Consider the following 114,609-nt stretch of genomic DNA (forward strand, 5'->3'; position numbering starts at 1 on the left):
CTCTTGCACCTTAGCATCTTTGCAGCAAAGGCTCTAGGCCAGGTAACGCGATGGAAATGTGCAACTGGATCCTCCATCCTCCCCTTCTTAGCTCATGCACTCATGTCTGCTGTGTACTTGCTCTCCTGTCCCCTTTCACCCTAAATTTTTGTGCTCTGCTCTGTGCCCAGCACTGCCCATTACCTGCACACATCACATATCTTCCTTGCCTTTCAACAGTTATTTCATACATCATCTCTTCTCCATTTTCCTTCTGCTCTCCAGCCTCATTGCTTCTAATACCTACCTCTTCCTCTGAGTTAATCTAGACTGAGCTTAAGGTGTGATGCTAGCCACAAAGGATAATGTGGTCACTTAACCAGCCTGATATGGACCCAGCAGACTGGCATTAAGTGATGTTAACAATCCTAATTGAGGCAAGAAATCAGTGAAACACTGATTTACCACTTTGCATATTTATTAGGTTTTATCGGTTTCTGATATAATTTCCAAGAGTCTCTCCTCATTTTTGTTCTGGTCATTATCTTTTGAAACTTACTTTTTCCTCCCTTTCTGACCAAAACAAAGGCTGCATTTCACAACTTGAACATCACCCTAAACAGGATACAAGCTGCTTCCCCTTCACATGTGTTTATGTTAATGTGCTTGCTTCTTATTCCAAGTTTATCGCTCCTGCCTCAAAGTCAAAGATGATTTTTTCTTTTTTAGAAGAGCAAAGAACTTCTTTTCCATCTTAGATATGGATAAGGTAGGGCCATGATCCGGAAAGGCTGTGGCTAATCATACAGGGAGGCAAAGAGAGAACAAAAGTGAGACTGGAAAATAAGGCTGAAGTGAAAGCATGAAGGCAAAAGGTTACAGATAGGGCTGAGTAAGAGCTAATATCAAGAACAAGGAGGAGGCCCAAGTCCACCTTCCCACTGGTGCCTTTGGTACCCAGGAACGGGAAGGTGCTGGCAAAAAAACAGACTGTGCAACAAGATCCAGCTCACTCCAGCACTTCCCTCTGCTGGCTGGTGTGCAGAGCCCCAGGCAGAGCACCCAGTGCAGGGAAAGGAGGGCTCTGGATTGCCCCATTTTGTCCTGGAATACAAACCATATGAGTACCTGAACCACCTCTGTTTGCTGAACCACAGCATTCTTCAGAGATTGAGGATGGCTGAATTATTGGGGGAACTTTAGGCCAATTCTAGGTATCTATTTTGTGTTCTCATCCAACTTTAAGGTCAATTAGGAGGCCTTTTATGTCTTGAAATGCACACAAATCTACTGCAATACTCCTGCCTCCTTATGGCACCAAACCATTTCCTCCAGTGGCTTACATTTTCTTACCTCACTCCTGTTGAAAGAGGGCAGAAGCTATGAGGAAATGATAAAACAGGAAACCCCAAAAGGCCAGATCATTTACAAAACAACACGTAGGCACATGTATCCATAATGTATTGTGGATAACGCTAAATACCATGGAAAAAAAAGTTATTTGTTTTGCTGTATCCTTTTGTACTTAAATACTGATGTATGATCTTGGTTTAGCAAGCAGCAGGAGCTTCTTGGCCTGCTCCCCAGATGTGCACAGATCTGTAAAATTTCCTAGAGCTTTTCTGTTGACAATGCAATATAGAAGGCACTACTTGGCAACAGCAGAGCTCTTGCTGTTTTGTTGCAGGGGTTCTGCAATGTATGTCATGTCTATTGTATGTGTACTGAGGAGAGTTTCTAGATTTCCCTCCTACATGTAAGACTGCAGGCATACAGCCATATTTTACAGTCATATTTTTTTTCCTAAGGTTCCCATCTGTAGATCCTTTTTGCAACTTCAAATTTCTTTTATCTTGTTTTTAGCTACAAGTTTCAGATGTTTTTTTCCTGGGGTACTTAAATCTTAATAAGCATTCATTTCAACATGTTATTTCCCCAAACCTCCCACCTCTGGCTGTGCCCCACCCTCCTCTCCGCTGCCCATCACAAAGCTTTCCAACTGCTCTCCCAGTCAGTCCACGCTGCTGCCGCTCCTCGCCACAGTTCTTCCAGCCACTCCCTTTTCCCGTTTCCCTCACCAGCCTCCCCTCCTTCCCACTCCTTCTTCCCTTTCTCTTCCTTTTCTCTTTCTCTGAATGGCTGTGACGCTGCCAGGACTTGGCAGATGAGCCAGGCGCCGTCTTAGAATTAGCTAAATTAGCTCGATTAGCTTCATTAGCTGTGTGCGTGACGGGGAAACCCCTCTCTCGCAAGCTCAGCCCTGCCCATCCTGGACACGAGAGGGCCGCTTTTAGGGATTCTGTTCCCTGCAGTCACTTATCTGTCTGACGCTGTTTGCTCCCGAGCCGAGGCTCTGAGGCGTGCGGTGATGTACCCTGCCAATTCTTTATAGGATAAAAAGCCGTGCCTGCTGCCCCAGGAGACCAGCCCAGCCGCTCACTCAGGCGGGGTTTGCTAAGCGGTGTGCGCTCATGCCTGGGGGTAGAGGGAAGCGGAGCTGAGATGTGGCAGCGCTTCCCTCACCTGTTGCTGAGACAAGGCAGGACCCCCCCGCCGCTTAGCGGCAGAGGGCACGGGGGCGATGGCTGATTCATTTGTAATGTTTGACGAACATCTCGCTGCTTCATAGAGACAGTAAGTAGAGGGGATGGAGAGAAGAGCAATCCAGTTCCCATGGCAACCGCGCTCAAGTCATCTGAGGTCAAAATGATGACCGAGGCTGACAGAGAAAACGAATTTTGATGTAAGGATAAATCCCAGATCAGTGACCGCATGATTCCGTCTGCCAGCTCTGGGTGCCTGAGCAGCTCTGCACCCCCCTTTGTCCGCCGTCCTCCCCAAACTGGACAGCACTGCTCCCCGCTGTGATGCTTCTGGGGGCCCCCTCAAAGCCTGATCATCTCTCTCAATGCCTGCCCTGAATTCACCCCCAGCTATTTCTGTTTCTGGGTCACCGAGCTCACATCTGCACAGCCACCCGAGGCTGACTGCAGTGTGGGCTGGCACATCCTCGCTCCTCTTGAACCGTGAGCAGGGGCTGCCACAGCTGTGAGGCTCCTGCCACCAGACCAGCAGAGCCTCAGCTCGCCACGCACCTCCCCCTCGCTGTCCTCAAGGCTCCGACTTCATCGAAAGCCACCGCGTACGCGCCCGGTGACGACAAAACCACGTCACCTTTCATCTTTTTCGGAAAGCAGCTGGAACTGAGCAGTCCCTGCAGGATGCTGCCGCGCTGAAACGGATTTTTGTTGCCATCTGGTGGCAGCTGAAGAGTACTTGGAAGTACAGACAAATTGCCAAGGTTCACGCCCCACTATTCTCTGAGAGGGGCTTGTTCTTCTCCACTGGATTGAGCTGCCCAGGGAGGCGGTGGAGTCACCATCCCTGAAGGTATTCAAGGAACGGCTGGATTTGGCACTTAGTGCCATGGTCTAGTTGACAAGGTGGTGATCGGTTAAAGGTTGGACCTCCAAATGGTTTTGGAGATCCTTTCCAACCTAAACGAGTCTGTGACTCTGTTTATTCCACAGGTCTTTACTTGGGTCACATCAAAATTTCCTCACTTTAAAAGAGAACAGGGGAGAATGTTAACACTGTTAGATTAGATTAGATTTGATATCTAGATTCCAGATTATATCTGACATTGCAAGTGTTCTCCACAGTTTTTAACTGGCAATTTTCTTGACTATTCCATGTGCTCTCTCCTATCCCCTAAACCCTACAGTTTGGTTCACACTAAATTATAAATCTTCCCTCTGCCTCTGAGAGCTGTTGAATGAATCATCCACAGCTGGTCAGTTAATGAACGTATAATTACCAACCCCATCTGGCTGTTGCAGAAATCTCTAAAGGATTGCACCCCTGCTTATTGAGGAACACATGAACCAGAAGCCAGCCTCAGACTCCCTCTCCATCTAGCCAAGGGCCCCATTCCACCTCTGGCTTAAGGGCAGAGCCTCATGAAAACCAGAGATCACACATCAGATGGTTTGCCCTGACACATTCCTTTTGTGGGCCTTATTGCAGCTTCTGCTGGAACCTGGCTTGCACTGCAGCACCAGCATTTTTGAAGGCAGCCACAGATTCACCCTCTTGTCAATTCACTGCACTCTGGTAGCGAATAATTCCCTTCCTGTTTAAGGACGGCACCAAATCACTGGACTGCATGGGCAAAGCAGAAACAGGATATCCTAATGGCATTTGATTGTAGTCCTGCTTTGGTTTCTGCTTCCACTTATACTTAGCTCTGCCTTTGTGCCTTCCCTCATGCCAGTCTTGCTCTTGCCCCTGTTCCCTGCTCCAGCCCAGCCATATCTGCCTGCTGGAACTACCCAGCCTCCTTCATGACCATGTTGCCTAAGCTCCAACAAACCGCCCTTACCAGTCAGGCAGAGAGCCCACAGAGAGTTTCCCACTCTGTTGTTCCCACAGGCAGGGGTGACTCATGACATCTTGTCACTCCCAAGTAACTTAGCTGATGAAATCCCAGGAGCAGCCAGCCACACTCCAGCTCCATGTTGGTGCTCCACCACCAGCTTCTGCTCCATGTGAAATAATCCAAGGAAGTGCAGCAGCTTCTTCACTAGCCCCATCTCAGAGTTGAACCTTCCCTTGCCACACAAAACTTATGATGGCCACTGATGTTGTTTCGGTGCTGTTCATCTTACTCTAGGTTGGTTTTGACCCAGTCTCCTGTGTGTGCTCTTGCTTGCCAGACACAGGATGTGGGTGAGGGCCCAAACAAGCCCTCCCCTGCAGAAGATGAGGCATTGCTTTTAATCCTTTATTTAGATCCCAGAAGACAGCAGTAGGAGAAGCAGCACTCACAATATTAAACCAAAAGCAGAAGGACTCTCTGGTATCAGCAGTACTGTGACCTTCAGCATGGTCCCAGAAAGGAATTCTGTGACGAAGCCATCCCACTTCTAACAGGGGCCAATTGGAAAAGCCCTGGTGTTTATGAAACAGTAAACATCCTTCACTTTCATTAATTTATTTTTTTATTCTCTAAATCAATTCCTGACATCCACTTCCAAGACAGGAAGGCTGAGTGTTTGAAGGGCTCGTAACTGGCGGTGATTTTCTCATCCAGTTCTCTACAGCTTCATATTTCATTTTCATGTTCAGTGCATCTACAGCTGTTACCTCAGGTCACAGAGCGGAGGCAGGCACTAGAGAGTCACACCGCAAATGTAAGCACCCCAACCCACCTGTCAGTCCACCATTCTGCTCCAAAATGAGGAAACCTCATCCCACCACCATTTTGTGGCAGTGAATCACATGGGTCTGAAAGACACAGAAGCCTCTACAAAGCTCACGGGCACAGGATTTTATTGAGAATGTGAATGGTTTTTAACAATTTAGAGCAAGAACAGACTTTCAGTCACTGTACGCTATTTTGTGGAAGAGATTAGTTGGTTACACAACAGCACTAGTAAATGAAATGGTGGCTGGGAGTGTTCCCCACTAAAATTTGATGATTAAAGTTAGCAGCTAGAAATTATTCTTATAGTTCTGTACACAGTTTAGAAGTCAGCATGTGGGAAGGAATGTTCCAGAAGGAAGTCTGCCTGCAGCCAGGGTAGATATACAGAGGGTAAGAGTTTAACACTATGGCCACTCTATGCCTGGTAGCCTCAAAACCAAAGAAGTTTAATCTACTGCCAGAGTGAGCCTTACTCTCTGAATGGGCATTGAGTTAATTTCTCAACACTTTGTTCACTTTTCATGTGGCTCAACTACTTTAGGCTCTTTGCATGGTACCAAAATAATTTGGGTCAAGAGACTAATGCAGTTCAGGTTCACAGTCATCTTTCACTAACGTGTCTCTACATGTAATGTTTGATTCACTATGATGACAGAATCAAGTTTATTTATTTATTTATTTTTATTTTCCTTTAGAAAATTAGAGCTTGTTGCTGATTTTGATGATCCAAGTTGCTGGAAACACTGGTTAATAGGTCAAGTGTGTTGCTCTACCACATTTGTGCTTCTCCCCACAACTCCCATTGATTTGATCCCAGACATGAAGTCTCCCTAAAAGAACCAAAGCCAATGCTGATTTGAAACAAAACCAGGTTACTCTCAATGGTTAACATAGGGTTCCTTGTTTCCAGAACTTCATCTACATATATCCATGTTCTTTCACAGCTGGAAAGGAGAGGTTCCTTAAATCTTGTGCTGCCTACCAAGAACTGAAGAGGAAATACTGCGAAATACCTCTTGCACTGCATCCCTGACTTTGGCTTATTGGCAAAAATCACTACAAAGCTGGAGTCAGGAAAGCATAGTTGTTCTAAATCCACTAGGATACAAATAGTAAACAAGTCTTCTAGGTCATTTTGGGTATATGGCTACTCCTCTTGTTGACAGTAACTTTCCCAGAAGCTGCAGACTAACTTACCTCTGAATATTTTGCGTCATCCCCCACAGCATGCCACAACCCCAGTGATGCCATTTTAAACAACCCAGAGCAGAACTACTGGCTCATACCAATTTTTAAGAAGGATTAAGAATGATTCACGTTAAGATTTCAAAGCCCACAGATTTAACCAAGCCGACTGGTGTTTAGGGGCTTTGCAAATGCTTCTTAACAATTTGTTACCCGGTATCAAGTAATCTCTCTTCCTGACACAGACTCCTTAAGAAGGAGACAGTATCTTTGGGACAGCAGCCATTCAGAAATGCACTGAAAACCTCACAAAAGCCTTTATAAATACTTCCCCCTTCCCTCCATTCATCCTGTGTTTCCTCAAATATTTGAGACCAAAATCTTCTGATTATACACAGGAACACAGTTGTCCCAGCTCCTCATTCCTTGGACAGAAAGGCATCTGATCCTGGCTATTCCTATAAACCAACAACTTTAGAACATAACTAGCAATGCCCTCAAAAAACCCTGCAACTAATTAGGATCACATCTGGCCAGCAGTAAACACCAGTTGAATGAATATGTTGTGCTTTCAAATGTGGAGTGATCAGAAAGCTTGAATAGTTCTGACAAGAAACTGAATTAAGTTAGAGTTAAATGCCTGTTTCCTTTTCCTGTTTTCACCTCAGGCTGAGTGAAAGAGTAGGACAGCAGATGACCATCCATGAAAGGAAATATTAGTCAGTCCCCTTCTTGAGCTCTGTATCTTAATTTTAAATTCAGTTATGTTTCAGTGTAACTCACAGATCATTGGGACATTCTTTGCTATCATCTTTCCTAGGCATCAATCACCTAACAAATAATTCAGCATCTGTAGCCAGGATGTTCCCCCTCAGAACCTCTCAACAGCTTGTGAGTACACAACCCTAACAAATATTCTTGTCCCAATTTTATTGTCACTGATGACAGCACTAGACACTGATGAGAGCTGTATAAGTTTCCAGTCCTTTCTGAAAGCTAGTGAAGCATTTGGCTCAACCACTTCCTTCAGCAATGAATTCTCTAGTGTAATCTCATGATATGGAAAATTATCCCAAATTTTCACTTCCCAGTTTCCTTGAATGGTCCTTTTGTTCTTATATACATGATACAGGCAGAACAGAAGCTAAGTCTACTTTTTGTACCCTAGCAATTATTTTATAAACTAGCTATTTTATAAACTAGCTGTCCACTTTTATATCCCTCCTTTTCAAAATAGCTATCTCAGTTTTTCCAATGTCTCAGAGTTTTTACATGCCTTAGTTGCTCATGTCACCATTTCCTGAAATCTCCTATTTGAGGACAGACTTTTATGCAGTCTCCAGAACATTCATACAACACTGTCCTCACTGGTGATGAAATCTCATGCCTATAATTATTACAGAGCTAATTTAAACCCTGCAAGGGTAACATCAGCCATTGCAATTGCACTGTTGAGACTGAATTTCAAGTACTGTTGTGTTGTCCAGTCACCTTCCCTGTACAGGTCATTTTAGGGAAAAACATTTCAGAAAGACCTTAATTAACATTGGAATTTTTTCCCTACTGTTCACCCTCACTTTGAGATGTATTTGTTCTTAAATATGTAGCATCCTAACGATTAAAAGCTCCTTCCCCTATCTCTTGATTACCATCAGGTATGTCTCAGGAAAACCATCAGATCCTTTCCCAGCCTTCATTTTACTAAGCAGTGTTTTTAAGCCAAAGTTTTGGAGGTAGGATCTTAATTCTCCAGAAGATCCTAAAAGCCATACTGTTTTCATTTGCATGAATCTTTATTGAGAATGAATGATCAGAATTATTCACAATATTCTCTATGAGACTTTTTACACAGAATATTCTCTTGTTATTTTTCTGTATACCATTTACCTTTTAGCAGTTCATGGTGTGTGACCACCTGATATGCAAAGATCCTTTTTTCTCCTCTCTCATTTCCAGCTGGTGAGTTCCCAGGAACAAAAGTTATTAGTCCTCATATCCATGGTAGTAAATTTTGCATACTCGAATCTCATCCAAGATTTAATTTCATCCATCTTTCAGTATTCATTTATAACATCCTGATCATTCTGTCCTTGTGCCATCAGCAAATTTCATCCAAATGCTCTTTTTATGTATGCCAAGGCCATGAATTCAAATATGAAACAAGATAAGGCCCCACAGTGACCTCCATTAGTAATCCCTTTTCCCTATCAAGATTCCGCCTTTGTGGAGCAGTCTCAAAGGCCTTTAAAAAATCTAAACATATCAGATTAAATGTTTCTCTTTTATTAACTTCTTTGTTGAGGCATCCTGAAAACTGAACAGAGGATTTATGAGATACTCTTTGCTTAAAGAATTAATCTCAGTTATCAGGATCTTCCAGGTGTTTTGACATATTTTTAATTACCATTCCGACCAGCTTTCAAGAAACAGATAAAAGCTTCACTATTCAACTTCCCTGATTCATCCCTAGCACCCTTTTCAAAATTGTGGATACAGTCTGTGTTATGTTCCCTGAAGCTCTGGTACCATGGCAGCTTTCCATGACAGACCTTATATTTTCCTAAGCCAAGAAGCCCCATCACTACTCACTTGAAGTTCTCTGGAATTCTTGGAGGTATACCATACTATGTTTTAAAATTATCAGTTTGATCCAACATTTCTCATTATGAACTCAGTCTTTGAAAGCTGCTTCACTGTAAAAAACAGAATGCATGCAGGACAGGAACACAAAAGTCTCAAAACTGAAAGTGTATATGAAGAAACAAGGTTTTTCTCAATTGTTCTCTTTAACCCCCCTTGATCCAACACATCCACTAATTGTTTCACAGGCTTCCCGGTTCTCACACCCAGGAAAATTCTCATTTATCCTTTTCATTCATTTAATTGTTTGCTCTGTAACTCCCTGTTCTATCTTCCCTCCTAATTATTAAATGCTGCAAATTCAAGCTTCTCCCTGCTGTAAATTTTGAAGAACCTCTTGCGTGACTCTGAAATTATAAGTTAAGTCACACAGGTATCCTATTTTCCTTTTGATCCACGGGAATGCTTGTCATCCAAGACTATTATTATTGCTGATATCATAGGTATCCGCCAGCACTTCTAAGGATTTTAATCTTTTACTATTAACTCTGATGTCTGCTTCTCAGTCAGAAGGCAACGGCATGAACTGCTCATTAGTTTGAGTTATTGCGATCAAACTTTATATCCTGTCTGCATTTTCACACCATCTGCTTTTGAAGTGGCAGCTAGGCTGTTAATCAGACACACTGTGCTTCAGTGCTTGTGAAGTGTACTGGCTCTTTGAAAAGTGACTTCAGGTGGTTCTTCATTTACTGTTTCAAGCAACTTCTGTCCACACTTACAGGCAGCCAGAGCTTTCCTAGCTGCCAGTCTTGGGAATGTGTCCACAGCTTTCCATTCCTGGCAGCATTGCCCAATATGAAGACCCAAACTTTGATGCACAAAACAGGGTTTTCCTTTAAGGACAGCTACCAATTGATCTTTTGGTTTGTTCACTATAAGCATCCAAAACTTAGAATACAATTTTGTCAATTCAAAAGGAAGGCGCAGCATCCAGCTTCCTCTCTCAGAGCTATTTTTATTCTGCAGGGCTAACAAGCAAGAAAACCAGAAAAATTACTTCAGCCTATCAAGTTGAATTAGCCAAAATGCACCTAAGCATCTTAATTGCTGCCTAAGAAGGTACCTTTTCATGTAGGCATTTCAGAGGCAAATCACTTTATAACTTTGCCATACTTTGTATTCATTGAGCCTGTGGCAATACAGCATGTAACAGTGCCTCTGTGAGCTTTGGGGCCCTAGAATTTGACCTTCAATATCAATTTGTCTGTCTGTCCAATCATTGAAATGTTTCCCTCATGAGTACTTCACAATTCTTATCATAGTAACACTATGCAAATCTTTTGAGTCAGGAAAGTGCAAGTATCATGGAAATATTTTTTTTCATGGAAAACTCTTTAGCTGTTCTACACTGAAGGAAAAACAGTATGACTTGAAAATGTATGCAGAACAAATTCATTCACTGACACTCCTTTCTCTTCCTAAAAAAGCGCCTTTGTCTCACCTAAATCTTCTAGAATAGAGTACAGCAGACCCAAAGCCACTGGAAACACTTGTGAAGACCTCAACACCCTGATCTGCCAGACTATGATGGCCAGGAGTCCCCTCCCCAGAGGCCACCTCCTCTCTATCCTTACAGGCACTGAGATCACACAGGAGTTTGTATTTAAGTACTACTTAGAATTGTGTAGGCTTGTGCAGACTCGGACAGCTCCGACTTCATCCTCCAGGTTTTTCAGTTTGAACAGAAGCTCCAGAACAAGACTCCTGCATGTGATCTTCCTCCACCAACTTTTCCAGATGACATTGTTCCCAGAGGCCCATTCACAACTTGGCCATAGGAAACTGATAGGACAGGGGCAGACCAAGAACATCATGGTTAAAATATTTTCCTCAGTTTGTGCTAGATCTGTATCCTGACTCCTGCCTCACTGCACTGCTTTCTGACACCCCACAATCTGAACACAAGTTAAGCACTGTGCAGCAAGTATTTGTCACTTTGTATCTCCCTGCTATCTCCCATCTACTGCCTGAATGTCCTGAAGACTTACAGAGGTTTATAATTCACCTATTTTCTCTCCGTGAATATTTAATTAATCATTCACACAAAGAGGATAAGCTTCAAGGGGAAAAAAAGGCATTAAAAACCAATTACCTCCAATTATCCAAAGCTCGATAACAAGAACATTTACCTAGGATACACTGGCACATCTCTCTTTCAAACAGGGCATTTGACCTTGGGACACAGAAAGAACAGTCTCCCTCTCCCTCATGATCCTTGGGAATGAGCCCTATTCTGTTCCCGTGCCTACCTAAAGCCACTGTGGCTGTCTGAAAGATCAAGGGAAAAGCAGGTGAGCCAGGTTTAAACCTCTGCTAAAAAGCCATGAGAAGAATGAAGGTCCCTTGCAGAGATCTAAAAAACCAAGAACTCATGTAGGGTTCATGAAAATAAGAGACCAAATACAGGAGACAGACTTTATTTTTGTCCTTGCAGAGGGAAAGGTCACAGTACAAACTAAAGATTTAAAAGGCTTAAGAGAACCAGAATGAAAAGAGACATTACAAATGCACCAATTAGGGGAAAAGCTTCAGTTAGAACTTGTGCCTTGTCACTCATCAAAGAATCCAATTACGAGACCAAAACCAGGCTTTGTTAGTTCTGCAATTCACAGAACTACCTGCTTCAAAGCACATTAAAGTGCAGCTGCAGCCTGAAAAGTGACTATCACAGCTACGTGATGTAGGCATGGAGCCTGCACAGAGTCTTGGAGGAAACAAAGACCCAAGATTCAGTCCCTAAGGAATGAACACAGGGACTTTCCTTGTCTCAACAAAGCCTCCCTGTATTGCAAGCACACTCAGTGTCCCTGTTTTGGACTTCGGAGGATTTCAGGGAGAGTCTGAACTGTTGCAGGCCCTATTTGAAAGCAGAGGTGGGCCTGGAAGAGACAGGACAGTCCATGTGGAAACCATTTCTGTGGGTAGCGAGAGACAGGAGCTCTGTCCACCCAAAATATTCCAGTGTTTTTCCCCAGTGACTAAACCTCTGGGGCACGGCTGGTTTGGGTTTGGCTGGCACTCCTCAGGCAGGGAATGGCTGAAAGACAGAACACACCCCTCTGCTGGGAGCCCAAGCGCAGTGTGAGGGGAAACACTTCACCCTGAGAAATCTGTCCTACCCACTGTGCAAGCGACTAAATTAACTTTAAAGGCTTCCAAGATGAGAGGACTTAGTCTTGAGACGTGCCAGGGGAAGTTTAGGTTGGGCAATTTAGTTTGGTGGAATGACTTTCAGCAAAAGGGTGATTAGACCTTGGAACGGGCTTCCCTTGGAGGTGGTGGAGTCCCCATCTATGGAAATGTTTAAAGAACACTGGACGTGGCACTCAGTGCCATGGTGGTGCTCGGTCACAGGATGGACTCTCAGTTCTTTTCCAACACCACTGACTCGGTGGCTCCATCCAGTCGCAGCCAAGCAGCGCGCAGGAGCGCTGCCCTCACACACAACATGGACCCGCCGCTGCCATTTTGCGGGCGCCGCTCCCCGCGTGCCCCAGACACTGAGGGACGCGCCCCCCCCCGACGTCACGCATGCGCCGAGCGAAGGCGGGAGGGGGCGCCACCGCCCGAGGCCGCGGGGCGGGCCGGCCGGAAGCCGCCGAGCCCCGCGCAGGAAGCGGCCCCCGCGCGCACGCCGCGACCAGCGGCCCTCGGCTGCGGCCCGCGCGGCCCTTTGTGACTCATGTGACTGACGCGCGCGGCGCTGACCAATGGCAGCGGCTCCTCCCTTGCCCGCCTGGCCCCGCCTCCTCACGGGCCTCACGGCCAATCGGGGGGGCAAGCTCGCCTCCGTCGCCAGCTCCTTCTTGACGGACGGGTGCGAAAGCAAATGAGATCTCTAGCCCCGCCCCCGCCCGCCAATGGCCGACGCGCAATGCGGCGCTCGCGGGCCGGGGGTAGCCAAGGAGGGCCTGGCCGGACGCCCCCGCCCCGGCGGAGTCGCTGTTGCCGCCGCCGCCGGCCGCGCTCCTCCACCGGGGGTAGACGCCTCTTCTTCCCCGCCCCCACCGTGAGGGGCTGCGGCCGCCCCTGGCCCCGGGCAGCCCCGCCGCCCGCCACACGTTCCCTGGCTGGATGCGACACGGGGCGGGGAGGAGCCGCCCGGCCGCTGCGTGCGGGGGCTCTGCGCGCTCTTAAGGTGGCCCGAGAGCCCGACGGGAGCGGGACCGGGATAGCCGAGGGTGTCCCCGGTGGGGCGGAGGAGGGGCCGCGGCGGGAGCTGCCTGGTGTGAGGGCGGCGTGCGGGGGCGGCTGCTGGAGAATTCCCGCTTTGCCGTCAGGGTGAGGGAGCCGGGTGGAGGTTTGTACTGGGAGATAAGAACCTGTCACATGCGGATTCCTGCTGCAGAGACGGGGAGCGGCGGCTGGAGACAGTGTGTGCCTTCCTGTGTATCCGAGGCTGGGCCAGCAAACACGTCTCTCGACGACTGTCCAACCTTTGAAACTTGGAGCTCCCGGCAGGTGCGGTTGGCACTGGTGGAGATATCAGGTACACTGGCTTTCTTGTAGCTAGGATCCTAAAAGTGTAATTGAAGCGCTGAGTTTTAAACTACCAGTCTTGGCTTCTTGATTGTATTAACATGCATCTTTACATGCGTAGGTATGTCCTTTACATAGAGTGTACCAAGAAGTTATTCAAGATACGCAACGTGAGTAAGCAGTAAACTTTTACATACATATCCACGGAATCACTGAATCTGTGAGGTGGCAAAAGGCCTCTGAGGTTATTGAGTGGGATCTTTGACTGAACACCACCATAGCAACTAGACCATGGCACTGAGCACCACATCCAGTCTTTCCTTAAACACTTCCAGGGTCATTGGCTGCACCACCTCCCTGGGCAGCCCATTCCAAAGGCTGATCACCGTTTTCTGTGAAGAAATTGTCCTAAAACTTCCCCTGACACAACCTGGAACTATGTGCTGTCCTGTCACTTGTTACCTGGGAGAAGAGGCCAATCCCCCCCTGGCTGGCCCCTCTTTCAGGTGGTTGTAGAGTGAGAGGGTTACCTCTGAGCCTCTTCTACAGGCTGAACAACTCCTGCTCCCTCAATCATTCTTGTACTTGAGTGCAAGTACATAAAAATTTTCCTGGCTAAGAAGAGGTTTATTAAAAAAGCCTAAGCCAAACACCAAACCCTGCCCAGGGAGAAAAACATGTTAGGATACCTGCATGGTACAAAGGATTACTGAGATGCCTGTTTATTACTAGTTGCAAATGGAAGGAACAGTCCTTCAGCCAGGATGTGGAAGAGAATTCCTCCCCAAATACTGAGACTTTCAGTGTCCCAGCTGCCAAAAACCAAAGCCACCTCCTACACCTTCCTGGATGCGAGAAACCCCAACTGCCCGCTACCCATCTGTCAAAATTTATAGATCTGCTTGGACAAATATTAACAATTCAGTCATGCGCAAAGCCTGTGGCATATTGAAAAAATTGGGAGAAGGATAAAATACATTGAATGTAATGTGAAAATAAGCTATGTGGTGAGTAGTTTACTCTTTTTCCCTGTGTCTCCATCTGCTTTCCTCTGTCTTCTGCTTAGCTTTGAAAGGCTTTGGGATGTGTCTTTGTTCTCCAAATGCTGAATATGATGATGGATCACAATACATTTATCCCTGTGCATTTCTGCCACGCTCATCCTTTGCCCTGCCTCCTTAGGGCACTTTTGTGTTGGATGGTAATTTTTGCATTTACATTCTTAAAAGCAGTGGAACAAGTTAGTTATAGCATACCTTTTAATTGTCTATAAAAAGCAGGCAGTACTTCAGATATTAATTCAGGGAGAGGATCCTGAAAACCAAAAGGAAAAATAAGTAGGGAACACACATCGGATGCCTGGCACACGTCGAGTCCAACCACAGCTTTTTAACACCTCTGCAGTTGGCTACAGATCAAACAACTTGCAGATACCACCCGTCTGCCTCCCAGCACAATGATGCTCCTGCCTTGTCTCTCAGTAAAGAGAAGTCTTAGCACTGTATGGACACAAATCCTAGCTAGATGGGGACTGGAGAACTTGGACTAGGAGTAGCAGACATACCCAAAGACCACCTAGCCCAAACAGAAGTCAGAAGAGAAGCAGAAGAACAAGGGAACTGAAGCTAAGCTGTTTATGCAGGACTTGAGTGAGGCTGGGAGAAAAGACAGACTAGGACAGAGCTCTGTTGTGGAGGTGGGAGGGGAAGAGATGGTTCTTGGCCCTTGGTAATGATCAAGAACATAATGGGGATCTGTAGTGAGATAATGTGAATAGTATGGGGAAAAAGGCAGGAAACCCTTCTTGACAGAACAGGTAGTAGCATAGGAAGGAAACTGTGACTAGAGCTGCTGGCATAGGTGCAGAAGAAAAGGATAGTGTGGGAGAAGGAGGACACAGAGACTCTTGAGAGGATGGAGGATGATGACTGAGTTCCTGAAATGAAGGTGTGGAACTATGGCACAGGTTTTGACCTGTTGAAGGAATGCAAGGAGTCATTGCAAAAGCAGCAAGTCATAAAACACCCCCTTTACTATCTCAATTTCCATATTACAGTTTCTAGAAAGAAAAAAGAAATATTTTCTCAGAAAATGCCATTTCCTCCCAGTATGTGTGCTGTCCTCTACTTCAAGCCTTACCAGCAGTGCTGCCATTTGGAAGGATGCAGATGTGAAACCACACACAAAAAGATAAGATGATCAAATAAAGGGCGACTTTCAGATAACTGGGCTAGGGGCCCCAGGGGGGGTTGTTTCGGTTGTGCTTTTCAGATTGACACATCAAAATGATCTGCCTATGACACTGGCCGCAGGTGTATGGGACGCCAGGCAGCACCTGCTCCTCCTCACGCATGCATTTTAGAGTATTGGCTTTTATTTAGCATGCTTTACTGCACAGTCCCCGTTCATGTTATAATGGACTGCTGTCTTGGTCTGCATCCCTAAGACACATCAACAGGAGACTCCCAAGTTTTCGGCCAGCTGGGTGAAAGTGGGATAGCACAGTGAGAGTCACAGAATGAGTTAGGTTGGAAGGGACCACAGTGGGTCATCTGGTCCAGCCTCCTTGTTTTAACAGGGTCATCCCAGAGCGCATTGTGCAGCATTGTGTCTAGATGGTTCTTGAGTAGCTTGCATGAAAGAGACTCCACAACCACTCTGGGCAGCCTTTTCCGCTTGACAATCTGTACAGTACAGTTTACCTGCACAGTAAAGAACTTTCCCATGTTCATGTGGAACTTCTTGTAAATCAGCTTCTGCCTCTTCATCCTGCTGGTTGACACCACTGAGAAAAGCCTCATTGCATCTTCTTAGGATCCCCCACTTTCCATATTTATACACATTAATGATGTGAATTAAATGAAGTTTCTTATATGGTTCTGGCTGGCTGTAACACACGGAGAGACAGCAATGAGACTTTCAGCAGGGCCGTGGTAGAAACACCTTTTAAGATCTGGTGATGTCTCTGCAATAGGTTGTGGACACACACAAGGCTTGAGGGTAGATTACTAGGGTCCGAGATCTGCATTGTTTTGGGATGAGAGTTGACTCGGAGCTGAAGCAGGCCACCACCACCGCATGTCCGGTGTGAGCAGCGCGGGTCACCCAGGCCGCAGACCCCGACCCAGGGTGGCCACTTGTGAGCCCCCGTGTCGCAGGGCTGACCCCGCAGCCGCTGCCCCCCGCTTGGAGCGGCGAAAGGCGGCTGCTGGCAGCGGCCTGGGGTGAGGGCCCCACAGCCACCTGCGCGGTGAAGTGAGTCCCAGTGCCGAGGGTGGCCTCGGCCGATCCCGGCGGGAGGGCAGCTCCTCCCCTCCGCCTGGCAGAGCGGGCGGGCAGCCGCAGGTCCCCCGGCCCGGCGCCTCCTTAACCCGGGGAGGCGGGGGCGGCCGCGGCCGGGGGGAGCCGGGGGAGGCGGAGCGGCGGCCGGGGAGGAGCCGGGGCCTGCAGTGGAGCCGCAGCCCGGAGCAGCAGCCGCGGGAGCGGCGGGGCCTGGAGAGAGTCAGCGCCGCCCGGGCCGGGCCCCCCGCACCGGAGCCCGGGGAGCCCCCCGGGGACGAAGTCGCGGCCCGGCGGAAGGCGGCGGAGGCGCCGCGCAGCCCCGCGCAGGCCCGTGAGCCGCCGCGGCCTCCCGTGGTAGCCGAGCCCGGGCAGGAGGAGCTGGGGCCTGGGGGGAAGCCAGGGACAGCGGCCGGGGTGGGGGGACACCCCCGTAGCCTGCCGGGGTGGGGGAGAGACCCTGCCCGCCGCCCCCCGCCCCGTCCGCAGCCCCGCTAGGCAGCCCCACGCCCGCTGTGGGGACACCCCGGCGGCCCCCCCTGCCAGGCCCCTTCCCCGCAGCTGGTGAGGGAGCTTAACACTTGCCCCCTTCCCTACTAACGAGCCAAGGGTGTGTGGAGGCCCCCGGCACCCAGCCCTAGTAACTATCTAGAAGCAGGTCTGCTCTTCCTCGCTGTGGAACAGAGCTTTCTGGAGCTCCCTCGATACTTGTTAAGGGGAGAGGTGTCCTCGGATCCCAGTTCTTGAGGATTGTGAGAATAACCTTTACTGCCTACTCTTTCCTGCTGCTGAGGAAAGTCTTCTCTCGAGCAGAGCAGACAGCCCTTCTGCATACCAGGTAGTAGCGGGAGTCTTTACAGAAGAAATCCTGTATGCCCAGGAGAGGCAGTTCCCAAGACAGAAATAAGCAGGAGCTCCAGATACTTACCTAGTAATTTTAATTATTTACATCTGCTTAGCAGGCGATAGAGCAAAACAAGGGAGAGAAAGCAGAGAGAGATTTAGCTATTCTTTCTTTTTCCAGTTGCTGTTAACTGGAGATAAAGGTAATTTCCAGTACTGATCTCATCCTCCTTCATCCCAAGGAAGATCCCTCATCCCCTAATCCCAAGAGGGTTTTCTTCAAATACCCCGTGCAAGGAGAGAAGACACACCTCCTAGTTACAGGGAGAGGAGAAGGCAGATTTCACTGATAATATCCACAGAGATAGCAAGAATTGTTTTAGAGAAAGAGATTCCCGATTCCCCCCCCCCTCCCTTACAGGCAAGGTGTACCAAGAGAGAAGAGATTTCTAGGTAGACAGATTGGGGAAATTGATTGTTGAAATAATCTGACCATCAGTGAAAAGGCTGTTTCCCAGGGGAACACCCCTTTAGTAGTTAGCTGCCAAAAGGGAGAGAGGATCTCCATCCCGGGATAAAAACAGCAGTTTTAGTACTCAAGATCCTGATTTCATCCACAATCCTTTCGCCCTTGAAATATTTTTTGAAGAAGCCCTTGGAATAGCTGACAGCAACGGTCTGAGTATGGGTCTCAGAGAAGGAGTGTGAAGGGCAGCACCCCAGCAACCAGCACTGAAGATAATCCACCTCCCTTCAGAAAATCTTCCAGACAGAGTGAGTGACCACATTATATTACCCCTCTATTCCTAGCTGTCCTCTCTCGCCTTCTGTCCTTGTTTTCTGTGTCTCTTCTTCTCTCACCGTATCTGCTTGCTTTTAATCTTTTATCTCTCTCTGTTTCTGAACCTCTCCCCACCTTCTTTTTCTGTGTGTCTTTCTCAGTCTCAGTCATTTAGCTCCCTTATATGCTATACAGAATTGACCTGATTCTTTCCCTCACTATTTAGCTTATGGGAGACCTTAGCCCTATTTAATTTTAAAAAGCTTCTCTGCCCTTTCCCTTCTACTTTCTTTCCCTGGTTTATTCATCCTAGACTCAGCCTTAATCATCACCAGTGTGAATTAATTTCTGTCATTTAGGGGTCATTGAAAACGATAATAGTGGCCAAAAAAACCTTTGAGGAGACAGGAGCAGTGATTTGTAGTGCCAGTGTCCAAGGATGCACCTGTGGGGTGGAGTGTCAGTTCTCCATGTGTGTCCTACTATGCTTGTAACTGTGGAAATAAAATCATTGTGCAGTGCAGACCTTGCTGTGCTTGGGGTCTGAACCTACGGATCTCCATGCAAATATCTGAGATGCATATCCTAATGTACCTAAGGGACTGTGAGATAGATTCTGGAAACAGTGCCCTTGAGAGTGGGTCCTGTGGTGCTCAGGGGCCTGGGAATGAAAGCTGTGACAATGCTGATGGAACCTGCTCTGAAAGCCAAAAGAAGCTGTTTGATTGCCACCAGTCTTCATCTGTGTTTTATGCTGTGTTCAGGGGCTAGGAATGTGAATCCTAGTGCTGGTGCTGTGTGAGCCAAGCTGCTGCTTTTTGTAAATGAGGTAGTTAATTCCCAGCCACAAATGAGTATTCTGACACCAACGTGGTGATTTCCTGAGAAATCAAGTCAGAGGGAGACTTTGTCTCAAATAAAGCCAAAGCCAGATTCCAGTAGCAGAAGAATCTTGGATGTCTCACCTGAGGTATTACTGTTTTTAGTGAGATAGCAGCGAGGAAATCCAACATCAAAGGGCCAGGATAGGGAGCCCTTTTGGAGAGCAATGGTTAAACAGGGAGTCCCTGAAGAAGGTACTCCTTGGTGTAATGTGCTTGCAGGATCAGACAAAAGATGCCAGAGTGATTCCCCATTTTGGCAGGGAATTTTGTCAGTTATCCATAGCTTCAGAAGGTGGCTTTTTGTAAGGGAAGGTTGAACCACCAAGCATACATCTGTTCTGGGGGTACTGTTAGATGCCCTCCTACCTGTTGCCCTATAGTTATGCAATCAGCCTGTTTTGAGTAGAGCTGTGTTATCTAGCACAAGAGAAGAGATAACTGAGGCATTTTGGCCTTTGTACATTCAAGGGGATAAACTGACTTTTCATGCTCTTGAGGTTAATTTACCTCACGCTGCCCCCTTCCTCACAGTAATGACTTGACATTTTTCAAGTGTTTTTGCCTCTGATGGATGCCAGGGCACTTTACAGAATTGATATACCAGCCTTAAGAAAATTCTGCTCTTCCACAACAATTACCTTTATGCATATGAGAGATTTCTTTTTTCTTCCATTAATGATAAAGATTCTGTATTTGCTGCCTGAGCTTTAAATGTTCATTACAGACATGGAAGTGGTGTGCTATAGACTAATTGTTATTTATTTGTTAATTGCTGACAAGGCATTCAGTACTGACTTGGACACCAAATTAAGACAATCTCTATTCTAAAGATCTCATAATCTAAAACACAGCTATACAAAAGCTGGGACATACTCATAAATTTTAGGGAATAATTTTTCGAGAGCACAGCTCTTCAGTGTGATCATGGTATTCACATCAAATGTTTATCACAGGTGAAAATGCAGCTTTCTCTGAGGTGGAATACTGCAGCTGCTCTGCACCATTTATTTTATACAAAAGTATCTATACAAGAAAAAGGGAGAGCATTATTTATCTTCATGAAAGTGCAGGGTACTTTATAGACAGGTTTAAATGCAGGTGTTATGTCTGTGAGGGTTTACATTAAGAATGTTATACCTGACCACCTAAAATTAGACTTTAAGAGCCACATTAATGTACCTTAGTAAATTGCCTAATTCTTGTAAATGCCCAAGAACGTAGAGTTGGCTTCAACAGAAGCGATGAAGTCTTCTACATTTTAGAAAAAAGACACTTAGTTGTGCTTCTATGGGTTCGTAAATTTAAATTTGGACATTCATCCTTCCAAAAGTTGACTTTTTAAGTTGAAGCAGTCTGGTCCTGTCCTATGGGCACTCAGCTCCCATCTGAGAACAGACAGTGTGGCATTTCTCAGGTCAAGCCCTTAAGCAAAATGAAATGAGACGGTCTAAAGAGTTATGGGAAAAGGATTATGTTACTGAAAGATCATTTCATAAGTATGTGCTCTATAACTTCTTGGGTTTTATCTATAACTTCTTGTGGTTTTGTAGGCAAGTTTCTAGGATAGAATAAGGAGTCCAAAAAGTTGGAATGTAAGAATGAAACAGTTTGAGGAGCTGAGATCTAATTTTTCAGTCTGAGAGAGGGTTGTGACTACTGTAGTCCATCTAGTTTGGGTTTTTTGTTGTTGTTTTTGGAATTTTTTTCCCCTCTAAAAATACAGCTGAATGTTGGTGTCTCTGAAGAAGTTTATTCTTATCACAGAGGTACAGGTCACAGGTTTACTACCTCTTCTTCTAAACTTTAGCTGACCTTCATATAGTGGGAGATGCAGTCTGCATCCGAATTTGGATCTTTGGCCCTTTACTTCAAATGTCAGAAAGGAGGTGTGGTTAATGGCAACTGTGATATGGACAGCTGTCCCTCAAGAGGAGGACTGAGCTGATTATCTCATTTTACACAGCTGTCAGACAGGAATTGGATCTTGGTCATTGGCAACCAAAAGATGAAAAATGCTTCTGGATTCATTTTTCCACATGCTTCTCCCAACCTTGGGTATAATAGTAACTGGTGATTTTCACACAGAACCTTCTATGTTTTGTAGTACTCCATTTGCAGAATCTGTTTCTAAGTGATGCTTCAGAACTGAAACTTTGAAGGAAACTGTTTTTGGTCTGGGAAGGCATCTTAGAGAAGATGAGTAGTCCCTAGATTAATGGGCAGCCTAATGTGATAGCTATCATGCTTGAACTCTCCAGTTGTATTAACTCTGAAGCCTAAAGAAAAGCCTTTAATTTGCTGTATTTTTGGCAGTTGCACATGTGATTTTAGAAAGAATATCCAGCTGATGTGTTCAGCCTCCAAATGCTTATTGTCTTTGTAGCAGGCAGTATAGCGACTTGCTGTCTGTTCTGCTAGTTTTGTTTCCTTCTTCCTTCTAAGGGATATATGATGAACGTAAAAATCTATAACATATTTCTGCCCTGTACTCATGTTTTTCACTTCTAAAGGCCATCTGTGTATGTGTATTACTGAGAGAGAGCAAGCATGCCTGCAGTATGTTTTCACAATTAATTAATTGCAAATTTTCATCTTAAGTTTGAAGTGCAAATGCAAAATACTGTGAATGTTTCAAAATTTGGAGATTTCACAGCCAACTTTTAAGACCAGTTTAATGTATTCTGTGGTGCTTTGCCAGGATTTGGACTAGATTGTTGTTTTATCTATCTGTCTTTGACCTGCCCAGTCTTCCTGTTATGAACCTGATACTTACTTAGGTAGGCAGCACAGATTTAAAGGTAGACAGCAGAGATTTTGGTATTTCCTGACCTTTCCTGAATCCCTGGGCTCTGTAGCATCATGAAGTACTCACATTCCTCTTCTGCACCTTTAAGGTCCAGCATGTTTCCAGCATGCCTACTTCTTGACTCCCATTTCCTCCTGCACCCCCCCTCCTCTCAGTTGTTCCTGCTCTTTGCATCTCTTTTTTCTTGTGGTCCCTTGGCATTCTGTCCTGTGTTCCTAGAAGCTGAAAATGCTGCTTTTCTCTTCATCAAGCAAGCACCCCACATCTCCTCACTAGGATTCTTCACTGGTAGCAGTATTTTACTGCATTTCACAGGTCTTACTTCCACACCTGCATTTTGACCTGTTCCTGGTTTGCCTTTCATTAGATTATATGCCTGTGGACAATAGGATTTTTTTGTCTGAGGTTATCTCAAGAAACTTCTTTATCACTGAAAATACCCAGTTCTGCTTGGCTTAGGAATGGTACTTGGTCTCCATAGTCCAACTCAATTCATTGTTCCACCCTTTCTTCTCTTCTGGCACCTCTCCTTCCTCAGGAATAGCTAGATTTTAGTTAGTTAGAATAAAAAACCCTTCCATTACATTCTCTGGTTCCCTCTAGCACTTGAGGATCTTGGTTTCCAGAGCTGAGCTGAGCATTTTGTGCGAGGTCTAGTACCTCGTTCCTCATCTTTCTGAGCTGGTCAGTTTATTTGATGTGAAATCAAGAGCTAAGGGAATATGTGTTTCTTTCTTTGGCTTTTTTTATGTATAAGAGAGACTGAGTAATGAGGGACAGGGTGAGATGATGAGTGAGAGCTTTTATACCTCGAGGAAAAAAATATTTGCTTTTTTGTTTCTTACCATTAGCAATTCAAATTTTGTTTATGCTCTCTGCTCTATAAAGACTGTGGTTGATTATAGCAGAAATATGTAATTACTGTTAAAAGTTCAAATCTGAATAATTGGGAAAGAATCTGAACACTTTGTGGTCACAAATTAAAGGAGCAAAGTTTCTGAATTCTCAGTTTCCCCTAAAAAAACCCTATTGTTAACTAAAACCCAGACATATTCTCCCTTCCCATCAGGAACTTGCAGAGAAAAATAAACAATCTGCTAAAATAGTTATATCTGAAATTATTTTTATCTCTACCTGAAAAAAGCAGACAAGGTTTGAATGTAGAAAACTGGTATGGGTTTTGGGAGAGCAATGTTCTCTGCATAGTTCTGCTGTTCCTTTGCTGGCTGACCTTGGGCTGCATGCTTCTCCATGCATGGCTTCCCATTTATCCTGGAATAGGTTATTGATCCTTTATAAGGGTTCCAAAGTATAAGGATGAAAACCACTTTACACAGTCTGTCTGCTCTTGCTGCTGATTGCCTTAATTACAATGTGATATTGAACTCAAAACCTCTGTATGCCGGTTTTTGTGGCATTAGGAAACACTGAAAGCCCCAATGCATTTTTGCTTCATTGAAGGACCAGTCACTCCAAAATTGAAAGGTTTTGTTTGATTGTGTGCAGTCTAGAACTGTTTAGTAAGTTGACTTCAGTATAGATATTCTCTCTCCCATGAAGCTTCTTCTGAGATCTCTAATGACCTTTTCTTGGCCAAGTCTCAGGGTCTCTATTCCATCTTCATCCTTCTTGGCCTCCCTGCTGTTTTTGACACTTGATCATGCCCAGTCTTGAAATCTTGTCCTCCCTTGACTTTTGTGACAGTATTTTCCTGGTTTCCCTCCTAACTATTCTAGTCATTCATTCAGTAGCCTCTGCACTAAGCTATTTACCGCCCTCCTTTTTTCTTTTTTTTTTTTTTTCATAAGTTGTACACAATAACTCGCTTCTAGTATCCTCTCTGCTTTTCTTTACCTCCTTAATGGCAGGGATATTAAATTATGCAACTTTGCATACCACCTTAACAGATTTTTTTAAATTAATTGCCACAAGGTTAAGACCCCTGAGGTCAGTATGGAACTTGAGAAAGCTCCTTTGACATTTACCTTTGTTTCCTGCTTCCCTCTGCTGCAGACTTCCACAGTTGGGCCTATAACATGTTCTTGCTCTGTACATAGTGAAGGACTCATCTTTCTGTTCGTGGCCTGAATCTTGCTGCTTCTTTGAGTCTCTTTGGGTAACCCTTAAGCTTCCTCCTTCATTTACCATCTCTGTTACTGCGAGCTGTTCTTGCTGGCCTTCTCGTCTTGTTAGCAACACGATTGCTGAAGCTGTCCTTCTGGCATGTTTTCTCGACACATTGCCATCTCCTCCTTGACAAGCCTGTGCTTTGGCTATCATCCACCACATAAGGTTCCAGCTTCTTGTGCTCACTCTAAGGGGCCTTCACATTTCTATTTCTCCCCTATCTATCGCTGTCCCTTACTGCATTGTCCTTTGCTCTGCCAGCAGCATAAGCATGACATTGTGCTTTTCCATTTTTTGCATGAACATCTCTTCACATTCTTCCTCAGCTGACTCATACCTTGATACACACAGGAATACTGCCAGCCAATAGAGGCCAGACATACTGGAAAGTACTTATTTCATAGAACCCTAGAATCATTAAGGTTGGAAAAGGCCTCTATGATCATTCGCTCCTGCTGTCAATTGCATATTTACAATTAGCTGCTTTCAAATATGCAAATAGCCATTATTTGCATTTTTAAAAATTATTCAGAGGTCTAACTGATACTTAAATGTAGTTGTCTTACTGTACATACTCCACTCTGCCTGGCTTCTTTTGTGAAGAAGGATGATTGCAAAAGAAATAAAGATTGTCATAAGCAAAGACACAACAACTTGGAGACTGGAATGTTCCAAGGTTAGAGCAGAATAATATTTACTTGCAGCTGCAAGGTGACAACTGTGGCAAGCATATGTGTGGAAGAAAGAGACTTCTTTCAGTGTTTGTAAGGAGAAGAACAGAAGATTTAGTTTCAAGATGATACACAAAATGGAGCATTTTGTGAGTAGGATGCAGAAAGCCAAGCAGCAGTACTAGTGTTTTAAGCAAGGAGAGACCATTAATGGGCGTGTATTCTGTGGCAGCGTGGTTCTGAATCCTGTTGACCTTCAAGCGTGGTACTGATCGAGTTGTGAGTCAGGCCAGGGATTGTCAGGTGTTTTGTCTACTGGAAGAGAGCTCTGTCAGTGTGAGAATAACAGCTAACAGAGTAGTAAAAAGGAATTATGTTAAAACAGTGGTTGCGACTTAATTTATGAGCCTCACGCAGTATTACTTGATTTTTCTGATCATTCTCCAGCTTCAATTTCAGCTGTGCTTTGTTCTCAGACTCCTCTTGAACAGACTTCTCTGCAGTGGTCTGGTAATCTCAACCCTGGGAGCATGTGCTCTATGTACATTTCAAGCACGTGGTATACAACTAATCTCCACTTGATACAGATTTCCTTTTTTCCTATGAATTCAGAACAGAGTTCTTGCTACTGCTTGATACCCGTTTCCACAAGTGGGTTGTGGTTTGTTTCAGCAACTATTGCAGAGTTCAAATTGACTAATCTGTTTTCAGTGGTTCAGCCTTTGGTGAACAAGTTCTGACCACTTGCAGTCAGATTTTAATTTTCCCTGTACGTGGCTGTTGTTCCTTTCTCTACCATAGAAGCTTTTCACTATTGCTGTCATTAAAATGCAAGGCTAATGGTAGTTTTTCACTGAGAGACCCATTTTTTAATGTGAATAAGAGAACAGTTTTTGTTTGTAAGCATGTCACATTATTTTAACCTGGATTTCTGTATGTGCCTTTGCAATGGTGTGCAGATCTTCTGAGCAAGATAGTCCACATGCTGATGTACTTCTGATGTTGTCTCTAATTTCAGAGACAATCTGGGTATTAAATCAGTGTTTGCATATCATGTGCTGCAGGTTCATTACTGGATGTGATTCTGATAGGCAGGTAAAATTGAAATCCTTCAGCTTGGGGGCTCTCATAGGGCTAGGGGAAATACCTGCTCTTATATACTGTTTCTCTACCACAGACTTCCCAGTTTCCAAGGGAAAATTTCATTTCAGCTATGTGCTCATAAATTTGACTTATTCTGAAACCAGCTCCCTATACCTTTCTCAGTGTAAGAGTAATTGTTCCGTTAATATTCTTAAAGCAAATGTCAAAGATTTCTCTCCTGCCTTGGCATATGCTTGGAATTACAGCTTCTACTTCCAACAGTGAAATATTGCATAGTGGTACTGAGGGTGGAGGGATGCTGCAGAGACACTTCTGCTGTGGTGATGGATTTTCATTGCACTTCTTCAAAGTGCTTGGTTTACTTTTTACTCCAAATCTGTTATTGGGAGGGTTGTCATGGGACATTTGGCTTATTATTAGAATAAATCTTTTCTAGTAGTCTTATTACAAAGGAAATAATTTCCAGCTCAAAAGTATTTTATGTATACCAGTATTCTCAGTATCATTTGCTTTTTTTTTTTGACAGGTGTTACATATTCCCCACTTTACCTTACACAGCATCATAAATAAACAAACTGGTCCTAACTTTGAACACATATTTTCAGACTGTCTAAGGGATGTCTGCAATGTTTGTGTAGTATTTCTCAATGCTTTTTTCTTTCCTGTATGTTTATACAGCAGATAACAAAAACATTTGATTAGTTGGTCTTATTAAAATCTGGCAAGGCCCTAGCTATGCTCAATCCTAGCCTGTTATGCCCATAAAGATGCTGCCTCCCTTGACATGAACATATTTCAGACTTTGGCTATAATGCCATCTGTTGATAAGTTTAAATAAGCAGGTCAGGTTTTGTAAACTATACCATTTGTCAGTTTCAAACAAAGCTAGGACATAATTGCCTTTGGAATCGAATCCTGATGCACTTCCAGCATGGGGGTTTGGGTGACTTTATAATTCTCACAAGACTTTATGCTTCATTTGTACCAAAGATGCCTGCACAGTCAATGCTGTTCATTTACTAAATTCAAAATACAGATTTATAGCCTACTTGTGCATCGTTCACAAAATGGAGGGAATCAGAAGGTCTATTATTTTTTTTTTTTTAAACTTAGTATGAACCTTATTTTGTTGAGGTTTCTATTTATTAAAGGAAAACAATATCTATACAACAGTTTAATTATAACAAAACAATTAGTTCAGCAATTTATATTAAGCTATACATGGCCTAAAAGTTTTCATCTTCCTCTAACTGATAATTTTCAGTACCATGTCAGTGTTTTGTATAACTTTGAGCGAATCTTCCATTCAGGATACCATAATCAGAGTACCACCTGTGTTCCATGAAATAGCACTGAGCATTCAGAGCCGTGCTGTCTTGCACACGCAGTAGTTTTGAGCAGGGCTGTAGAGTCAGCTACACCTGACGCGTGGACAGGTGCACGCTGTGACAGCTCTTACTCACAGGCAATACCACGCCGTGTGCTCTTAGGTAACAGTAGCCTCCTTTGGTTAGATCCCTTTTCCCTTTGTGGCTCATGACTAGTGAGAGCCATGTGCCTCCTGCTACCGCATCTGCAAGCCCATAGGTAATTGAGAAGACATTTCTTGGCTTGTTCTGCTACTCTCCAAAAAGGGAAGCGTGGTTCTAGGGTATGAGAATGTCTCTTACCTCCTTGCCCCAGGGACGAGTTTTCCTCCTTTCATATGGCACTGCAGACAGAAGGGTGCTGTCAAAACTGCAGTGCCTTTCTTTTGTCACTAACATGACACATATCATTCCTTCCAGGTTAAGTTTCATTTTACGAACAATACCCACCAACCTCTCTTCCTTCTTTATTTGATTCCAGAAATACAAACATTTCCTGAATGCTTCTCACAAGTAGTTACCAAAACGATAGATAGCAATTTCAGTCTAGGCAGATAATCAGTATCCTCTTTTCTTATTTATTACGTGAAACAAGTATTTCTGTGAGAATGTTTTCTTAGAGAAGATCAGATTTTTAAGTGTTTTATTCCTACCGTGTTAGTTAATACCACCTTCTTTATGAGGGAAAAACATATCTTAAAATGGCAAATTTCTCTTTCTAGACTCAGCAAAATTGATTGTTTTCCCCTTTTTGTATTGGATGAGGACCCAGGGGTTTTTGAGTGCATAATTTACACGAGTACATCAGAACTGATTTTTTTTCACCAAAGTAGAGGCTCTTCATTTCTTCATGCGTGTAGTATTCTTGTTTAACTTTTACTCCTTACATTGTGACACTGTTTCAGAACGGTTGCAGTCAAATAGTCCTTTTTTCCCAGTTTTTATTTGTTGAATACCTTAGAGACTATGGGTATCTCTGAGTATATTAGGTGGATATTGTTAGTTAAATCACTGGATCTGTGTTTCAGGCACCTAAATAGAAGTGGTTGTATATTCATAGGTGTTCTACAGCAACGTCTGTCATTGTTTGGTAGTCTGTTCTGCGTTTTTTCTCTCTAAGTTCGGGTTGAGAAACCTGAGTCTCCTGTAAATCTTTTTGTCAGTTTCATTGGATTGGAATACTAGCAAATAAAGCAACAGTGAAAGTAAACACAGAAAAATGCAAAGGTAGAGATTTATTTTAGAATAGGCATCTTCTTTCATGGGCAGTGCACAGCATGATCCCATTTGTTTTATGTCTCCCTACTTCAGTCATAACTGATTCTGCCTGACCAGCCTTTGAATCCAGCCTTAGAGAAGGCTTCAGGCTGTAAATGTTTATTAACTTCATTCTGTGTGACCCTTAGAGTGTTGTTCCCCACATTTCATATGTTTTTCTGTCCTGATAGGCAAGTAGCAGTGATCCTGCATAAGATCTGACTGACTTAGAGTGAGCATTTGAAAAGTAGCAAAGTACGGATTTCTTCAGTGCTGCTGGGGGATGGTCCTTATTGTCCCATTGACAGAAGCCTGGTTTGCATTTGCAGCAGGAGCTTCCATTTGCTAGTTGCAAAGATTCAAAGTAAGGCAGTAGCTTTCCTGGAAAGCTGTAGGGAAGTATTACTAGTCCCAAGCGAATTAGTGGTTATTAAAAGATATTCAGTGCTGGGATTTTCTTTAATACATTTTTCTTATGAACTGGACAGATTCTTGTCTGTTTAACTGTAGTTCGGGATCAGTACTTGGCTGGAGTTTTTGCATCTCTCTGACCTGTCTGACTTGGGATTGTACTGTAACTATTTAGCGCTTGAGAAATGAAGACTCTGAAGTCACCTTCCAGCTGTTGATGGTGGTTATCACCTGGGGTACCCTACCCTTGCTTTTTAAATTCAGCCAAATACATAAACAGATAACGTTTACCTTGTAAAGTGAAAGATGATGAATTCTTGTCTTTGACTTTTTTTTTTACTTCTTGGAATTTAATTCTGACTTGCTAATGAGGTAGAATTTTTAAAGCATCCTTGATTTCAGTTCAGTGTGTTTATTAGTTATTGCTGTTTTTTACTTTGTTTGAGTGGGATCATAAGAGAAGAGTTCAAAAGATTTGCCAGGCAATAAACTGGGAAAGGAAAGTTGGAAGTATTATCAGCTGCTCTGGTTTGGCTGCAGTCTTGTTTTATCATGCCATTAAGTATTGTCAAGCTGATGCACCAAACACTTGGGTCAGGTGAATGAGAAGTGCGACATAAATTAACAGTAATATTTACTGCATAGAAAGTATTCTTTTAAATAATTTAGTAGCCAATTACACTGAATTATTGTTGCCCTGAAAGTGTTCTGGAATTGCCACCTTACCTAATGTTTGGCTGTGCCTGATGATTACAGATCCCATATTGCCAGCAAATCTAGTAACATGATCAAGTGCAGACTTGGAAAAAAAGGTCTTATTCCACTGCTTTGACATTTCCCATGTGATTGCTATTTGGTCTGAGTCTTTGCTTTCTGTCCTTAATTACTGTCTAGTGTATACGTTCTCAAAAAGCTGCTGTGTTTTACTGAAAAGTTCTCTCAGTACTGGGTGACAAGTGCATATATAGACATAAGGCTTGGTTTGTTTGGTTGGTTTTTTTAAAAGATTTTTGGATTTTGTTTTCTTGTCAGAGATTTTTATAAGCCAAGAAATGAAAATATTAAATTTCTTCGTGTGGGTGTAATCTGACCCAATTCTAATTTTGCTTGTCTCCCTGACAAGTCTATTTTATACAAATGCACAAAAGCCTGTGGATTTGATGATGGGAATGTTGCATATCAGCCTTACGTTTTACTGCATAGCCAATCATCCCAGATGCTCTACTGACATAACCTGGGCACGTCTGAAGCTCTGTGAAAACAACAGTGCTTTCTTCTGTTTCTTGAATTTCTGGTGTTTCAGATTGATATCTGAATCTGCCATAGGCTTTTATAACCTAATTTTCTTGATTTCTGTACTTGTCTTTAAAAAAACAAGGGGGAGGGGGAGGAAGAGAGAGATTTTTTTACTTATTTTATTTTGGAATTGTATTGTTAGTGTAATTGATATTTCATAAAGGTTTATAAGAAGCAGTATTTTTTTTTTCTGCTTGTACCATCAAAATTAAAATTTATATGAGACACAAAATGAAGCATTCAACTTAACATTTGGTTCATGTTTGTTTTCTTCCAAGTGGGATACTATTTTTAATGAGGGCTTTACCTTTGAAGTTACCATGTAAATGTAGCTGTGTTTTGATTACGTGGTGGTCTGTCCATCCCCACTGGATAAAAATATATTGTTGTTTTTCCCTTGTATTATTATTCACAAAGGAATTTTTTTTTTTTTAATTTGTGTAAATTTCAAATGTTTGATACTAGATTAAATCAGTCAAAATGAGTTGTTCAATAAAGCACTACTTGAGGGGGCTGGATAATAGAAAGTCTTTTGCAGCTTGGATCAGTTAGTTAGCCGTGCAGCAAATAGTCATGCCTGTCCTAAGTGATAGTGTGGCAGGTGAGTAGATAGGTAAGTTAGTAGCTGATGGACTTTTCCTTTCCTCCACAGACAGAAAAATGTTTCCACTCGCCATAGGCGCTGTGGCACCACAATTGTATTTCTCAGTCTGTGGGTGCCTAAGAGCATGAGTGATGATCATAATCACTGTGCAATTAGGACGTGTTTCCTGAGGCCAGGCCTGTGAAGCCACTGCCTGTGGGGGCTGAGGGGTGGATTTTGTTGGGGTATTGTGTAGGTGTTTGAGCTCTAAGAGGTGTGGTGAGCACATGCGTGGAAATGAAAGGTTTAGTGCATATGAATGCGTTGGAGTATGGACTTCATTGCTTTAGTGCTGTGAGAGCGCTGGAGTGCAGAAGTGAAAGGTATAATGCATATGGGTGTGGGGGAAGAACGGGTAGCTTCAGTGTCAAAATGCTGGGTGCATCTGTCTCTGGATCTGTGCATCCACACCGTGTTATTGTCAGATGCCTATTTTTAGAACGAGTATCTAATTGGTATTCATGCAGAAGGGTGTCTCCCTGTCTCATCTGATCCACTCATCTGAGTGATGCACTCAGTGGGAGGTGTCTGCTGACGAATCTTTCCTAAGCAGAGCGTGTTCGTGTCAGTCTCTTCTCTCTTACATGTATGCAAGTGTTTAATTTGCTATACATACATAAGTGTGTTTATGTGTTTGTCTTGTGTATGCTCCAGCATGCTCAAAGACATTACTATTTAATCTTCTGGGAAGATTAATTTCAGAAATGAAAGGTGTAGAACTTGCATGCCTTCAAGACACGATTCTTCTCTTTATGCAAAGAGCAGTGCAAGTCGTGGCCTTGGAAACTTAGCTCCCTCAGTCCAGACTTCAAGGGATTGCTCCCAGTATAGTAATGCAGCCAGTTTTGACTAGGAGTGATGAATTTTCTGCTGCCTTGTCTACTGCAACAGGCTACAGAAAAGTTAGTGTGCTTAAGTGTGCGAGTTCATACAAGTTCATGCTGCTAAATGTTTTCTTCTTATAAAATAATTGTTCTGTAGAAATCCCTGTATACAACTGCTAGCCAGGTGTTTTATTTTTATGAGGGGAAGTTTATAATGTTTATGAGATAAAAGATCCTGAGTCTCTTCCTGCAGCAAACTTGTGTGATTTCAGGCAAGTAAGCTTTTTCTGTGTCTCAGAATTGGAGAAAATACTTGCTTGCTATATTGTAAATTAAGCATGATTTAAATACATATGTATAAATTTTTAATTTTTTTTTTTTTTAGGAAAAACTGGTTATGGTAGGCAAAGCTTTATTATGAGCTTAATATAGTCTGTTCCGACTCGACATGGTAGATGTAATTATCTATATATAGTATTATGCATGATCTTGGTGTTTTAAAATGAGGTATGTAATCCTAGCTCTAAGGAATAGGATTCATTATAATGTCACCTAATGCAAAAAGAGAGGCTAGGCCTTGGAGAGAAATTAATTTCCCCTCAAATTAAGATAGTCCTGACTTGGCAGATGATCTAATTAAATTGTGTTTTGTGTATGGCATGAATGAGTATTCCCTTTTAGCTATGATTTTCCTCTTGCCTGACACCGTAAACCTACTGGATTACAGGTAATCTTGGTGAAGGGTACCAAGGCTGTATGGATTATGTAGTGAAGGAGTGAATGTTACATGCCTGCTGAAAGGGCTTCACTTCCCTTAAACAGATCTTGGTTTATTACCTGGGAACAGTGCCCTGGGAAAGACTGCCTTAGCAGTGTTACCATCACTGTTAAAAAGCACCGTTCCATTCCTTTCAGTATGGATAGTCCTCCCTGAGGCACAGTCATAGGCCTTTTGGAATGGTTCTGGCTAGCTGTGAACAAGATGCATGAAGTAGGATGATCTTCATACAGATACTTGTGATAGCAGAAGAATGCAAATGGATGTTTCTGTTCTTAGGCTTCACCTTGTTTGTGTCTCAGGGGTTTCCTTTCCTCTCCTTTCTCCTTACAGATATTCCTGCTTCCAGCACCATGGCCTCTGACCTGGAAAGCAGCCTCACTTCCATAGACTGGCTCCCACAGCTTACTTTAAGGGCTACTATTGAAAAATTAGGGGGTTCCTCACAAGCAGGACCTCCAGGGTCTGCCCGAAAGTGTCCCCCAGGCTCACCAACAGATCCAAATGCCACACTGAGTAAGGATGAGGCAGCAGTGCACCAAGATGGGAAACCACGTTACAGCTATGCCACTTTGATCACATACGCCATCAACTCATCACCTGCCAAGAAGATGACGCTTAGTGAGATCTATCGTTGGATCTGTGACAACTTTCCCTACTACAAAAATGCTGGTATTGGTTGGAAGGTGAGGGATTGCATCACTGAAGTACCCTTTTTTTGCCTAATTATAAGGCTTACTTTCTTAATTCTATGCAAAATAATCTCACTGATTAATATAAGACTGATGTAAAGCTGAATTGACCAACTGGAGAAAATGCAGAGACAGAAGTCCCATTTTCTCTGAGAATTTTGTTGAATGTATGTGGTGGTCCATTAAGAGAGAGTGTGTACAAAACCCACCACCACCAACCAAGAAAAACAAACAAAAAAACCCCCACAAAACACACGTCACTACCATCCTCTGCATCACACTGATGCTATTTTCACCTTCTATAGGTATAGAGGTGGTTCAGCCCCATCTTAATTCATCCCTTTCCACAGCTTCTGTTCTGCCCCATTCCAGCAATATGTAGTGAGCTTTGGCTTTTAAGTATGTACCATCCCATTTTCTCTACCTGCTCCAGGGCATGCTCAGAATGTATGTTTTTGTTGTAGCACTTACCTGTATCTCTTACTTTCTCATCAGAACTCTATTCGTCATAACCTCTCTCTGAATAAATGTTTTCGAAAGGTGCCTCGACCAAGAGATGATCCCGGGAAGGTAAGAAGTCTGCGTGCTCCTGGACAAGCAATTTAAAACTGCAGGGAAATAAGCTGGGGTTGCCCTTTCTAACTCATGGTTGGAATTTGAAACCTAAAGTGTAGGCAAAAATGGAAGCAGTAGTAGGAAGATTTACTGCAGTCCTTTGGCTACAGAAGCATTTACTTAAAGGGAACCTGTAAAGGAACTTTAAGGGTTTTAGTAATTATTTTTCTTACCTGTGATCTTCAGTTGACTTTTAAGATACTGGCAGAAATCAAAAGTGTGATTGAATGTACTTTTGGTTTTGTTTCTTTTTCTTCTTTGTGTGTAAAATGTGGGTGTAGTCCAACCTGTTCTGTTATGAGAGAGCATAGTGGCTGCTGGTGAACAGTAGGACTATGATGTGACATCATGGATTTCAGGGAGGCAAGATCCATGGAAATGAGAGCATAATTGCCACCTATATAGATTACAAAGTATTTGGTGTTGGAAAAAAGTCATCATCACATAATCTGTAGAAATTATTTATGAGTAAAACTCAAGAATTTAGGAATATGTTGGCTAACTAAGGACTGGTAAAGCTCTGATAGTACATATAGATTGTAAAGGGGAATTGCTAACAAAACCAAGATTTGGCATCTTGGCATGCAGAAATTATTGTATAAAAAACCCCACAACCAAACAAGCAGAAGGAGATGGTAGAGGCAAGAAGCTATGTATTTAGACAGAAAGATTGTCTCTTCCCCTTCATCCTAAAGTTACAAGAAAGGAACATTTGCTCAGGCCTTTATTTCAGGTTATATTTAAAGGACTGTGTAGTGTTCAGTTGGCATCTGTAAGTGGAAATAGTAGATCTTTGAGGATCACAGCTCAAAAATACCATTAATTATGTGGCTTATTTCAGGAAATCCTAACTGACTTAAGGGTATATGTTTGCAGGTGTTCATTGGCATGTCGGGCTGGGCTTATAATGAAAACCTGTGCTTGTTATTCAGGTTATTCAGATCTCCATGGGAGGTTAAAATAAGCTAAACCCACTTTAGAGTTCTTTTTATACTTAGTCAGAAGACAACACACATAATTATAGACTATTTTATGTTGAAAAGGAGCTCTGGGGGTCAACATGTACCCCTGTCCTCTCCCAGACAGGAACAGTTAGGCTGATGAGATCTGTCAAATTTTGAATATCTCCAGGGATGGAGATAAAAACTGGCCACTTGTTCTAGTGCTGCACCATCATCATTGTGAAGAAATTTTTGTTTATATCTCACTGTACCATCCCTTGCTGTAACTTGTATTTGTTACCTTTTCTTGTGCTGTACATTTTTGAGAATAATTTGATTCTGTTGTCTTCTATAATAACCTTACACAGTTGAAGACAGTGGCTAGATCCCCTTAGCTTTTTCTTGTCCAAGCTAAACAGACCTCTCTGTTGATCATTTGTTTTAGTTCTTAGTCATCATGGGCCCTCTGTGGATGCTTGGAGTCTCACAACCATGAAGAAAGAGCAATCCTTCTGGTTGTCTCTGCCAAGTACCAACATTGAGTTGGTTCTCATCAGTTAATCATAAATTTAAGTTGTGAGAAAGCCACTGAAAGAAGTGTGCAGGCCCAAAAGAGTTCACTTAGCTTGGATCATACCATCCTTTTGTGACCTGTCTGAAGAGTGATGGAAAGTAGAGGATTCTGCCTTCCACCAGTGGCTTTGTACCTCATAGTTCAATGCAACCGGTGTAAGAGAGGAATCTCTTGTCAACACCTCAGTCTCGGTTGTCTCAGGTTCTAGAGGATGGTCCTTGTGATCAAAATGTTTAGTTGGTACTGCATTCCTTGAGTCACCAGCCCCCTACTTCAGGAAGCTCTGTGATTTCATCATTCATTCACCGATGGATCTTCTTTCCAGGGCTCTTATTGGACAATAGATACATGTCCAGATATATCTCGCAAGAGGCGGCATCCTCCAGATGACGACGTGAGTGTTTTTTCTTTCCACACAGCATGGAGTGGGCTGGGAATTTCCTTCCAGCACCAGACCATGATAATGTTTTGGGGTCAGGGTGTATAGACAGGCAGACAAAGGCCAGGACTAAACGAACTAGTGTGTATGTCCTGCTGATTGCCTGTTGTTGTTGCTATTCAGTAGCAAAGTTAAATCTTGTTTAAAGACCTGTATCCTGACTTTTCAGTGACTAAGGCCCAGTCCTCCTCTTTTTTAAGCCATGAACTTCTACAGCGGGGGAGCTGGCTTCCCATCTGCAGTTTCACTTCTCCATCTGTTTTTGATTTCTGCTCCTTTCCTTTTCTCTTTCTTCCCCATCCACAGATACCACAAGACTCCCCAGAGCAAGAGGCAAGTAAAAGCCCCCGAGGGGCTGTTCCAGTCAGCACAGAAGCCTCTTTGCCACCTGAGGCCACCCCTCAGATGTCGATCCAGAGCACCACCCCCATTGCTAACTACAGTCAGGTGAGCCGCGGGGAAAAGGATAGAAGTGGGAGGAAAAAGAGAGTAGGAGGAGTGCATGAATGGAAAAGTGAAATGGTGAGGAGAGGGAATTGTGAAAATTGTGATATGGAGGCAAAAATATAAAGAAGGGAAGGAGCTGAAATTGCAGAGATAGAAAATAAGGAGGAAGTGAATTTTAGCAAAGGGTTGGATGGGGATAAGGATAAAGGCATAATGGTGTTAGCTGAAGAAAAGGCCGGAGCCATTGTGCTGTGGTTGGTGTTCCTCAAAAAAAATGGCTTTTGGGAGGATTTGTTGGAAGATGAGCTCTCAAGTGATACTGGATGTCTGTGCATGTTCTATGTGCATCTAGTCTGATCTCTGTCTCAAGCTGCAAATCCTAGTGCAGGCTAAAGGCCTTATTTCTCCCTCCCTTAGCAGGGTGCAGGGCCTGTGGATGTTGCCTCTACTGTAGCAGGGGGTCAGGGCCGTGAAGGGGCCGATGTGCAACCCCCACTGTACAGTGCCAACCATGACTTCAAGTTCTCCTACTCTGAGATCAACTTCCAGGATCTTAGCTGGTCCTTCCGAAATCTCTACAAATCCATGCTGGAGAAATCATCTTCCTCTCAGCACGGTGAGTAACTACATGCGTCATGTGGGGTGGGCAGGTATCTGCCCACACAGTCTTGTCCATTTGGCATCGCTCAGATCTTTCCTCGTTTAGGAGCCTGTGCAAACAGACTTTCCTTCTTTGGCATGCTGTAATTACTTCTGCCAGGAGCTGATAAGAAATCTGCACGTCCTTTATGCATTGCTCCCCCTAGTTCTCTCAGAATAAAAAAGCACAATGATTTAAAAATTCCTTGTGTTGATATAAATGCAAATACTAAAATGGCAGAAGCTGAGAAAAATGAAGTCCTGAAGAAAAGCATGTCAGAGAAACATCCACAGTCTGTCAGGCTAGAAACTGTAAGAGGGAAACGATTGTTGTTTGGAGTTTCTCAGAAGGAGAGTGGAAAATCATCATTGTTCAGATCTGTTAAAAGTAGGATTGTACAAGGCCTTGGAGAATTGAGCTTTGTGGACTGAGAGCAGAGAAGAGAAGGCCTCCAACTCCATTCATATCTTGCATTTCTGGGATTGAATAAGCAGCCAGAAGAGGGCAGAATCACTTCAGGGATGAGATGTCCATGGAGAATACTTCTGAAAAACTTAAAGTTCTTTCTGCCTTCTAAATATTAATATGGTGTGAAAAGAACAATGTTGTTACATGAGCTTCTCACCTGTGCTATCAGCCATCACACAGTGCAGGCAAAGTTTGCTACTCCTGAAAGGGCATCCTGAACATGAAGCTTCAGTGAAATAAAAATGTATATACTTTTACTGCTTTCATCATGCTGGCACTCCTAGTAGGAATCTGTTGTGTCAGGTGGTGTAGTATGAGCAAGCTAGAAAAATGTAGAGAAGAACCTTGACTTGGTGTGTTCTTCTGATTTTACAAACTTAGCAGCTGTCTGTTGTTTTTTTCCCTCCAAGTTGTAGGCTGCATAAAGGAGAACTTGACAGTTTTTGAAAAAAATTTGTTGGCAAATTTTGAGTCAGGATGGCAGTATTCATCCTTTTGCCCCAGGACAGTAGTAGGCTAATCTAAGGATTGATGTTAAATCCAATGAGAATGTGAGGCTTGCTTGCAGATGGTCAAGTAATGGTACTCAAAAGAAGACGTGAGTAAAACAGGTTAATGGCATGCGTGCCACTGACTGTGGTTTTCCACAGAGGTTCCCCAGTGTATGGGGAGAATGAACAGGGGAAGCAGACATAAGAGATAGGCTGAGATCCTGGTGTTGGGGAAGTCTGGAAAATGCCTGAGGTTCTCATGTGTAGGGGTTGCCTGAAATACAGAAGGATAGAAATGACACACCCAGTGAGTCAGGAGGAATGAAAGTAATAAAGGAACCCTGATGTGTGCAGTGTGCTCTTTGTACAAAAGCAATCTTTTATGATCACTGTGAGAAAAATTGTGAAGATTCCTGACCAAGCTGCTTGTAAGAAGGGAACTGAGGAGAGTCTTTGGAAACAGCAAGTCGGATTTACTAAGTTATTCATTTTCTATATATTCTGCTGTTTAAGTATGCTTAACGGTCATTTACAGGAGAACAACATGTGCTTGACGTTTCAGGAGAGGTTGTGTTACTTTGGTAGGGCTAGGAAAAAAAATTCATGGAATAACACTGTACTAAAATACTTCTGAGTCTTTGTTGTAGAGCATTTAAGAGTCTGGAGCACAGCAAGGGCACAACTGCACAGGTGATGGTTGTTGGCAGCCTGTAGAGGGCACTCCAAAAACTTCATAAATAGCGGGATGAGCAGTGTGAAATTAGAGCTGGATAATGTAAGCAGAGGTCTGATCTAGGCTCTCTTAAAGTCCCCTCCTCCTTCATGTACTCGGCAGGTTTCTCTTCACTCCTTGGTGACATGCAGCCCTCCAACCACAATTACTACATGTACCAGCAGCAGCAGCAGCAAGGCCCCTCCTCCGTGGGTGGTGCTCCCCCACTCCACACTCCAACCCCAGAGGGTTGCCCATCCCAAGGAGGAAAGCAGCAGGGTGGTGAAGGTTATGGCCCTCCACCAGTGATGTCCATGCACCCGCCCCCGATGCAGCATGGAGGTTACCACCAGCATCAACAACATCACCCGCACTCCCACCCACAGCAGCAGCCACACCAGCAGCAGCAGCAGTCACAGGCTTCAATCAACAATGCTGGCTTTGGTGAGTCAAGGCCAATGGAAAGCACAGGTGGGGAAAAGGGAGCAGTGAGGAGCCTCCAGTGAGAAATCCCACAAGTGAGGTTTCACTAAGTAGTGCCTACTTTTGTGTGTAGAAAATGGGGTAAAGCCAGATATGGTTGAAATCTGAGAAGGAAATTGCTTTCTTACTGGAGAATGGAGGATATATCCACCCTGGGTTTGAGATTCTGTTAAGGAAGGCAGCCTAAAGTCAGGGCCTTAGTGAAAAAGGAGATACCACCCCTGGTTTTCCGAAGGAGAAAGAATTTCTAGCTGCTGTAGCATCAGGCTCTTAGGTGAAGAGGTGCCAATCTTTTTATATTAAGGGGTGGAGGGAAAGGGTGATCTGTATGGTATTAATCTTGTGCCTGTTTCATTCCAGCATTTCCCCCTGATTGGTGCTCCAACATTGATTCCCTGAAAGAAAGCTTCAAGATGGTAAATCGGCTGAACTGGTCTAGCATTGAGCACTCCCAATTCTCAGGTCAGTGTTGACCTACTGACTCAATGACTGGGGCTATAGTCTAGAACATGCAAGTGCTGAGCAGGGATCTTTTTTCAATATAACAGACAAGTGCCTGGATTTCTCAGTGATTCACCTAATTTTTAAAAAGTATCCTTCTTCATGGGGTCTGTTAAAGATCCTGAAGCACTTGAATGAACACTGCAGGATTTGGGGCAGGGAGAATTAAGTCATAAAAGTATGTCAGAAAGCTAACTGAGATTTTTCCTTCCAACTTGAGTAGCAATTTTTCCTTGCCCTACTTGAGTCAGTGTGACAGTATCCTAGAAATGGAGCTCTTCAGGAATCTGGTGACAGATTTGAAACTATAAAGCTTGGTTTGTGAGTAGGAGGTAGGATTTAGGGACAGAAGACAGAAATTCTTTGCAGGGAAGATCACAGTGTGACTATTGTCTTTGACACCTTCCTCTGTCCCTTGCAGAGCTCATGGAGAGTTTGCGCCAGGCTGAGCGGAAGAACTGGACGCTGGATCAACACCATATTGCCAACCTCTGTGACTCCCTTAATCACTTCCTTACCCAGACTGGTCAGCTCCCTCATCTGGTTGGCCCACAGCAGCCCCCTCGAATCTCTGATTCTTGTGCCCTGAACAGTGGCAAACAGGAGCAATCCATGAACCAAGGTAATTAGGAGACTGAAGTGACGTGTAGATGAAGGTCCAATTGTGTGAGTGTCCTAAGTTACTTGCAGCCTTATCAGGCAATGCAGCACTGACTAACTCAGAGCTAGGCTGTCAGAGCTGTTCATAGCAACTCAGCTTTCTCTGGCTTTAAAGAACTGGGATGTCCTACACTTGTGGTCTGGAGAGACTGCTGTTATGCAATGCATATTGTTGATAGGCAACCTCAGACCGGAACATATTTATAAGGCAAACCTGGAAGAGAAGGGGACATTTTTTAGGTGACCAACAGAGAGGAAAGGCAAAGCAGAGAGATTGCTATTCTAGATGGCAGAACAGTAAAGGAGAAAGCTCTTGCATCTTTGTAGAAATACTGTACAATGAGTAGGGGATGCATTCTGAGGAGGGGATATGGTGGTCTTGATAGAACTGTAATGGTGTGTGTCGTCTAGTACTAAATTAAATGGATGATAATTGAGCCAGCTTGTGGTGTTTCTGGATGAAAATTTTCTTCTTTTACAATAATAGAGAAATTCCTGCTGGTTTCAAGAGCAAGATTCCTGACCAAGCTATAGCTTGGAGTTAGGACCCAACAGCTGAACATCTCCTCAGTATCCTGTGGGTCTGAGTGAGTTGCTCTGTGGCTGAGCTGCCACCCAGTTAGGGGCAAGACTTCTGACCTGAATATTAACAGCTGGTTTTTTTGTTTTTTTAATTAATTTCCTTTCACAGTGAACTCCTATGGTCAGCCCCAGCCTCCCCATCTCTTCTCCGGGCCATCTCCTATGTACCAGATTTCCACCCAGGACTCTCCGGGATATAATCGCCCAGGTAAGGGGTGATGTTAAGGCACGTTACACCAATGAACATTAAAGAACTTATTCCCAACCCCTTTGTGCATTTCTCCCAAAGCACTTAGTAAACAAATGGAGCATTGTGGGTAGAGAAGGAGCATGGACTGCAAAGAACCCTCCATTTAGGGCTCTGTTATAGCTCTGGGAAGGTTTAGGATTTCAAAGGCCTGATTTCCTTCACTTCACATAAACAGTCTTCTAGCTTAGCCTCACCCTCAGTTAGTTGTTTGAACACAACTGTACATGAGAAACTTCTGTTGATGAAGTCCCTTGTACTCTATCAGCACTCAGCTATGAGGTAAGTAAGGGAGGCTGAAACTTAACTTCTGTAGAAGCTTCTGTGGAGAATTTCACAGCAGAACATTCCCAGACACTGGTAGATGCTGACAGAGATTAATGCACAGTAGTGTTCTTGCTTAATTAGACCACTGGAAAGGAGAAGGCCCAAATCACTTTCGGTTTCTTTTGCCCAAGGACCCACTGTGAAAAACCATGTAGTTTTTGATTCTAACTGTTCTCTTTCCTTCTTCTTCTTTTTGTGTTTGGCTCAGCTCATCATCTGGTCCCTCGGCCTCCAGGGCCTCCTCCAGGCGCCAATGAGGAAATCCCCGATGATTTCGACTGGGACTTGATCACCTAGCGAGTTACAGACTTGATAGCCCGTCCTTTATGAAGGACGTGGGAGGGGGACATGGGGTCAATGGTGTCAGCACCACCCTCCCCAGCCTCCCTGCCTTGCCTGTATATAGATATATATTCTCTATCTCCGCCAGAGAAGCCACCGCAAGATGCTGCCGAAGATAATCCTTCCTTGCGTCCTGTTTTATCTTCTTTTCTTCTTTTGTTTATTATTATTATTGTTATTATTATTATTACAAATAATTGAGCACAGCCCTCCCCCTCCTCCGGTGGCCTCAGACGCATCGGATCGGCTCTTTTGTGTTGTGCAGTGCCCTGTGGAGGGCGGGAAGATGGGTCCTTGGTGCCACGAAAAGACCTTGGAAGGCTGAATCCTCGAGTGCATCTTTCTCTGCCTCCATTATTTTGCGTTTAACAATCCCTCTTTCCCTTCAAGGTGGCCGGTGAATCTGTCGTATTGGCTACTGGAGTGAGAGAGCCTAGTGGACCCTGGGAGCCTGTAGTTATGTTGTTTCGTAAATGTTGTAAAGGTCAGGGGGCTGAAGGGACACTGGAGGGGTGGTCTTAGCTCTGTGAACTTTGTCACACCAGCAGGAACAGCAAGAAAAGTGTTCCCAAGTACAAAGAGAGGGTAATCCCTGAGGTAGGGAGAGCTGAGCTGAGCTGGGAAGGCAGACCTGAGTTTGGAGAAAGGAGAATGTAGCAGAGATGGTATTTTAGCGGAGAAGTTGGATTTCAGAATGTGGTGCCATCTGTGAAGACTGAGAGATTTGAGGGAATCCTGACCCATTTCCTATACTGCCTTTTGCAGTCTCTAGGTGAAGCCTACATACCCATCAGGTAAAAGCAGCAGTCAGGGGTGTCATATGTGATTCAGCAAATTCTGTTCCCCAGAGCTTTTCATTTCACCCAACACCCCTTCAAGCCCTTTTTCAAAATATATAGTGAGGCTCTCCTTTTTATATGCAAATTTGGAAGTTTTCTCCCATCAGTATTTGTTCAATTGTTATTTGGTCCTCCACCCCTCATATTTCTTTGGAGGCTGTCCTTGCCTGTGGTTGGGTGCCAGCAACAGGAATCTGGCTGTGTGATATCCTCCGTCAGTGGTTCCCACTTGGTGAATGGGCTCATGTTGGGCAGAGGAGGCTGCTGTACAAAGTGGGACTGAACTGGGGGGCTGCTGGTCAAGGGCTGGACCCTCTGGTCAGGGACCTGGAGGCCCTCACAACTGTTTTTTGTAAGAGGGGCATTAGGGGAAAGAGGGTGAAGCAGGTCAGGGTTTTGAACCAACCAGCCAAAGAGTGTATTATAAAAGGGTGTCTCAGACCCCTTGCAGTTCAGCTGGGGAGATGATGTAATCTAGCGTAAGTCCTGAAGGATGAGCTTTGTCAGCATGTGCAAATCAGGAAGGTGGAAAAGGTGCAAGAACAGGAGTGAGCATTAAGTTGCTTCCTCCCCAGAGTTGCGTCCTGTGTTCCCCTTCTTTTCTCGTATGGCTCTTTTCTGTCAAACCTCTTATTTCTTCTTAATATTTTGTAAAGCCTCCCCCCAGCCCTTATTCCCTGTTTACCAGTGTAGGGAACAAATGTGGATATAGACTGTCATGGCTGCTTGACAGACCTGGAGCACAGGAGTAAAGTAATAACCTCTATTCTAACTGCAGGAAGGTGGGGAACTAGCACTGCTTTTTAAATTTGCTGTAGGGATAAACCAATTGGAAATTGGATTGTTGTCAGCAAAGTGGACAGAGTCTCATTGCATTGGAAGGGGGGAACAGCACTTTTTTTTTTTCTTTTTTCTGATTTTTTTGGGGGGGGAGGTTCTTTTTTGGTTTTTTGTTTTGTTTTGTTTTTTTCTGTTTTAAGTGTGTGTTTTGGGGGGAGTTCGTCATTGAGCATTTCCGAGAGAAATGAGGAATCCCAGACAGCTTCAACATAGAGTCAGCTGTTATCTCTGCTGCCTCAGGATGGGAACGATAAAGCTTGGAAGCATGTGTGATAGGTTTCTATGGAAAGTGGCACCAGAGATGAGAGACAACTTATGGCAGGTGCCAGTTAGTGTTTTGCAGTGGACATTACTGAGAGCCGGCCCTGTGGAAGTCTGAAAATACCACCGGAAGAAAAACAAACCAAGATGGCTCCTTCTGCGTATCCAAGTGCTCCTCATTTGCATATTTGCCTCATTTGCGTATTAAGTTGTGCCTCATTTGCATATGTAAATACATGCCGGTCAGTGTGCAAATTAGCCTCGTTCCTCTGCCCCTGAAATCAATGTGCATTGTTAGTGTTTGGTAAGACATCGATGGGTGGGTGTGGAGCTCTGCGGGTGCGCTGGCACCGGCCTGCAGGGAGGGCAGGGGGGCCAGCCTGGCCCAGATGTGGCCCCCAATGCTTTGTGTCAGTGGTCAGGGAGAGAGGGGCGTGGTCTCACGAGTTTATTTTTGTGCATGCTTTCTTAATAAAAAGAAAAAGTGAATGTTTATGGTTTAACTGTTTTGGTGCCAGTATTGATTTTTTTTCCTTCAGCGGCGCCTGTCAGGATGGCCTGGTTCCCACCTTAGAATTTGGGTGTGGACATGGCTAAATGGACAGCCCACACCTGGATGTCCTTTAGATGGAGACTTTGTAGGATGTTAAGAGCTGAAGGTTCTCCCAGCTGGCTGTTCTCAGAGCAGTGAGGTCTGAGAGTCTATCCATTCATGCTCACCAGAAAGGCATAGTGAAAACTACCAGTGCTTAGTGTCTTATTTGTCATCCTATTTGCTGGCCTTTCTCTTTTAAGGAAGAACTAACACAAAAAGCAGATTTTAAACTGCTTTTGTAGAGTACCTAGTAAATATATTTCTGGTTTTCAGGAGCAGGAAACATACTCAACCTTGGGAGCCCCCCAAATAGCCTGACTGGATGAAACTTTTTCTCCACTGGAAGGACATAAGAAGCCCATCTCTCTTGTAAAGAGAGCCTGATGTGATTAAGCCACGACATGGTCATTCTACCTTCCTGGGGTCAGATTGGAGGTTATCCCTTCTCAGTTCCAGGGTTTTGCCAAATGGCTGATAGTCTAGCAGTCATCCAGTCTAGGTCATCAGTGACTGCAGCTGCTGAAATTCTGCTCACGTGCCATCTGAAAAAGCAGTAGGTACATTTGGATAATCTCAAACGGCTTCCTAAAAGGAAGACTTTGGGCTCTGGTGGTGGAGGGAGTGTTGGGGAGACAGCAAGTGTGCACATGCTAATGGTACAGCAAGTACACTGACCAGTTACTACTATACAGTGATGTATTTGGCAGGACAAAGAAATAGATTGGGCATCTACCAGGGCACAAAAGTCAGTTCAATGCAGCTGACTGCGGCAAGTGCTGTTTTAATGCATGGCTGTAAGGAAATACAGCAGTACCCTTTAGGGAAATCTTCAGATATTCCTACACTCACCTCAGAGCCCTAGTAGATTCAGAGGAAAGATGTGATGAGCTTCCAAGGAAGGAACAACATCCAAGTTAGTTTTATCTGCACTTTATCAGAGACAGGAGATGTAGAACACAGACATATAAAAATAACATTCTTATCTCAATTGAGAGGTTCAGCTACATAATTCCCACCACAAATCTGTAGCTAGCTCTGCTTGCTTAAAATAGTCTGCATAGGTTAAAATACTGTGTCTTCTGCTTCACCGGTCATCCCTCAGATTATTACTTTCGGTGCTTCCAACTTCCCATTTCTCTAGAATATAAAGGGGGTTATCTGTCATGAGCTGAATGATTGCAGTATCCTGGGTTGGAGCTGTGGATTAATCAAGCATATTGGGGCAAAACCACCTGCTAAGCAGAGTGATTGATGTGCAGCACTGGAGCTTGCTCTTTCTACAATGGTGGTAGGAAATACTGCATTACAAGGTGCTGCTCAGATTCTTCTCTGCTGAAGTCTGGCTTCTGTGAAGGGTTGAAGATGTGAGTTCCTCACTAAAGGCACCTTCCAAGATTCTTTGCACTGATTGCCGTACCTTTGCCCTGAAGTGCTGTCCCACAAAAACATAAAGCAGGGGGTTGATGCAGCTGTTGGCATATGCAAGTGCTGTAGAGAGGTGGTCCCACAGGGTCAGTGACTCCATCAGTCCTGTTCCAAGACTAGGTATAATGGAGAGAATCCCAACTATATGGTATGGAGCCCAGCAGATGAAGAATGCAGCTACCACAAACACAACTGTTCGCAGTGTCCTGTTGCGTGGCTTTTGAAACTGATTTGCACGTGTTCTGAGAGCAATGAGGGTGTAGCAAACTGCCATTATGCCAAAGGGGAGCACAAAGCCAAAGACAGCCCTAGTGATGTTTATTACCGCCAAGGTACGGGGTACAGAATAATTACTGGTATCTTCCCACAAGTCACTGCCATTGTAGGACGAGTATTCTTCCCATACCTCATAAAAAGACACATTTACAGATGCATTTACAGGATCATCTATGTAATCATCAACTCCGAAATTGTACCCGCATTCTGTTTTGCCAGCGTAAGTGCTTGTCTCACGGTAATAGAAGACAGGGCAGCAGAAAATGACGGCCAGCATCCATATGCCACTGCATATTAGTGATATAAATTTCACTGTTCGGTGGTTCTGACACCAGACAGGTTTCATCACCAGGAGGCACCGATCAATGCTGATGGCCACTAGTAGGAAGACACTAGCAAACATGGTGAAGATTATGACTGACGGAATGACTTTGCAGAGGAACCAGCCATAGGGCCAGTGTTCATGGAGGGCCAGGTGAACAACAAAAAATGGCATGGACAAGCAGCACATGATATCAGCCACAGCAAGGTTTAGAAACCAGACAGTGTTCACAGACCTTTTCATTTTCAGACCGGCTACCCAGATCACCAACCCATTGCCTGGGATACCAATGATGAAAACAGTGGTGAAGATAACAATGGAGACAATTGATTCTGATGCATGATATACAGCAGCCTGTTCCTGTGAACTGCTATTGCCCAGGGCTTGAGGCATTCTGCAGCTATAAAACAGAAAGCAAATTAGTAGCAATTCACATCCTTGGTTCTCATTAGCCACGCAAATGCAGGGTGGAGCTTTCCTCTAGTGAGCAGCCACCTGATTAAAAGAGGGCTCTAGGGAGCGCAGCAAACAGGAGTGGGTAAATGGGGGTGAGGCAGGGTAGTTTGCGTGGCAGTTCACGCAGGCAGGGCAAGCAGGCAGGGTTGCAGGTTTCCTCCTGCTAGTGAGGTTTTTAGTTCATTGTTTGTTGTGGTTTTGTTGGTTGGTTGGTTTGGGGTTTTTGTTTTTTGTTAGTAATGTTTTTTGCACAATGTAAAGCTGCAGTTAGTAAAAGTTGCGAAATAAAACCTTCCAAAAAGGATGCATCCGTCCAGACTCCTTCCTGTGCGGAGTGTTTGAGCCCATCAGTGGTACCAGAGGGCATTGCAGAAGAAACCTGCCTGCAGTGTGAACAGGTGAATGATCTCTTGCTGGTGGCTGAGCTTAGGGAGGAAGTTGAAAGACTAAGGAGTATTAGGGAAAGTGAAAGGGAGATGGATTGGTGGAGTTCCACCCTTCCATCCTTCAAGGGAGGCCCACCAGGAGTCAGAGGACTCCCATGCCTCCCACTGTCAAGCAATAGGAGGACACCTTGTGGATGAAGAGGAGTGGAAATGGGTCTCTACTTGGGGAGATAATAAAAATTCCTCCCGACCCCCATCACATACCCAGGTGCCACTTCAGAACAGGTATGAGGCCCTGGATCTAGAGGGTCAGCCAGATGATGTAGAAGAAAATGAGCTGCCTAGTGGGTCTCTCTATTATGCTTCATCTGTCAGATCACCACCTCTAACAGTAAAAAGAAAAGAAAAGAAGGGTAGTCGTAGTGGATGACTGCCTTCTGAGGGGAACAGAGGGCCCCGTATGTCGACTGGACCCATCCCACAGGGAGGTCTACTGCCTCCCTGCGGCCTGGTACAGGATATTACTGAGAGATTCACTGGGCTGATTCAGCCTCTGATTATTACCCACTGATAATACTTCAGGCTAGCAGTGATAAGATTGAAAAGAGGAGTGTCAGGGCAGTTAAAAGGGGTTTTAGGACACTGGGTCAAGTGGTTGATAGGGCAGGAGCACAGTGTTCTGCACAGTCCCTTTGGTGGCAGAAAAACAATGAAAGGAATAGAAGAACCCACATTATCAACAAGTGGCTCAAGGGTTGATGTCATCAGCAGAATTTTGGGTTCTCTGATCACAGGGTAATTTTTTTGCCACCTGGCCTGCTGGAACTGGATGGGCTGCATCTCTCTGTTAAGGGTGGAAGGATTTTAACTCATGAATTGGCAGAACTTGTTGAGAGGGCTTTAAACTAGGTTTGAAGGGGAAAGGGGATACAGCTGGGCTGTCTGGAAGCAGGCCCAAGGGTGGTAAGCCTGAGTTAGGGGTGAAATCAGCAGCTCAGCTGAGGTGAATGTATACCAAGGCACGCAGCATGCATACCGAACAAGAAGAGCCGGAAGCCGTGGTACAGCACCAAAGCTACCATGTAGTCGCCACCATGGAAACATGGTGGGATGACTCACATAGCTGGAGCACCGCACTGGATGGCTACAAGCTCTTGACAAGAGACAGGAAAGGGAGAAGAGGTGGAGGGATGGCCCGTTACACTGGGGAGGTGTTTGATGCCATGGGTATTTAAACGAATGATGATGATAAAGTTGAATGCCTATGGGTAAGAATTAAGGGGAAGGCCAACAAGGCTGACATCTTGCTGGGAGTCTGTCATCGTCCACCCAAGCAGGAAGAAGAGTTGGACAACTTAGTCTACAAGTAGCTGGAGAATGTCTCGGGATCACCAGCCGTTGTTCTTGTAGATGACTTCAACCTACCAGATATCTGCTGGGAACTTAATACAGCAGAAAAAAGGCAGTCCAGGAAGTTCTTAGAGTATGGAGGACAACTTTTTGTCACAGCTGGTGGGTGAGCCCACCAGGGGAGGAACTATGTTAGACCTCTTGTTTGCAAATAGAGATGGGCTGGTGGGAGACGTGGTGGTTGGAGGCCGTTTGGGGCATAGTGATTATGAAATTACAGAGTTCTTGATATTTGATGAGATGAGGAGGAACATCAGAAAGACTCTTACACTGGACTTCTGGAGGGCAAACTTTGGCCTATTTAAGAGACTTATTTGGAGAGTTCCTTGGGAAGCAGCCCTTAAAAACAAAGGAGTCCAGGAATGGTGGGCATGCTTCAAAACAGAAATCTTAAGGGCACAGGAACAGACTGTCCCTGTGTGCTGAAAGATAAGTTGACGAGGCAAATGTCCAGCCTGGATGAGCAAGGAGGTTTTGAAGGAACTTTGGAATAAAAAGAGGACGTATCATCTTTGGAATGATGGCCAGGTCTCTCAGGAAGTATTTAAGGGGGTTGCTAAGGCATGCAGGAAAATAATTAGAGAGGCCAAAGCTCAGTTTGAACTTAATTTGATAACTTTTGTAAAGGATAATAGAAAATGCTTTTACAAATATATTAATGGCAAAAGGAAGGGTAAGACCAACCTCTGTTCACTACTGGATGTGGGAGAGAACTTAGTAACTGCAGATGAGGAGAAGGCAGAGGTGCTTAACACCTTCTTTGCCTCAGTCTTTAGTGGGAAGATGGCTTGTCCTCAGGACAACTGTCTTCCTGGGTTGGTAGATGGTGTCAGGGAGCAGAATGGTCCCCCTGATATCCAGGAGGAGGCAGTCAGAGAACTGCTGAACACCTTGGATGTTTATAAATCTATGGGCCCAGTTGAGATCCATCCCAGGGTGATTAGGAGCTGGCAGATGAGCTTGTGAAGCCACTCTCCATAATTTACCAACAATTCTGGCTCACTGGTGAGGTTCCAGATAACTGGAAGCTGACCAACATGATGCCCGTTCACAGAAAGGGTGGGAAGGAGGATCCAGGTAATTACAGGCCAGTCAGCCTGACCTCAGTACCCAGTAAGGTATTACAGCAGTTTATATTGAGTATCATCATGCAGCCCCTACAGGATGGCCAGGGTATCAGACTCAGCCAGAATGGATTTAGGAGGGGTAGGTCGTGTTTGACCAACCTGACCTCCTTTTATGACCAGGTGACCCGCCTGGTGGATGCAGGAAAGGATGTGGATGTTGTCTGTTTGGACTTCAGCAATGCCCTTGACACTGTGTCCCACAGCACACTCCTGTCAAAGCTGGCACCTCTTGGCTTGGACAGGAGCACTCTGTGTGGGTTAGGAACTGACTGGATGGCCGGGCTCAGAGAGTGGTGGTGAACGGTGCTGCATCCAGCTGGGGGCCAGTCACCAGTGGTGTCCCTCAGGGGTCTCTGCTGGGGCCAGCTATGTTCAGTATTTTTATTGATGACGTGGATGAGGGAATTGACTCTTTCATTAGTAAATTTGCAGACAACACTAAGCTGAGAGCATGCATTCATCTGTTGGAAGGGAGGATGGATCTGCAGAGACCTGGAACAGCTGGCTGGCTGGATCCAAAAGGATGAAGTTTAATAAGCCCAAGTGGCATTGTGGCGTTTCAGCCACAATAACCTCCTGCAGTGCTACAGGCTGGGGACAGTGTGGCTGGACAGTGCCTAGGCAGAAAGGGGGTACTGGTGGCAGCCGGCTGAACATGAGCCAGCAGTGTGCCCTGGTGGCCAAGAAAGCCAATGGCATCCTGGCCTGGATCAGGAATAGTGTGGCCAGCAGGAGCAGGGAGGTCATTCTTCCCCTGTATTTGGTACTGGTGAGGCCACACCTGGAGTTCTGTGTCTAGTTCTGGGCCCCTCAGTTCAAGAAAGACATTGAGATGCTTGAGCACGTCCAGAGGAGGCAACGAGGCTGGTGAGGGGCTGGGAACACAAGGCCTGTGAGGAATGACTGAGGGAGCTGGGGTTGTTTAGCTTGGAGAAAAGGCGACTCAGGGGTGACCTTATCACCTCTACAACTCCCTGAAAGGTGGCTGTAGTCAGGTTTAGTCAGGCATCAGCTGACTAAACGAGAGGACAAAATCTTAAGCTGCACCAAGGGAAATAGAGGTTGGATATTAGGAAAAAGCTTTTACAGAAAGGATGATAAAATACTGGAATAGTCTGCCTAGGGAGGTGGTGAAGTCACCATCCTGGATGTGTTTAAAAGAAGACTGGATGTGGCACTCAGTGCCATGGTTTATTTGAGGTGTTACGGCATGGGCTGGACTCAATGATCTAAAAGGTTTCTTCCAATGTGGTGATTCTGTGATCCTCCTCCCCAGATTCTTCTCTTAACCTTTACTGAAGCATCCCTGAGTCAGGTGACAGTACAGAGTTGTCAGGGTACAAAGGCATTGGCCTACATAAATTTGTCACTAGTGTGCCCCTAATACACCTTCATCATTCTCGTGGTGGCTAAGTTACATAAGCCTGCTATTCAAACAGGGGGCTCTGTACAGTTACGTTCTCCTATCTCTATCATCCCTTTGATTTCTGTCTGGTTCTTCTTAGTCTCCAAAGTGGAGCTCTCTACTCACACGGCCATGCTGTACCAAGGTGTGTTTCCTGGTTGACTTCCTGCTTCAGAAAGGCAAATCAGCATTTTTAGTTCCTGTTTCCTTTAAAATGAGCAATTTTTTCTGGCATTAACTGGGGAAGTACATTTAAGTTAAGAAAGCACTGCCTGTCTTTCTGAAATAACTCTGCTTCACTTTCTGAACATTACAAATAGAATAGACAGGACATCAACTCTGTCGGCTAAGGGGTATTTTAGGGAAGTGCCAGTGACCACTTCCTTTTCTTATGCATGTGTACTGAGCTGTCTGTTGGTTCCTTGGAAAACTTATCTTGACCAGGAGAAAGGCAAGATATTAATGGTTTAATATTCTATGAAAGACAAGAAATGAATGTTTAAGACAAACAGATATTTACTTGTAGAAATAAAAATACAGAGTAATGTTCTTGAGCCATTTTAGATATGTGTCTTACTGCAAGACAATGAAGCTGACCTACAACATACTTAAGTGACATTTTAAAATTATGACCGTAGTAGAGGAAAAATGATAATTGCTCAATTATTCTTGGACTTAGTAAATTTGGAAAGGAAAATAAAACCAGCAAAGTCAAGATAGAATTGAGAAAAAAACCTTGGTCTTCAGCCTTTAGGCATTAATAGAATTGTCTGCAAAATTCCTGTTAACTAAACCCTTGCTGAATTGATGAAGACAGTTGTGTTACTGAAATCCAAGGATACTGGTAAGGGAAGAGCTGAATACAGCCTGCAGAAGCAACTGAGAAGACATAAATAAGACAACTGACCCTCTATTAACCTGTATTATGCCAGTACTTAAATACTGGTCAGTATTTATATATATACTTGTATATTATACAGTAGGGGACTGTCGTATGCAGGACTAAATATAAATATTATTAAAAAAATAAATTCAAATCATCAGTCTCATTCTTGCATAAGATGAAGTCTGAAAGTGAAGTGATGCATTAAGTGTTCAGACTGCTTCACTAAGAAGAAAATGAGCTAAACAATTGTAACAAACATTGTGATTTATCAGTTTTTGGTAGTATCTGCTAAGAGACTTGTAAGTGAGGGTAACCTGCAAGGAAAGCTATGAAAGAAATTGCTGGAAAAATTAACTTAAAGCTGGAGGCTTAATTTAAAATTCTCCCAAGTTTGTTCCATTTCCTGGGGTCTTATTGATCCATGTCAAGCAACTTTTAGAGGGACAACTGGTGAATAGTGCTGCAAGAGCCTCCCCATATAGCTACAGAAAATGGCATGAAGAGGACAGGAAAACAAGGAATGCTGTAAAATAGTAATGCAAGTCCTACTTCAAAGTAAACTGAGGGATGAATCAATTAGAAGATACTGCCCACACTATGTTTTCCAGAGTGCTAAAAGGGCTGCAATGTGGTTTGAAAATAGAAGAGGGAACTGGAGGAGGGAGAGAGGTTTTAAGGAGTGAATAATAAATGGCAAGTAGACAAGGAAAGCAAAATTCTCCAGTCTATGATACCTACCTGAGTGAAGCAGTTATTTCAGTACTTTGAAGCAAGTACCATCAATCCTGTCTCTGGAGTGACTGAAAAAACTCTCGCATGACATTTTAGGAACTGCATTTTTTTTCCTGCATGCGCATGTGTGTGCCAAGTGTGTTCTTTCACCCTGATAAAATGACTCATTTGAATGTCATTTCAAGATTTAGATATCATCTGCTCATAAAATAGTCAAACCACAGGAAGTTTCTCAAAACTGTCAAAATAAAATAGTGCTTTAAATAAAATATTAATAGAAAGCACAGGAATGATAATTACAGATATATACTTTACTATATTCTCTAAGACAACCGAATGACAACCTGTTGTTGACACAGTGTGACCTTTGCTGGAAGTAATTCTTAAGTCCAAACCCTGCCATGTCGCAGTGAAATGTCTGATCTGTTATTGCCTTGTAGCCACTTCTGTGTCTTACCAGGTCAGCACGTTCACCTAGCTAATCCCATTTCTAGGAGTCTTACCAATTCAGATCAGCTTTTGTCCCAGCTTGAGACAGTTTACTTCATCAAGTGTGGAACACTGTACTCAGCAAACCACGACTGGCCGTGACAAAAGGATTTTAATCTGCCTTTTACTTTTCAGGGTATTAAAAGTCTATTTTTTAAAAAGGGACTTGACTGACAAGAAGTTAGAAGTGGTTAACTGAAACACTGATTTGCACAAAATGTGGCGAGACAATAAAAATTCAAAAACTTCCAGGGCAAGGCATTTCTAATGTTTAACAAGGGGGGTCCCCCTTGCCCTTCACAATTTGGGAAATCGAGACTGCTAGCAGAAATGACAAAGCCCAGATATATAAGAATCAGCCTCAGTATTTTGGTTTTGGTATGGAAAATGAACCATGACAGAGCAGACTTCTGCTCCTGAGCGTGTCTGTGGAAGACACAGATGCTGCCTCCAACACAAAACCAGAAAAAGGAAGACAGGCCAGGGCTGAGCTGTACCCACAAAGATAGACAAGCTGTCAGCAGCCTGCAGGGAAAATTCCTGTAGCTTCATCTTATTTTCAGCTGCCATCCTGCCAGGGGGACCCCTTGGGCCCAGACAGGCAGTGCTGATAGGAGCTTAGTCCTATGGGCTCCTCTTGGCTGAGGGACACATAGCCTGGTCACCACCATGGGACCCGCCAGTCAAACCCTACTTTGCAAGAAGGTCTTTAACCAGTTCTATCCTCCAGGTGAAATAAGTTATATTTCAAAATTTCAACCTCTCTACTGAATTCTTAAAAAGAAAAAAAAAAAAAAAAGTGTGGGGGGGGAATATTTAAATTTCAGCGCTTATTGGTGGTGCTTTGTATTTTTTTGGTCCCATTTTTTGCGAACCATTTTTTTGTTTGAACCAAGCAGAAGAATGTTATGATCTCTTCTGGTGGTTAGTTCTCAATGGAATTGAATGGGAGATGTATTCCTGGCATCCTGGTGCTACTTGTGAGTCTTTCCTCACATGCCTTATAATAGTTGGCCCTTTGCCACTCCCTCATCCGAGATGCTCTCGTTCTAGAGGGACCGTAGGAGGGCTGTGGCACGCTGAATGACAGCACTGTAAAGAGGGAGGTAAAATTTAATACTGCTAATTGTGAATCATTGAACTTGGAAAAGCAACCATAACTACGCACATAGACGGGTGTACTCCCGGTAAGTTATTAGTGCTCAATGAAAAAACTTAGTAGTCACTGAAGGAAGTTCTAATGAAAAATTAGGTCAACAAACAACTCTATCCAAAAGGTAAATGTAAGCTTCTTCTTGGATTCCGAATGCTGTACTAATGAATAATTCTTGAATTCTGAATGTTGTTACTTGTTCTTGTAGAACAAGAAAAAATATAGAGAATGATGACTAGACAGCCATGGCTGGGAATAGCTCTGTCTGCATTAACTAATGCTATTCACTACTGGAAAAAACACACAAGCAAACAAACCCAAGAAAACAACCAAAAGAAAAAAACAACCAAAAAAACAAAAGCCCCACAACAACCAAACAATGAAACCCCAATATCTCAAATTTACTGATGTTTTAGTGATTATTTTCATTATTTTTGCCTCAACACCTCCAGGGATGGTGATTCCACCAGCCCCCTAGGCAGTCCATTCCAATGCTTGACATGGAACTCTGCTTGACATGCAGACATGGCTCTATGTAACTTTTAAATTTCTCTTATGCCTTTTCTTCCACTTTTCAGAGTAAACATTGGTACTTTTTGAGACTCAGTCACAGGATGCTGCACGGCACTAAGCTTCAACACCAGTTGCCACTGAGAAGCCACCAGTAAGAGAGTGGCTTAAATGCTGCCAGCCTTATCATTATTGACAAATAAACTAGTACCTACACCTTTACTTTGGCCAGATTTTGGGGAAAGACCCACTCCTGAAACTACGCGTTGCATAGCTGGCATTTCCATCACTTCCAGCAGCAAAACCTGTCGCACTTTGTGCCGCATTTACGTTTTGGCTCGCTCTTTTACCAAAAAGCCACCTAATCCCCGCGCCACGGAACGAACACTGACAGTTAACGCCCCAGGTCGGCAGGGGAGCAGCCCCGGGGACTGCAGACGAGCAGATCGGTAGCGTGTGGCGGCACAACCTCCCGCCATGCCGCCCGGCCCTTCTTCCCGCTGCCCGGCATCGGCATGGCGCCCCAAACAAACATGGCCGCGCCAGCCCCGCCGCGGGACTGCCAGGCCCCAAGATGGCGCCGGCCGCCGCTGCTGTGTCAGAGGCGCCTCCAAGATGGCGCCCTCTCGCCCCCGCTGCCAGCATCCAAGATGGCTCCCTCAGCTTCTCCTACGTGTCCGCGTCTGGCCCGGCCGCGCCGGCGCCCCCAGGCGGTGTCTGCCCTCATCAAAGATGGTGGTGGGCAGCGCCGCTGGTCATTAGGCTCCCGCCGCTCGCTCCTCGCCGGGCTTCGCGGTCGACATGGCATCGGCCGAGCTGGAGTACGAGTCCGTTCTCTGCGTGAAGCCCGATGTCAACGTCTACCGCATCCCGCCGCGCACCTCCAACCGCGGGTACAGGTGAGGGACCGTGCGGCGCCCGCGATCGTCCCGGCGCGGCCCAGCCTGCCTCAGCCCCTGCCCGCAGGGCGGTCGGGGACTGGGGTGTGCCGTGCCGTGTCCCGGCCGCGCCCCTTGGGAAAACCGTGTGCTGTGGCCGCGAGCAGGTCTGGCCATCCCCGGAGCCCCCTCCAGCCGAGCTCAGGAGGAGCCGCCGGCTGGAGTTGCCTCTTTTGGCGCAGGTGGTCAGCGCCTGAAGGTAGAGGAGCCTCCGCTCCGTGCTGTGGGGGAGCAGGGGCTACTCTGTTAATGGGGGTCAGGAGGTGAGGGCATCTTGCTCTTCCAGGCAGAGCTGGCGTCTGCTCCCGGTTTGCTGGGTTCCCTGGGATGTGACGCTGATGTGCTATAACGGCACCTTGGGTTTGGCCTGGTGGCTCTCGCAGTGGCGGGGAGAAACCGGGAGGAATTCGGGGTGACTTTTAAGAAGAAACTGCAGGACCTGCAGTTAGAAATGCCTTCTCTGGTCAGCCAAAAGCAGCAGAGTGTGACTGTGTAAGATGTGCCCGCAGGGCTGCTGGAGAAGCGGGTCTGTGTACTCCCTGAACCTGACAGACTGTAGGCGGATGTTGTGCCTGGCCAGGGATGTTTGTTTCCAGTTATAAAATCCTGTCGATTTTACAGCACCAAGCCCACAAGAGTTCAGGAAGCGTTTGGACAATGCTCTCAGGCACATGGTGTCATTTTTGGGATGTCCTGTGCAGGGCCAGGAGCTGGATTCAGTGTTCCTTGTGGGTTCCTTCCAACTCAGAATATTCTGTGGTGCTGTAGGTTGGGCTTTTTCTCTCTTTCCTTTTTTTTTTCTCCTTCACAAGAGTCTGTGGCAAAGAGTGTGATGGGTCAGTGAAAATGTCTGTGTGTGTGTGTTTTGCCTGGTGTAAGTCAGCTGCCTCTAGGTTCAGAAGTACTCAGTGTTATTTTGCAACAATAGGGTAGAATAATGGAGGGTCTTTTCAGTATCTTACTAATTAATTTATGGGGTCTTCCCAATGCTCAAAAGTCACTTTTGTGGACTTCCTTTTCAAGTGAATTCCTGGGCTTCTGTCTCCCCTCTTTTGCAAGCTTATATAGATGAGGAGTTGATGTTCCCTGGACTGTGTCTCCTTCCCTTTGCCCAGTGATGCCAGTGTGTCAATTGGCAGCAACAAGAGAGGAGCTGAGACCCCGTGTCTTATTTGGGGAGGGAAGTGGAATGAGGCAGCAGCAGAGGTTGAGGGTTTGGGAGCAGAGACTTCTGCTGAGGTGTCTGGTCAGAATTGGAGAGGTTGACTATGGTCAGTGATTAGCTGCTCTTCCTTTCAGGGCATCTGACTGGAAACTAGACCATCCAGACTGGACAGGGCGGCTTCGTGTCACCTCCAAAGGCAAAACTGCTTACATAAAACTGGAGGATAAGGTTTCAGGTAAGGGAAAGGCAGTGACTGTGATTGCTGCCCGTGAGCCTGTGTTTCTAAGCCTGCCCAAAGCTGTGCATGACAGCCCCTGCCACACTTTAGGAAGGGGTTGCTCTCCTTAACACCTGATTCTTTGTCTGCAGGAGAGCTTTTTGCCCAGGCTCCTATAGATCAATACCCTGGCATTGCAGTGGAGACTGTGGCAGATTCCAGCCGCTACTTTGTCATTCGAATTCAGGATGGGACTGGTGAGTTGGGGGCCAATGTACTTGCCAAGTACTCAGGGTGGAGGAGACCCAGGTGGAGCTGGGAGTGTGCCAGGAGGATGAAAATGGTGTTGGGAATGCTGAAAAGACCATGTGGTGTGCCTGGAGGGGTCTGAGAGCAAGATAAACAGAGGAGGTTCTCTGGAACATTTGGTTTCCAAGCATGCCTTGTGGGAAGAAGGGTGCATCCTGAAGGCTAGTGACAGTGAACTGCTGGCATCCAGCTGCAGGTGTGTCAGAGCGAGGTAGCACAGGGTGGTTTAGGATAAGCAGAGAGATTTGTGGCGCAGTTGCAGGGTACCTCCAGTGACTCCTCCTGTCTCCTTGCTAGGACGAAGTGCTTTCATAGGCATTGGCTTCACGGATCGGGGTGATGCCTTTGACTTCAACGTCTCTTTGCAGGATCACTTCAAGTGAGTTTTGCTTTTCTGGAATGCTATTTTTCCTCTGGCCTGCAGAACATGGTGGGTGGTGGTGCATGTTCATTTAACACAGTTTTCCTTGGGGTGGCCCTGAAGGCCTGCTCTGGTGAGCACACTTGTGTGTGCTACCAGCTGTCGTGCAGGCTGAGAGCCCCTGCAGGGTCAGATCTGTAAATCTTAAGCTTAGGTCCTGTGGTGCTGCGGGTGGAGTGTAAAACAGCCTTTTGGGTTTGTGGTGGTTCCAGCTTTGTGCTGACATCAGGAGTAGGGAGGTAGCTGGTTTGATGAGGCAAGGTAGTCTGGTGGGATGGAGAGAGAAACCACACACTTTACTAAAACACTGCTCTTTTTTGCCACAGGGTCTCATGTTTTCCTCTCTTCTTTTTAGGTGGGTGAAGCAGGAAACTGAAATCTCCAAGGAGTCCCAGGAAGCTGACACCCGTCCCAAATTAGACTTAGGGTTTAAGGAAGGGCAGACCATCAAACTAAACATTGGGGTAAGAAGACCAGTTTACTCTGCTTCTTTCTCTGGATGTGCTGATGGAGACTCTTCTTTACACTTCCTTTTTTTAAATTTTTTACTACAGAACATGACGTCAAAGAAAGGAGGAGCAGCCAAGCCCCGTGTGTCTGGGTCAGGGGGCCTAAGCCTGCTGCCACCTCCACCAGGAGGCAAAGTTGCAGTCCCTCCTATTCCTCCCCCTTCTTCCACAGCCATTGCCAACCATGTCACACCACCACCCGTGCAGAAATCCAGTAATGCGAGCAGTGCAGGTAAACCTTAGCACTGAGCCAGCAGTTTGTAAGACAATGGCAGGTGTTGCTTCAGGAAACCTGTGTTCAACCTATTGCCAGCAGTGCCCTCTGAGACGTGGTGTGTCCCACCACAGACCAAAGGTCTTGGTCTCCTTGGCAGCTCCAGTGTTCCCAGTGCAAGAAAGTGTAATGGGTCCAGAGGAGGGCCATAGGAATGGTCTGAAGGCTGGAATACCTCTCCTGTCAAGAAAGACTGAGAGGGTTGGAGTTGTTTAGCCTGGAGAGGACAAGGCTCTGGGAAGACCTTTCACTATGTAAAGAGAGCTTGTAAGAAAGATGGAGAAAGAATTTTACCAGGACTTACAGTGACAGGGCAAAGGGTAAAGGCTTAAACTGAAAGAACAAAGATTTATATAATGAATAAAATAATTCATATAATAATTCAATATAACAATGAATATAAAGAAGGGATTTTTACCATGAGGGTGGTGAAACCCTGAAACAGGTTGGTCAGAGAAGCAGTGGGTACCCCTTCATTGGAAGTGTTCAAGACCAGATTGGATGGGGCTTTGAGTACCCTGATTTAGTGCAACATATCCCTGCTCATGGCACAGCAGTGGGACTAGAGGAAGTGATCTTTGGAGGTCCTTTCCAACTTAAATCGTCTTGTGATTCTGTAACAAAGAGGTTGCTGCAGTCTTCTGGATGCTGTGCAAAAAGTGTGACCATGCAAAGGTGTCTGGAGAGCTGATGATCATTTTGTGAAGGCAGAGACTTCAGCAGTGCTGTCCATAGGTTTGAGTGAAAAGAAACCATGAGCTTCTGAGGGCTCATGTGGTCCCGGTGTGTGGTTTGTACTGGTAAGGTGGTGCCTGTTTGGCAGCTGTTGGGATTGCTGGGCTTGGGTTGAGTCTGAGCCTTGGTCTGCTGGGAGAGTTAATAAGTGACAGATGCGTTAGGTGGTGTGCTGAGTGAGACTGCATAGTTCCTGAAGACAATGTACCCTTGCAGTGTCAGCTGGAGGTGTGCACATTCAGCAAAAATAGATGCTGTTACAACAAACCCCTCAAAAAGTCTGACTTCTGCAGGGAAAGCTGGAGTCCCTTTAAAGATTTTCTGCCCCTGCATCCAGGAGTTTGTTTACGGTGACAGTTAAAATGCCTGTAGGGTTTTATGCATAAGCCAATGTATTTTTTCTCTTTATCTCTCTCTTCTGCCTTAGATATTCTTTTAGACTTGGATGCTCCTGCAGCTGCATCCGAGGCACCAGTATCAGCTACCACAGACCTCTGGGGAGACTTCAGCACTGCATCCAGGTAAACTGTGATGAATGGAACACAAGAAGGGTACTGGCCTGATGGGTGTGGGAGGATCCAGAAGTTAAGAAGTCTTACTAGATCTGCTCATCTGATTTTCCTTTTTTTGTTTCAGTGGTGTTCCCAATCAGGCTCCTCAACAGTCCAACTGGGTCCAGTTCTGAATGATCAAAGCAGTGGAATGGGACAAATTGATGACCTAGAGGCACCAAATGGGATCAGAGGGGGCACAAACCTCTCTAGTCTTCAATCAAATTGGGACAATCCTTCATTTTTAGATCAGACCTTCACTTAAATTTACTATTTTTGGTCCCACTGAACCTAAAGAGAACATATACTGACTCCTCCCAAGACGGGCAAGGAGGAAGGAGGTAGCCTTACCTCCTGCATCCACTTGGCCATTACATGGTACATCCTAGCTCTTTTTCCCTGTCTTTCCACACAGGGAATGCGAGAATCTTGAAGAAAGTGGGTACAGGAGGAGGCTGGGTAGGTGCCTCTGGGTTCCTTGTCCTTCAGATTTTCTCTGGCTAGGCTGTTGCTTTTTGTGGCTGCTTTCAGTAGTGACTGCAGCCCTTGCAGCTTGCAGTGCTGAGGACAGCTGCATTTGGCTACACCTGCTAAATGGAACTTCTAAGGAGATAGGTCTTGTCTCAACACAAAATCCTCTTGGGTTAATGACATCTGTGGTGAGCAGTGACCCTCCCCATGCACACACTACTCTTCTGTCTTTGGTGCAACTCTTGGTAGTGCTGCATGTCCTCGTGCTCCTGTGGGAGGAGTCATGCGAGTCCTTGAGTAGACCTGCTGCCGATGCGCTGTAGTTCCAGATGGGCACCCCACCTCGAGGCTCCTGATTTGGCTTGCAGGTTCACTGGAGGAACTTCTCTCATTTTAACTCCTTTCTCCCCAGGCAAAGGCCTCACTGTCACTGAGCTGTTTTAACTGGAAATAGCTTTAAGAAAAAAAAAAGCCTGTTTTTACAATTTGGTAGTTACTTGCACTAGATGACAACCAGGTGATTCCCACCACTCAGCATTTCATGTTCCTGCATCACTATCCTGAGCCTTGGCCTTGGTGTTGTGACTTGGCACTGTGTTACAAGTATTGCATATGTACAGAAAGAATTATGGTGGGACAATAGATTATTCTCTGATGAAGGGACAGTTTCCTTACCTTTTCAACTCACTCATTTGACCAAGAAATGTATAGTAGGCTGAGTCCTGAGATCTGTGGGAGCAAAATTCTCCCACCTGTGTTCCTTATTAGACTTTTCTTCTGAGTCCAACTTTCAGGGATGTGAGCTAATTATTGAAACTTTGATTTTATTTTTTTTTTTCTTTTATTTCTAATGTTTCCAAGTCCTCTCTATTTCCTGTGTGGTTAAGGGAGTTAGAAAGAGGTAAAAAGCCATGACTTTCTACATTTTTTCTTTGAGAGAGTTTCCTGAGGCCCTTCACTGTGGACACTACTTCATCTTCAGCAGCTGTGGATGTGATCTGGGGTGTAAGTCTGTTGATTACTCTGGGTGAACTCACAGGGCAGGCTGGAAACCTCACAATGCTGAATTGCTACCCTTCATGCTGGCACAGAACCCAAAACACTAGCTGGGAAGATGGTCTCATTGACTCTTGGACAGCTGTACCCAGTTACAGGAACAGTAGGGTCTTGGTGCTTTGCTGGAAGGCTACTTCCTGTTTTGAACTCTGAACACAGCAACATTTTTGTGTCTTTAGCGCACCTTCACAGGGGAATGTTTCCCTTTGGGCAAAAATTTTCTGGTGAGGCTTGTAAAAGCGTAGTTAGATGTATGCCCCTTGTATTGGCAAAGGTCTTTTGTCATGTTTGTCTGGCTACAGTGGGGGCATTTTGGAGACAGTTTAACTTAGACCATCCCTCTGGGGAGCAACATTCTTGAAATAGCTCTAAAGCTGCTGCAGTTCCACTTGCGGAAGTGGGGACCAGTCTGCTCTTGGATGTATTTTAAGTAGTCATTTAACCCTGATTCCCTGGCTCTCTTGGTGTTTCCCCCTGCCAGCCCTCCCCTGCCTTCATAGTCACTCCTGCAGTCTCACTGTACTTCAACTCCCTGCCTCCTGAACTTGTGGATGGCTGTAGTCTGCAAGCAACATCACAGACTCTGCTGGGTTGGCGTTTTGTTTTCTTTGTCTTTTTGTTTTCTCACGTCCTTGTGAGGTCCTGTCATTTCAACTATGTATCAATTCCCCAACCAAGGAAGCTCATGGCACCAATTAACAACTAACTAGGAGCCTCTTCTGTATTGTCTTAGTATTCTGGAGATAATATATTATGTATTTGAAAAGCTGAAGAAGCAAAATTAAAGATATATGTATATAAAGCATAAGATGTACTGGTGCAAATGGTAATTAAACAAGTAATACTGGGGAAAACAATGTCACGAGTCTTCTAAGTTGTCAAATTGTTTCTGCTTTGGAAGCCTCTAGGTTGAAGGTCTTCATGTCTCCAGCAAGATCCTCACAGCCTACTTATCCTTCTGCATGTGTTGTGGCCTGCAGAGTGGACAAGAGCAACTTCAGGAGTGATGGGTTCAGGCTCTGTCTGGGCAAAGAGGTAGGAGTGTGGAAGAAGGACACAAAAATTACATGGCTGTTCAAAATGGGGTAAAAAATGCATACAATACCAAACATGAATCAGCAGTATGGAAACAGGCCTGATGTAGGTTCCTATGGGACTTGGTAAGAGTATGGATAAAATGCACAAGTGAGAAGACTTGGTTGCTCAGATATTTAGCATCTCAGACATTAACGGCTTCTACAGCCTGCAGATATTTTCAGAAATTATTCTCTCCATGCTGGTAGATGGGAAACAGTCTCTGCCTACTAGAGATGGGTGAGGTGACCCAAGTGGGCCCTTTGTTGGGGGCAGCAAGGACAGGCTGCCTAGGAAGAGAGAGGAAGTAGGAAGATAAGTGACAGCAGAGCAGGGAGGGGCACTGGCCTCACTAGCAGAGTGAGCAGTCCTGAAGTACCAAAGCACAAAGATCAGAGCAGGTCAGGATGAGGATTTAGATAGCAGGGTACATAGCCAGACTGGGACATGGCTGGGCATGGCTGTGCTAACTCAGGCAGGGACCAAGGGTGAGACCCTTAGCTGTGATAAGCCAAATGTTGCTGAGTTTTCTCAAAGCCAAACACCTCTATTTGCTTAAGCTGGACCTGAGTCCAGCTGATCCCCCAGGAGGTGAAGAATATGTTCAGGGCCTTGACATTGTTCTGTCAAGCCTGCTTGTAGCCATCTTGCACAGCATGCTGGCTCCATGTTCCTCTACCTGACAACAAAGCTGTGTATTTATGGCTGTGTTGAAAGTACAACACAGGTCTTGTAGCCTGGGTAAAGATAAGAAGTCTTAACCTTCTAAGTCAGCTATTTGAATTGTCTAACATTCTAGTATCTGTAGCGACTGGGGAAAAAAAAAGACATTTTTTCAGCTCTGGGACCAAAGCTTTTACCCTATTTTGGTAAATGGCATGGGTATGTTGTATACATCCTGGCAGGGAAAAGATGAAGTATTTTACCCATAAGCTATGGTGGAGCTTCTCAGACTTTTCAGTAGGTACTTGCAGCAGGAAGAGTTGAAAAGCCTAAAAGGGTCTTTCTCTAGAGTAGGAGAATTTTCAGATGAAATTCCCGTAAGGGAAGTGCTGGGATATACTCGTGTTTGTGCATAAAGAAGCACAGAAGATAGGGAAACAGTACATGAGAGAGAGCCTAGTCCAGTGTGGAGATGTTCCCAGGCCCCATGCCTTTCCTCACAGCAAGGCCTGCTAGAATGCACAGCTTGGTGAGTCCTCTGCAAGTCTTCCCTTTATTCCAATTGGGAGACAGACTGTAGCACATAGAATCAGGAAACAAGTGTCAAAGGGAAGAGCCTAGTTTTGTCTGGTTTTTGGTTGTCAATTCTTCCGTGGGACCTGTAGTTGAGGTGGGATGTATTTTTCTGCCCCTTCTCCCATTAATTATATTCTGTGTTCTGTGACTTTGTGTCAGAGCCATGCAGCAACTGTTCTTACCACAGCCACACAATAAGGATTGCAGACAAAAACCTGCCAGATTTCACAAAGCCTTGATGCTGTGTTTGGACTCCTGAAGAAATAGAGAAGGGCTGTACATTGGAGGAAATCAAACAAAAACCAAACAGGAAACCAAAACCCTCAAAGTCTTCCTGAGCTTTGATAAGGAGGTAAAAGGATCTGAATCTGAACTCATCCTGCTAAATCAGCATAAACCTACAAGGTTCTAGGAGGAAGAATGGGGCTGCTAATGTATATTAGCAGAGTGCTGTGGCCCAAGAGGTTAACACACATTGAATGCCTCCAAGTCTAGGTAGTCTGATGAGTGCTCATTACATTATATGAACAATAGTCTCATTCTGGAGACTGTTACTGGTCTCTTTCTTCCAAGATAATAGCTAACAGTGAGGGAAAACACTGGATGACAGCTTAATTTTGCCACCTTCCATTACCTACAGCTGTATGTCCCCATCCAGAGCTGGGGCTCTGATGGACATTCCTTGAAGCTGAGCATAGGAAGATCAGCCAGCAACAGCCTGCATCCTGACCAGAGCTGTGTTTTCCAGTCACTGCTGGGGTCCTGCGGTGGACTTCTTGCATCACTTGTGTTCGGGGCAGGCCAGGCGGGTAACTTGCAACAAATAGCCTGCTCTCCCTTTTCTTTCCCAGGCATTGTAGGATGTCAGCTCCTGCATGTTGAGGCAGAGGCAGCCTGCCTTGTTTAATCTACTGGCTTTTCAAGCCTTGAAGCAGTCTGAAGAGACATTCCCTAAAGGAGGGAGCCGCCTGTAACTTGCAGCCCTTGTGTTGAGCCTTTTGTGTTAGGCACGTACAGAGGTGTGGCACTCCCTGCCCTCCCGAGCCTGGTCTGCGAGCCTGGCTGGGCTGATGGCACCGGTGACCGGGCGCTGAGTTCAGTCTCACCCGCGGCCGTGTGCTGCCATCTGCTGCCGAAGCCCATTGTTGCGGGCTTTCCTGCAATCCCTGGGCTCAGCCACCGTCTCCGGGGACTGGTTGGGCACCCAGAAGTCGAGAGGGTGGCAGGAGGGATACAAGCGGACATCACCTGAGACCTGGCTAGCACTGGTAGGGTGCTCTCTGAAAAGAAATCACAGCTGGTGATTTGTAGTTTGATAGTTTTGCAATGATGGAACTGGTGCTTCCAAATGTAGCCGTGTCCTCCTACTCTACTGCCGTCTGTGCTTCAGAGGCAGGCTTTGTGCCCTCATGCACAAACATAGTAATGTAATGTTGGGCTTGGAACTGAGCTGTCCCAGGGCAGGCACACAACCCCTCTTGTGGCCAGTGTGCATAACGGTATGGATGTCTGTTGTCTTTAAAGTTTGGCCCAAAGGAATGGAACTCCTAGTCTTTTTTAAAGTGGTGGCTAAGCACTCGTTCATGAGTCCATGTTTATGGTGTTAAGCAAACTGTTCAAAGATGTGTAAGATGCTGTGTTTGTGGTGCTACACAAACTGTCCCTTTGGTTAGCTGGCAGGGACAAGGAGCTGGATTCCTCTGAGAGGTAAGGGATAGGAGAGCATTTTCTTTGAAGAATATATGCTAAGTGGCTATAGATACAGCTGAATGTCTGGCCCAGAGTTAAGGGCTGCTGTCACGAGTACCTAAAGCCAAAGTCAATACCATGGGTACATGTACAAAGTGTGCTTGGAATTCACTCTTTTTGGGTAGAAAACCAGGAAAACCCTTAAGTGATACATCCCATACAGAAACAGGGTTACTGTAAGCAGATAACCTGCCCTGGGTAGCCTGGTCTAGCTCCAAAATAGTCCTGATTTGAGCAAGGTTTCTCCAGTCAGAAGTATTTCCTAGAACAACTTTTGTGCTTCGCTGTGCTGCAGTGTGTCCCATGCCGGGCCAGCAGTGTGGTGAGATGTCTGATGTGAGGGGCTGGTCAGTGAAGAGGAACGCTGAGATCTGGCAGTCATCCTTCCCCTCTGAAAGGGCAGAGCTCTACGAAGACCAGGATGGTGTGCTGAGCCTGTGCTGTCCAGTCTTAACATGCTAAATATGCAAATAACTCTAATCCAGAGGCAGAGTCTAAGAGATGTGGGCCAAGGTGCTGTAGACCATTGTGAGTCATCAAGGAGCACTTTGCCTTCTTCATCAGTCCCAGCCAGCAGGGAGTCAGCAGCAGGGGCCCTTTGCCCTCTAGGTCAGTGCAAGCTCTGTGCTGGCACCCTGGAGCGCCATTTGCCCACCTTTTGCTTTCCTGTGCTGACTTCAGTGTCCTGGCAGGGTAAAAGTGGGTGACGCAGGCACCTGGAGAGTGTGCTCTTAAAAAAAAATAAATTACTTTTCCCTATCTGATGGCATTGACATCTGTGTCATGAGGAGGTTCCTGTATATGGTTGAACCCCATAGTTTGGGGCCTCCCTGCCTGGCATTAAAACTTTCCCGTCATTGTTTCATTGATGAGGTGCCAAGGAGTGTTTGGTTGAGCTGACTGTACTCCCTGGATTTTGTTCAGCTTTCTATGGCTGTTTCCAGATGGCTTTTGCTTTGTCCCATCCTGACTGGACACATGGGATGGCTGCTCTTGAGGCAGGGGCTGGGAGGCTGCAAGTGGCCTGCAGGGGCACCTTGGCTGCAGGATAAGGGGCAACACAGGTCACTTGAAGTCTTCCTGATAAAACCACCCTTGAGGATAGGAGGGGGTGAGGGAGCTCTGCACTGCTGGGGAGGTTTGTGCTGCTATTCTAGTACCACCTGCTGGGACAGCTTAACCAGTTCAGCTCTCCCCAGAACCTCCCTATGAGAATGTTTTTTACTGCATCCCACTAACATGCATGGAGAGGATGTAGAGGGTAACAGTTTAAGAGTGACCCTAATGCATGAGTCTGGGTGACTTTGTGTGACAGCCCCGTGCTTGCTTGGTGACTGTGCTTGTTTTCCATTTTTTTTCTTTCCTTTCTACTCCCCTCATTCCCCCTTCAACAGAGGAAGATGACATGCATTCATCTCACTGGGCAGAGAGTAGCCAAACAATTCAAGGCTGTGGAGATCTGTGTGGTCCTTAGAACTGGAAATGAAGTATAAAGAATTGCTTCTGTGGAGAGGTGTTATGTGGCCACAACTTGTGTATGCGAATTCCATATGCCCACTCTAAGATAAACTCCACAGCCCCACCTCTGAAAACAAGCCCCTGGGGTCTGACCAGGACTTGAATCTGGCCCAGGTTTGAAGTCAGATATGGTGCTGTGGCAAGCAACTGTAGTATCTGGTTCTGATCTCCAACAATTTATAGCCTTGAGACTTGTGACTCAGATCCAAAAGAGAAAGGAGACAAAGGTAAAATGTTCCCAGTAATGGCATAAAACACAGCTTTGAGGTTACTGCATCTGCATGTGCCCTCTGTTGGGCTTTGATTTGGTAATCTGTTAATTGGGGGAAATAAATAAAACATATCTTTGCTCTTCTGAAGAAAATCCTCTGTTAATGCTATATGTGAAGAGGCAGGTTGGGGCTTCTTGTCTCTTTGAAGATTCTCTGGATCATGTTCTTCCTTTTCTTATTAATTGCCTTACACCTGAGGGATTTTGGTAACCTACCATCACACTAGAGTGAGCACACGACTTACCCTTCCCAATTCTCACTGAGTTTGAGCTTGCTCAGCTCAGGTAACTTTGGGACATGAAGTCCCAAAACCTTGCTTGAAACCCTCAGCACTTACTAGAACTTACTAAAACTTGGCAGGGCTGTGGCCATGGGAGAAATGCACAGGCTGTTTTTGAGAGGAACATTTCTTTTCGTCACTCCTAGTTTTCTTTCGTTCCCCTGTGTTCTGCATGCTACTGTAACCATAGCATTTTGGGGAGCTGCTGATCTCTGGCAATGTATTTGTGTCATGCTGGATGGTTCTGCTCAGGATTCCCTGTCTTTCTGCCAACTCAGGCCTGCCTGTGGTGAAGTGCTGCCACCTGCCAGAAACTTGTGTGGCTTCACAGTGCTACCTTCTGTTTAATCCATCCCACTCATTGCTCTCACTCCCCTTTCCCACTGTCCGTTCAGTACTTCCAAGTTTCCTCTTCACCCCTGGATGCTCAAATGTCTCTTTCCTGTGCTTTCACAGCTCCATATAAGCCATTTTTTCCTTGGTCTCCTAGCAACCTGTATGGAACCCTGGTTCATCTTCTACCATTAAAGGGGTTGACTGCCTTCCAGAAGAGGTCTCTTCTCCCTGTGGCTCTGGCCAGTGTCAGCCCTGGCTGAGAAGGGCATAGGGTGCCTTTCTCTCAGATCCCAGGAGGCTGCTATGTTCCCACACTGTCCCCTGGAGGAGTACAAACTGCAGCATCCCACCTCTCACTTCTCTAACCATGCAGCAGGGTACACAATGGGATCACCTTATTGCTAGACTCTCTCTAACCAGCCAAATCCCTCAGGAGCTCTTGAGGAGGTCTTGCTGCCTGAATCCCTTTGATTTGTTATCTGACATCCCTTATTAACTGCTCAATGTCAGGCCTTGGGTCCCCATTCTCTGTGTTCCAGTGCCATTTTATGCTCTTCCCCTGGCTGCTCTGCTCCATAGTTTTAATCCCTAAAAAGGAGCAAGGTGGTGTGGAGAGGGAAGACCAAGAAGGTGGCATATATTCACTTCTGATGCTCTTTTTACCCAGGGACAGGGATATAAAGCCTGGATTTGGTTTAGGCTTTTATCTAAGTGACCTGGAAGTCTGCGCTAGCTACAAGTGCCGTAAAAGTAGGTGATGCCAGGACTGTAGGCAAAGACCCACAAGAGGCAGGATTTCCTTACAAGAGTTACATTGACTCTCCCCAAAGTATATCATACTTATACACGTGTCCATCAATTAATTATTTTGTTATATTAACCTGACCACTAGAGATGTCAAACCTTTAACTTCCTAAATCTCCCTGAGACTTCCCTTCTTTGATATGTTCCCTGCCAGCCTGGGATTCGTTGATTAGAAGATAGTTTAAGGCAAAAGGTGACCTACCGCTATTAACAAGTGTTTCACCTTTGAATTTCCTGAGAATCCCTGGGACCATCTTGGCCAGACCTGCTATTTCCATAGGTTTTGCACAGTTACTTTTATTTTGGACAGATCCTTTGGTGTAGTCTCCACAAACCAGGGTTCTTGTGTGTGAATTTCACCAATTTATTCTATTGTGCCATAAATAATTAATTTAGCTTTGTTTTGATGTCCTTGTTCTCTCTGACTGCTTATTTTATGCCCTTCTCTCCAGCTGCCCTCAAGGCAATATATCAAATATAAAGGGTACAAGGAAGTTCTGACACCTTTGCTTTGTTATGGTTTTGCACTTACTAGAGGTCATGCTCATTTCAATTTTCCTCATTTGGATGCAAGGTCAGCTTGTTGAAAAACGTATTGATAATTCCTTTGGGAAATAATTTTAGTCATGTCATGTCAGCTGCATTTCGCCTTTTGTCAAATCTCCTAAAGAAGGTCTAGGTATTTGGATGGCCAATGTGATGTTCCTGTGTAACCTCTGTGTCACTTATGATAACTCACAAGCCTCCATCTCAATTCCCTCAGCCTCCTCTCTCTATTCAAACTGGCTTGTAAGAAGTGTGTCACTTCCCTGCGGCTTCCACCATAGCTGTGGTCAATTTTAAAATGGGATTTTGGAATGTATGGGATCAAAGCTTTAGGATTTGAGTTATACTCTTTGCCTATAAATTTGAATTTAACTCCTCAGGTTCAGCTGGATTTTCAAAAGGAGTAAGTCATGTGCAATGACACTGTTTCATCTGTTCACATGGACCTGCTTGCTAAATTGGGTGATGCTGGCTGTGGGGTGAAATTGCAGATACCACCTTATTCAAACCTCATGGACAAGTAGGGGAGAAAGAGCATAAGTGCCTCTGCTGCCTTCTCTTTGAGTCAGAGACAAATGATGGCCATGGAGCTTGCAGAGCAACCAGCAGCTGGAGCACGCATAAGGAGGGAGAGCAGAACTGTGAGAGTTCCACAAAAGAGCTGGGGCTTGTGAGGCACATGGGAACTGAGAGCATGGGAGGCACCTGGCAGTGTGGGGTAGCGCTGAGCTGAAAGACATCTGTGGGGAAACACAGGTATTGTGGGAAGACAAGGGATTGAGCAGAACACAGGAGGAAGGGGAAGGGAGTTACTGAGGAACAGCAGTGAGAATGCAAGGAAGCAAAACATGAGTTTTGGGGATTTTTAAGCAAGACTTCTTTCAAAAAATATTTTTTTAGCACCACAACTAACTGCAGGATCCAATCGTTCCTATCTCCCCCTCATTTACATGCCATCGGTGCATATGAAATTCAAAGGATAATTTTTTCCCTCAGGAGTGTCACATGATTGTTGTTACACATTGGCTCAGCACTGCATCCTATGGAAGTATGATTCAGAGCTGAATTTTGACAGCAAGCAACAACTCTGATGGCTGACAAAGAAGAATCGAGCTGTCTACTGATGTTTGAGTGCAGTCTAATGTAATCTAATAAAAAGAGCAGCTAGAGCCTGAATTTGCATTTGAAATATCTTGGCTGTGTTTGGAGATGTGTTTCAATGGAAAAAGCTCATGAAGCTGCTCTGTAACTTCCTTTTCTGTCTGCTGATTGTGTTTCCTGTTTCTGCACAGTGGAAATCTTGAAACCCTGCCAGGAAGTAAGCCTTTTCCCCACAAGACTCAGTCTGCTGAGACTTGGTTGGGTGGGGACAGGGGGAAGCATGCAAAGAATTGCTGAATTCTCAGCAAGAAATTTGAAGGCTTAACTAGATTTCAGCTGACACTTAGGGAGGCTTAATTCCAGGAGAGGGCCAGGACTGAAGACAAAGGATAGTGCTGGAAGGATGTTGGAAAGAGAAGCTAGCAGTATGCTTGCTTGAGGGACCAGGCTTCTCCCTGCAGCTGTTCTTATTCTTATGTAAAAGTTACCCTCTTTGCACACAATACATAAAGGAGAAGTAAAGTTAGCTCAGGATATGTTCTCATTCTGTTCTGCCTTAAGGGAATTCCAGCTAGCCAAACTAACCAGCTTCTTCCTTCTGGTTGTTTTCAAGACCTTGTTGTGGCTTTTCAGTAGAGGGGGTTTATAAAAAAGATGGAGAGAGGCCTTTTAACAGAACCTGGTAGGATAAGGGGTGATGGGTTTAAACTGAAAAAGCCAGATCTAGATTAGCTATAAGGAAGAAATTCTTTAAAATGAGGTTGTTGAGATGCTGAAACAGGTTGTCCAGAGAAATTTCAGATTCCCCTTAATTGAAAATGTTTAGGTTGGAAGGGGCTTGAGCAGCCCTTTCCAACCTAAACCCTTTTCACAATGTAGTGAAAGATGTCCTTGCCCATGGCAGGTGGGCTGGAGAAGAAAGTCTTTGAAGGTCCCTTCTGACCAAACCATAGTCCTATCTGCTGACTGAACCCTCCTCACCCTGCCTTATTGCTGTCTGTTCTCAGAAGTCTTTCTGATTTAGAATGTATCTCAGAAGCCATTTCCCTTGTCTCCTTTCAAGATCTGCTCCAGCTTGAAATTAGACTAAGCACTGACACTTTGCCCAAGGTAATATCAGAGGTCTTTACCAGAAAGCAGATAAGGGAGGTAAATGACAGTGTTGGAAAAGTAGCAGAAAAATGTAAACCATCCCTTTCCAGCCTTTGAAGTGGCGCCTGAAGCAAGCACTGCTCTGAACTTCCATAGGCTGTGAATCAGGTTTTAATAGAAAAGTTTCTGTCTGTACTCTTCCCAATAATCTCTCAGACTATCAACATATTTTGTTTTAAAATTCCACTTTGCTTGTTCTTCTCCCTGACCCCAGCCTGATCCTTCTGTTTCTTCATGGACATGTCAATCGTCTGATTATTTTTATTGCTTTGTCTAAGGCTGCAACTCCCCAGTCTCATTTCTACAGGAACCTTTCCTAGTCTGAGATTTGTTCTAGTGCTAGCTTCCAACGGGGACTGACTTTGAAAAATGAGACATAGCTGCAACATTTGATATAGCAAATGCAGCTTAACCACAAGGGGCAAGTAGGGCAGAAAGCATTTTGTCCTGGACCGCAGGTTAAACTGGGCTAGGAACTGTGATATCTGCAAATGTGAGATGGTAGAATTACTAATAGACAAAGAAAGACATGAAAATATGGGGAGATAGTTAAGGAAGAAAGTTAAAAAATTAAAAAAAAAACCTATAAATGTCTTGAAAAGGAAGCCTGTCAGCTGAGAATATGATATGGGGAAGGAGGAGTGCAACTTCCTTTTCGGTTGTTAGGTTCTCATTTTTCTTTTATGTCTTAAGATCTTCCATGGTGCCAGGACTGATTTCCTGGGCTAAGAAACTGAAGATCTCTTTTTTGAGCATTTCTGAGGTCCCAGGAATTCTCAGGTTATCACCAGTGTTTCCAGTGTTCAGCACAGCCTTCTTTGATGGGCAGAAGGTGAATGAACAGATGGGAAAGGCTCAGTAACCTATTAGTGTCACCCTCTGGAAACAAGGAGCTAAAAGGACCACCTTTTATGTGGCAAAACTAAGGAAAGGGTCACACTGATTAAATGGCATCAGAAATCACCTATGCTGAGGTGAAGTTCAAAAATGAATCACCGGCTCCAGTGGTCAAAGGTAAGGAATGAATGGGTTATTTGGGAGGGAGGGAGCAGGGCTGAAAAAGAGGCAATGGAGATTTTTCCTCCTGCGACTCTGGTTCCCACCTGATCTTGATGGATTGGTTAGAAAAATGAGCTAAATGCTCTGGAGACTGAAGGAGTTTTGAAATAAGAGTCTTGAGGAACGTCTCCAAGAGGAAAGGTGAATGGGAGTTGCAACATTAACAAGGATGAATACCGGGAGCACAAAGAGTAGGTTTCAAATGAGCATTCATTAAGGAATCTGTTTGGCTCCCTCAGTACCCTACATGTTATGTAGTCTTGAAAGAGTCATTTTTGGACCATGCTGAGTACCAACAGTAGAGACTGTGGTATATTACAAACAATCTTCTCTGTCACAAAGGTGGAGGGGCTCCCAAAGCAGCAAATAATCCCAAGTCCTGGCTGCTCTTGGCTCTGAGTGAGACTACAGATTGCTGCTTGTGGAGAGGGTAGAAGATTCAACATGCCTGCTTATAGTAGAGCAGTCAGTTGTACTCTGCAGCTTGAGAAATGGTACTGGCTGCAGAAACATAACCCCATTGCCCATGGCTGATTGAGAAATAGTCCTTGGAGAAGAGAGACCCAAAACTTGAACACCCTAAAATATACAGAAGAAGAATTATTTAAGATCTGGAGGGATATTCAAATCTGTTATTGATGTCTCCTATTCCTGAAAAATGTTTAACACACCAAACAAACTATTAAAAGATACAATGGTAAAATGGTTCTTTTACTAGATTTACTAGAATCTAAAGCACATTCTGCTTAGTATGTATTCTGTAGTCATTATGCCACAAGTAGGAAATGTTCTATGTAAGGTTCACTGCTTCTGCCTGACATACAGGACCCTATACAACAGCAGGTTGTTACAGGGCAGTAAAAGTATGTGTGCATAAAGCAATGAATAATAATTATTTTTAAAAATTAAATTAGTAATTACTGCTGCCTAAGGATATTAGCTTGCCTATTTATAGCTTTACCTCAGTTTTACAATCCCAAACAGAGCAGACATTAGTTCCAGGTTATTCCTTGCCTGCTCTGAGGCATGACTCATGGAAATAAAGAATGTACATAGTCCTGTATGACTTGAGAGTTGACTGTTTTCAGTGCACCAAGATTAGTTGGCTCTGAATGTAATTAGCATTTCCACTGTGGTGAGGTGGAGGTTGTGGGAGTTCCCCATTGTGTTCCAAATGATTATTCCAAAGACATGAAGTCTGTTGTGTTGTGATCATGCTGGCCACATTACAGAGCACAGACCAGCTGTGGAAAGCATTTTGAAGGGAGCTCAACTCACCAAGTGTGCACAAGATTACTGCTCTTCAGTTATGTTGAAGTGCACAGCATGCAGTGCTCCCTGTGCCACCTGGGTGTGAGTGTGGGATGCTCAGGTCTGACTGGGCACAGGTTGAACAATCTCTGAATGTGCTGAATATCAAAAAAATCAGTTGGACTGGATAGAACTATTTCTGAAGTAGGTGGTTGGACTCCAGATCATGTGGGGGCTCCTGGTTTTCACTGAGGCAAAAGCTCTGACTAGAAAAACATTATTTGACCAGGGAAACTTGGACCTTGTCTGTCCCCACACATTTTCTCTCCAGATAATGAAAGAGTATGCCTTTTGCCCTGCTGTAGCAGTCTCTCCCAAGCCTTTGGGAAGTAGTCAGAAGGCTTCCACAAAGAGCAGGTTTCTGACAGTCTTTCTTACTAGACGTGTCTGGCAGGTACGCTTGGCTGCTGACAGACCTGGGACCTTTGTGCTGAACCATGAATGAAGGCTCTCTAAATCTTATCTTTAATAGCAGTCTCTCCCAAAACTACTTTACTCCTGTTCTGCAGTGAGTGCTGCTGTCTCTTTACTCTCCTATTTACCCTGGCTGGTGTATCTGCCACAAGCTAGAGCAATCCCTTAACACGTGTTTGCTTCTCCTTCCCCGTAACCCACTCTCCTGCCTGCTCCCAAACCTCAGTACTGGCAATATCCCTCTAGACAAAAATGAGGTCCTGGCAGATCTTAATCTGATTACTTTACTCAGGCTGCTGGACACAGTCCTCTCTTCTCCCCAGACATCCAGCCTAGCACAACCTAGTTTTATTACAGCAAATCTTTGAATCCTGACTTGGAAAACAGAGATGGGAGGAAAAAAATATATCTTTTAATCTCCCAATGATGATGTGCCACCATAGCCTTGCACATTTTTTGTCTCCCATCCTCACTCAGATTACACCAACATTCTGCACAGGAAGTCCAAAAAGCTAAGAAGGAACTGAAGCAGGCAGACAAAGTTTTCTGGGAAGAAGTCAACATGAAATCTTTCCTTGTATGTCTCAAGTATAACAGTCTGAGCAACGTTGCATTTGGTAGCTTTGGGCTCAATCTAGAAAGGCATTGTTTCACTTCAGATTTTGAGGCCCTGTGAAGAGCTCACCCCCAAACACCAATAATTATCATTGTTGGCTCACTGGCTGGTCTGAGAACACATTCACTGAATTTGACTTTTCTCCAGAAACCACAGACATTCCCTGCTCTGTCCCAGTCTGCCCTTCTCCAAAACCTTGTAACTTCCACATCAGAATTATTTTTTTTTTTCTTTTGTGGAGCACTCCCTTGAGTAGTACATCCTTGGTATGTGGACTGTGGACTGGTGGACCCATAGTTGAGTGTGGTGTTTTGTTTGGTGTGTTTCTGTCACTTTTAGTACCGCCGAAGTCAAAGAAGCCTGAGCACCATCCCCAGAAATACCCACTCTGGCTGCCATGGTCCATCTCACTCCTGCTCCTCTTGGTGTGCTTTGCCCTTGTTGTCATCCTTCTTGGTGAGTATGTGCAGGAGATTATAAGGGAGAGGTATGGGGGAGTGCTGGGAGAAAAGTAGAGAAACCATGGTTTGTGTTTGTCTGGGCTTTGTGTAAGGTCTCAGGTTTTGCTACCCTGACTTTGTATATGTCTGCATACTTACCCCAGATCTGCCACTGTTTACTCTGAGGCTTTGTCAATGTGCCCAGATTGCACATTCCAGTCTTGCATGGCCTTTTTGGAACTCTGGAACAATTCTCTACCTTGATTCCCCACAAAAAGAATTCACATTTGGCAGATGGGAAAAAGTGGAGACAGAAGCACAAGTGTCTGTACAGTGTCTGCACTTAGGCTCTCTAAGGTGCTTGGATATGCTGTGTATCCTAGTGGAAAAAATGTCTTCTCACAGTCATGGCATATCCAGGATTGACTGTACAGTGCAGTTAATTAACTCTCACAACTTTTTAGGGTTGATTGCAGAATAATTCATTAGAGGTTATTCCTGGACATGCTGTTTGTGAAGATTGTGATCATCGTTTCAGTCTAATTTTCTGTTAAAGATAATTAATGGCATGTTTGCACAAGTTGTCAATAACCACAATGGATTCTGGAAGAGGTATCTTATTACAATAAATCACTGCCTTTCCCTTTGCCCTTAGTGTCTGTGTCCCAGAAATTTATATTGCTTTGTTCCTAAATGTATAACCTTTCATAGTACTCAGCCAAATGGTTGGGGAGCTTCAGGCTGGGATATTAGCATCTGATACCTTGTGATACACATGGAAGGTTTAGTTTTTAGTGAAAATTTACTTATCCAAGTTAATTGACACTACACAGGATTTTGGTTTAGCAGAGAGATACAGCATTTAAATGAAACAGCAGTACAAATTTCATGTAGCAGAGCGTGGCCACTGCAATGCACAAATGGATCACAATACAAACATGATTTTAAATGTTGGTCATACAAGCATGGAGTCATAGAATCATTAATGTTGGAAAAGATAGCTTAGGTCATGTAGCTAAATGACTAACCAACCACTGCCAAGCCCACCACTGAAACATGTTTCCAAGTGCTACATCTACTTGCCTTTGGAACACTACTGGGAATGGTGACTCCACCAGTTCTCTGAGCAGCGTGTTCCAGTGCTTGGCTACCTTTCAGTGAAGAAGCTTTTACTAATATCCAAACTAAATCTTCCCTGGCACAACTTCAGACCATTTCCTCTTGTACTGTTGGTTGTTACCTGGGAGAAGAAGCTGACCCACACCTGGCTACAACCTCCTTTCAGGGAGTTGTAGAGAGTGACAAGGTCACCATGAGCCTCCTTTTCTGCAGGATAAACACCACCAGCTCATTTAGCTGCTCCTTATAGGACTTGTGCTCCGACCTGTCCCAGACTCCACTGCCCTTCTCTAGACATGCTCTAACACTTCAATATCCTTCTTGTTATGAGGGGCCCAAACTGAACATAGTTTTGCAGTATGCTCCACATCAAGACATTGAGTATCCCCAGATAGCAAGACAAAATAGGGGACTTAAAGCCAGCTTAGGCTCATTGCTTTCTTCAGGTATGTTTTTGTTAGTCATTCAGTTTCTTACACTAATTTGGACTAAGATATACAATTGTTCTGTGCTGGTTTGGCTAACTAAGGAAAATGCTGGCCTCTTTTCTATCTCTAAAGGGATGAACATTTCCACAGTAGTCAAATCCCTCAGCTGATCTAAACCAAAAGTCACCTCTCTTCACATCTTTTCTCTTTGTGTAGCAACAAGGTGACCTTTATTGGCAATGGGAGTGGTCAGCCAGGCATTGCCCTTGCCCATCTCCTCTGAGCCTTCTTCCATTACAGCAATTCACTAATCCGGCACCAAAGCCACTACAATTGTTCTGCTCCTAAGTCAAAATATTTCTAAATCAAATGATTGATGAAAATAGACATCTGGATCACTAAGCACACCCTGATCAGCTCCTAATCCATACTCCTGAGTGTCTGACTTACTAGGAAAGTCCTTGGGTCTGTGGATGTGGCCTGTGACCAACAGTGCATTATTCCCCACAAACTGGGAGCTAGCAAGGCCTAGGAGTTGATGCTCCACCCTGGTTTCAGCAGCTCCCACTATGTGTGATTATCTTCACCTGGACTGTGTGTTGCTGATGGAACAGGCCCAGCTGATGGGTGACTCCTCCAAATGCCAGTTGATGGGCAGTTTAGGAAGAGACAAAGGGTGACAATGAGATGCTGCTTTGTAGACTGGCAGCTGGGCTCCAGCTGTGTGCACGGCAGAGTGGCTGTGGTTGGGTGGGATCAATCCTGCCATGTGTGGCATGTCCTCAGTGGGATGTGCTTCCAGGGGTCCTTCTGCTGACTTGGAAGACGGTCTCTTTCTGGCTGGGAAGGCAGCTGTGCCACTGGTTTGGGCCAGGAGAGGTGACAGCTGGGACAATGCTTGGTGGGGAAGTGGTGGCAGGAGAGTCCAGAGATGGGCCAGAGATGCTGTGTGAGGAGCTGTGAGGAAGGGGTAATCCTGCTGCCTTTCCTCTCCCTTTGCAGTGGTTCCCTTCTGCCACAGCACTGACCAGCCCACAGCCCTGCAGCAGCAGTTCTTGGAGTGGAATTGCAACTCAACGGTGCCACAAGGCACAGGTCAGTACTTGCAATGTCCCCTCTTCCTTGGCCTTAAGGCCTCAAGGAGGCTGTAGCAGGACAAGTCAAAGAACATCACCAAAAGAACTTTCTCGAGACCCATGAGCCCATTACAAGGATTTGTAATGGCTTTGGGTACACAAAGCTGACTTCTCATACCCCAAAGCAATGGGAAAAAATGTCTGTAGTATTCTGATTTTTCAAGCATTTTCTTGTCGCATTAAGAATTAAACGTTCTGATCTTGTTTTCATAGTTGCTAATCACTTTCTCAGGAAAGGAACTATAAACATAGATGTTTATATATTCTATTAAAGAAACGTCTTCTGATGGAAGTTTCTTGCGACCAGTGTGATTGGGAAAGTGGTAACGTAACTATCCAAACACTGGCCATTGTTGAAAATCTATAAATATTGAAGTCACAGAATAAATCACTTCTTTTTCCTATCATTTCCTATCACTTCTATACATTGAGCCGTGTCAGTGTGAATCCTTTCGTGTCCTACAGTGACACTTTCTGTCAGGAAAAGTCACTGAGGAGGACATGAGCACGGTCCCTGGATATTGTGGATCTTTGCAATCACCATCTCTTGTTAGTAGGCTTCACCTCTCTGTCCTCTCCCTGCACAGCACGAGGCTGGACGTGCTGCCCAAAGGGCTGGAAAAGGTTTCAAAGAAGCTGCTATTTCCTGTCCTCTGACACAATGAAATGGGCTGAGAGTGAGCAGAACTGCACTGGGATGGGCTCCCAGCTGGTGGTGATCAACAGCAAGGAAGAACAGGTATGTGCACAGGGCTGAGACAGGGATCCAGCAGGCAGAGACACAGTGCTGGGTCCTGGAGGGGACTCAGAGCTTCTCCTTGTCCTGCAGGTAATGGGGAATGTCCTGTCTGCACCTCTGCAGCACCAGCCCCCTCTGCCACCAGCCCCACCCCACAGGGACTCCTGATGTCTCCCTGTGCTCAGACCTGCTCCTCACTGACATTATGCCCTGTCTCTCTCATTGCCAGGTTTTCCTCTCCATGCTAATAAAACAACCTCCTAGAAGAGAGAATTTCTACATTGGTCTGTTCGCAGAGAAGGTGGGCAAGTGGCAGTGGGTGGACAAGACTCCATATAATGTGACAGCAGCGTGAGTATCTCTGGATGAAGAGTGTTTGGTGTAATTCCTGATAGGGAAATAAAATAGGAGAGATGTGAGAGGTTCAGCTGGTGCTTGAGAGGGGGTTGTCACCAGAGTTCCTGGTGAGAGATCAAAGATACAGCAGGAGAGGGCTGTGTGGTACACCAGGTTCACATGGCCCCATCTGTGCTGATTATTGGTTATGAATTAACTAACTGTGACATGGAAGTCAAGGCTGTAGGCATAGAAAAAACTTCAACTTGCTGGCAGCAGGGACCTTTCAGAAGCCTGATTACCAGCCTGGCCTGACCTCCATTCACTGCACCTGTATGCACAAAATGGCTTGTGCTGGAATGCAGGGAAAGAGATGGGGCTAAGGGAGAGAGCACCAGGACTGTCCTTGCTGTGTCCTCTTCTGGAAAACAAACTTGCCCTGGAGGCTGACACGGGCCTCAGCTGGGTGTGAGGTGCCTGGGGTCAGTGGTGGTGATCTGTTCCCCCCAGCAGGATGGAGGAGGGACCTGTTGTGCTGTAGGGAAGAGGAAGTTTTCCACGTGACACTGGGGCCAGTGGAATATGGAGTGGAAGAGCACTACTTCTGTCCATGAAGCAGCATTGGAAATTTCTGTCTCTTTCCTTCAAGTCTTGCATCCCATTGCAGCCTTTTCCAGCAGTGCTTTACGGTGGACACTGGGGAGTAACAAGCCTGTCTCTGTCCCAGGTTCTGGCGACACGGAGAACCAAGTGATTACCTTGATGAGAACTGCACGGTAATGCATGTGCTTGAAAAATCTCTCAACAACTGGAATGACGTCAGATCAGACTTCATGCATCATCGAATTTGTGAAGCTGCAGCAGTAACTGTGTGATGGAAGTACCCCTGTCCTGAGTAAAGCTGGGAGCTGAGCAGTGAGCTGGGAACAGCGCTGGCTGTGCAGGGAGGGGTGGGGAGCCCTGATACAGCTTCACTGTGTGGGGTGGGACCATGTGTGTGAAAGTGAAATGAGCTTTGTCCAGCATCCCCCGTGCATGGGGTGGCTCAGGAAACACAGGAAGGCTCAGGCTCACTGAAGCTGGTGCTGTCTTCTTGTGTCCTCTCTGAGTGGGTCCAGCAGCCTCTGGCTGAAAAGAAATGGACTTCTCCAGGAGAAAGACACAGGAATGGAAGACACATATCCAGAGATTCAATGTCCTTTGTGTCCTTGAGCAGAGCTGTTTGCTTTTTGTTGAGTCACACAAAAAAATGTCCTCTAGCTGTACTGGTTTTGCTGAACAAATTCAGAAAACTTAATCAAGAGAAAATACAATATTACACCAGTGAAGAAAGGCTCTGTGCTGTGTCTCTGTATCTCTTTTTTTCCCCCATCTCCGAGCTGGAAAGCTTTTGTCCTAGAATCATGGAATGGTTTTGAGTTGCTGGGCTTGGCACTGGGTGGAAAGGCCTGCCGTGTCCAGGGTCTTTAGCAACATTCCCACGTGTTTCTGGCTTTTACCATGCAGGACTCCCCTTTAGGCCTCCCCGCTGCAATAACTCTTAGCACACAAGCAGGACAAGGAGCAGAATTCTTATCTTCCCTCCTCCAGACAAGAGCCATCCCAGCACAGGAGGGTTATGCCTGCTGTGGTGAATCCAGCTGGATGTGCACAGTCCCTGAAGGACAGAGCTGACAAGCAGGTCCCTCTGCTGGGTGTCCACTCCTGGGGCCAGCCTGTGGTGAGCAGCAGCCCCTTGCCAGGTCTGCACACAGCCCTCTTGCCTTGGCTGTAGGAAAAAGGTGGGATTTCATACAGGATTGCTGCCTCTAGGAACAGAGCAGGAGGGGAACAAGGGTGATTCATTCCAGGAGTTTGGGATGAATCAGGATCTGGAAGAGTCTGTTTCCATGTCCCTCTGAGCCCCCAGATCCTGGAGCTTATCATTCCCTGCAGGGATTGACAACATCCTGAATCCTGACAGGCCAGAATCATTGCAGAGAAAGTGAACCTCAGCATCTACATCCCCAGCAGTTCAGCCTCAGTGGTGAGAGTGAGAGCCAGCTGAGTCCATCTCATCCTTGGGTCCTGCATAACCTGTCTCACAAAGCTCCATGAGAAGGAACCTCCAGTGTCCTCCTGGATTGTTTGTACTTTACTGCTGAAAACAAAGCTCACAAACTGCAGCCCAAGTTGCAGAACCTGACAGCTGCCCCTGTGAGCTGCCCTGACACCCTGCTGGGGCTTCAGGGCTGTGGGGCTGGTTTTCTGGCTGTGAGAGGGCAAAGCAACCAGGCACAAGTTGTGGGAGCAACTTTCTCTGGGATTAATTCTCTCTTCCTGTGTTATCCCTGCTGCCAGCACTTCTCCTGTGTTTTCTGCCTTGTGCTTTCTTAGTATTTCCTTCCAGGCTACTTGCCTTTATGTCAGTGTTGCAGACAACTCTTTCCCTTCAAACCCATTGGAGTTCAAGGAAACTGGATAGCAGGACTGCTCAGGAGATTCACATTGATGGAGAAACTGTCATCAACCACTGAGAAAGAAAGAATGTCCTCCACCAAGTTAATTTCTGAACATGGAGCACATTTGTTGTTCTTTATACTTGGAACCCTCTCCAGCCTTACCCATTCCACTTCATGTTGGTCAGATGGGCTGGACAGCAGCAAGTGATAAAGGCATCTGAGGCACAGAAGAAACACTCTGAAAACAAAGTTTGGAAGAAGCAAAAACTGTTTAAGAGAGAGAGGAGAGAGAAGTGGGAAGGAAGTGGCCATTGAGCTCAGGGTGCTCTGCAACTTGGCCACCTCTGTCTGTTAGAAGCACCCTGGCAGCTGAGTGCCATGGGTGACCTCACTCAAGGCACTGAGGGGTGCAGCAGGCACAGGCCCACAGTTCTGCAGTGTGACAATGTGACTCTGTGCTTTCACCTGTGGTTCACTGCTGCTGGAAGAGGTGTGGATACACAAGAACCCTGAATCTCCAGCAGGAAGTGGGTGGGACCGGGGAACCCCACAAGGGGATGTGTTCTTGCAGCTGAACTTCCTGGCAGGCTGGTGGGAGACTGGAGGTTGCACAAGTCTTTTGGATGTGTATGTATGTGAGATCTTGTGAACATTAGTTGCATAAAGATGCTTAGAAACGTAGGCTCTGACCCAGCCTGCAGCCTGTTGTGCACAAAGTAACAGAATCAGGGGATGTCTTCTACAGGGAGCTCAGGCTTGTCCTCGCCTGGAAGCAGTTCTGTGCCCTGATCTTCTGATGCTTCAGCTGAAATGGCTGTGCTCTTGCCATGAGCTCTTCCACTCCTGTGACACTGCACCCATGCATTCTACTCCAAAGGGAGGAACCAGCTGATAGAACAAGGCTGTGTTCCCATTTAGTCTGTTCCACATATGTCTGCAGCTTTTGCAGCCACAACCAAGAGAGACTTCATAATTTGTCACATACAAGGACTTTGGCACTGCCTAGTGATCCTTCTGCCCCACAATGCCAGGTCATATGGAACTCCTTTGCTCAAAGCCACAGCATCCTTTCAAATGGAATTCAATCAAAACAGTGTTGGCAAGTTCTCTGTTGTGCTCTGGATTTCTGGGCTCAGGATGCACATGGGCACTGCACAGGGCATGGGCAGGGCCCAGACTGAGTCATAGATATGCTTTCCTGGTTTTTGGCTTTTTTCCTGGTGATTCTTGGTTCTCCTTTCCAGGCTGTGCTCAGTGGGTTTAGCCCTTTCCTAAGAAATGCCAAATATACCGGCCCAGGTATGTATTTTCACATGCACACACACCGTCTCTGCACGCACCAGAGATGGATGGCCATGTATGACTTGTGGAACTGCCTGAGGCTGTGCAAAGGGAGACTGTGTGAGCTGCACTGATGCTCCCCTTCATTTGTTTTCCTTTGCCTCAATGAGTTTCTGTTGGAATGAATATTCTGTGAAATATCCTGGCAAAGTAAGATGCTAGTTCCTCAATCTCCATGTGCTGTGGGGTACACCCAGGATATGAGGTTTTCAGCACATCACATCAGAGCCTGTGACAGGCCCTCACCAGTGTGGGAGGTGGCCTGTGCAGGAGGAAGGTTGTTTGTGGCCACACTGGTAACGGGGACCCTTGGAGAAGAGTGATCCTCTTGTAGAGGTGATGGATCACCAAAGCAGAGTCAGTCCTGGAACTGCAGGTAACCAACCCCCAAACCTTCCTTCCTTTCTGTCCTCCTGCCAAAAGAGATGGGGGAAAGACAGGGCTGGGATGGATCTTGGCCCTGGTGTGGTCACCGGCCTCCTGCCAGAGGATGGGGCTTAGGACAAGAGGAAAGCAACAGATGAGGGAAGTGGGCAGTGCCCAGGTTGGCAGAATGAGCTTCTTCCTAGAGCCAGGGGGAATGAAGTGCAAGCAGACTGTTCCCTGCTCTTCCTTTCAGTCGTTTGTCTGTACACAGTGGGGCTGAGGGGTGCCATCCTTCTGTAATTCCCCCGGTAATGCTCTCCGCGTCACGCCGAGCACAAGTCCCTGCTCCCATCTCTGGTGTCTTGAAGGACAACCCAGCCAGAGCTCTCCCAAGAGCTCCCAAGTGCCTTTTCCCCCTGTGGAAGCAATCCCTTCTGATTGTCTGGCTGTGCACACCCTGAGCAGGACCTGCTTCCAGCACCTTGGGGCTCCCCAGTCCTTGGAACAAGGGACCAGTAGGCTATTGGGGTATGGAGCCACCTGGGTTATGCTGCCCCCAACTCTAGGCTCTGACATGCTCACTCTTGCTTTGTGTTTTTCAGCCCCAGCAGAAGAGAGAAGCTGCTCCTGGCTGAACATCTGGGTCTTCCTCACCTTTGCCCTTGCAATCAAAGCTGCCTTTGTGACCATCTGCCTTGGTGGGTTCCAGGGTGTCTTAATTTCCATGGGATGAGGGCTTGGGTGACTGCCTTTGGTCCGGTGGAAAACCCCTATGCTAGTCCCTCTGCCAGCAGGCAAATGCCCTTCACCAAAACACAGGTCAGAGTTCCCTCTCCATGCAGTTTCCAACTTTGTGAGCAGATATCCGTAGCTTTGAATCCATCATTTGAATCTCTGGGCATAAGGCAGAGCTCTTGGATGTCTGCGTAAGGAACTGCCTGTGGTGGCTGCAAGTCTGTCAGAGCAGTTTGCTGTTAAGTCTCTCAGTCTGCATGAGCTGAGAGCTTGGACAACACTTCTCTGATGGAAGGGTTTCCAGAGGACTGGGAGCCAATGACTTCCTATCCTGCTTCCTCAGCAAGGCTAAGGCGTAACAGAGTCTCTCAGCAAACAGATGTTTCGTGGCTAACTGAGGAACACACTGAGCCTTATCGATCTCTAAAGGGATGAACACTTCCACAGTAGTCAAATCCCTCAGCTGATCTAAACCAAAAGTCACCTCTCTTCACATCTTTTCTCTTTGTGTAGCAACAAGGTGACCTTTATTGGCAATGGGAGTGGTCAGCCAGGCATTTCCATTACAGCAATTCACTAACCCGGCACCAAAGCCACTACAATTGTTCTGCTCCTAAGTCAAAATATTTCTAAATCAAATGATCGATGAAAATAGACATCTGGATCACTAAGCACACCCTGATCAGCTCCTAATCCATACTCCTGAGTGTCTGACTTACTAGGAAGTCCTTGGGTCTGTGGATGTGGCCTGTGACCAACATTGCATTATTCCCCACAAACTGGGAGCTAGCAAAGCCTAGGAGTTGATGCTCCACCCTGGTTTCAGCAGCTCCCACTATATGTGATTACCTTCACCTGGACTGTGTGTTGCTGATGGAACAGGCCCAGCTGATGGGTGACTCCTCCAAATGCCAGTTGATGCGCAGTTTAGGAAGAGACAAAGGGTGACAATGAGATGCTGCTTTGTAGACTGGCAGCTGGGCTCCAGCTGTGTGCATGGCAGAGTGGCTGTGGTTGGGTGGGATCAATCCTGCCATGTGTGGCATGTCCTCAGTGGGATGTGCTTCCAGGGGTCCTTCTGCTGACTTGGAAGACGGTCTCTTTCTGGCTGGGAAGGCAGCTGTGCCACTGGTTTGGGCCAGGAGAGGTGACAGCTGGGACAATGCTTGGTGGGGAAGTGGTGGCAGGAGAGTCCAGAGATGGGCCAGAGATGCTGTGTGAGGAGCTGTGAGGAAGGGGTAATCCTGCTGCCTTTCCTCTCCCTTTGCAGTGGTTCCCTTCTGCCACAGCACTGACCAGCCCACAGCCCTGCAGCAGCAGTTCTCGGAGTGGAATTGCAACTCAACGGTGCCACAAGGCACAGGTCAGTACTCACAATGTCCCCTCTTCCTTGGCCTTAAGGCCTCAAGGAGGCTGTACCAGGATGTGGTGGGTTTTATCCCTGGCTAAAAACAGCAGGGCACATACTCATTTATCTTTGTGTGATATGGATTAGGAGAAGGGCAAAACAGGCCTAAAACTTAAAAGCAATAAAGAAACTTTATTAACAGGATTACAAGAATAAGAAACCAGATTAAAACCTTTAGAACACCTTTCCTACCCCTGCCCAACTTTTTTTTTCCCAACTAACAATGTAGAGACAAAACCTGGGATGTTAAAACAGCACCAACTATATAATTGTCTTTCCTCAGTCCTTGTAGGGAGAGGAGTTTTCTCCTGTCATGTCATGGAGACTTCTCCACAAGAAACAGTTTTTTCTTGGCTTTTAATTTCTATGAATAGCAGACGCTCCGGAAAAAATTCTGTCATTGTGACATTCCTCCATTTTCACAGCCCTCCTAGAGGTGTGTCCATGGGCCATGAACTCATGGGGTATTAATTTAAGGATGAATTTTTCAAAATCAAAGGTTCTCTTCATCTGTCTCTGTGATCATCTCTGGAAACAGAAGTTTTCTTTTTCTCTCCCTGGAGGCAAAGTGTCTCCATGACTCTCATCTCTCTGTTCAAGTGTCTCATGGGATCACAGCTACTCCAGCATCTGCTTCGTTTGATCAATGTCTCTGCTCAGATCTACAGCTTGAAGTCTTCATCTCCCCATACTCTCATGAATTAAAGGAGATATTCAGTACATCATTGTCCATCTCCATGGCCCTACCAAAATAATATTTCAGCCCCATTTGGGATCTCCTCATCCCTCTTCCATCTGAGGCTTGACTCCTTCTTTTACTGACCTTGATGTTTTCATGTTGTCTTTCTACACATCATCACTGTCCTTTTCTCTCCCTGGAGAGACGAACAAGGTCTGCAGGTCTCATCTGTGTATTGAAAGGGTTATATCTTGCCCAGGCCTGTGGATGATTATGTGATCACTGCCAGGACAGCGGCCAGAACTGTTTATGCTGGATGACTTTTTGGTGGCTGCACTGGGATCTCAGCAGCCAGGCTAGCACTCAGAGGCAGCACGCCACGGGCCTATGGCTTCCCCTCCCCGTTCTCGACAGTTTCCGGTAAAACTCAATGGCAGCAGAATTCCAGCTGAGGTGGGGACTGGCCTGGCCCATTGGTGCTGCTGGAAAGGGCTCAGCAGGCTCCCTGGGAAGGGCTCGGCCCCCATTGGAAGTGGGGGCTCAACCCCCCCTGGGGAACAGGACCCGGAGGGCTTCCCATGAGGGGCCAGCACTGCAGCAGAGCCTGGCCCGGCCCAGCCAGGCTGCACAGGCCAGGCAGGGAGTCGGCCCCCAGTTACCTGTTCAAGACTGGAAGCAGAACAGAGCAAAAGGTTCCCAGGCTTGGGTTTTTAAAAGGTGTTATTCACAGAGGCGGACCTAATTTTGAATGGTGCAAAATGTTGTCAGTTCTCAGAACTGGCCAGCTATTGGCCTGTCTCAGGCACAGAGGAAGCTCCCAGCAGCTTCTCTCAAAGAAATCACTTCTGTAGGTGGTTCTTCTTTCCCTAAGTGTCAATTAATGTCAAAATACCACACAGGACAAGTCAAGAACATCACCAAAAGAACTTTCTTGAAAGTTCTTCCATTACAAAGGAAAGGACTTCTATTACAAGGATTACCATGGCTTTGGGTACACAAAACTCACTGGTCATACTCCAAAGCAATGGGAAGAAATGTCTGTAGTATTCCTGATTTGTCAAGCACTTTCTGTCAGGAAAAGTCACTAAGGAGGACATGAGCACGGTCCCTGGAAATTGTGGATCTTTGCAATCACCATCTCTTGTTAGTAGGCTTCACCTCTCTGTCCTCTCCCTGCACAGCACGAGGCTGGACGTGCTGCCCAAAGGGCTGGAGAAGGTTTCAAAGAAGATGCTATTTCCTGTCCTCTGACACAATGAACTGGGCTGAGAGTGAGCAGAACTGCACTGGGATGGGCTCCCAGCTGGTGGTGATCAACAGCAAGGAAGAACAGGTATGTGCACAGGGCTGAGACAGGGATCCAGCAGGCAGAGACACAGTGCTGGGTCCTGGAGGGGACTCAGAGTCCCTCCTTGTCCTGCAGGTAATGGGGAATGTCCTGTCTGCACCTCTGCAGCACCAGCCCCCTCTGCCACCAGCCCCACCCCACAGGGACTCCTGATGTCTCCCTGTGCTCAGTCCTTCTCCTCATGGACATTACGCTCTCTCTCTGATTTCCAGGTTTTTCTCTCTGAGCAGATAAGACAATCTAAAGAACCGAAACCAGACAATTTCTACATTGGTCTGTTTGCAGAGAAGGTGGGCAAGTGGCAGTGGGTGGACAAGACTCCATATAATGTGACAGCAGCGTGAGTATCTCTGGATGAAGTAATTTGGTGTAATTCCTGGTAGGGAAAGAAGTAGAGAAGATGTGAAGGTGCCTGTTGGTGCAACAGAGGGAGATGTCACAAACTTGCCCTGGAGGCCATCATGGCCCTCTGCTAGGTGTGAGCACTGTTCATGCCATACATGGGATGAACAGTGGTGATCAGTTCCCCAGCCACTGTTATGCTGGAAGGCTATAGGAAGGAGGTAGGTGTCCATGGGAAACTGGTGCCAATGAGATATCAGAAAGGGAGGAAGAGCACTGCTTCTGTCCATTAAGCAGCATTGGGAATTTCTGTCTCTTCCTTTCAAGATTTGCATTCCACTGTGGCCTTTTCCAGCAGTGCTTTACGGTGGACACTGGGGAGTAACAAGCCTGTCTCTGTCCCAGGTTCTGGCGAAAAGGTGAACCAAGTGATACCCTTGATGAGAATTGCGTTATAATCCATAGGGATACAGAATTACCCAACAACTGGAATGACGTCAGATGTTTGAAGTATCATCGAATTTGTGAAGCTGCAGCAGTAACTGTGTGATGGAAGTACCCCTGTCCTGAGTAAAGCTGGGAGCTGAGCAGTGAGCTGGGAACAGCGCTGGCTGTGCAGGGAGGGGTGGGGAGCCCTGATACAGCTTCACTGTGTGGGGTGGGACCATGTGTGTGAAAGTGAAATGAGCTTTGTCCAGCATCCCCCGTGCATGGGGTGGCTCAGGAAACACAGGAAGGCTCAGGCTCACTGAAGCTGGTGCTGTCTTCTTGTGTCCTCTCTGAGTGGGTCCAGAAGCCGCTAGCTGAAAAGAGATGGACTTCTCCAGGAGGAAGACACAGGAATGGAAGACACATATCCAGAGATTCAATGTCCTTTGTGTCCTTGAGCAGAGCTGTTTGCTTTTTGTTGAGTCACACACAAAATGTCCTCTAGCTGTACTGGTTTTGCTGAGCAAATTATGAAAACTTAGACAAGAGAAAATACAATAACACACCAGTGAAAAAAGGCCCTGTGCTCTGTGTCCATATCTCTTTTCTTTTCCATCTCTAAACTGTGGAGGTGTAATCCATGAATAATTGAATGGTTTTGGGTTGGATGGGACTTTAAAGGATAGTCTAGTTTCAAGCCCCCCAGGTCATGGCCAGGGACTCCTTCCACTAGACCAGATTGCTCATATCCCCATTTAGCCAGGCCTTGAACATTTTAGGGATGGGACACGGCTCCTATGGGCAACAGGTTCCAGTGCCTCACCTATCCCATAGTAATGTATTCATTCCTAATATTTAATCAAAACCTGCCCTCTGTCAGTTTAAAGCCATTATCCTTTGTCTTATCTCTGCAGACTTGTGCAAGAAGTCCCTCTCAACAAGACTATTTCCACTGCAGTAGTATTGACTCTTGTCAACTACATTTGACTTAATTCCACAGGATACAGTCAATAACACCAGCAGATGTGAGGAAGTGTCACAGGCAGCTCTTAGAAACCACCACAAGTCTCTGCTGATGACAGCAATCAAGGAACTGGTGAAGTGCAGTGCTGCAAATATCCTCCTTTCCTATTCCTGGTGTCCCAGTCCTCTCCAGCTTCACAGTGCAGATGTGTACCTCATGCAGAATTAATTCCTTCAACGATGCCACTTCAGTGTCCTGAGGTAGGAACATGAGCACTGTGCTCTTCACAGCCTCTTTCAGGCTGAGATGCTTCACCACTCTTTCAGTGGCCTGGACGATCCAGAAGCAAGTGATAAAATAGGAGTGTAAATGCAAACAGCTGGGTGAATTTAATACCTGTTTGAGTTTCATTTTTCCCTAAACCACTGCTGTTAAAGAAGAACGTGACCACCAGCTTAACAGTAAGCAGGACATTAGGGGAAGGCTTCTGAGGCATAGAAAAAATTTAGAAGCAAGAACTGTTTAAGAGAGAGGAGAGAGAAGTGGGAAGGAAGTGGCCATTGAGCTCAGGGTGCTCTGCAACTTGGCCACCTCTGTCTGTTAGAAGCACCCTGGCAGCTGAGTGCCATGGGTGACCTCACTCAAGGCACTGAGGGGTGCAGCAGGCACAGGCCCACAGTTCTGCAGTGTGACAATGTGACTCTGTGCTTTCACCTGTGGTTCACTGCTGCTGGAAGAGGTGTGGATACACAAGAACCCTGAATCTCCAGCAGGAAGCGCGTGGGACCGGGGAACCCCACAAGGGGATGTGTTCTTGCAGCTGAACTTCCTGGCAGGCTGGTGGGAAACTGGAGGTTGCACAAGTCTTTTGGATGTGTATGTATGTGAGATCTTGTGAACATTAGTTCCATAAAGATGCTTAGAAACATAGGCTCTGACCCAGCCTGCAGCCTGTTGTGCACAAAGTAACAGAATCAGGGGATGTCTTCTACAGGGAGCTCAGGCTTGTCCTCGCCTGGAAGCAGTTCTGTGCCCTGATCTTCTGATGCTTCAGCTGAAATGGCTGTGCTCTTGCCATGAGCTCTTCCACTCCTGTGACACTGCACCCATGCATTCTACTCCAAAGGGAGGAACCAGCTGATAGAACAAGGCTGTGTTCCCATTTAGCCTGTTCCACATATGTCTGCAGCTTTTGCAGCCACAACCAAGAGAGACTTCATAATCTGTCACGTACAAGGACTTTGGCACTGCCTAGTGATCCTTCTGCCCCACAATGCCAGGTCATATGGAACCCCTTTGCTCAAAGCCACAGCATCCTTTCAAATGGAATTCAATCAAAACAGTGTTGGCAAGTTCTCTGTTGTGCTCTGGATTTCTGGGCTCAGGATGCACATGGGCACTGCACAGGGCATGGGCAGGGCCCAGACTGAGTCATAGATATGCTTTCCTGGTTTTTGGCTTTTTTCCTGGTGATTTTTGGTTCTCCTTTCCAGGCTGTGCTCAGTGGGTTTAGCCCTTTCCTAAGAAATGCCAAATATACCGGCCCAGGTATGTATTTTCACATGCACACACACCGTCTCTGCACGCACCAGAGATGGATGGCCATGTATGACTTGTGGAACTGCCTGAGGCTGTGCAAAGGGAGACTGTGTGAGCTGCACTGATGCTCCCCTTCATTTGTTTTCCTTTGCCTCAATGAGTTTCTGTTGGAATGAATATTCTGTGAAATATCCTGGCAAAGTAAGATGCTAGTTCCTCAATCTCCATGTGCTGTGGGGTACACCCAGGATATGAGGTTTTCAGCACATCACATCAGAGCCTGTGACAGGCCCTCACCAGTGTGGGAGGTGGCCTGTGCAGGAGGAAGGTTGTTTGTGGCCACACTGGTAACGGGGACCCTTGGAGAAGAGTGATCCTCTTGTAGAGGTGATGGATCACCAAAGCAGAGTCAGTCCTGGAACTGCAGGTAACCAACCCCCAAACCTTCCTTCCTTTCTGTCCTCCTGCCAAAAGAGATGGGGGAAAGACAGGGCTGGGATGGATCTTGGCCCTGGTGTGGTCACCGGCCTCCTGCCAGAGGATGGGGCTTAGGACAAGAGGAAAGCAACAGATGAGGGAAGTGGGCAGTGCCCAGGTTGGCAGAATGAGCTTCTTCCTAGAGCCAGGGGGAATGAAGTGCAAGCAGACTGTTCCCTGCTCTTCCTTTCAGTCGTTTGTCTGTACACAGTGGGGCTGAGGGGTGCCATCCTTCTGTGATTCCCCCGGTAATGCTCTCCGCGTCACGCCGAGCACAAGTCCCTGCTCCCATCTCTGGTGTCTTGAAGGACAACCCAGCCAGAGCTCTCCCAAGAGCTCCCAAGTGCCTTTTCCCCCTGTGGAAGCAATCCCTTCTGATTGTCTGGCTGTGCACACCCTGAGCTGGGCAGTCACTCCTTTGGGGGACCGTGCCATTGCAGAAAGGGGCTCATGGTACACAGGCAAAATACAGCTAGTGAGAGAAAGAAGCTGTAAAGAGAGAGGAAGAGGAGGGAGGTCTAGAAAGAGCATTCAGGGACCGACAGGGGTAAAATGGAAGGCAACAAGAAAGATGTTTTGAGGAGAAAGGAGGTCTGACAGGACAAAAAGGGAGTGAGGATTGGGAAAAATACAGACATGTCTTGTAAGAAACAGGGAAATAAGAAAACAGCCTCAGGGCAGCCCCTGTGTTACCGTACTCTGTGGCTCTGAGCCACTGCTAGTGACAGGCCGCAGGACCTGCTTCCAGCACCTTGGGGCTCCCCAGTCCTTGGAACAAGGGACCAGTAGGCTATTGGGGTATGGAGCCACCTGGGTTATGCTGCCCCCAACTCTGGGCTCTGACATGCTCACTCTTGCTTTGTGTTTTTCAGCCCCAGCAGAAGAGAGAAGCTGCTCCTGGCTGAACATCTGGGTATTCCTTATCTTTGCCCTTGCAATCAAAGCTGCATTTGTGATCATCTGCCTTGGTGGGTTCCAGGGTGTCTTAATTCCAATGGGAGGAGGGCTTGGGTGACTGCCTTTGGTCAGGTGGAAAACCCCTATGCTAGTCCCTCTGCCAGCAGGCAAATGCCCTTCACCAAAACACAGGTCAGAGTTCCCTCTCCATGCAGTTTCCAACTTTGTGAGCAGATATCCGTAGCTTTGAATCCATCATTTGAATATCTGGGCATAAGGCAGAGCTCTTGGATGTCTGTGTAAGGAACTGCCTGTGGTGGCTGCAAGGCTGTCAGAGCAGTTTGCTGTTAAGTCTCTCAGTCTGCATGAGCTCAGAGCTTGGACAACACTTCTCTGATGGAAGGGTTTCCAGAGGACTGGGAGCCAATGACTTCCTATCCTGCTTCCTCAGCAAGGCTAAGGCATAACAGAGTTTCTCAGCAAACAGATGTTTCGTGGCTAACTGAGGAACACACTGACCCTTATCGATCTCTAAAGGGTCTAATGAAAGATCTCTAATGAACACTTCCACAGTAGTCAAATCCCTCCGCTGATCTAAACCAAAAGTCACCTCTCTTCACATCTTTTCTCTTTGTGTAGCAACAAGGTGACCTTTATTGGCAATGGGAGTGGTCAGCCAGGCATTTCCATTACAGCAATTCACTAATCCGGCACCAAAGCCACTACAATTGTTCTGCTTCTAAGTCAAAATATTTCTAAATCAAATGATTGATGAAAATAGACATCTGGATCACTAAGCACACCCTGATCAGCTCCTAATCCATACTCCTGAGTGTCTGACTTACTAGGAAGTCCTTGGGTCTGTGGATGTGGCCTGTGACCAACAGTGCATTATTCCCCACAAACTGGGAGCTAGCAAGGCCTAGGAGTTGATGCTCCACCCTGGTTTCAGCAGCTCCCACTATGTGTGATTATCTTCACCTGGACTGTGTGTTGCTGATGGAACAGGCCCAGCTGATGGGTGACTCCTCCAAATGCCAGTTGATGGGCAGTTTAGGAAGAGACAAAGGGTGACAATGAGATGCTGCTTTGTAGACTGGCAGCTGGGCTCCAGCTGTGTGCACGGCAGAGTGGCTGTGGTTGGGTGGGATCAATCCTGCCATGTGTGGCATGTCCTCAGTGGGATGTGCTTCCAGGGGTCCTTCTGCTGACTTGGAAGACGGTCTCTTTCTGGCTGGGAAGGCAGCTGTGCCACTGGTTTGGGCCAGGAGAGGTGACAGCTGGGACAATGCTTGGTGGGGAAGTGGTGGCAGGAGAGTCCAGAGATGGGCCAGAGATGCTGTGTGAGGAGCTGTGAGGAAGGGGTAATCCTGCTGCCTTTCCTCTTCTTTTGCAGTGGTTCCCTTCTGCCACAGCACTGACCAGCCCACAGCCCTGCAGCAGCAGTTCTTGGAGTGGAATTGCAACTCAACGGTGCCACAAGGCACAGGTCAGTACTTGCAATGTCCCCTCTTCCTTGGCCTTAAGGCCTCAAGGAGGCTGTAGCAGGACAAGTCAAAGAACATCACCAAAAGAACTTTCTCGAGACCCGTGACCCCATTACAAGGATTTGTAATGGCTTTGGGTACACAAAGCTGACTTCTCATACCCCAAAGCAATGGGAAGAAATGTCTGTAGTATTCTGATTTTTCAAGCATTTTCTTGTCGCTTTGAGAATTAAACGTTCTGATCTTGTTTTCATAGTTGAAAATCACTTTCTCAGGAAAGGAACTATAAACATAGATGTTTATATATTCTATTACAGAAACGTCTTCTGATGGAAGTTTCTCACGACTATTGTGATTGGAAAAGTGGTAACCTAACTGGTTAAGTTACTGGTTAAATTACTGGTTAGGTTACCCTATGTAATCCCTGGCCATTGTCAAAAATCTTTAAATATTAAAGTCACAGAATAAATAACATCTTTTTCATATCATACATTGAGCCATGTCAGTGTGAATCGTTTCGTGTCCTACAGTGACACTTTCTGTCAAGAAAAGTCACTGAGGAGGACATGAGCACGGTCCCTGGATATTGTGGATCTTCGCAATCACCATCTCTTGTTAGTAGGCTTCACCTCTCTGTCCTCTCCCTGCACAGCACGAGGCTGGACGTGCTGCCCAAAGGGCTGGAAAAGGTTTCAAAGAAGCTGCTATTTCCTGTCCTCTGACACAATGAACTGGGCTGAGAGTGAGCAGAACTGCACTGGGATGGGATCCCAGCTGGTGGTGATCAACAGCAAGGAAGAACAGGTACGTGCACAGGGCTGAGACAGGGATCCAGCAGGCAGAGACACAGTGTTGGGCCCTGGAGGGGACTCAGAGTCCCTCCTTGTCCTGCAGGTAATGGGGAATGTCCTGTCTGCACCTCTGCAGCACCAGCCCCCTCTGCCACCAGCCCCACCCCGCAGGGACTCCTGATGTCTCCCTGTGCTCAAACCTGCTCCTCATTGACATTATGCCCTGTCTCTCTCATTGCCAGGTTTTCCTCTCCATGCTAATAAAACAACCTCCTAGAAGAGAGAATTTCTACATTGGTCTGTTCGCAGAGAAGGTGGGCAAGTGGCAGTGGGTGGACAAGACTCCATATAATGTGACAGCAGCGTGAGTATCTCTGGATGAAGAGTGTTTGGTGTAATTCCTGATAGGGAATTAAAATAGGAGAGGTGTGAGAGGTTCAGCTGGTGCTTGAGAGGGGGTTGTCACCAGAGTTCCTGGTGAGAGATCAAGGATACAGCAGGAGAGGGCTGTGTGGTACACCAGGTTCACATGGCCCCGTCTGTGCTGATTATTGGTTATGAATTAACTAACTGTGACATGGAAGTCAAGGCTGTAGGCATAGAAAAAACTTCAACTTGCTGGCAGCAGGGACCTTTCAGAAGCCTGATTACCAGCCTGGCCTGACCTCCATTCACTGCACCTGTATGCACAAAATGGCTTGTGCTGGAATGCAGGGAAAGAGATGGGGCTAAGGGAGAGAGCACCAGGACTGTCCTTGCTGTGTCCTCTTCTGGAAAACAAACTTGCTCTGGAAGCTGACACGGGCCTCAGCTGGGTGTGAGGTGCCTGGGGTCAGTGGTGGTGATCTGTTCCCCCCAGCAGGATGGAGGAGGGACCTGTTGTGCTGGAAAGCTGTAGGGAGGAGGCAGGTTTCCACGTGACACTGGTGCCAGTGGAATATGGAGTGGAAGAGCACTGCTTCTGTCCATGAAGCAGCATTGGAAATTTCTGTCTCTTTCCTTCAAGTCTTGCATCCCATTGCAGCCTTTTCCAGCAGTGCTTTACGGTGGACACTGGGGAGTAACAAGCCTGTCTCTGTCCCAGGTTCTGGCGACACGGAGAACCAAGTGAATACCTTGATGAGAACTGCACGGTAATGCATGTGCTTGAAAAATCTCTCAACAACTGGAATGACGTCATGTCAGACTTGATGCATCATCGAATTTGTGAAGCTGCAGCAGTAACTGTGTGATGGAAGTACCCCTGTCCTGAGTAAAGCTGGGAGCTGAGCAGTGAGCTGGGAACAGCGCTGGCTGTGCGGGGAGGGGTGGGGAGCCCTGATACAGCTTCACTGTGTGGGGTGGGACCATGTGTGTGAAAGTGAAATGAGCTTTGTCCAGCATCCCCCGTGCATGGGGTGGCTCAGGAAACACAGGAAGGCTCAGGCTCACTGAAGCTGGTGCTGTGTTCTTGTGTGCTCTCTGAGTGGGTCCAGCAGCCTCTGGCTGAAAAGAAATGGACTTCTCCAGGAGAAAGACACAGGAATGGAAGACACATATCCAGAGATTCAATGTCCTTTGTGTCCTTGAGCAGAGCTGTTTGCTTTTTGTTTAGTCACACAAAAAAATGTCCTCTAGCTGTACTGGTTTTGCTGAACAAATTCAGAAAACTTAGACAACAGAAAATACAATATCACACCAATGAAAAAAGGCTCTGTGCTGTGTCTCTGTATCTCTTTTTTCCCCCATCTCCGAGCTGGAAAGCTTTTGTCCTAGAATCATGGAATGGTTTTGAGTTGCTGGGCTTGGCACTGGGTGGAAAGGCCTGCCGTGTCCAGGGTCTTTAGCGACATTCCCACGTGTTTCTGGCTTTTACCATGCAGGACTCCCCTTTAGGCCTCCCCGCTGCAATAACTCTTAGCACACAAGCAGGACAAGGAGCAGAATTCCTATCTTCCCTCCTCCAGACAAGAGCCATCCCAGCACAGGAGGGTTATGCCTGCTGTGGTGAATCCAGCTGGATGTGCACAGTCCCTGAAGGACAGAGCTGACAAGCACGTCCCTCTGCTGGGTGTCCACTCCTGGGGCCAGCCTGTGGTGAGCAGCAGCCCCTTGCCAGGTCTGCACACAGCCCTCTTGCCTTGGCTGTAGGAAAAAGGTGGGATTTCATACAGGATTGCTGCCTCTAGGAACAGAGCAGGAGGGGAACAAGGGTGATTCATTCCAGGAGTTTGGGATGAATCAGGATCTGGAAGAGTCTGTTTCCATGTCCCTCTGAGCCCCCAGATCCTGGAGCTTATCATTCCCTGCAGGGATTGACAACATCCTGAATCCTGACAGGCCAGAATCATTGCAGAGAAAGTGAACCTCAGCATCTACATCCCCAACAGTTCAGCCTCAGTGGTGAGAGTGAGAGCCAGCTGAGTCCATCTCATCCTTGGGTCCTGCATAACCTGTCTCACAAAGCTCCATGAGAAGGAACCTCCAGTGTCCTCCTGGATTGTTTGTACTTTACTGCTGAAAACAAAGCTCACAAACTGCAGCCCAAGTTGCAGAACCTGACAGCTGCCCCTGTGAGCTGCCCTGACACCCTGCTGGGGCTTCAGGGCTGTGGGGCTGGTTTTCTGGCTGTGAGAGGGCAAAGCAACCAGGCACAAGTTGTGGGAGCAACTTTCTCTGGGATTAATTCTCTCTTCCTGTGTTATCCCTGCTGCCAGCACTTCTCCTGTGTTTTCTGCCTTGTGCTTTCTTAGTATTTCCTTCCAGGCTACTTGCCTTTATGTCAGTGTTGCAGACAACTCTTTCCCTTCAAACCCTTTGGAGTTCAAGGAAACTGGATAGCAGGACTGCTCAAGAGATTCACATTGATGGAGAAACTGTCATCAACCACTGAGAAAGAAAAAACGTCCTCCACCAAGTTAATTTCTGAACATGGAGCACATTTGTTGTTCTTTATACTTGGAACCCTCTCCAGCCTTACCCATTCCACTTCATGTTGGTCAGATGGGCTGGACAGCAGCAAGTGATAAAGGCATCTGAGGCACAGAAGAAACACTCTGAAAACAAAGTTTGGAAGAAGCAAAAACTGTTTAAGAGAGAGAGGAGAGAGAAGTGGGAAGGAAGTGGCCATTGAGCTCAGGGTGCTCTGCAACTTGGCCACCTCTGTCTGTTAGAAGCACCCTGGCAGCTGAGTGCCATGGGTGACCTCACTCAAGGCACTGAGGGGTGCAGCAGGCACAGGCCCACAGTTCTGCAGTGTGACAATGTGACTCTGTGCTTTCACCTGTGGTTCACTGCTGCTGGAAGAGGTGTGGATACACAAGAACCCTGAATCTCCAGCAGGAAGTGGGTGGGACCAGAGAACCAGTGTTCCACAAATGAGATGTGTTCTTGCAGCTGAACTTCCTGGCAGGCTGGTGGGAGACTGGAGGTTGCATGGGTCTTTTGGATGTTTATGTATGTGGGGTGAGATCTTGTGAACATTAGTTCCATAAAGATGCTTAGAAACATAGGCTCTGACCCAGCCTGCAGCCTGTTGTGCACAAAGTAACAGAAGCAGAGGATGTCTTCTACAGGGAGCTCAGGCTTGTCCTCACCTGGAAGCAGTTCTGTGCCCTGATCTTCTGATGCTTCAGCTGAAATGGCTGTGCTCTTGCCATGAGCTCTTCCACTCCTGTGACACTGCACCCATGCATTCTACTCCAAAGGGAGGAACCAGCTGATAGAACAAGGCTGTGTTCCCATTTAGTCTGTTCCACATATGTCTGCAGCTTTTGCAGCCACAACTAAGAGAGATTTCATAATTTGTCACATACAAGGACTTTGGCACTGCCTTGTGATCCTTCTGCCCCACAATGCCAGGTCATATGGAACCCCTTTGCTCAAAGCCACAGCCTCCTTTCAAATGGAATTCAATCAAAACAGTGTTGGCAAGTTCTCTGCTGTGCTCTGGATTTCTGAGCTCAGGATGCACATGGGCACTGCACAGGGCATGGGCAGGGCCCAGACTGAGTCATAGATATGCTTTCCTGGTTTTTGGCTTTTTTTCCTGGTGATTCTTGGTTCTCTTTTCCAGGCTGTGCTCAGTGGGTTTAGCCCTTTCCTAAGAAATGCCAAATATACCGGCCCAGGTATGTATTTTCACATGCACACACACCGTCTCTGCACGCACCAGAGATGGAAGGCCATGTATGACCTGTGGAACTGCCTGAGGCTGTGCAAAGGGAGACTGTGTGAGCTGCACTGATGCTCCCCTTCATTTGTTTTCCTTTGCCTCAATGAGTTTCTTTTGCAATGAGCATCTTGTGAAATATCCTGGCAGGGAAATGATGAAAATTCCCCAATCTCCATGTGCTGTGGGGTACACCCAGGATATGAGGTTTTCAGCACATCACATCAGAGCCTGTGACAGGCCCTCACCAGTGTGGGAGGTGGCCTGTGCAGGAGGAAGGTTGTTTGTGGCCACACTGGTAACGGGGACCCTTGGAGAAGAGTGATCCTCTTGTAGAGGTGATGGATCACCAAAGCAGAGTCAGTCCTGGAACTGCAGGTAACCAACCCCCAAACCTTCCTTCCTTTCTGTCCTCCTGCCAAAAGAGATGGGGGAAAGACAGGGCTGGGATGGATCTTGGCCCTGGTGTGGTCACCGGCCTCCTGCCAGAGGATGGGGCTTAGGACAAGAGGAAAGCAACAGATGAGGGAAGTGGGCAGTGCCCAGGTTGGCAGAATGAGCTTCTTCCTAGAGCCAGGGGGAATGAAGTGCAAGCAGACTGTTCCCTGCTCTTCCTTTCAGTCGTTTGTCTGTACACAGTGGGGCTGAGGGGTGCCATCCTTCTGTGATTCCCCCGGTAATGCTCTCCGCGTCACGCCGAGCACAAGTCCCTGCTCCCATCTCTGGTGTCTTGAAGGACAACCCAGCCAGAGCTCTCCCAAGAGCTCCCAAGTGCCTTTTCCCCCTGTGGAAGCAATCCCTTCTGATTGTCTGGCTGTGCACACCCTGAGCTGGGCAGTCACTCCTTTGGGGGACCGTGCCATTGCAGAAAGGGGCTCATGGTACACAGGCAAAATACAGCTAGTGAGAGAAAGAAGCTGTAAAGAGAGAGGAAGAGGAGGGAGGTCTAGAAAGAGCATTCAGGGACCGACAGGGGTAAAATGGAAGGCAACAAGAAAGATGTTTTGAGGAGAAAGGAGGTCTGACAGGACAAAAAGGGAGTGAGGATTGGGAAAAATACAGACATGTCTTGTAAGAAACAGGGAAATAAGAAAACAGCCTCAGGGCAGCCCCTGTGTTACCGTACTCTGTGGCTCTGAGCCACTGCTAGTGACAGGCCGCAGGACCTGCTTCCAGCACCTTGGGGCTCCCCAGTCCTTGGAACAAGGGACCAGTAGGCTATTGGGGTATGGAGCCACCTGGGTTATGCTGCCCCCAACTCTGGGCTCTGACATGCTCACTCTTGCTTTGTGTTTTTCAGCCCCAGCAGAAGAGAGAAGCTGCTCCTGGCTGAACATCTGGGTATTCCTTATCTTTGCCCTTGCAATCAAAGCTGCATTTGTGATCATCTGCCTTGGTGGGTTCCAGGGTGTCTTAATTCCAATGGGAGGAGGGCTTGGGTGACTGCCTTTGGTCAGGTGGAAAACCCCTATGCTAGTCCCTCTGCCAGCAGGCAAATGCCCTTCACCAAAACACAGGTCAGAGTTCCCTCTCCATGCAGTTTCCAACTTTGTGAGCAGATATCCGTAGCTTTGAATCCATCATTTGAATATCTGGGCATAAGGCAGAGCTCTTGGATGTCTGTGTAAGGAACTGCCTGTGGTGGCTGCAAGGCTGTCAGAGCAGTTTGCTGTTAAGTCTCTCAGTCTGCATGAGCTCAGAGCTTGGACAACACTTCTCTGATGGAAGGGTTTCCAGAGGACTGGGAGCCAATGACTTCCTATCCTGCTTCCTCAGCAAGGCTAAGGCATAACAGAGTTTCTCAGCAAACAGATGTTTCGTGGCTAACTGAGGAACACACTGACCCTTATCGATCTCTAAAGGGTCTAATGAAAGATCTCTAATGAACACTTCCACAGTAGTCAAATCCCTCCGCTGATCTAAACCAAAAGTCACCTCTCTTCACATCTTTTCTCTTTGTGTAGCAACAAGGTGACCTTTATTGGCAATGGGAGTGGTCAGCCAGGCATTTCCATTACAGCAATTCACTAATCCGGCACCAAAGCCACTACAATTGTTCTGCTTCTAAGTCAAAATATTTCTAAATCAAATGATTGATGAAAATAGACATCTGGATCACTAAGCACACCCTGATCAGCTCCTAATCCATACTCCTGAGTGTCTGACTTACTAGGAAGTCCTTGGGTCTGTGGATGTGGCCTGTGACCAACAGTGCATTATTCCCCACAAACTGGGAGCTAGCAAGGCCTAGGAGTTGATGCTCCACCCTGGTTTCAGCAGCTCCCACTATGTGTGATTATCTTCACCTGGACTGTGTGTTGCTGATGGAACAGGCCCAGCTGATGGGTGACTCCTCCAAATGCCAGTTGATGGGCAGTTTAGGAAGAGACAAAGGGTGACAATGAGATGCTGCTTTGTAGACTGGCAGCTGGGCTCCAGCTGTGTGCACGGCAGAGTGGCTGTGGTTGGGTGGGATCAATCCTGCCATGTGTGGCATGTCCTCAGTGGGATGTGCTTCCAGGGGTCCTTCTGCTGACTTGGAAGACGGTCTCTTTCTGGCTGGGAAGGCAGCTGTGCCACTGGTTTGGGCCAGGAGAGGTGACAGCTGGGACAATGCTTGGTGGGGAAGTGGTGGCAGGAGAGTCCAGAGATGGGCCAGAGATGCTGTGTGAGGAGCTGTGAGGAAGGGGTAATCCTGCTGCCTTTCCTCTTCTTTTGCAGTGGTTCCCTTCTGCCACAGCACTGACCAGCCCACAGCCCTGCAGCAGCAGTTCTTGGAGTGGAATTGCAACTCAACGGTGCCACAAGGCACAGGTCAGTACTTGCAATGTCCCCTCTTCCTTGGCCTTAAGGCCTCAAGGAGGCTGTAGCAGGACAAGTCAAAGAACATCACCAAAAGAACTTTCTCGAGACCCGTGACCCCATTACAAGGATTTGTAATGGCTTTGGGTACACAAAGCTGACTTCTCATACCCCAAAGCAATGGGAAGAAATGTCTGTAGTATTCTGATTTTTCAAGCATTTTCTTGTCGCTTTGAGAATTAAACGTTCTGATCTTGTTTTCATAGTTGAAAATCACTTTCTCAGGAAAGGAACTATAAACATAGATGTTTATATATTCTATTACAGAAACGTCTTCTGATGGAAGTTTCTCACGACTATTGTGATTGGAAAAGTGGTAACCTAACTGGTTAAGTTACTGGTTAAATTACTGGTTAGGTTACCCTATGTAATCCCTGGCCATTGTCAAAAATCTTTAAATATTAAAGTCACAGAATAAATAACATCTTTTTCATATCATACATTGAGCCATGTCAGTGTGAATCGTTTCGTGTCCTACAGTGACACTTTCTGTCAAGAAAAGTCACTGAGGAGGACATGAGCACGGTCCCTGGATATTGTGGATCTTCGCAATCACCATCTCTTGTTAGTAGGCTTCACCTCTCTGTCCTCTCCCTGCACAGCACGAGGCTGGACGTGCTGCCCAAAGGGCTGGAAAAGGTTTCAAAGAAGCTGCTATTTCCTGTCCTCTGACACAATGAACTGGGCTGAGAGTGAGCAGAACTGCACTGGGATGGGATCCCAGCTGGTGGTGATCAACAGCAAGGAAGAACAGGTACGTGCACAGGGCTGAGACAGGGATCCAGCAGGCAGAGACACAGTGTTGGGCCCTGGAGGGGACTCAGAGTCCCTCCTTGTCCTGCAGGTAATGGGGAATGTCCTGTCTGCACCTCTGCAGCACCAGCCCCCTCTGCCACCAGCCCCACCCCGCAGGGACTCCTGATGTCTCCCTGTGCTCAAACCTGCTCCTCATTGACATTATGCCCTGTCTCTCTCATTGCCAGGTTTTCCTCTCCATGCTAATAAAACAACCTCCTAGAAGAGAGAATTTCTACATTGGTCTGTTCGCAGAGAAGGTGGGCAAGTGGCAGTGGGTGGACAAGACTCCATATAATGTGACAGCAGCGTGAGTATCTCTGGATGAAGAGTGTTTGGTGTAATTCCTGATAGGGAATTAAAATAGGAGAGGTGTGAGAGGTTCAGCTGGTGCTTGAGAGGGGGTTGTCACCAGAGTTCCTGGTGAGAGATCAAGGATACAGCAGGAGAGGGCTGTGTGGTACACCAGGTTCACATGGCCCCGTCTGTGCTGATTATTGGTTATGAATTAACTAACTGTGACATGGAAGTCAAGGCTGTAGGCATAGAAAAAACTTCAACTTGCTGGCAGCAGGGACCTTTCAGAAGCCTGATTACCAGCCTGGCCTGACCTCCATTCACTGCACCTGTATGCACAAAATGGCTTGTGCTGGAATGCAGGGAAAGAGATGGGGCTAAGGGAGAGAGCACCAGGACTGTCCTTGCTGTGTCCTCTTCTGGAAAACAAACTTGCTCTGGAAGCTGACACGGGCCTCAGCTGGGTGTGAGGTGCCTGGGGTCAGTGGTGGTGATCTGTTCCCCCCAGCAGGATGGAGGAGGGACCTGTTGTGCTGGAAAGCTGTAGGGAGGAGGCAGGTTTCCACGTGACACTGGTGCCAGTGGAATATGGAGTGGAAGAGCACTGCTTCTGTCCATGAAGCAGCATTGGAAATTTCTGTCTCTTTCCTTCAAGTCTTGCATCCCATTGCAGCCTTTTCCAGCAGTGCTTTACGGTGGACACTGGGGAGTAACAAGCCTGTCTCTGTCCCAGGTTCTGGCGACACGGAGAACCAAGTGAATACCTTGATGAGAACTGCACGGTAATGCATGTGCTTGAAAAATCTCTCAACAACTGGAATGACGTCATGTCAGACTTGATGCATCATCGAATTTGTGAAGCTGCAGCAGTAACTGTGTGATGGAAGTACCCCTGTCCTGAGTAAAGCTGGGAGCTGAGCAGTGAGCTGGGAACAGCGCTGGCTGTGCGGGGAGGGGTGGGGAGCCCTGATACAGCTTCACTGTGTGGGGTGGGACCATGTGTGTGAAAGTGAAATGAGCTTTGTCCAGCATCCCCCGTGCATGGGGTGGCTCAGGAAACACAGGAAGGCTCAGGCTCACTGAAGCTGGTGCTGTGTTCTTGTGTGCTCTCTGAGTGGGTCCAGCAGCCTCTGGCTGAAAAGAAATGGACTTCTCCAGGAGAAAGACACAGGAATGGAAGACACATATCCAGAGATTCAATGTCCTTTGTGTCCTTGAGCAGAGCTGTTTGCTTTTTGTTTAGTCACACAAAAAAATGTCCTCTAGCTGTACTGGTTTTGCTGAACAAATTCAGAAAACTTAGACAACAGAAAATACAATATCACACCAATGAAAAAAGGCTCTGTGCTGTGTCTCTGTATCTCTTTTTTCCCCCATCTCCGAGCTGGAAAGCTTTTGTCCTAGAATCATGGAATGGTTTTGAGTTGCTGGGCTTGGCACTGGGTGGAAAGGCCTGCCGTGTCCAGGGTCTTTAGCGACATTCCCACGTGTTTCTGGCTTTTACCATGCAGGACTCCCCTTTAGGCCTCCCCGCTGCAATAACTCTTAGCACACAAGCAGGACAAGGAGCAGAATTCCTATCTTCCCTCCTCCAGACAAGAGCCATCCCAGCACAGGAGGGTTATGCCTGCTGTGGTGAATCCAGCTGGATGTGCACAGTCCCTGAAGGACAGAGCTGACAAGCACGTCCCTCTGCTGGGTGTCCACTCCTGGGGCCAGCCTGTGGTGAGCAGCAGCCCCTTGCCAGGTCTGCACACAGCCCTCTTGCCTTGGCTGTAGGAAAAAGGTGGGATTTCATACAGGATTGCTGCCTCTAGGAACAGAGCAGGAGGGGAACAAGGGTGATTCATTCCAGGAGTTTGGGATGAATCAGGATCTGGAAGAGTCTGTTTCCATGTCCCTCTGAGCCCCCAGATCCTGGAGCTTATCATTCCCTGCAGGGATTGACAACATCCTGAATCCTGACAGGCCAGAATCATTGCAGAGAAAGTGAACCTCAGCATCTACATCCCCAACAGTTCAGCCTCAGTGGTGAGAGTGAGAGCCAGCTGAGTCCATCTCATCCTTGGGTCCTGCATAACCTGTCTCACAAAGCTCCATGAGAAGGAACCTCCAGTGTCCTCCTGGATTGTTTGTACTTTACTGCTGAAAACAAAGCTCACAAACTGCAGCCCAAGTTGCAGAACCTGACAGCTGCCCCTGTGAGCTGCCCTGACACCCTGCTGGGGCTTCAGGGCTGTGGGGCTGGTTTTCTGGCTGTGAGAGGGCAAAGCAACCAGGCACAAGTTGTGGGAGCAACTTTCTCTGGGATTAATTCTCTCTTCCTGTGTTATCCCTGCTGCCAGCACTTCTCCTGTGTTTTCTGCCTTGTGCTTTCTTAGTATTTCCTTCCAGGCTACTTGCCTTTATGTCAGTGTTGCAGACAACTCTTTCCCTTCAAACCCTTTGGAGTTCAAGGAAACTGGATAGCAGGACTGCTCAAGAGATTCACATTGATGGAGAAACTGTCATCAACCACTGAGAAAGAAAAAACGTCCTCCACCAAGTTAATTTCTGAACATGGAGCACATTTGTTGTTCTTTATACTTGGAACCCTCTCCAGCCTTACCCATTCCACTTCATGTTGGTCAGATGGGCTGGACAGCAGCAAGTGATAAAGGCATCTGAGGCACAGAAGAAACACTCTGAAAACAAAGTTTGGAAGAAGCAAAAACTGTTTAAGAGAGAGAGGAGAGAGAAGTGGGAAGGAAGTGGCCATTGAGCTCAGGGTGCTCTGCAACTTGGCCACCTCTGTCTGTTAGAAGCACCCTGGCAGCTGAGTGCCATGGGTGACCTCACTCAAGGCACTGAGGGGTGCAGCAGGCACAGGCCCACAGTTCTGCAGTGTGACAATGTGACTCTGTGCTTTCACCTGTGGTTCACTGCTGCTGGAAGAGGTGTGGATACACAAGAACCCTGAATCTCCAGCAGGAAGTGGGTGGGACCAGAGAACCAGTGTTCCACAAATGAGATGTGTTCTTGCAGCTGAACTTCCTGGCAGGCTGGTGGGAGACTGGAGGTTGCATGGGTCTTTTGGATGTTTATGTATGTGGGGTGAGATCTTGTGAACATTAGTTCCATAAAGATGCTTAGAAACATAGGCTCTGACCCAGCCTGCAGCCTGTTGTGCACAAAGTAACAGAAGCAGAGGATGTCTTCTACAGGGAGCTCAGGCTTGTCCTCACCTGGAAGCAGTTCTGTGCCCTGATCTTCTGATGCTTCAGCTGAAATGGCTGTGCTCTTGCCATGAGCTCTTCCACTCCTGTGACACTGCACCCATGCATTCTACTCCAAAGGGAGGAACCAGCTGATAGAACAAGGCTGTGTTCCCATTTAGTCTGTTCCACATATGTCTGCAGCTTTTGCAGCCACAACTAAGAGAGATTTCATAATTTGTCACATACAAGGACTTTGGCACTGCCTTGTGATCCTTCTGCCCCACAATGCCAGGTCATATGGAACCCCTTTGCTCAAAGCCACAGCCTCCTTTCAAATGGAATTCAATCAAAACAGTGTTGGCAAGTTCTCTGCTGTGCTCTGGATTTCTGAGCTCAGGATGCACATGGGCACTGCACAGGGCATGGGCAGGGCCCAGACTGAGTCATAGATATGCTTTCCTGGTTTTTGGCTTTTTTTCCTGGTGATTCTTGGTTCTCTTTTCCAGGCTGTGCTCAGTGGGTTTAGCCCTTTCCTAAGAAATGCCAAATATACCGGCCCAGGTATGTATTTTCACATGCACACACACCGTCTCTGCACGCACCAGAGATGGAAGGCCATGTATGACCTGTGGAACTGCCTGAGGCTGTGCAAAGGGAGACTGTGTGAGCTGCACTGATGCTCCCCTTCATTTGTTTTCCTTTGCCTCAATGAGTTTCTTTTGCAATGAGCATCTTGTGAAATATCCTGGCAGGGAAATGATGAAAATTCCCCAATCTCCATGTGCTGTGGGGTACACCCAGGATATGAGGTTTTCAGCACATCACATCAGAGCCTGTGACAGGCCCTCACCAGTGTGGGAGGTGGCCTGTGCAGGAGGAAGGTTGTTTGTGGCCACACTGGTAACGGGGACCCTTGGAGAAGAGTGATCCTCTTGTAGAGGTGATGGATCACCAAAGCAGAGTCAGTCCTGGAACTGCAGGTAACCAACCCCCAAACCTTCCTTCCTTTCTGTCCTCCTGCCAAAGGAGATGGGGAAAAGACAGGGCTGGGATGGATCTTGGCCCTGGTGTGGTCACCAGCCTCTTGCCAGAGAATGGGGCTTAGGACAAGAGGAAAGCAACAGATGAGGGAAGTGGGCAATGCCCAGGTTGGCAGAATGAGCTTCTTCCTAGAGCCAGGGGGAATGAAGTGCAAGCAGACTGTGCCCTGCTCTTCCCTTCAGTGGTTTGTCTGTACACAGTGGGGCTGAGGGGTGCCATCCTTCTGTAATTCCCCCGGTAATGCTCTCCGCGTCATGCCGAGCACAAGTCCCTGCTCCCATCTCTGGTGTCTTGAAGGACAACCCAGCCAGAGCTCTCCCAAGAGCTCCCAAGTGCCTTTTCCCCCTGTGGAAGCAATCCCTTCTGATTGTCTGGCTGTGCACACCCTGAACTGGGCAGTCACTCCTTTGGGGGACCGTGCCATTGCAGAAAGGGGCTCACAGTACGTAGGCAAAATACAGCTAGTGAGAGAAAGAAGCTGTAAAGAGGGAGGAAGAGGAGGGAGGTCTAGAAAGAGCATTCAGGGACCGACAGGGGTAAAATGGAAGGCAACAAGAAAGATGTGTTGAGGAGAAAGGAGGTCTGACAGGACAAAAAGGGAGTGAGGATTGGGAAAAATACAGACATGTCTTGTAAGAAACAGGGAAATAAGAAAACAGCCTCAGGGCAGCCCCTGTGTTACCGTACTCTGTGGCTCTGAGCCACTGCTAGTGACAGGCCGCAGGACCTGCTTCCAGCACCTTGGGGCTCCCCAGTCCTTGGAACAAGGGACCAGTAGGCTATTGGGGTATGGAGCCACCTGGGTTATGCTGCCCCCAACTCTGGGCTCTGACATGCTCACTCTTGCTTTGTGTTTTTCAGCCCCAGCAGAAGAGAGAAGCTGCTCCTGGCTGAACATCTGGGTCTTCCTTATCTTTGCCCTTGCAATCAAAGCTGCCTTTGTGACCATCTGCCTTGGTGGGTTCCAGGGTGTCTTAATTCCCATGGGATAAGGGCTTGGGTGACTGCCTTTGGTCAGGTGGAAAACCCCTATGCTAGTCCCTCTGCCAGCAGGCAAATGCCACTCACCAAAACAGGCCTCTCCACTCTTCTAACTTGTCTCATGACTTCTCTGTCCCTTTTCTTGCTTCATCTTCAGTGGATTTCTAATTTTTTTTTTTCAGTTGGGAACGTGAATCTCTCAGCCAGCAGAAGTGAGAGAAGCTCTTTTGAGGGAAGGAATGACTGACAGTGGGAGAAGTGCCCTGCTCTTCTCACCTCTTTGTTCAACCCAGATATCATAGCTTGTTAACATAACAGAGTCTCTGTTGGGGCATCAAAAGAGAAGGTCAAGCATAGCACAGGTTCCTCGTGCATGAGGTAAAAAGGGTGTCAATAGCACTTTCCTTTGCTCTCCTCTCTTCTCAGTGGCTCTACTTGATGGAAGCTATAGCCAGTACAAGACTCTCCTCCAGAACTCTACTGAGTGGTTCTGTGCCCCCAGCAGTTCTTCAGAAAAAAGTGAGTAATGCTGAGATCCTCATAAGCAACACAAAGAACTTGAATAAAATTTAGTCTGGTTTCGCCTCAACCTTTGAGGTGGGGAATATTGTTGTCAGTCACATGAGGATTTTTTTAGTAAGGAATCTGGGGAATTGAGGGAAGAAGACACTGTATTGTACATTTTACTTAGGATGCTATGAAAACATGCTCCAGGCCAGTGAAATAGAGTGAGTCATTCCATACCTGCATACCTTTCTACTCTTCTCTCACACAACCCTTCTAATGCAAGTCTGGTCTACTCACCTAGATGAAAGTGCTTTTATACTGGCTGGTTCAATCCAGCTCCACTCCCTGTGCTGCCTCACTGCCTGTTCACACAAGAATGATGGTCACTGTGAGGGACAGAGGAGGGAGGATGATGTTTAGTTCAGAATAGCCAGGGAGCTGAGCTGCAGTCACACATGAAGTGATGGTAATGTGGAGTGCTGGAATGCTGGTAGTGCAAGTTCCAAAACTCAAAGATCCCTCTTCATGCAGCCTCATGTTTTGTGAGAATATATCTGTGGCTTCTTAATCCATCATTTGAATATCTGGGCATAAGGCAGATCTCTTGGATAAGCTGTCTGTGTAAGGAACTGCCTGTGGTGGAAGCAAGGCTGTCAGAGCAGTTTGCAGTTAAGTCTCTCAGTCTGCATGAGCTGAGAGCTTGGACAACACTTCTCTGATGGAAGGGTTCTAGAAAAGCACAAGCCAACTACTTCCCATCTTGCTTCCTCAAGAAGGGTAAGGCAGAAACCATGTCTCTCTCCAAAGAGAGGTTTCACAGACATGGCAGGTCAGACAGAGAAAGGGAAGGAGGCCCTTCAGGCAGGGGCCTTGTGACAGGGGCCTGCCAGGCTGCTGACAGCTTTACTTGTGGAGAGCAAAAGAGAGCATTTACCTCTGTCCAAACTAAAGGGTTCAAACCCTGCTCCTAACACCTGAGACCCTACACTGAACTCACACTCATGAAGGACAACACATCTTGTTCAAAAGCAAGATTTTTTTCCCCCACAGTGGATGGCTGGACGTGCTGCCCAAAGGGCTGGAGAAGGTTTCAAAGAAGATGCTATTTCCTGTCCTCTGACACAATGAACTGGGCTGAGAGTGAGCAGAACTGCACTGGGATGGGCTCCCAGCTGGTGGTGATCAACAGCAAGGAAGAACAGGTATGTGCACAGGGCTGAGACAGGGATCCAGCAGGCAGAGACACAGTGCTGGGCCCTGGAGGGGACTCAGAGCTTCTCCTTGTCCTGCAGGTAATGGGGAATGTCCTGTCTGCACCTCTGCAGCACCAGCCCCCCCTCTGCCACCCCACAGGGACTCCTGATGTCTCCCTGTGCTCAGTCCTGCTCCTCATGGACATTGTGCTTTTTTCCAGGAGTTCCTCTTCAACTTGGCAAAAGAAAAAGTTACTAGCATCTATGAAACAAAGTACTACATAGGCTTATCTGCTTACAAAAATGGGCAGTGGCAGTGGGTGGATCAGACTCCATATGAAAATACAGCCACGTGAGTATCCTGGTGGAGTTTGGAGAGCCCTGTAATTCATGCCTTCAGTCCAAGTGACCAGTACATTGTGTAAGGCACGTATTTGTCAGAGGGGGATTTCTGTCTTCAGCTGCTCTGCAATTCAGAAAACTTAAATAATTTTCTAGTCAAAACTATGGCTCCTGATTTCTGTCACAGTGACTTTCCTTTTCTCTTCCACAACTGTTTGAGGTGACTCCACATCCACTGTCCTCCATGCTAGTGCATTTCCAATAAAGGAACTTTCTTTTACAGGTTCTGGAAACCTGGGGAGCCCAATTTGCTCTTTGCAGAAAGATGTGCTGCAATTCATGTAAAGGGAAACACAGACCCCAACACTTACAGTAACTGGAATAATGTCCTTTGCATCGCAAGTTGTTATCGAATTTGTGAACAGGCAGTCAAACTTCTCTGAGGAAGGACATAAATTCCGAGCTTCAAAGTACCTCAGTTCCCAGCCTGTGCCCCCGCATCGCTTTACAAGCTGGAGATCAGTCCTGGATCAAATAGCTCAGGCTGATGCCAAGGACCTACTGTGAACCTTTCCACTCTCCTCCTTCAGAAAAAAGGGTCCTAATTCTCCATCACTTCCCTTGACTCCTGGTCCAGCCAGTATCTCAGTGATGTGGAAAAGGCCATCACTGTTTCATGAAAGGATACCTGTCCTTCAAATCACTGGAGCAGAATTTGAAAGAAGAGCATTCAGTGGAGTATCTTTGTCCCTCCTCTGAAGGGAAAAATTATTCATGGCTGTAGTGTTCCTTCTCCTTCAGTATATTGTGTGTTGATTAGTTTTTAGAAAAAAAAAAAAATAAATCTTAATTCTGCTCTTTGCATGAGGATACCTTCTGAATGACATGCCCCAGATTCCCACAATTCAGCCTCCCAGCACAGAGGTTTTAACTTTTCGGTGTGTTCAGCACCTGTAGATGAGAATACTGCTGAGTGTGCTGGACTAGCCGGGAGCAGGAACAATGTAATGCTCATCTGTAGAGCATGTGCGGAAGATCCTGAACACTGATTCTCTTTGGAGAATCATTGGTGAAGCCAGAAACAGAGCAGGCTGTGTAGTATTCAGTGCCAGCCATAGTTTGCCCAGGATGTAGCAGAAAAAAAGATGGATTTTGGAGATCCTGCTGAGATGTGGCAGGATGAGAAATGACAATGAAGGGGAGAGAAAGCAATTAAATGTAACAAGGATAAAAGCCAGAGTCTCCAAGGAGAAATTTCTAATGTGAGAGAAGGGTGGAAGACCCCTACCAGAGGCATCACTGCAAATCAGATACACAGAAGTCTTGAGCAATGTCCTGCTTCCCTAAAATTTCCCAAACTCCACTCTGTATGTTCCTCCCTTTCATCAATGATATCCATATTCTTTGAGGAGCTGGGAATTTTCAGTTTGGGACTAAAAATACAGCCTGAAAAATCAGTTCTGAGTGATTTCTTTCCATCAGAAATCTGAGTACCAATTTTTGTAATTTCTGCCCGAAGAAGTGTATTTTCCAGGTTTCTGGTTTAGCCATTGGACCAAAAGCTTGGCTGTTGCAAAGTGTTTGCCTCCTAGCTTCTAAAGTTGCTAGATACTTTCACAATGGAGAAAACTGGTTTTTGTCCAATGTGACTGCAAACCCAAACATTCCAATGGACTTCTCTTTTTGATCTCCCCCAGCTCAGTTCTGGAACTTACAGCTACAGGGTTTTGAGGAAGAAAAAGAGGCAGATAAAACATGCAGAGTGACCCATGTTTTACAAGCAGTTTTAGGGACGCTGCGTTTTCCTGGCTCCTGGAAGGTTGATGGGGCAGAGCAAAACTCACATCAGAGACTGGTTTGCAAGAAAATATAAGTAACTTGCTAGAAACAGTTTCCCTGCCCCAAATTTGGAAAATAAAGTTTCTCTTGAGATGTCATGACAAAAGAGGGATCTTGGGAGATGATGCTGGGTTTGCCTACAGAATTCTGAAGGGAGGCTCCTGATCCCCTGGATGGATTTGGCTGGTGGAGGTGCCTATCTCCAAGTGATGAGAATCAGTCTTTACCTCTCAAGTCTGTCTTGATGCAGGAGGCAGCAGATGCCATAGCAAGAGGCAGAGGTGAAGACAGACAATTAGGTACAGCACTTTCAGAAAGCTTCAGAAGGACATTCCTGCATACTGAACCCAGGGGTTGGGTGGGAAGGACAAGTTTATCAGAATAGCATTCTTCATGATGACACCTGCAGTCCTTGTTTTAAGATGGACATCTTGGCCACATCCCAGCTGCCTCTCAGAATAAGATCTGGATGTTCATCACTCCTTGGCACATTAACTTTTGCTTTGGAAAGGAACTCGGGTCGGAGGAAAGGACAGTTACATTCATATCTGAGAATACAAACACCATAGAGTGAAGGCACTCTGACTGCTGCAGCAAAATTCTCTCATGGTTCAAACCCGAGCTAGCTTCTGGTTTTCTTCCAGAAAGCACGATGCGCAGTCTTTGAGATGCTGTCTTCAGCTGGAAAAATATCATTAGGGCCATGTTGGAAGGACATCCAGTGTTGATTTTTCTGGTCAGGCTTATTAATTACATCTGTACACTGAGCATTCTGCTCTCTTTATGTTTAGCTCTGACAGCTGAGTCTTCCTTTACAGAATACGCCTGACTTTTTCTAGTAAATGATGATCCTTGCCAAGCCAAGTGATGAAGTCAAGTGAAGCGTATGTGTTTTTCATGGCAGGCATTCTTTTATAAGGATTTAAATTTTCCTTCAAGGGTGTCTGTTCTTTTTTTAGACAAAGCAGAGAATTATACCTCTACTCCTTCTCTTTTTCTGTATTATCCCACCTCAGATTCTTACATGTTCCCTTACAACATTTATTTCTCCACTTCTTTATTTTCTTTGCACTCCTGCTGTCTCTCATACTGCTTTCCCCTTTACTCCTTTTTTTTCCCACTTTTAAATTTTGTTTCCTTTTATGTTTTCTTGCTAGACCACAGATGAAGAGCATACAATGTTGTTTAGGAGAAATAAAAGAGAGAAATGGTATTTATAGAAGTTCTGGCACTGGGCACACACCTGTTCTTTTAAAATTTAGTGTTTCTGAAATTATTTCCTAAGCAGTCTTGTGTAAGGTATCAGTACTAACCCAGGTGGTACTGTTGGCCTTGCAAGGTTCTTGTTATCCAAGAGATCCACAACCCCTACCTTCAGTTCTCCAGTTCATGCTGGTTATCCATTGTTTATCTCATGTTGTCTAAGACAAATGCTATGATTTTAGCCTTTCCGTCTCTACCTGGTTACACGGAAATAAAAACACTTTTTTATTTTATATGGAATCAGTTTGCATACTTGAGCATGCTTTTTCCCTGTCCTGCTGCTTAATTAAAAATCATTTATCTTGACAGACTTTTGGACAATCTGTTGGTTTCTTGGAAATGCCTCAGCTCATCATGAGGTCCAGCACTTCAGCACCATCTCCTGCTCACAGCAAGTCACCTGCACTCTCTCAGTGTCACTGTGATCTACATTCATGTGATCAGAAGGAGATGCAGAGAGCCTCTGACTCTGTCACTGCAGTCCCTTGTGGTGCATCAATGGCCTTACAGCAAGGTAAGAATTCTGCAGCGTTCACTAGAAGAAGAAAACACAGCCATAAGACAAGGAATTGCTTTCCTCAGGATCTCAAAATGCACCATAAAAATTGGGTTGTGCTATAGTCCGTGTTTTAACATAGGGGAAATTCAGTGTAGCATTTAAGAACAGGACGTGGATCTGGTTGTTTAGACTAGAGATCAGAACAGACCACTGTAAATACATTCCAGTGCTGTGTTCCTGCCATGACATTCAATCCTGCTAGGTGAGGCACCTGCTGTCTTAGATCCTCATGCAGAGTGAGTTGCCACAATTTTACATGCACAAGATGTCTGCAAATTTACTCTAGCTAAGGATCACGGAGGTAAGTTCACTGCCTGAACACTCTTTTGCTTCTGACATGAGCTAAAGCAGCTGTTTCTCACTACACAGTTGCCAAAATGTTCTGAAAGCAGAGCATGAAGGCAGCCTCTTTCAGAACAATTAAACACACATCAAGGCCTTTCCTGTGCTCTCCATCAAGGTTTTCCTTTAAATGATCATCCTCATTTCTCATAGCTGTAATTTCACCTCAGTTCTTCCATTTATTTCCAGGTTTATTATATCCTAATGTGTCTCTGTTTTTAAAGTGACATTTTCCCCCATTCCAACTCTTGTCCTAATGGTTATAATTAACAAACTTTGCATACCTGAAATCAGAGTAAGTCTGGAACAGAGAACATTCTGTAGAAAAGGAAACAGAGAAAGTAAAAGATGGGAAGGGGTTGCTTGGCTTCATTGGTAGAGAGCCAGTGTTTCCCCTTCTGTGGTTAAAATTACTCCTGTTGGGAAAGAAAGTAGTGGGACCCACACAGAAAAAGGCAGATTTGGGAGGAAGCCAAGAACGAACTCTTCTATCACATGTACACACAGAGGCGATTCTCAGATTCATTAGAACACTACACCATTCAAAAGTACTTTTTAAAAGTACTGCAGAGCACTGGCTTTATGACAATCACATTTCCATGAGTCAAAACCTGCTCAGGAGCTGATGTTTAATGGGATCATCTGACCAGATGGGGAAAGAAATAGTCAGCTGCTGGGAAGGGTTTGCCCAGACTGGATATCCCCAGACCTTAAAGAAGGGAATCAAATTCCTCCTGACCAGATGTGAAAAGGTTTCTTCCTGCAGATTCATTTTTGAGTCATCATCATCTGGGACCTCAGTCATTTTGGTGTTCAGAAAGTATCTCGGTGAAGGCTTCCTATCCA

At 46.1% G+C, this 114,609-nt stretch overlaps 5 protein-coding genes and 1 long non-coding RNA gene across 37 annotated transcripts; 4 read left to right on the top strand and 2 right to left on the bottom strand.

The window, feature by feature from the left end:
• Positions 1–12,581: 12,581 nt before the first annotated feature.
• FOXJ2 (forkhead box J2) lies at positions 12,582–44,167 on the top strand. 22 transcript variants are annotated; one of them, XM_086882470.1, is made up of 14 exons: positions 12,854–13,151; positions 13,362–13,502; positions 13,614–13,662; positions 18,264–18,388; positions 32,897–33,249; positions 33,751–33,825; positions 35,711–35,779; positions 36,131–36,271; positions 36,689–36,887; positions 38,706–39,026; positions 39,426–39,527; positions 39,988–40,188; positions 40,918–41,016; positions 41,591–44,167. In XM_086882470.1, the coding sequence occupies exons 5-14, from the start codon at positions 32,917–32,919 to the stop codon at positions 41,677–41,679; spliced, it is 1,629 nt and encodes a 542-aa protein (XP_086738596.1). In that variant the 5' UTR covers positions 12,854–13,151; positions 13,362–13,502; positions 13,614–13,662; positions 18,264–18,388; positions 32,897–32,916; the 3' UTR covers positions 41,680–44,167. The 22 variants fall into 22 exon arrangements, with proteins under 22 accessions (XP_086738601.1, XP_086738598.1, XP_086738611.1 ...); XM_086882478.1 differs by having other exon boundaries at positions 12,901–13,151; positions 36,692–36,887; XM_086882473.1 differs by having other exon boundaries at positions 12,906–12,993.
• Positions 44,168–45,173: 1,006 nt separating this feature from the next.
• C3AR1 (complement C3a receptor 1) lies at positions 45,174–52,745 on the bottom strand. Its single transcript, XM_023922512.2, has 2 exons — positions 52,691–52,745; positions 45,174–46,682 (listed from the first exon to the last, which is right to left on the bottom strand). Exon 2 carries the CDS (start codon positions 46,673–46,675, stop codon positions 45,563–45,565), a length of 1,113 nt encoding a protein of 370 aa, XP_023778280.2. The 5' UTR covers positions 46,676–46,682; positions 52,691–52,745; the 3' UTR covers positions 45,174–45,562.
• Positions 52,746–55,544: 2,799 nt separating this feature from the next.
• Positions 55,545–62,339, top strand: NECAP1 (NECAP endocytosis associated 1). 2 transcript variants are annotated; one of them, XM_086882508.1, is made up of 8 exons: positions 55,545–55,735; positions 57,074–57,174; positions 57,309–57,413; positions 57,763–57,844; positions 58,242–58,350; positions 58,441–58,627; positions 59,832–59,925; positions 60,041–62,339. In XM_086882508.1, exons 1-8 carry the CDS (start codon positions 55,638–55,640, stop codon positions 60,087–60,089), a joined length of 825 nt encoding a protein of 274 aa, XP_086738634.1. In that variant the 5' UTR covers positions 55,545–55,637; the 3' UTR covers positions 60,090–62,339. The 2 variants fall into 2 exon arrangements, with proteins under 2 accessions (XP_086738634.1, XP_023778301.1); XM_023922533.2 differs by lacking the exon at positions 55,545–55,735 and adding an exon at positions 56,009–56,266.
• A 3,746-nt stretch (positions 62,340–66,085) lies between these two features.
• Positions 66,086–72,135, bottom strand: LOC147654303 (uncharacterized). Its single transcript, XR_015284917.1, has 2 exons — positions 71,259–72,135; positions 66,086–71,208 (listed from the first exon to the last, which is right to left on the bottom strand). It is a non-coding gene; the product is annotated as an uncharacterized LOC147654303 (long non-coding RNA).
• On the top strand, positions 70,844–110,622 carry LOC111944558 (C-type lectin domain family 4 member D-like). Of its 8 annotated transcripts, none has more exons than XM_086882510.1 (6): positions 70,844–72,567; positions 75,293–75,409; positions 77,943–78,035; positions 78,664–78,815; positions 79,045–79,166; positions 79,879–80,483. In XM_086882510.1, the coding sequence occupies exons 1-6, from the start codon at positions 72,501–72,503 to the stop codon at positions 80,024–80,026; spliced, it is 699 nt and encodes a 232-aa protein (XP_086738636.1). In that variant the 5' UTR covers positions 70,844–72,500; the 3' UTR covers positions 80,027–80,483. The 8 variants fall into 8 exon arrangements, with proteins under 8 accessions (XP_086738636.1, XP_086738643.1, XP_086738640.1 ...); XM_086882517.1 differs by lacking the exons at positions 77,943–78,035; positions 78,664–78,815; positions 79,045–79,166; positions 79,879–80,483 and adding exons at positions 85,305–85,397; positions 94,257–94,408; positions 109,640–109,770; positions 110,044–110,242 and having other exon boundaries at positions 72,129–72,567; XM_023922550.2 differs by lacking the exons at positions 70,844–72,567; positions 75,293–75,409; positions 77,943–78,035; ... (1 more) ...; positions 79,045–79,166; positions 79,879–80,483 and adding exons at positions 80,695–83,309; positions 83,902–83,997; positions 85,305–85,397; ... (1 more) ...; positions 87,682–87,809; positions 88,217–88,403.
• LOC111925924 (C-type lectin domain family 4 member D-like) lies at positions 98,806–103,840 on the top strand. 3 transcript variants are annotated; one of them, XM_086882518.1, is made up of 6 exons: positions 98,806–98,923; positions 99,846–99,941; positions 101,267–101,359; positions 102,010–102,161; positions 102,391–102,512; positions 103,233–103,837. In XM_086882518.1, exons 1-6 carry the CDS (start codon positions 98,887–98,889, stop codon positions 103,378–103,380), a joined length of 648 nt encoding a protein of 215 aa, XP_086738644.1. In that variant the 5' UTR covers positions 98,806–98,886; the 3' UTR covers positions 103,381–103,837. The 3 variants fall into 3 exon arrangements, with proteins under 3 accessions (XP_086738644.1, XP_023778327.2, XP_023778340.2); XM_023922559.2 differs by lacking the exon at positions 98,806–98,923 and having other exon boundaries at positions 99,696–99,941; XM_023922572.2 differs by lacking the exons at positions 98,806–98,923; positions 99,846–99,941 and adding an exon at positions 100,918–101,143 and having other exon boundaries at positions 103,233–103,840.
• Positions 110,623–114,609: the final 3,987 nt, after the last annotated feature.

This window comes from Cyanistes caeruleus, chromosome 3 (genome assembly GCF_971803275.1).
Source record: "Cyanistes caeruleus chromosome 3, bCyaCae1.hap1.1, whole genome shotgun sequence".
NCBI lineage: Eukaryota > Metazoa > Chordata > Aves > Passeriformes > Paridae > Cyanistes > Cyanistes caeruleus.

Bases quoted from the DNA above. Each gene is read 5' to 3' on its own strand.
- FOXJ2 (XM_086882486.1), top strand. From the start codon at position 12,843: ATGAGATCTCTAGCCCCGCCCCCGCCCGCCAATGGCCGACGCGCAATG. The intron at 36,272-36,688 runs GTGAGCCGCGGG...TCCCTCCCTTAG, and splicing joins CCATTGCTAACTACAGTCAG to CAGGGTGCAGGGCCTGTGGA. The intron at 39,528-39,987 runs GTCAGTGTTGAC...TGTCCCTTGCAG, and splicing joins TGAGCACTCCCAATTCTCAG to AGCTCATGGAGAGTTTGCGC.
- C3AR1 (XM_023922512.2), bottom strand. From the start codon at position 46,675: ATGCCTCAAGCCCTGGGCAATAGCAGTTCACAGGAACAGGCTGCTGTA.
- NECAP1 (XM_086882508.1), top strand. From the start codon at position 55,638: ATGGCATCGGCCGAGCTGGAGTACGAGTCCGTTCTCTGCGTGAAGCCC. The intron at 57,175-57,308 runs GTAAGGGAAAGG...CTTTGTCTGCAG, and splicing joins ACTGGAGGATAAGGTTTCAG to GAGAGCTTTTTGCCCAGGCT. The intron at 59,926-60,040 runs GTAAACTGTGAT...TTTTTGTTTCAG, and splicing joins GACTTCAGCACTGCATCCAG to TGGTGTTCCCAATCAGGCTC.
- LOC111944558 (XM_086882517.1), top strand. From the start codon at position 72,501: ATGGCATCAGAAATCACCTATGCTGAGGTGAAGTTCAAAAATGAATCA. The intron at 94,409-109,639 runs GTACGTGCACAG...GCTTTTTTCCAG, and splicing joins TCAACAGCAAGGAAGAACAG to GAGTTCCTCTTCAACTTGGC. The intron at 109,771-110,043 runs GTGAGTATCCTG...TTTCTTTTACAG, and splicing joins CCATATGAAAATACAGCCAC to GTTCTGGAAACCTGGGGAGC.
- LOC111925924 (XM_023922559.2), top strand. From the start codon at position 99,791: ATGCTGCCCCCAACTCTGGGCTCTGACATGCTCACTCTTGCTTTGTGT. The intron at 99,942-101,266 runs GTGGGTTCCAGG...CTTCTTTTGCAG, and splicing joins ATTTGTGATCATCTGCCTTG to TGGTTCCCTTCTGCCACAGC. The intron at 102,162-102,390 runs GTACGTGCACAG...TCTCATTGCCAG, and splicing joins TCAACAGCAAGGAAGAACAG to GTTTTCCTCTCCATGCTAAT.